At 35.3% G+C, this 144179-nt stretch overlaps 2 pseudogenes; one reads left to right on the forward strand and one right to left on the reverse strand.

The window, feature by feature from the left end:
* Positions 1-8646: 8646 nt before the first annotated feature.
* Positions 8647-107520, reverse strand: LOC131405269 (peptidyl-prolyl cis-trans isomerase A-like; annotated as a pseudogene).
* On the forward strand, positions 101664-101763 carry LOC131406707 (U6 spliceosomal RNA; annotated as a pseudogene).
* Positions 107521-144179: the final 36659 nt, after the last annotated feature.

Genomic DNA, 144179 nt, shown 5'->3' on the forward strand with positions numbered 1-144179 from the left:
ACTGTTTTTTTCCTAGAGGGAAAAAATTTAGTTTATGAACACTGAATTATAATTTTGAATCATAGTTAGAATGCTGTTTATCCTAAAACAGTTATTTTTCTATTGCTTTAATATTATTTTATCAACAATTCTTAGAACAAATTAAATAGTGACAAAGTAAGCAGTGAATGAAGTCACACTGAACAGGCTATGGTTTTCATAACGGAAAGAAAATAAGTAGTGCTTACTATATACTATTTTTCTTTACTACAATTTCAAAGGGGATTCAATTAAAGCAAGGTATCCTGACTGTCTAAATTCCAGTTAGAATAAACAGTAGGTACTTGTTACACCTATTTAGGTTGGAACAAAAGGACAATTCAGGATTCTAATACAAGTGACTCAGGTTAGTATAGTGGTAAAAAGTTGTACATTTATCAAAGTCCTATACCAATATAGCTACTCAAAGTATGTGAAAATTTATAATTATTTTATTCCAATCTGAGACAAATTTCTAAGAGAGGAAGAACACTATGAATAACTTTGCCCCTTTGGCATCTTCTTTTGCAGATAAAATATCAATGAGCAAAACTTCATTGTGAATTCTACTTCATTTCATCAATTATGTATATACCAGAATTTCACACTGAGACATTAAAACCAATCTGAGCAAATCATCAAAACACAGCTCCACATATGATTTTGTGAAGTAGCTGATAATCAACCCAATTTCCCAACAGGCATTCCTTAATTTGGCTTATTTTTGCCCTCCATCCACATTGTATAAGACTAAGCCTCATGCTTAACATTTGGAACACTTTAGTTTCCTATTTGATACATGGAAATATTAGGGCTTCATTAGTACTGAATTCTTCAATTTGAATGTTTAAAATTTTAATATTCATGGCTTTGCATTACTTCCCTTAGAGATAATATAGTTAGCTAAATTTCAGACCTCACCCATGATATCATCCAATACCCCAAGGAAACAAATATCACTAATGTTCTAGCAAATTTAGAGGTCTAGAAGATAGAAATATAGCCACCAACTTTAGGTCTGCAATGTGCAAATACTAGTGAAACACTGTCATACCCTCTAGCTTTTCTATATTAGTACTAGATAAAAGAAAAGTAATCTTCCTTTCACAGGCGAGGAGGAAGTTGTTGTTGTATATGCTTATTACACATCTCTCTTACCTGTGATTATTTTACTAGTTCTTCTCAATAAAGCTGTTCTAATATTTTATCTTAGTTTGACTCTTGCTCCTACTTAGTCTAGAACTAAGGTTCCAGTCCTAAGCCAATCATCGGTCTTGTCAAAGTATGCCTTCTTGTTGCAATCTATCATTCATTCAACATTTAACAATAAATATAAAAAACTTACACATGGTAGGCACTACTTTAGGTGCCAGGGATGCAGTTAAGAACAAGGATCCCATTTATGAGGAGTCTAACATTCTATGGGTGTTGTGTAAATAAATAAGAAAAAAAATTAAATATCAGATTATGATAAGAATTATGTTAAAAATTGAATAGCCTAGGTTTACAGGATTTTATTTTAAATGGATTGGACGGCTGGAGGAAGTAACGTGAAAGCTATGGTCACAACAGTAAGGATATAGCCAAGCAAAGATCAAGGTAAAGGCCATTCCAGGCAATAGGCATAGCTTATTCAAAGGATTTTAAGGTAGAAACTAGCTGTATCTGTTCATGGAATTAGAAAAAGAACAACAACAAAAAAATCAGTGAAGCTGGGTATAGTAGTATAGTAGGTAAGAAAAAGAGTGTGCAGAGGTTGGAAAAGTGCCAGTTATTTTCTTAGGTTTATTATTATCTTATTTGTTTTTTTGTGCAGAAGCACTATTTATGTTAAGTGTGAGTCTGTTGTGCTGAGAATAAATTGTAAAGAAGTGGGGAGTGGAATCAGGAAGTCAATTAGGAAACTATTGCTTTGTTTGATGCAAGAGATAAATGTAGTTTTGACTATATTGGCAGTGGTAAAGAACAGAAGATAGAGTGAGGAAAACGAAGGAAATAAGGATAATGCCCATGTTTTTGGTTGAAAGGAATTGTGAAATCATTTACTGAATGAGAGAGACATACATTTGAGAGAACAGTATAAGAAATCAAGAGTTCTCTTTAGAACATGCTAAATTTGAGGTAAATATTAGACAACAAAATGATGTGGCCAACTATATACTTGGGTAAATGAATCTGGAATTCCAGGGAGAAATTAGAGCCAAAGATATAGATTTGAGAATCTCTCTCTTTCTTTTGCTTTCTATCACTCCCCCTTATTCCTCATCTGGAGTTGCATCACTATGCCAATTTCCACTTTTAACTTTGAAGAAAATTGATCTGTTCAGTGATTCTATTCTATTCTTTTCCAACACTGTCTTAATCACAATAGTTTTGTAATTAGTTTTGATATCTGACAATGTAAGTCTTCTAGTTGTTGCCTTTTTAAAAAACACCTTTGCTATTTTTCTCCTTTGCATTTTCATACCAATTTTAGAATTAACTTGTCAATTTCTACAAATTGACAAAGTCATTGTCCAGGCTTTGCAGATTTTTTTGTTATATTAATAACTAGATACTTAATATATTTAATATCATTTAAAATGACAATTTTTATCAATATATACCTTAAAAGAAATTGTACATACATAAACTACATTTTAGTTCCTAAGTCTATTACTAAAAGATGTTTAAAGAAAGCTTGTTAAAAAAACAAACAAATAAACAAAAACTAAGAACCTGAAGCATGTAGCAGAAGTATTCAGGCAGTGACATCATTTTAATATGCTTGCCCCCTTCTTTCAATGAGCAAAACCCACTCTCAGGCTTAATTTGTGTGGTGCCAGAAGCTGGATATCTATCTACTCCAACTGAAACTTTAAAAAAATGCAGTCTTATTACAGACAATTTGGAAAATCCAAGAAAGTAGGTAAAAATTCTTATCGTGTCATCAATCAAAGACAATAACATTTTACTGTATTTGTTTCTAACGTTGGTTTTTCTACCTCTTATTTTTCCTCTGATATATTTTTATGTATTTCTGTCACTACTAAAGTAAAATATTTTTCAACTTAATGTATGAATATTCTAATTTCCCTATTACACCTGAGAGTAAATACCTGAAAAATCTATCTAGGAACTTACATTATTATAAACTGAGTCACCAGGAAATGAAATAAAAATGTAAATGTCTCTCAATTTTATAGACGTGCCTGAATGATCTACCTAATCTCAACTCACAGATGTAATGTGTTTGTATGACACTTCATTCAAAACATCCTTAAACCCCCTTATTTCTAGATATGCTTTTCGTTACCCATGACTATGTGAATGCATGCATTTTCATTTTAATCAGGTACAACATATTATCTAGAGAATAGAAAAGATAAACATTAAACTTTTTGAATGTCAGAAAGTGTCAAATCAGAAACCAAATGAGGTTTAGAATCTAGATGTTTAAGAAATCAAGTAGTTAATTGGAAAGAGTGTCCTCTGGGGAAAAGAAAATTTAGGCAGTGCCATTTCAAACTTTTGCCTGCATTCCAGCCACCCTGCCACTGGCTGATTGCCTTAATGCCTATCATCTGGTTTTGATCTCTTCCCCATTAGTGTACAGAGTAGATCAAAATCAGGCAACATTCCCTCTGGAATTTGTTGGGTCAGTTTATTCGATGTGGAGATAGAACGGTAAAGACTTGGCAATAATATCGACACAATCTGAGAAGTTTTACATCTTTGATTGGATTTCAGCCATCCCAGCAACAACCTCCACCACCGTTATAAATTTTGGGTGCAGCTATCTAACAGAAGGCTAACTGAGATTATGAAGAGACAACTGTTTGGCTCATTATAAAGTCAGATGTGTTTTTTGGCATTTGAGTGGACAGCAGAGACTTTGACATTAACGCATGGCTCATTAGAAATGAATTTGAGCTTGGCCTTTTGCTGCACTTAAAACAAAATATCTAATACAGAGAAGCAACTCCTTGAAAATGCCGTTACAATATCTTAAACATACATAGCTGTAATTTAAAATGAAGGCACCATTCCTCTAGGCATTTGCCATTAAGAGCATAGTGCGTGTCTTAAAATTGTGAAGAAAACAATGAAACGGCACAAGATCACGTTCCTTTTATCTTTCTTGTTCCTAGTGACAAATACACTGACTTTTCCTGTTCCTTCTAACTGTTTGTCATGTTCTAGAACAGGCCGTCTTGTAGTTTCACAATAGGGTCATGTTTACAGCATTACATAGTGGTTAATGGTCAGTTACCGCTTTTACGATAAATTGGATTTCGCGACTCAGTTGATTCAATTTGCACCGAGCTGAAACTTGAAACATAAAGCACTTTACTACCTCGAATCTACAAAACATAATACTCTTTGATGTTAAGACAGCTTAGCAATGTGTACTGAAAGCAGTATGTGCACTATTAGCACCGATTGTTTATTTAATTTACAGTGTTTATTAGCTTTACAGTTCTTCTAACCTGCATCATTTTTGCTGCTTCAAATACTTTTAACTTTCTATAATAAAATACAAAGTGTTCATTCTAAAATAACTTGAATATCATTTTCATTTAATTTGGAACAAATTTATGTTAGGATCTGTTTTGCTACTCTGAGAATTTAAGATTGTAAACAAATAAATGCTGCTTTCATAATTTATGTGTATCAAAAGCATGCACCAAGTCAATTGAGGGAAGTGTGTCTGGCAGTCCTGTCGTTATGATGAAAATTACCAATTCCGTATACTTTGAGATATGTTTGCAGAAGCAAATATGATGCTCATGGAAAGAGCACATATATCAAATATTTCATGGACAATATGACATGACTAAAAGCTTCAGAACTTGAGTAATGCTGAAATGCACAAAACGGGTTCACGTATTTTTAAACCTTGAAGATTTTAAATGATAAAAAGTAGTACGAAGAGTCCATAAAACAGACAAATACAATGACAGATAAAATGAATCTCTCTAAGCGAAGAGGTGCCGTTAGAGACTGAACCAGCACCCACAGCTCCCTCTTCTGCTGCTTACTGGTAGGGCCTCAAACAAGGCATATTTCATACTGCAAATGCTGGAATATTCTGCAAAGGGAAGGTGAACTAAGAATATGGCAAAACTTTCTTCAACAGCCTCTCTGTCGTGTGTTTCACTGAAATAGATCCTAACCAGAAGGAATCTATATTTTGTTTTATTCCTGTATTCCTTCACATTTCCTCATTCGTAGGAGGCGCTTAAATAGATATTTTTAAATGACCAAATGCCTTTTACATTATTTTACCTTTGTACAAGTTTTCCAAAAGAAAACTATGCATGGTTGAACCTGAATAAATAAGATCCCAGAATAGGAAATGAAAATAACTACATAGTTAATAGCATTGAATAGGAATCAGAGTCAGTGCTTTCTAGATACGACCAATGATAAACCATTTAAGCTCTCTTGTTTTTTTATCCTGTAAAATAGAAAGAATGATACTTATCCTTCCAAACTCCAAACGTGTGAAGAATAGAAAACCTGTAAAAACACCTTATAGAAATTATAAATATATAAGGTTTTGGAAAATGGTCTTCATTTAGAAGATCCAACTTTGAAAATAAAGTCTTGAAAAGATTTATGAAATTCATTGACAGTCTAAATTCCCAATAGAAAGTGCACCTCTTGCATATATGAAAATAGCTTTTTGGAGTAAGGAAATATATCTTAATTAAATAGGTGGAAGGTTTTTTATTTCCCCATGCTTATTATTTTAAAGGATCATCATCATCTGAGAATTCAGAGAAGTCGGTACAGGACTTCTTTTCCGAGCTAGAGATCCAAGTGCCCCTGACCTCAGACGTGTGCTGAAGTATAAAACAGTTTGAAATTCTCTGAAGAATTATTCCTTCTGTGAGATTTCTGTGTCCTTCTGACCAATTTAGATCATCTTAATTGAATAAATAAGTATTATATAAAGAAAGGAAACACTCTGATTTAACCCTGCTTTGGACAGACAGACAATATGTTTATGTTGCTTGTTCTACATGAAGAGTACAGAGAGAATAAACAACTTGAAAATGTACCTGGCTCAATTATTTTAAATAGATTCACTTGGATTTAAAGGACATAGAGTAAAGCCAGTAAAGAGTGAACATGAGAACGAGAGAGAGAGAGACAATGTACAACTGAAGATGGGTTTTATAATTGTGACCAGTATCCTGGGTAAAAGATTTATGAACTATCATGGACAAGCGTGGGAATATTTGAATTGAAAAATACAATATTCTGCTGCTACTTGGCAAATATTCATTCAGTTCCCAGCATGGAAGCAGGAGGAAGACAATGTAAAATGTCTCATTTGTAATAATTACAGCATTGAAGAAAATATGGATTTAAGGAATGATGGTTAAGAAATTACCATTCTATCACGTACAGCAGATAACTGTATTCAATTCAAAAAGTCTATTATCGATGATTTTGGAGACCCTGTCCCACACACGCACACACACTTCTTTTGTTCATTTAAATTTTTCCAATTATAATTCCCTTAAAAATAAAAAGATCACAAGGGGTGAAGGGAGATATGTATATGGTGATTGACAAACAAAAACGTACAACCAAAATTTCACAATGTTAAAAACTATTAAGACATCAATTAAAAAAAATAAAAAATAAATAAAAGGAATATTTGGTATTCTTATGGACAATAGTCCCCACTGTTTAAGTTAACAAATTTTGTATCCTTGGGAAATAAATAAATAAATAAATAAATATCACTGTATATTTTAGGTATAAATAATGCATATGTCACCTATGTGGCACTAAGAAAAATGGAGTCCTTGACCAAAACAGCCTTTCCCATTTCCCAAAGAGATTGTTCAAATTTTCTGCAGTATAGCTTGTGAACTCACTACTGCAATAACTGAACTAATGTATCCAGAGTGCTTTAAAACCAGCTCCAAATTCACTGTATTCCTTACCTAGTCCCCTCCCTGATCTTCAGCTCCCAAAATGCACATAAACATATCTTCTAATAAGTTTCAGAAAAAAAAATTCCTGTTTATACCATAGTTCCCCAAGGTGTACAAGCAAGCTAAGTGACTCTAAAACTAATCTGGGATTACGCCTACATGCGAATCTTGAGAATCGTAAAGTTTTTCAAAATCATTATTATTGTATAACAGTTTACTTTACCTAAGTTTGCCTCTATGTGCATTCTCTTATTCATCATTGGTTCTATCCATCAATACCCCAAAGTCTGAGATTGAGAGAACAAAGAGAGAGACTTAAAAAACAATCCTTCGGAGTTATGCCACACGTATGATCACTTCTGGAAATGAAAGGGTGGATACGATTCTCCGCACACAGGATATTTTTGGCTTTAAGCTCCGTGGCCTGATTTCTACTTGACTACCATATACATTGTTATTTGTGAAGGCTTCATTTATAGGCATAGAGTAGAAGAACTTGTGCTCAGTTTTATGTCATCATATACATTTACCGTATTCTTTTTTGCTTGTTCTTGACAGTGCTTCCTATCTTTCGGAATTAAATTTGAGGAGAGTCTATATCACCATCATTTCTTTAACAAGGGACATTTTAAATAGACATTGGTTACTGGTGAAATTGTAAGCACTGACCTCTGAATGTCCTAAAGGAAAAAGCACTCGTCCATTGCCAGGAAAGGTCTCTCAGGGATATTCCTACTTGTATTTGGCTGGATTTCTGAGCCGGGGAATCTTTGTGCACCACAGAGAAGGTTATCCCTCCTGGTATAATCATGCTATCAGTCGTTTATTCTGAACAATACTGTGCTGCTGCCTACATTTAGTCTCATGGTGAGAATGAAGTCATTTCTCATGAAATCTCTTAATAGATATCTTTACAACTCATTTTTTATTGTAAATAAGGTGCTAGGCAGTAATAAAACATGATAAAATGTAAAATGCATTAATGTTTTTGTTAAATCTCGAGATGGTGTTGTACCTTAAACCATATTTTTCAGAAAAGCTTTCTTTTATTTAAACAGATAGGGCTCAGTTATTTTATTCAATAATGTTACCTTCCCAGGTATGTGAAATAATTGACAAAGAAAAGAGTAAGGGAATAGGGATTTTTAGCATCAGGTATACTGCCTGCAATGACAGTATACTACCATAAGGACAGCTGAAGAGAAAGAATCATTTCCCTACAAGGTAATTTCCCGGTTTACCGAGGGATCAAACCTGATATTTGAACACAGCATTTGAAAAACTCACCCACAAGAAAATCAAGTGTAAATAAAAAGAGACTTTTATCATTTGAATATCAACACAGATTTGGATAAATTTCAGGGTCTTTATTTCAGAATTTTTGTTTGTAATATACAAAGAGTCAAGAAACTCCCCTCCTCGTATAGCAAAATGATTGAGCTCATTCACTAATTTATGTATATAAAATGGTTTGAGGTATTTGAAAGATGCTTTTATCCTTTGATTAGATTTGGATAAAACTGCAGAACAGGCGAAAATTTTAAAATTGTTGTTTAGTTTTTCTTTAACAATCATCAACTTAACTCCGCAATCTAGCTAGACTTGGAGGGGGATAAGAAAAATACAGACCAAGAAACTGCAGCAAAAGTACAAAGATGATAGGATATGGACAGCACATGGAAGGGTGCTTTCCTCAGCTACAAAGAAATAGTCTGGAGATTGTGATAAAACACAAGTCAAACTTATTCGAGTTGCTCACGGGGGCAATGGTGATCTTCTTGCTGGTCTTGCCATTCCTGGATCCAAAGCGCTCCATAGTTTCTACAGCATTTATGCACTGTTTCACCATGCCCAAGACCCCATTTACCATTCAACCACTCAGCCTTGGCAATGCAGATGAAAAATTGGAAACTGTTTGTGTTGGGTCCAACATTTGCCGCGGACAAGATTCCAGGACCTGTATGTTTCAGGAGGAAGTTCTCATCATCAAATTTTTCCCCATAGATGGACTTGCTACCAGGTGCCATTATGGCATGGGAAGTCACCACCCTGGCACATAGACCCCAGAATAATTCTGTGAAAGCAGAAATACTTATAACCAAATCCTTTCTCCCCAGTGCTCAGAACACAAAAGTTTTCTGCTGTCTTTGGAATTTTGTCTTCAAATAGCTCAAGGGAGACACTGTCCAAGGGCTCATTGTTGACGATGATGTGGAAGAATATGGTAGGGTTGAGCAAGGCTTGGTGTCCTGGTGTGTTTCTGGCAGCAGCAGCAGCATCAACAAAACCCAGAATGGGTACTTTTTTTCTTTTTTTTGTGAGGAAGATCAGCCCTGAGCTAACATCCATGCCAATCCTCCTCTTTTTGCTAAGAAAGACTGGCCCTGAGCTAACATCCGTGCCAATCTTTCTCCACTTTATATTGGACGCTGGCCACAGCACGGCCTGACAAGTGCTGCATCAGTGCACGCCCAGGATCCTAACCCGCCTGCCAGCAGCGGAGTGCAGGCACTTAACCGCCACGCCACAGGCCTGGCCCCAGTAAATTTTTAATTGAACTCTTCATTCAAGTTTTCCTTCCCATATGTTCTGTCACATCCTCCAGAACAGCATCCCTCAAGTATCTTCTGGCCGTGACATTCTCTTCCCCTCTGATCATAAAAAGGAAAGCTGATAAACACATTCTGATCAGATTTCAATATCTCAATATTTTAATCCTCAAGATATTTCTTCATTTACTTATCACGAATGCTATGGAAGAAACCGGCACATTCTGCTGTGTTCTCCATTTCTTTTTAGGCATACGTTCCCCAGCCTCTGCTGCTGGTGTGTGTAGCCACATGACTGATTACTATCCAGAAATGGTAATGGAAGGGTAGTAGACCACTTACAGGCCATAGACCATAAAACCATTTGGTTTGCTCCGTGCTATTTTTCCTCTAACAGGGTAGAGTAGAAATGCTCGTGTTGACCATGAAGACCACACGTTGAGGACGCAAAGATTCCACCAGCCTGCATCCCTGAATGACTATGTAGAGAAGGACCCTTTCTGTTGATCTGAAACATCTGTCTTTGAGCAGTTACATAGAAATTCATAAACCCTATTTTATTTGGTTCTTTATCCACTTTCTGGTCTACATGTTTCAGTAAGTAGACTGTCACTTTATCTAACACAAATGCCATAGAGATCATTCACATATACAAGAATTTCAGACACCCACACTCATAGGTTATAGTCAGAGGAAATTTTGCTTAACAATTCATCCTAGATATCTTTCCATACTGGTATGAAAAAAACATATTTCATTGTGTTAAAAGCTGTATAATATTTCATTTTGTCATATTTTATTTTACAAGTTTCCCATTGACAAGACATATCATATTTAATTCTGTTATATATTTAAATGTATTCATTGCTTACCGATAGTCTTCTTATACCATAATTTCATCATCCTTGATTTATTTTAATTTATTTAATTATTACATCCGTTAGCCGAATTTTAACATTTTCATGTTTTTTCAGGAATGCTTAGATGCTATCATCTCCAAGTGTTTTATATGTTTGAGATTTTCTGTCTTCTTTGTATTTGAATGAGAACTTGGCTGGCCCCCAAAAAAGGAATTCTTGGTTCATGTTCACTTTCCCTTAAAATTTGTAACGCATTGCTCTTAAGTCATCTTATGTTGAATGTTGTAGTGTAGTGTATTGAGATAGACCAAATTTTTCCTATTTTGTTGTAGCTTGTTTTCGCCTGAATACCCATAGGACTTTTTCTTTATCTTGGTGACAACTAAAAGTAGAGATTCCCTCAAATTTCCATATGATACATTTTTTTACTCTATTAGTTCAGGACTATACAAGGATATCAGTTAATATTTACAGCACTTTATAAATTTCTCTTGGACAAATATGCCATTTGATTTGGAGTTCAGGTTTTTATCTAATGACAACATTCCTCTTTTATAATGTTAATAATTTTCAGGTGCATCAGCTATACCTAAATTGTAACACTTTTGCCCTAACTTCTTTATACATCACCATCTCTTGGGTCCTATTTATTTGTGTATTTTTATTTTTTCTCTACTGCAAATTGTATGATTTTTAAAACTTGACATTTCTTTTTTTAACTCAGTTTCAAGGTGTATTCTTCCTAATTCTTATTGCCTCTAATTTATTTCACCTATTTTATGTCTTTATTTAAACCTTAGGTATCTTTCACTGAAAGTAAAAATTTATTTATTACTTCTTATTATCATATTCTTTCTTCTGGGTTATCAAATACTTTGCATTGCTTTTATTTTCTTAAGAGTCATATTCTCTATTTTACGATAGGGAGTAGGATTTATCTGACTTTTTTGTTAAATAAAAATTTCATGAATATTATTTTTACCATTTATCTACCTTTTTTATGTTATATTTGTCTTGTCTACTAACCTGTCAATGGATGCATTTTTATGCTGTGCTGTCTTTATTATTAATAATATTTAGATAAGCAAAGTCTATCAAGAGGAAAAATTTGCCTAAGGATAATATGATCAAGACATTGGGGAACAAACTGGAGGCAATTAGAAATAAGGAAAATACTTTCAAAATATGGAACTATAGGACATATATAACTAAAGAATGTCTCAAGTAGACAGTCATCTTTGTCGTCTTCATTTCTATGAGGTAGCGATCTAACAAAGAAGAAAGAAAAAACTAATATATTTTGGGAAATAACAAGGTACAAAGAAGGCAGAGTATGTGAAGCATGGGAATAAGTTAAGAGAGAGATGATGTAGAGCCTCTTGGACTAAGCTCAAGAGTTTGATGTTATCTATTACGGCACAGATAAGTGTGTAAGTTTAAGCCTGGTTGATATCCATCTGTTGGTTGCCATCCTATGAAAACTGCATGTTGCTATGATGCTGAAAGCTATGCCACTGGTATTTCAAATACTAGCATGGTCACCCATGGTAAATAGGTTTCAGCAGAGCTTCCAGATTAAGACAGACTAGGAAGAAGGACCCTGTCATCCACTTCTGAAAAAACTGGCCATGAAAACCCTATAAATAGCAGCAGAGCATTGTCTGATATAGCACCAGAAGGTGAGAGGATCACACAAAAAGACTGGGCTGGGTTCCACTCTGCTGTAAACAGGGTCACTAGGAGTTGGAATGGACTCGATGGCAGTAACAACCGGTTGGTATACACGTCTCTAGTTTTGGGTGTTTTTTTTAGAAGAAATATGGCAATACAGTACATGGTAAGCCAGTTTGAAGAGAGATTATTGGTAGACAGACCCAATAATTCTCTTGGAATAGTCCAAGTGAAGGCTATTCAGTAATGATTTAAACAGTGGTAGTGTGGTAGAGAGGAAAATCTGTATTCAAGAGTAAGTTCATTAATAGATTTAATGAAATGACTGTAGAAACGTCAAGGAAGTTGGGTTATGATAAGAAAGAAAAAAGGAGGAGAGAATAAACAGTAATGGAATTTGTTGACAAGAGAATTTACATATACTGTATAATATCTTGGGAACGTATGTCATGAATTCAATAAAATAGTTTGAGTTAAAATAATTCTAAGTGGCAATTCTATTTGAAAATATTTTTATGAACTTTTAGTAATTAAATTCTGAAATTCAGCATAGAATTTAAAATTTATCAGTTTAGAGAAAGAGATATCAATTTAAAAGTACCTAGCTCAGGGGCCAGCCCTGGCGGTTAATTGCACTCGTTCTGCTGCGGAAGCCCAGGGTTCCCTGGTTCGGATCCCGGCAGCGCAGTGAAGCACCACTTGTCAGGCTATGCTGTGGCGGCATCCCATAAAAGTGGAGGAAGATGGGCATGGATGTTAGCCCAGGGCCAGTCTTCCTCAGCAAAGAAAGAGGAGGATTGGCAGATGTTAGCTTAGGGCCGATGTTCCTCACCAAAAAAAAAAAAAAAAAAAAAGGACCCAGCTAAGAAATGATAAATAAAACTATCAAAGTTAATAATATGCTATAAAATATTCGTCAGGTAAGAGTTTAAGTAAGAATGTAAAGTAATCAAACTGAAAATGGCTAGGAAGTCCATCATTTAATGTTTGATGGGGGAGGATGACCGACAAAGGCAAGAAGGGTCAGAAATGTAGTGGGACACTCAGCTGCTTCCAGAAAAAATGAACTGCAGAAGCCAAGGCAGAACATATTGTAAAACTGAGGGTACAGACAACGTTATCAAATACTTCAGAGAGAGAAAATATGGTAAATATTTCCTATAAGCCAACAAGTATTATTTTATATAAGCCAACAGTCATAAGTTGATATTGAACATAATTTTAAAAAGACTGAGTAAAATAGTTTGAGTAATAGCCAGACATTAATGTCTTAAGAAATGTGTGACTGAGAAATTTGAGAAAGTTGGGAAAATAAACACAAAACATTATTTCAAGATGATATGTGGTGAAGGAAAAAATAATTTTCTAAGGAAATGGATTATGATAGTCTTTTTCTTGGTTGGTTGGTTGTTTCCATTACGAAAGAATGCTTATACACAAGAATTGGGACAAAGGCTGAAACAGAACAAAGGATCAAAGAGAGAAAGAAGGAATGAGAGCAATAGACAGAAAGGAGAGAAAGAATAATGAAGACAGTTAGAGGTATAAGATTTCTGACAAAAATTTGTAGAAGGCAGAAGGAAAGAAAAGAGACATGAGCTCTGAAAAATGAGAGACATTATAACCCCTATGACAGAACAAAAAAGTGGAATAGATATGATTAGGAAGTAAAGAGGATGGGATTTTTTTCTGACATTATTTTTAATCTCTAAAATATGAGGTATGAATGTTACTTTTAGAAGAGGGAAGCAGTGTTTCTAAAGACTTAAAAATGGTGTCTATGGGTTTTGCAGAGTCTATGGCACTACAAAGAGCTGTATGACTGTGTTTAGATCCCAGGTATGACTGGAAAGTATGGATTTGTAGCTCCAATCTTCAAGTTTGGGCACTTTTCTCTAACAATGTTAAAACAATAAAGGTGAAAACAGATTATTTGTTTCATTCAATGCTTGGAGTAGTCAGAGTTTAAGGATAAACATGACGTTAAGACAGTTGATAGTCTTGGGGAAAAAGTGTTGTTGTCGGCATTAAGTCTGGAATCCAGGTTTAGAAGTTTCTTACTCTGAAAGCTAGTATTCTATTTGAAAACCACGGTGTATAAATTCATGCATAAATCTGCTTTTTCATATTGAATCATCTTAGTCTCTTTAGCTATGCCTCGCTTTTTGTTCTATATCATTTGCTCTGTAATTAGTGATTGGGTTTGAACTACTTTACTTTCCCTACAGAGTTATTGGTATTGGCACACTTCACTACAACTATGCTATTACATTCATATTCTTTAACCCCCCTAATAATTTTCACACCCAAAGCTAGTAACTCGGTAGCACTTACACATACATTGCAATCTGTCTTCCACTCAAATGTGCATGTTCTGAAGCCAATTTTTTAAAGTTTAATCAATTGAATCATATACCTTTCAGAAATGAATTTGGATACTACAGTCAAATTTGCACTAAAATATTAAGATGTGCCTTGTCTGTTCTATTAATGTATTACAAGAATTAATTAGTAATAAGTTTTCAACTCCCTTGCCTTGGCTTTATGCAGTTTAGAAGTGATTTCACAGCTTCCAGATAATTAATTCTGCTACTATTCTTTGATCTTTAATCAACATTTCACATTCCTCTGTTTATTTCTAATGGTACCCTGCAGCTTTTAAATTTACTCTGTTCCCACTTATTTTCAAGGCCTAAAAGCAAAGCTTAATTTTCTAGGTGTAACAACAGGAATAAAACACCTATGCCTCAATTTCAATAGCAAAAAAAATAAATAAAACAATGATAATAATTACATAAATAAAAATAATTGAAGAGAAAATATTAAAAAAATAAAAACAAAATACATCCTACTAGGTCCTTAGAATCTCATTCACTGCTCTCCCTGAGGTTTTCTAAACTTTAACGTATATGTCCTATAATTCTACAAAATTTACCGTAGTAAAAATTTTAAATCTTAAGACAATAAATATATCAATGTTCCCTTAGTATCTAAAATACATCAAAAAAGCTATGAAGTCTAAAACATATCAGACAATTTTAGGCACATTTTTATCTGGAAACAGAAGACCCATAAAGCACACATAATGTTCCTACATCCCAAGAGTCAGCGTTATATTGCGGTACTGATTTTCAATGTAAAAAAAAAAATCACAGTAAAACATTTAGTTTTCTGCTGCAGATAATTTATAACTGATACTGACCAAGATCAACCATTTTCTAAAGGAATACACAAAAAATCTTACATGAATTGAAAGTTTTTTAAAAAGTGGATTATGTGACTCCATAAGTAGAAAATATGCAATATATTGGAGTTTGTAAATATAAAATATATTTCAAGTTTAGATATGAGAAGATTCTACTTGCAAAATGTTTTGCTAAATGGTAACTAAAAAATGAGTTGTAGAGTTGACAACTCATTTTTAAAATTAGATTAATGCATTCACTAACTTTCAGGATGATAAAGTATAGTATAAAAACACCCTAAATTTGAAATCTATCTAATTGGAGATAATGCTAAAATACAAAGTCTTGGATTAAAAAAGAGTGGAGCTGAACTCAAGTAATAAAATCATTATATTTTTAAAAAATTACTTAGTTTTTTATGAAAAATAAATTTATTTACAAAATGGGTAGAACTACACTATCAAATATCAAAATAGGGAAACGATGGTAATGACTTAACGAAATTTACAATTGCCCAGACTTACCATAGCATTTTATATAAATTGCATTTGAATTCACTCATTTATTTTTTAGACACTTAATATTTCTCTCTGTATCTAGGCTTAAAAACAAAATGTAAAATTTTAATCTCAAAATGTCAATGAGAGACTTTCTTTGCTAAAATGGAACAACTTGCAGAAGTCTAACCATCCCACTGAAATAATCAGATTGATATTTGAATATGCATAGATATATAGCTAGATATATAAAAGACTTGGAGATGTGCTGAGACAGCAAAGATTTAAAGTGCTAAGATCTCAGAAAAAAGAAAATCAAACAAAAGTAAGTCAATTTTGCCTCAAGGACAGTGGCCTGTTTTTGGCAAATCTAAGCAGAAGGCTACAGCTGGCGAAAAGATGAACCAGAACGTTTTTTTGCAGACTTACAGGACTTAGAAGGCAATAATTCGCATTCTGGGCTTTAAAAGCATTTGGTACCTATGCGGCCAAGATTCCAAAGAGAAGAGAGGCACAGAAACATGAGTCTTTTATTTTCGTGCTTTTCCAGAAGGTATTTTCCAAATTCTAATTATACGAAGACCAACCAGAGGGGTAAGAAACCAAAAGGTAAATATAAATAAAATTAAAACCATGGGATTTTCAGCAGTTTTACTATTCCGAACTGACAAAAATAGGGGTTCAGAAAGCAATCCTTGAAAATACAATAGGGTCAGTCAGAAACCCTTGAAGGCTACACTGTTTAACTGGGCAAAACCAACATTGATCAAATTATACAAAGATTGCAAGTGAGTCTTGGACTATAAAATCAACTAATGATGCACAGATGACCCACATATTCATCATATTTAACACAGACATTAAAAATAACAAATAATAATGAATAAGTTCAGTATCTGTAATGAAGATCCTGACTCCGTTTTTCAACGTTTGCTCATGTTTTTTAAGCCTCACTCCTCCTTCCCTTTGTGCCCCACATCTTGTCAAGCTAATATGACATTAAATGTGGTAAGACCCAAAGAATAATAGGGATTTAGAATTTCAAACCTCTCAAATAAATTGACCCAAATGTTTTCATGCCAAATTTCATGGTCCCTGTTCTTCCCAATAAGAGGCCCTAATCTTGGAATAGGAGATCTGCTTTGTTTGAGAATTCACCCTATCTGGAGTTCTGCTTCCCTATGTAATTAAGCCTTAGGTCTCAACCTCAGCTCTTTCTGCATCCAACTGCAAGAGGTGAGAGTCTCCAAGCCCCCAAAGAGGACCTCTGGCTTTCAAACTTATCCTAATAGGTGACTAATGAAACTCAGACTTTGTCTTTCTTCGATGCCTTGAGATCACCCAGCAATAGCAGTTCATGTCCATAGTACTTTAATTCCTTCTCCCATGCTTCTCTAACACTCCAGGCATTGCATAACTAGCGCATTCTCTCCTATCTCATTCACCACTGAGAATTTTGACAATTACACCATTAATGTATACCAGGAGTTATCAGTATTCCACCTACTTTCAATAACGTTTCATTGTCCGCCTGCTAGCAGGCAATCCGGCTCCAAAAACTCATTTTAGAGACTTCTTCCTAGAGACACTCTCATTACACAACTGTCTTAGATTTGTTCTCTGGAAGAGTCTCTGAGGTGGAGATTTGCAAGACAGAAGTTTCTTGGAGGATGTTCTCAGAAACAATATTTGAAGAGATGGAGGGAAGTTAAATTGAGTACAGGAAAATGTTCAATTGCAATGTGTTGCAACAGAAGTCTCTGATGATTCCATTGGGAACTGTGGAGCTGAGATGGCCCTTTAGATTGGTACCAAATTGAGGTAAAGGTGCTTGGTTATTATACCCCACATAGTATTAGATGTATATTGCCTCCATGGACAGTGCGTAATCTTGGGTGATGTAGCTTCTTTCCTCCAAGGGCAATGTGTTCCCTAGAGGAACACATATGTGAATTGTCAGCAGCCAATATTCGTGGCAGCCATGAGAATAAGTGCCTTAGTCTAGAAGGGAGATTTGGATAACACAACCTAGGATCCATTATGTTATAGTTTGTATAATTCCAACTTTATACAATTTTACTAGAGATAAAACTATAGCAATAGAAATCAGGATAGAAGGTGACTTTAGGAAAATAATGATTGGAATAGGGCATGAAAGGGGTTTCTATAACATTTGTAATGTTCTATTCATGATATGAGGAATTACTACATGGGTAAGTTCAATTTATGAGAATTCCTCAAGCTATAAAATTATAAATTGTGCACTGTTGTATACATGTTATATTTGAATTAAGAGTTTAGTTTAAAAGAAACATGACACTCAGACAAGTAACTAAAAGGATTATTTTGTAACTTAATCTTTGGTTTTACTTTCATACAAGTTTGTATTTTGGAATAATTTTATTGTACTCTTTATCTGTAATTTAATATTCAATTCTCCATAGTGAATATGGATAATTATCATGATCGGAATATTTTTAAAACATCCAGTTTGACAGATTATTTGCATAAATGTTTGATGTCTAAAATGTTATTTTCCCAAATAATTAAAATAAGAAAAACAAATATCAGAATAACTCCAAAAATGCCAATGACAACTGCTTTAAGAAATATACACATTGGTAGTTAAAAGTTATTTAGCTCAGCCACTTTGCCTGAACAAGATTTAGGAGATGGAGTTGACTAAATTAAAGGAAAGACAATATAATGGCTTGGTAATTGCCATGTAAATACCCCATCATTACAGTGTGAATATGTGATTGCTTCTCTCCTTTTAAGAAGACTCCAGTTTACATGGTATTTACTTAGGGACTATTAAATGTAATTATAGGGTACATTTCAGGAGAATGGAAACAAAATAAAATTTAGTTTTGAATATCTATACACTCTAGGAGTTAATAGTTATTTTCCAAAAGTCTTTTTCTTTGGATATGAGTGCATTCCTTGCCCTTGTCCGAAACCAATTGATAAAGTTACACAGTTGTCCCAGAAGAATTTTTTGACATGACATAACTTGCTTAATATGTTGTGTATCTTATTTTGAGAGTATAAGAATATTACAGATGAAAAATAAAATTATTAACCCGGGATACTCAAGAAATTTGTCAATGACAACGATGTTACATGATGATCTTCGTTATACAGTTTTTTTAACTATGTTCTTTGTAATGTGTACCTGATAATCCATAGACAGTAAGACTGTAGCAGATATTTTCTGTTCATGAAATGTGTTTCTACTCCCTGATGGGGAAACCAGACTACATTTCCCAGCATCCCTTACACTTAGATGTGGCTATATGACCAAGTTTTGGCTGTAGGATTATCCTTGAAGTTGAAGTACACCACTTCCAGGCCTGGCCCATAAAAAACTCCTCTAAGTAATTTCCAAGCCCTCTCTTCCCCTAACTGCCAGCCAGAGGCAGATAATCCATCAAAGCTTCTGAGGCCCTGAGGACAGCAAAGACAAAACATGAAGAGTCTAAGCCCCTAGATGACCAAGTCCAAGGCTGTGCAAAGGCTGGAAATATCCATATTGTTCTTTATGTGAGAGAGAAATGAACATATTGTGTTAAATCACTGAAATTCAGAGGTGCATTTGTTATAGTACTTACCCATTTACCCTAAACAATTTAAAAAATTTAACTGTAATTGATGTGCTGCCATTAAAAAACTAAACAGTGTGGCATTTGTTTAACAATCAGGGAATGGACAACAAGAAAACAGATATCACAGGCTTGAAACCTAGAAATTTTGTTGAGCTGTGACAAAACTTCCATCTGTCATAACTTGGAAGGCAAGTCATATACATAACGAGACTACTGCTCTAGAGAATGTGATTGGGAAAAGGCAGAGTAAAAATGTGTGTTGGGTACCATTGGCTGCCTTTAGCAAAGTGTTTCTAGAAAGATATGTTACAAAGTTTATAAAGAATTGGCGAATATCCAGAGATCAAAAGCACTTAAGGATTGGAAAGGCAACTGTTCTAGACTCTCCTCTATAAAGTAAGTATAAAAAAAAAAAAAAAACACAATGGTTTCGTGAAAATTAAATAGGTAAATAAATAGTTGAGAGAGAGAAATAGAGAGTGTAAGAGCTAGGAAACTCAACACTAAACTGTATTTAGGAATTTTGTCTGGGAAAGAACTTGGGTGTGCTTATTAGCCCATGGGACAGATTGGACTCAAACAGATCAGAAGCTTAGCAAGTTTTCTGGGAATTATATAGCCAAAAGAAACTAAGAATCTTGTCTAAAAATGCCTCTGGCTTTTCAAGTTTTTAAAAAAAAAAACCTGAGGGGCCGGCCTGGTGGCGCAAGCGGTTAAGTGCGCGCGCTCCGCTGCGGCGGCCCGGGGTTCGCTGGTTCGGATCCCGGGCGCACACGGACGCACTGCTTGGCAAGCCATGCTGTGGCGGCGTCCCATATAAAGTGGAGAAAGATGGGCACAGATGTTAGCCCAGGGCCGTCTTCCTCAGCAAAAAAAGAGGAGGATTGGCGGATGTTAGCACAGGACTGATCTCCTCACAAAAAAAAAAAAAAAAAAAAAAAAACCTGACAGTAGGTAAACTGCAAGCTTATGTAGACCCCAATCGGGGCATACTCTCCTTTGTTCACATAAGATATGATCACAGAGGATATCAAAAAAGAAATGCCTTACAATGGTGGAGCCAAGGCCCTGGGTGAACAATGAATAGAGAGAATAGGATGTTTCTCCCAGAAGTCAAGAACAGATTCTAATCATCAATTTTCCTTACTAACATCCACTGTAAGTGTGAGTCTTCATAAGGCGTGCTCAGCAGGATATCAAACATTGAAATGCATCTGCAATGCTGTATCTTTCAATTTCCATATTTTCTTATGTTATCTGGACCTTCTCCACCATAGTGTATTTGACGTATTAGGGACAGATAACTTGTCTTTTCTGGTTCATTGGTTGCTAGGCCAGAAGAATATGGCTGGACCTGCTGAAGAGAACAGTATATCACCAGGAAAATTTTAAGGTGGACTTAATAACTAGATAGGATGTTGGATTGTCTCCTAGGGTTACTGTGTCCTAAATGTGGGGGGGCAGGGAGGGAGGGTAAAACAGATATTTGCTAATTAAAAGTCAGACAGACTATGCAGATACTGCTTTCCTCCTACCTTCCTGTCTAAGATTGAGCACCCCAAAAAACAGACTCTGAGATGCAGATTTACAGATGGGTTTGTGTACCTGTGCACACGAGTGAAAAAAGTAGGATTCTGTTAAGCGAGGAGTTAAACTGTTATGAATTTGCCGTGAAGGCCTCAGCCATCCCACAGGAAACACTGAAGCTGGGATGGCCCTTCAGAGTTGTCCTGCCTTGTGGCAAGTAGGCCAGGCCTTTACAGCCCACATTGACCAGTCATGGAAGTGGGCTGTCTCTGAGGATGGGGCAAGAACTTAGCCGTGTCAGATCTTTTCACCTGAGGGCAATTTCCAGAGAAGGACTTAGCTGAAAGTTATCCCCTACCAGTACTCCAAGGAACTGGAGAAATAAGTCCCTCAGTCCTGAAGGGGAATCTGAATGACACACCACAGCATCTATTACACCGCAAGGCAGAAGGCAAAATGACATTTTCCACTCTGCCACTCTTGCAGTCAGGTACGGCTACCTGATCAATGGATGTACCCAATTTCCGGGCCTGGTTCATAAAATTCTCCTGCATCATCCTCCACACTCTGTCTTCCTCCATGTGCTGCTTATTGCAGATGATCCAGCAAAGGACAAGGCACCACAGTGAATCTAGAAAGTGAAACAAACCCTGGATCCTGAACGACCGGGCTGAATATGGCGTGTGACCAGAAACGCCTAATTTGGATTTTTTATAAGGAAAAAAATACCCATTTTGTGTTAAAGAGCAGAGATTTGGGGGTTATTATAGAAGGCACTATTATTTATGCTAACTAATAAAGATCTAAACTGTGACAATATATCATGTATATGTGACAACATATAATTTTATCCAAAGTTCAAAATAACAGTAGTAATGATAAGAAAAAAAAATGACAAAAAGAAATAGGCTTTGCATATTTGTTAATTCATTTGAGCTCTCCTAGTTTGTTTGTGTTTTCATTGGTTAATTAAAGAATTGGATTGAATCACCAAGGTTCTTTCCAGCACTAATAATCAATGATTTTGTGATAACCTCTCTGGGATAGAATGGTGGCATGCAATCATTTTTTAGAACTTCATAATTCTATAAAGCTGCGTGGGTCACCCAAGGTGAAATCTGATATTTAGAATTCGTGCCAAAACCCATGTAATTCATTTACTGTAAATCCTATGCTTCATCACTGGCCAAGATTCAGACCTAGATGCTACATGTTCATGATTAATGTGCTTCTTTTTGGAATGCTTAAGGCCTTTTCTGCCAGCAATCTAACTTTGCTGTTGATAATAAATTATCAACACATGTAGGTCATCTTAACATATGGACTACTTATATACTTATATATATTGGTCTATTTCTTGTGCTACTAGAAAGATTTTCTATGATCCAGATGGTCATAATACTAAGGATGCCTTCTCCTCAAAAGGTATCTTTCCTGGCTATTAATGATTGTCTGGCTTGTCATAGTGTCAGACTCGGAGAGAATCCATTGGTATAATAAGTGTACTAGGAATATTACTTAGCAGCAAATGGATACAGCTTCTAAAACTGTGTACAGGCAATAGTCAGGAGGGAGGGTTTCAAGTAAAATTAATAGCCACCTTGTGCTTTTTAAAAAATCAATGTATTATTGAAAAGGTATCCATTCAAGGTTGCACAGCTGGTTTAATGCTGACTATGCTTTAAGCCAGAGAGAATAATTAAATAGGACAGAACATGGTGTAAGTTTACTCAAGACAGAAAAGATGCCAAGAACACTACAACAAAGGCCACTTGCTGATAAAAGAAAGAAGCTAAGATAAATGAAATGAAAAAACTATTAGTTTACAACTTTTTTTCCTCATCCAAAGGAGTTAGTTTTTTAAAATATTGTACACATTTGGAGAGTTCTACACTTAAAAACAATTCTAATACACATTCTTGTTCTCATTTCTATTGCTTATATGCAGTAAATAGGACATATAAAACCCAATCAAAGTTTAGCCTTATGGACTTTTTCATATATATGTTAATCAAATAAAACAATATTTTTAAAGAAAAGAGCTCTTTGGGGCTTATATTAAAACATAAAAATGAAATAAAAGTTTAAGAAATACAATCCCATCATAATTATTTTAATGGGTACTCATGAAATAAACCTGTATCATGAAATAATTTTAGGGAACTTGGATTTCACTGTTAATACTTTTAAAATTTTTATTAACATTTGATTTTCTTTGTCATGCCCTTTTGTTAATGATGCATTGATGTTAACCTTTTAGATATTGATGCTTCTTTAAACATAATAATTAAAATTACACAAATATTCAGACATTTTTAAAAAGTAATATTAAACTCATTCCTGTTGTAAATTCTTGTTCTCATCTTTATAGAGTTAACATTATGGTAGTTCTCACTTGAAATGACTTGTTTCATTTATACTAGGTTATTTTATTTTTTATTTATTTTTTTTCTGTGAGGAAGATCAACCCTGTGCTAACATCTGCCAATCCTCCTCTTTTTTTGCTGAGGAAGACTGGCCCTGGGCTTACATCCATGCCCGTCTTCCTCCACTTTATATGGGACATCGCACAGCATGGCTTGCCAAGCGGTATGTTGGTGCGTGCGCGGGATCCAAACTGGCGAACCCCGGGCTGCCGCAGCTGAGCGCGCACACTTAACCACTTGCGCCACCAGCCGGCCCCGGTATTAGGTTATTTTAAAGGTTATTCCTTTGCTGAATTTATTTCAAAAATTTACCAGCTTTGTTATTATTGGTTAATATCTGAAATCTTTGAACTGTTTAGAACACAGACATAAGTGATTTAAAGGATTCCAGAATATTTTTAGAAACAGAATTTAAATTTATACATATCCCTGTATATACACATTCACAGAGCCTGAGGTTTGGGGTGATTCTACTTGTCTCTGATGAAATAACTAAAATTTAAAAATTAAAACCCCAACTTCAAACGCTCTAACTAGTACATAGAAATATCTAGTTCTCCACTTGGATAGTTGCACAAATGCATTTCATACAGGAATCACAACTATTTGTTACATTTTCTTCCATAAATTTTAAACTCTTCAAACAATGATGCATTTCACTGAGCATCTTCTACTCTCATTACATCAGATAAGGTAAGAACAAGATGTAAAATGTCTCTTCACTTTAAAGAGGAAACAAACATTCGGGCTGAGAGTTGGTCATTTAAAGAAAGAATTATTTTCACAGATTTTGCATTGGTTCAGCAGCAAAACTGGTTCGACATTGTTTTGCTCAGCATCCTGCTGGTTGTTCAGTCTGTCACAATATATAAAATATCATTGCTTTGATATCACTGCAAGCTTCCCAAGCGATTGCATTCCAGACATAATTATGAATAAACTAATGCCTTCAGACAAGCCACTTTTTTTTCATGTCAAATGATCATTTTAGAGAAGAATACATTCTATTTTTCCATCAGAGTTTGATTTACTAGTCATAGTTGAAGAATAAATTTGATCTCTTTTATCTATTGGATATTGTAAAATAAATTTCTACTTTCATTTAAAAATTGATTAATTTAAAGTTATATTACCTCCTCTTATCAGTTCATGTTCTCCCATAACCTTCAACTCCTTCTGAAAAAAGGATCTGGCAACTTTTTCATATTGCTTAAACTGATTTTCAAAGATAAGGTAATAGGAACCCAAATAAAAAATCCCATTTTCGCTGCCCTTTAATAATGTCCTTTGAAGAGATATATTAGAGTCTTATAATTCTTAACTGATTTAACAAAATGGAAAATTTCCCAGATATTGTCTTGATATTTCAGGTGTCAGTGAATGAGGAAACAATTTTTTTTTTAAATCAAACAAAAAGGTGTTTTTTGAAGACTACTCAGATGTGACTCTGAAAAGCTTAGTGTAGAGATTCCAGGACTTCATTCTCACTGCCAGGGCACAGAAAACATATTTTATCATTCTCACTGATTCTTGAGATACCATGTTTCATAGCAGATACCTTTTAAATAGTGTCACAGTCACCGTTCCAACTGGGTTCCTAATTGTAAGAAACACAGCGTCTTCAAATTCACAATTTTGAATCGATAACTTCTAATGGTGTTAAAAAAAATGCCCATAATTCACCTGGACTACTCATTACCACCACTTTCCTATTCTCAAACCTGATTATTTTGGTTAATAGGACTTAAAAACGATCCCACCCAACTGTGTACCTTGTGTTTGAACTCCCACTGTACATCTGATAAACGATGCCCCTAACTATGCAGTGTGAGAGGCAATATACAAATATTTTCTCCAAGCTTCATTTCCTGATGTAAGAACCAAAGAATTCATTTCAAAATACCTGTCCACTCAATGGACTTCACACATTTTCTTGTTTTATCTTGATTAAGGGTAGGTTTCTTGGAAATCAAGCAGGAATTAGTCAATACTAAAACATCAAATTATCCATTGTAGTTCCTGATACTGAAGCTACCTTCCCCAAACCATCTGCTGACGTTTACATATGTTTACCTTCTATATTTTTTGAATTTAAGACAAATTTATAACTGCTCATATATGGACTACCTGTGTTTACCACATTTTAGCTGAAAGAGCAAACAGCCCAGTCAAAAGACAATATTTATTTCAACTGAATGACTTTTTAAACTAATTTTCATTAAGGCATTCAACACTTTAATCAAAGTTCATTTCTAATAAAATGACGAAGTTGTTCTAGCAAGTAAAAAGATAAATTTGGTATTTTCAATATTGGATATATTTTAAAAATCCTTTAATTTTGAAAATACCTGGCTTTCTCACACACTATATGTAATTCCTAAGAAATTAAGCAATGTTCTATCAAGAAAAAGAAAACATACCTGGCACGAAGAGTGTGTTTATGGGAGCAGCAGTCCATTCAGTTGCCAGATCCACCCTGATTCATCCTTGTTTCAGTTTTCTCCCCTCAGCAGTAGTTTTACAGACAAACATACACTACCTTTGGTCAGGTATAATCAAACCACTTCTGCCTTAAATGCTTTAGACCATATAGGCTTTCATAGGATAGTTTTGCTAAAAAATATATTAAATTTTTTCACTTCTCAATGTGGAGTGTGATTGGAGCCACTTGGATGCCGATTCTGGTAAGACTCTGCTGCTTTTGAAGGCACAGGATGTGATTCCCCCATCACTCATGTGGCCAGATTGCCACCAATCTAAAATCTGGTAACCTTGCTTGTAATTTCTTGAGTATGCCATGTTCCTTTGGATCGCAAGGCCTTCATGAATCCTATTCCCTCTATCTGAAATGATCCAGTCACATCCCACTTATTTACCATCTGGAAGATGTTTACTCAATTATCATATCTAGCCTAACTCAATCTCCTTTTCACTCCACCTGCTTTTGGTTATGTGGTTTCAAAACATACTAGACTGTTTCTTCATAGCAACTGTCACAACTATGATAAATTTGCTTTTCATTGTTTTCTTTTTCTGTTTGCCTCTCCATATACAACTTAGTTGCCATTTAGATTAAACCTGTGTCTATTTTAATTACTTTATTACCAATAAATGGATGTTCCATAAATGTTGTTTGAAAATCTATTCAAAGAATATAGATACATTTACAGAAGTATTTGTAATGTAGATTCATACTTTCCTTCACCCATAAAAGTGATTTTTTTCTCAGCAAAAGTAATTCTAAGAATAGCCTAGACTAACTATTATTATAAAAATAAATGAAATATTTAGTAGGTGCCTAAATATATTCTGTTGCAAAGAACAATAATGATTAAGAATCCAGAGTGACTTTTAACAGTAAAGAAATTTATTACCTCATATGACAAGAAGATCAGGCATAGGAAGAATCTAGACTTCATTAACTCAGTGCTCAAATACGTCCTGAAGACTCCAGGTTATGTTCACCTTTAGAATCCTAGGTGTTTCCTCAGACTAGACAAGTTTAGCAAATCTATGTGTCACTTAGAGAAATGAAAAAAAAAATCAGAGAAATAGTTTTCTTGTGTGTATACTTCTCTTTGGAGCAGAGTGCTAGTCATGTCTCATTAGCTGGAGTGATACTACATGCCTACAGCTAAACCAATCACTAGCAAGAGGAAAGGGACCATCAAGATTAGCTTAGCCCAGTCAGGACCTACCCTTAGAGCAGGGGGTTGTGACACTTTCCCCTGAGGCACAAGTTACAGGAGGAAAAGGGATATCCAAACAAATCGGTTTTCTTTTAGAAGGGAGGAAATGGTTTGGGGGGATTAGAATTAGGTAGGTAGTAAGCAGAGTCAAAATTTGTGACCCAAAATTCTAAGATATTGAGGTAAATATGATTAATTTTAAAAAAATTAAAACAATTTCTTCTAGCATTTTATGGTTTTGCCAAAGAAACCATTAATTCAAAAAAGCACATTATGTTTTTTATTTTCCCCAATACACTATACAATTTGCACCTTGTAATTTGTGTGAGCCATTTTCTTCCCTTTTAAAACGGAAAATAGTAATGGCTTAATGTTTGGACAGAGTTGTGCAAAAATCAGAGGGTTCATGACTGGAAAAGCTAAGGGAAAGGAAGGTCAGCCTATAAAATTACAAAGGTGAAAAGAAATAGATTATTTTATTTAATAAATGGTCTTTCCTAAAACAATGTATTCTGTCTATATTATATGGCAAAGTTATGACAATGAGATGTCTTTTGTCTTGGGAAAAAGATTAGATAGGTAGGTAGGTAGGTAGGTAGATAGATAGAAAGAAATACGCATACTATATCAAGAAAAGCATTGAAATGTGACATGGCATGTGGAAACCTTTCTTCTGACTTTAAAGTAATTGTAAACTTCTTATATGATTCCAAAATAAGGGTTCTACTTTTTGTCTTTCTTTTTCTTTTTTTTTTAATGAGCTAATGATCTACTAACGCATTTAGTCCAAAGTGGATGTGAAGTTCAATTAACGTGTGTTCCTAATAGTCAAGAATATTATGAAAAGCATCCTAGCATGATACTAAAACCTCAGTGTATATAAGCAGGGGAGTTAATCACCATCATTACCATTTATACCTCATTCTGATAACTGCTGAGTCTTGCAGCAGTAAATTACATAGATGCTATAAAACCGCAAAAAACAACATTATATTCTGCAGAGATCCCAAAATACCATATATAATATCAGTCTTAGATTAGGTTTAACGATTCTTTATTTATGTAAAAATAAAGAAAAAATGACACTAAGTAACACTAGTTTTATCCTGGCAAACGAGATTTCAAAAAGCTCTCTTGTTTTATCCCGGGTAGAAGTAGCGAGCTATGCTAGTATTACAATGGCTCTGATTATATAGTTAATCGTTGATTATTCACGAATAGTATATCCACTACGGGAACTGTTCAGATCCCTCCGTTTCTACTCTATTTCTCTCTTTCCTAATTTTTGATCATTTCAACCCTCATTAGCATATCCACTAAAGGCTAATGGAGAGAATAACGCCTAATATAAATGAATCAAAGTGTCTCTGATAGGGGAAAGGACTGAAGACTTTAGTTGAATATCAATTATTGATTATAGTGTAACATTCAGAATATATTACTGAAAGATTTAAAATTTTAAAAAAAGTCAACAAATTCAAGCATAAATTATTTGAGTAGTGCATTTCCCTTGAAAATTTGAAAACACACTTAAAAGAATGATAAAGTTACAGGAACACTGCATTACAAGAAATCAGAGGAGTCTTGTATAATAATGGTGTCTTGACTCTCAAGTCAGTGCTCTATCATGTTTTCCCTACATTTTAGAACACAAAGAAAGAAATAATATGTTGACTTTTAACAGCTTCACTGAGATTTAATTGAGGTAAAATAAATTGTATATGCTTAAGTTTTCACATATATGTACCATCACCACAAACATAATAATGAATATATCTATCACTCTAAGTTCTGTATGAATTTTAGAATGAGGTTTTCTATTTCTGAAACAGTCTATTAGAATTTTTCTAGGCATTGAATTGAATCTGTAGATTGCTTTGAGGAAGTATGTCACCTTAACAATATTTAGGTCTTCTGATCCATGAATACAGCAGGATCTTGCCATTTATTTAGATCTTTAATTTCTTTCAGCAATGTTTTATAGTTTTCAGTGTACAAGCCTTATACCTCCTAGGTTAAATCTGTTGCTAAGAATTTTATTCTTTTTGATGCTATTATGAAAGGAATTGCTTTTAAACTTTCTTTTCAGATTGTAATGAGCTAGGGTATAGAAATACAACTGATTTATGTGTGTTGATCTTGTATCCAGCAACTTTGTTGAATTCGCTTATTAATTCTAGTAGTTTTTTGAGGGTTCTTTTTGGATTTTATATGTATAAGATCATGTTATCTGAGAATAGAGATTGTCTTACATCTTCTTTTCCAGTTTGGATGCCTTTATTTCTTTTTCTAGCCTGATTGCTCTGGATAGAAATTTCAGTACAATGTTGTATAGCAGATGTGAAAGTGGGCATCCCTGTCTTCTTCCTGATCTTAGAGGGAAAGTTTTCAGTCTTTCATCATTGAGTAGCTGTGGATTTTTCATAAAAACTATTTGTCATGTTGAGGAATTATCTTTTATTCCTAGTTTTTTGAGTGTTTTACTGTTTTTGTTTTTTATCATGAAAGTGTGTTAGATTTTGTGAAATGCTTTTTCTACATCAGTCGAGATGATCCTGCATTTTTTCATTCCTTCATCCTATGTTGATTATTTTTCACATTATGAACTACCCTTGCATTTCTGGAATAAGTTCCACTTGGTCATAGTATATAATCCTTTTAATTTACTGCTGGATTTGGTTTGCTAGTATATTTTAAGAATTTTTGCATCTATATTCATAAGAAATACTGGTCTGTAGTTTTCTTTTCTTGTAATGCCTTTAGTAATAGCTTCATTATCACATTAATGAGTTAGCAAATATTATCTCTTCTTCTATTTTTTACAAGATTTTGAGAGGATTGTTGTTAATTATTTAAATGCTTTGTAGAATTCACCAGTGAAGCCATCTCAATTTGGGCTTTTCTTGGTTGGGAGGTTTTTGATTATTTATTCAATCTCTTTCCTTATTCTACATTTATCCAAACTTTCTATTTTTTCCTGTGTCAGTTTCAGTATTTGTTGTGCTTCTAGGAATGTCTGTTTCACGTAGGTTATCTAATTTATTGATATAAAATTGTTCATAGTACTCTCTACAAATCCTTTTCTCTAAATCTAGGTAAGCCTATTGGTAATGTCTCCAGTTTTATTTCTGATTATTGTATTTTGAGTTTTATCTGTTTTGTTCTTGGTCAGATCACCTAAGAATTGTCAATTTTGTTGATCTTTTCAAAGAACCAACTTTTGGTTTTGTTGATTCAATTACTTTTGTATTCTCTATTTCATTGATCTCCATCTATTAATTTCTTCTGCTTGCATTGGGTTTAGTTTGCTCTTCTGTTTCTATTTCCTTTGGTTAGAAAGTTAGGCTACTGATTTGATATCTTCCTTCATTTGTTAATGTAGGCATTTACAGCTATAAATTTCCCTCTAAGTAATGCTTTCACTGGATCTCATAGTTTTGGTATGTTGTGTTTTTGTTTTCATTCATCTCATCTAACATCCATTGTGATTGCTTCATTGACCCATTGGTTGCTTAAGAGTGGTTTTTAAATTTATTATTTTCCACATATTTATAAATTTTTCAGGTTTCCCTCTGCTATTGATTTCTAGTTTCATTCCATTGTGGTTGGAAAAAAAATTTTGTATGATTTCAATCTTTTAAAAATTTATTGAGACTTGTTTTGTGACCTAATATAAGATCTATCTTGACAATGTTTCATGGGTACTTGTGAAGAATATGTAATCTGCTACTGTTTGGGAGAGTGTTCTACATATGTGTTAGGTTTATTTGGCTTATAGTGTTGTTCAAGTATTCTATTTTCTATTTGCTGTTCTGTCTAGTTGTTCTGTCCATTATTGAAAGCGGAGTATTGAAGTCTCCAACTATTATTGTAAAAAAAAATCAATCCATCCCTTCAATTCTGTCAGTTTTTGCTTCATATATTTGGAGATTGTATTGTTAGATATGTATATTTTTATAATGTTATGTGTTCTAAATGAATTAATCCTGTTATCAACATATACTGTCTTTTGTCTCTTGTAAAAATTTTTGTTATAAATATACAAATATTCTGTATATTTGCATGGGATATCTTTTTTCATACTTCACTTTAAATGTATTTGTGTTTCAATCTAAAGCGAATGTCTTCTAGATAGTAATAGTTGGATAATACTTGGTTTTTTTAATTTTCTTTCTATTCTGTCAATTCCTGCCTTTTATGTAGAAAGTTTAATCACCTTACATTTAATGTGATTATTGATAAGGAAGCACTTCTGCCATTTTATTTGTTTTCTATATGTCTTACATCTTTTTCTTTTTACTCAATTTCTCTATTAATGTTTTCTTTTCGTTTAATTGATTTTTTGTGCACACCATTTTGATTCCCCTCTAATTTCTTAGAGGGGAATGTAATCTTTAGTTATTTTCCTAGTGGTTACTCGGGGGATTATAATTATCTTAAATTATAGTAATCTTGTTTGAATTAATACCAACTTAGTTTCAACAGTATACATAAATTTGCTCATATACAGCTTCATACACCCCAATTATGTTTTTATTGTCACAAATTACACCTTCATAAATTGTGAGGCCTTTGAAATAGATCTATAGTTATTGTTTTATGCACTCGTCTTTTAAATCACATAGGTAGAAAAGAGGAATTATAAACCAAAGACACATTAATGCTGGCTTTTATATTTACTTATGGAGTTATCTTTTCTGGTATTCTTTATTTCTTCATATGACTTCAAATTACTCTCTGTTGTCCTTTCATCTCAGCCCAAAGGATTCTCTTTGGCATTTCTCATAGGGAAGGTCTACTAGAAGTGAGGTCCCTCTATTCCTGTTTAGCTAAGAAAGTTTTAGTTTTCTTTTCATTTTTGGAGGACAGTTTTGCCAGATATAGAATCATTGTTCCAGAGTTTTTCTTTGTCAGGACTCTAAATATGTCATTCACTAATTTTTCAAATATTATTTATGCCCCTTTTTCTCTCTCCTTTCCTCTGGGACTCCCATTATGCATATGTTGAAACACTTGATAGTATCCCACAGGTTCCTTAGGCTTTATTTCTTCATTCATTTTTCTTTCTGCTCTTTGAATTGGATACTCTCAATTAACCTATCTTCAAGTTAGCTGGTTCTTTCTTCTTCCTGCTCAAATTTGATGCTGAACTCCTCTAATGAATTTTTTATCTTGGTTATTGTATTATAACTCTAGAAATTCTATTTAGTTCCTTTTATATAATTTCTATCTTTTTATTATTACTCTCTATCTGGTGAAATATCATTCTCCTGGTTTCATTTAGTTCCTTTACCATGATTTCTTTTAGCCATTTGAGCATATTTAAAACAGTTGATTTAAAGTATTTTTCCAGTAAGATCAATATCTGTCTTCCTCAGGGACAATTTTTTGTTAATTTCTTTTTTCTTGTAAATGGGCCATATTTTCCTGTTTCTTTGTATGCCTCATACTGCTTTTGTTGTTGTTTTGAAAACTGGGCATTTTGAATATTATAAAGTAGTAACTCTAGAAATTACATTTCCCATCTCCCCAGAATCTGTTGTTATTGCTTGTTGTGGTTGTTGTTTGTTTAGTGATATTTCTGAGTTACTTTTGTAAAGTCTGTATTTTCATCATATGTGGCCACTGAAATTTCTGTTCCATCAGCTTGGTGATCACCTAGTAATTTAAAAAAGATTTCCTTAAATATCTGGAACCAAAACAAACAGGCAAACAAAAACAAAACTCTTCCAGTCTTTGAAGATTGGCTGTGTGTTGAGACACTCAGTTTACAGCTCTGAGTGTCTTTACAGCCTTCACTTCTTGCTTGTGTGGTGCCTTCAGGACAAGGTGTAAACATAAGGTCTTCTCAGGTTTATTCCAAGCATGTGTCCAGCCCTGGTAAAACTCTAAATTCTATATAATATGTGGGATATTTTAGAAGCCCAATTGTTCTTTATATCTCCTTCCTCTTTCTACTCAAATTTTTTGTTCTGGCTATTGTTTGCCCCAAGTGTTATCCCTAGTCCCAGGTGTCAGTGGCTAATTTCATTTGTCTTCATAGGCTTTCAATAAAAGCTGTCCTGGAAGTGACCTCAGTTCTGGGGAAGGTCCAAGGCAGATGAAATAAAGGCAAACTCTTCAGGGATCCATCAGGGAACCACCAGAAAGGTCATAACACAAAAACACAATTTTTGGAGAACAAGGTCTGTTACTCCCTCCGTAACATCAACCTTCACCAGGAATGCAGGCTGCTATCTTTGAGGTTCCCCCAAGCTGGGGAGTGATAGAGGGTAATAAGGTATGTTAAAATGCCATGGAGCTCTCTTATCAAAATTCAGCTTTTCTATTATTTTCTATGTTAAGTATTCTCTTGATTGTTGTAAACTTTTGATTAGATGCCAGAATTCAAAAAGAGTTCATTCTGAAAGTTATTGTCAGTTTATTCATTGCTTTTGTGGAGGCATGGATTTCTGGAATTTCTGACTCTATCATTTTCACTGATGTAACTCTAATCATGCCATTTTTAAAATATTGGATATTTTATTTCTTACTTTTGAGTCCTCATGCTTTTATTTATTTTTCTTGCCTCATTGCAATGGTTATAACGTATTATAATGTGGTATAAAAGTAGTTATAGAAGTTATCATTATCATGGGAGCTAACAGGGAAAATTTAAGTGGTTCACTTTTTTTTTATTGATGTTTTAATAGTTTTTAACATTGTGAAATTTTGGGTTGTACATTTTTGTTTATCCATCACCATATATATGTCTCCCTTTACCCCTTGTGCCCACCCCCACCCCCATTGCCCCTGGTAACCACAATGCAGTTATCTCTGTCCATGTGCTGGTTTATATTCCACATATGAATGAGATCATACAGTGTTTGTCTTTCTCTTTCTGGCTTACTTCACTTAACATAATACCTCCCAGGCCCATCCATGTTGCTGCAAATGGGACGATTTTGTCTTTTTTTTATGGTTCAGTAGTATTCCATTGTATATATATACCACATTTTCTTGATCCAATCATCAGTCGCAGGACACTTAGGTTGCTTACACTTCTTGGCTATAGTGAATAATGCTGCAATGAACATATGGGTGCATAAGCCTCTTTGGATTGTTGATTTCAGGTTCATTGGATAGATTCCCGGTAGTGGGAGAGCTGGATCATAGGGCATCTCTATTTTTAATTCTTTGAGGAATCTCTATACCGTTTTCCATAGAGGCTGCACCAGTTTGCATTTCCACCAACTGTGTATGAGGGTTCCTGTTTCTCCACATCCTCTCCAACATTTGTTGTTTTTTGTCTTGGTGATTATAGCCATTCTAATGGGTGTGAGGTGATATCTTAGTATTGTTTTGATTTGCATTTCCCTGATGATTAGTCATGTTGAACATCTTTTCATGTGCCTATTGGCCATCTGTATATCTTCTTTGGAGAAGTGTCTGTTCATTTCCTCTGCCCATTTTTTGACCAGGTTATTTGTTTTTTTGTTGTTCAGTTGTTTGAGTTCTTTATATATTATGGAGATCAACCCCTTGTCAGATGTATGTTTTGCAAATACTCTCTCCCAGCTGGTGGATTGTCTGTTCATCTTGATTCTGGTTTCGTTTATCTTGTAGAATCTCTTTAATCTGATAAATTCCCACTTGTTTATTTATTCTTTAGTTTCCCTAGTCTAGGTAGGCATGTCATCGGAAAAGAGTCCTTTATGACCAATGTCAAATAGTGTGTTGCCTATATTTTCTTCTATGAGTTTTATAGTTTCAGGTCTCACCTTCAGGTCTTTGATCCATTTTGAGTTAATTTTTGTGAATGGCGATAGCAGATGGTCCACTTTCATTCTTTTGCATGTGGCTGTCCAGTTTTCCCAACACCATTTATTGAAGAGACTTTCCTTTCTCCATTGTATGTTCTTAGCCTGTTTGTCGAAAATTAGCTGTCCGTATATGTGTGGTTTTATTTCTGGGCTTTCAATTCTGTTCCATTGATCTATGTGTCTGTTTTTGTACCAGCGCCATGCTGTTTTGATTACTATTGCTTTGTAGTATGTTTTGAAGTCAGGGATTGTGATGTCTCCTGCTTTGTTCTTTTTTCTTAGGATTGCTTTAGTTACTCGGGGACTTTTGTTGCCCCATATGAATTTTAGTATTCTTTTTTCTATTTCCGTGAAGAATGTCATTGGTGTTCTGATTGGGATTGCATTGAATCGGTAGATTGCTTTAGGTAATATAGACATTTTAACTATGTTTATTCTTCCAATCCATGTGCATGGGATGTGTTTCCATTTCTTTATGTCATCATTGATTTCTTTCAATAATGTCTTGTAGTTTTCATTGTATAGGTCTTTCACATTCTTGGTAAAATTTATTCCTAGATATTTTATTCTTTTTGATGCAATTGTAAATGGTATTATCTTTTTGAGCTCTCTTTCTGTTAGTTCATTATTAGCATACAGAAATGCAACTGATTTTTTAGATTGATTTTGTACCCTGCGATTTTGCTGTAGTTGATGATTATTTCTAATAGTTTTCCAACAGATTCTTTAGGGTTTTCTATATATAAAATCATGAGAGTTTCACTTCTTCGTTGCCTATTTGGGTTCCTTTTATTCCTTTATGTTGCCTAATTGCTCTGGCCAAAACCTCCAGTACTACGTTGAATAAGAGTGGTGAGAGTGGGCAGCCCTGCCTTGTTCCTGTTCTCAGAGGAATGGCTTTCAGTCTTTCCCCGTTGCGTATGATGTTGGCTGTGGGTTTGTCATAAATGGCCTTTATTATGTTGAGGTACTTTCCTTCTATTCCCATTTTGTTGAGAGTTTTTATCATAAATGGATGTTGTATCTTGTCAAATGCCTTCTCTGCATCTATTGAGATGACCATGTGGTTTTTATTCTTTGTTTTGTTGGTGTGGTGTATCACGTTGATTGGTTTGTGGATGTTGAACCATCCCTGCGTCCCTGGTATAAGTCCCATCTGATCATGGTGTATGATCTTTTTAATGTATTGCTATATTCAGTTTGCCAATATTTTGTTGAGGATTTTTGCATCTATGATCATCAGTGATATTGGCCTGTAATTTTCCTTCTTTGTATTGTCTTTGTCTGGCTTTGGTATCAGGGTGATGTTGGCCTCATAGAATGATTTAGGAAGTGTTCCATCTTCCTCTATTTTTTGGAATAGTTTGAGAAGGATGGGTATTAATCTTCTTTGAATGTTTGGTAAAATTCACCAGAGAAGCCATCTCGTCCTGGACTTTTATTTTTTGGGAGGTGTATGTTTACTATTTCAATCTCTTTACTTGTGATTGGTCTATTCAGATCCTCCATTTCTTCTTGGTTCAGTTTTGGGAGGTTGTATGGGTCTAAGAATTTATCCATTTCTTCTAGATTGTCCAATTTGTTGGCATATAATTTCTCATAGTGTTCTCTTATAATCCTCTGTATTTCCATGGTATCTGTGGTAATTTCTCCTCTTTCATTTCTAATTTTATTTACTTGAGCCTTTTCTCTTTTTTCTTAGTAAGCCTGGCTAAGGGTTTGTCAATTTTGTTTATCTTCTCAAAGATCAAACTCTTTGTTTCATTAATATTTTCTACTGGTTTTTTTTGGTCTCAATTTCATTTATTTCTGCTCTGATTTTTATTATTTCTCTCCTTCTGCTGACTTTGGGCTTTGTTTGTTCTTCTTTTTCTAGTTCTGTTAGGTGTAATTTGAGGTTGCTTATTTGGGTTTTTTCTTTTTTGTTAAGGTAGGCTTGTATCACTGTGAGTGTCCCTCTCAGGACCGCTTTTGCTGCATCCCATATGGTTTGGTATGGCATATTTTCATTTTCATTTGTTTCCCTATATTTCTTGATTTCTCCTTTAATTTCATCAATGATCCATTGGTTGTTCAGTAGCATGTTGTTTAATCTCCACATTTTTGTCACTTTCCCAGTTATTTTTTCGTGATTGATTTCCAGTTTCATAGCATTATGGTCTGAAAAGATGCTTGTTATGATTTCAATCTTCTTAAATTTATTGAGGCTTGCTTTGTTTCCCAACATATGGTCTATCCTTGAGAATGTTCCATTTGCACTTGAGAAGAATGTGTAGTCAGCTGTTTTTAGATGGATTGCTCTATATATGTCTACTAGGTCCATCTCGTCCAGTTTTTCATTTAAGTCTACTGTTTCTTTATTGACTTTTTGTCTGGATGATCTATCCATTGATGTAAGTGGGTTATTAAGATCCCCTACTATTATTGTGTTGTTGTTAATGTCTCCTTTTAGGTTTGTTAATAGTTGCTTTATGTACATTGGTGCTCCTATGTTGGGTGCATATATATTTATAAGTGATATGTCTTCTTGGTGGAGTGTCTCTTTTATCATTATATATTTCCCTTCTTTGTCTCTCTTAATCTGTTTTATCTTGAAGTCTACTTTGTCTGATATAAGTATGGCAACACCTGCTTTCTTTTGTTTGCCATTAGCTTGGAGTATTGTCTTCCATCCTTTCACTCTGAGCCTGTGCTTGTCTTTAGAGCTGAGATGTGTTTCCTGGAGGCAGCATATTGTTGGGTCTTTCTTTTTAATCCATCATGCCATTCTGTATCTTTTGATTGGAGAGTTCAATCCATTTACATTTAGGGTAATTATTGATATATGAGGGCTTAATGTTGCTGTTTTGTCACTTATTTTCCCGTTCTTTTGCATTTCCTTTGTTTCTTGTCCCATTTGTTTTGGACTGCCAATTCAGTTTGGTTGTTCTGTCTTATGACTCTTCTAGTTTTCTCTTTGTTTATCATATGTGATTTTGTTTTGATTATTTCTTTAGTGGTTACCTTGAGGTTTGTGTAAAAAATCTTGTGTATGAGATAGTCCATTATCTGATGGCCTCCTATTTCCTTATACTAAGTCAATTCAATCACTTTCCTCTTCCCCTTCTAAGTCGTTCTTGTTATACCTTATTCTATCTTGTCTTGTGGGTGTGTGTTTACAGTGATGAGGTTAAATTTATTTTTTGTTAATTCCTTCCTTTGATCTTTGATTTTGGTATTTAAGTGGTTGCTAACCTATTCCGGTAAAGATCTACTATTTTTCTGAGTTTGTCTACCTATTTTTCTCCTTGCTCCAAGCTTTGTATTCCCTTTCTCTTCTTTTTTTCAGGCCTGAGGGCCTACTTGAATATTTCTTGTAGTGGGGGTCTCGTGGCCATGAACTCCCTTAGATTTTTTTATCTGGGAAAGTTACTATTTCTCCATCATATTTGAAGGATATTTTTGTTGGATAGAGTATTCTTGGCTGAAAGTTTTGTCTTTCAGTATTTTGAATATATCATTCCAGTCTCTCCTAGCCTGTAAAGTTTATGTTGAGAAAACCACTGAGAGCCTGATGGGAGTTCCTTTGTACGTTATTTTTTGTTTTTGTCCAGCTGCCCTTAATATTGTTTTTTGTCATTGACATTGGCCAGACTTACCACTAGATGTCATGGAGTGGACCTTTGGCTGTTGATGTATTTAGGTGATCTGTTGGCTTCGCTTACTGATATTTCCTGCTCCTTCCCCAGATTTGAGAAGTTCTCAGCTATTATTTCCTTGAATAGGCTCTCTGTTCCTCTTTCCCTCTCTTCTCCCTCAGGAATACCTATAATTCTTATATTACATTTCCTAATAGAGTCAGATATTTCTCAGAGACTTTCTTCATTTCTTTTTAGTCTTAATTCTCTCTCCTCTTCCATCTGGAGCATATCTGCATTCTTATCTTCTATCATACTAATTCTTTCCTCCATATTGTCAGTTCTGTTCTTTAAAGATTCCAGATTCTCCTTTATCTCCTCCATTGTGTTCTTCATCTCCATCGGCACTGATTGGTTTTTCTTTATGATTTCAATCTCTTTTGTGAAGAAACTCCTAATCTCATTGAATTGTTTCTCTATTGGCTCATTTTTTTATGATAGCTATTTTGAAACCTCTGTCATTTAGGTTATGGGTTTCTGTGTCTTCAGGGTTGGTTTCTGGGTGCTTGTTATTTTCCTTCTGGTCTGGTGATTTCATGTACCTTTGTATTGTGGTTCCTGTATTGTCTTTGTTTTTCCTCATCCTGGAAATATCTGGTTGCAATTTCCACCCGCTGCCACTGTTTGGGGGTAACGGGCTGTGTAATCTGAGCCCCCCACGCTCTGCCCTGGCTGTTCGCTGTGATCCTCTGGTTGCTCCGTCTGGTCTGGTCGGCTGAGCTGCAGGGTCCAGCTTGCAGGAAGGGGGGGCTCTCTCTTTTGCCCGCTGGGTCCCTGGTGTGGGGTCTTCTCGCTCGCCCCTTGTTATCTGCTCTCCTGGGGTGCTCAGATGTTGATGGTACCCGTAGCAGTTCTGAGTCCTCTGTGTGGGAGTTTCCCACTGGCTGAGAGAGCCCAAAGAGCTATGGTTTCCCTGCAGAGGGCTGCCCCTCCCCCCTCTCTGGGAGCCACGTGGACCAGGATCGCTGATCTGATGGGGAGGGAGAGGAGTTCTCCTTACCTCTCCTCACTTCCTCCAGCGGCCCAGCATGTTCCACTCTCAGATGTGCAGCAGTGTGGATCTTTCCAATCTTGCTTTTCACTCTCTGGGATTCCGATGTTGATCTGTGACTGTTCCTTTTGTTTTATCTTATCAGAGAAAGTTTATGGGAAAGCTCACTCCACCATGACACCGACGTCACTCTCCTCTTGTGGTTCACTTTTTTTAACAGCTGTATTTAGGAATAACTTGAATACTATAAAATTCACATTCAATTGTACAATGCAGTGGTTTTTTGGTAAATTTTTCCCTCAACACAAAAATATCCCTAAAACCCATTTGCAGTTACTCACCATTCCCATCCACAGCCACAGGCAATCAGTAATCTGTATTGTCTCTATAGGTTGTCTTTTCTGGACATTTCATATTAAAGGAATCATACCATATGTCATATTTTGTATCTGACTTCTTTCAGTTAGCATAGTGTTTCTGAAGTTCAGCCAGCATGTACAGTATATCAGTATTTTTTATATTGTTGAATAACATTCCATTGTATGAATATATCATATTTTGTTTATGCATTCACCTATTGATACACATTTGGATCATTTCCAGTTTCTGATAACTATGAATAACGTTGCCATGAAAATTTACATACAAGACTTTATATTAATGTATGCTTTCATTTGCCTTGGATAGATACCTAGATATAGAATTGCTGGCTTGTATGATAAACTTATGTTTCCTTTTTTATGAAACTGTCAAATTATGCTTCAAAGTGGCTGGCACATTTGACATTCCCATAAGGAAATGATAAGAATTCCAGTTTCTTTATAATCTGGCCAGCATTTGTTTGTGAAGTGGTATCTCATTGTGGTTTTAGTTTGCATTTCCCTCATAACGAATGAAGTTGAACATTTATTATGTTCTTATTTACCATATGAATAGCTTTTCTGGTGAAATGTCTATTAAAATCTTTGAATTTTTAAATATTTCTATTTTTAAATTGGATTATTGTCATATTATTGAATTGTAAGAGTTATTTAATTTTCCAAGATACACGTCCTTTATCAGATATATGATTTGCAAATATTTTCTCCAAGTCTCTGGTTTGTCTTTTAATTGACTCACTGGAGTCTTTTGAAATGCAGAAGTTTTTAATTCTCATGAAGTCTAATTTAACTTTTTTTTCTTTCTAGATTATAGTTTTATTGTTGGGGCTAAGAAATATTTGCTTACCTCAAGTTCACAAAAACTTTCTCCTTTGTTTTCTTCCAAAAATGTTAATAGTTTAAGTGCTTACTTTTAGTTATATTATCCATTTTATTTAACTTTTGTGTATGGTGTAGGATAAACCTCTGAATTCATCTTTCCGCATGTGGCTGATTGTTTCAGCACAATTTCTTGAAAAGATCATCCTTTCTCCACTGAATAGCCTTAACACCTCTGTAAAACTGCCTTGGCATCTTTGGTAAACATCTTTAACCACCTTTAAAGTAATCAAACACATATTATTTTTGTTGTGGTTATTGGTGTTATTGTTAGGATTACTGTTATTATTACTACACCCAGCATTTCTTAGCATGCAGTATCCTACCTTATCTTAGAATAAGGACCTTATGCAGGCTCATCACTGTTGTCACCAGTTGTTTCTATTTAAAAAACACAAAGCCATTCAAACACCTAAGTCACCTACCTAATTTTTTTTTTCCAGAGCTAGAATAATTTTTGCTTCATAAGTTTTTTATAATCAAAATCTATTTATTTGATACAAAAACTATTCCCTAAGTATTCAAACTTATTTTATACATTCAAATTGTAAATAATGGTGGAATAAATTCCTGAATTGTGTGTGTGCCTGTGCACACACAAACAGGGACCTTACTCTTATGTACTGGATATATGACAGGATATACCATTGTGTATCCTGATATTCTTTTCACTCAAAATTAAATCATGAATAAACTTCCATGTCACTGATAGTCATAGACATTATTTTTGTGGCTTCACAGTGTTCTATAATGTGGAGCTTGTGATATAATTTTATTGATTATCTATTACAGAGGATTTTTCTGGCATCAATGTCTTCATGTCACTCTTTAAAATAATTAGTTTGTTTCTCTAGTTTTCTGATATCTCTTCTATCTTTAGTTCCATATCCCAGATATAATTTGGTAAAGCCAAGAAATTTGTACAGGATACATTTACCTTGGTGTTCTTTTAAAATTGCTTTACCTATCTTAAGATACAATTATCATATTTTCCTGTATGAGGCCAAGTTGACCAAGCAACTACCTAAATTGTCAAGTGATAACTCAGAAATAATGGAGTGTGCACAGTCAGTTCATACCAATCTCATGCATTTTAAAAGTGATCTTTTTCTTCAGAGACTGAAAAGTGATGCCTTAGAATATTAGAAGTAACTTGTATTGGTATTATTATGGCTCTGTTGTACTCAACACAAGTTTTCAGAGTAAATTCTTACCTACTCTCTGTCTCAAGCTTTGACACATAGACACTAGTCAAAATGAGTTGATTATTACCTAGGCTCATAATTTTATGTGAGTTATACACTATGGGTCATGTGTGGAAATGTATATAATAAATAAAAATATATAATGTATATAATAAGTATAATAAATGTATATAATAAATAAATAAATGTATATAAAAAATATAATAAATACAGAGTTTCCTGAATAATTGGGCAGTGTGGATTCAACCCTAATGGAAGAAGTAGTTCTAAATGTTCTTTAAAATTTACTTTTAGGAAAAGAAAAAATAGTTATATATGTGTGTGTATATGTGTGTGTGTGCGTGTGTGCATGCATGCATGTATGTACACGTATCATATGCACATACACACAATGACAAGATGACAATGAGGAACAGTTGCGTTTTTTATTTGTTCAATATTATTCATTGGGTTTTAGAAAGGTAAGGCAGCTCAGCTGTTACTAGACATTTAAAAACACTTTAAAGACAAGAGTTTTAAGAAGCACTATAAAAGTGTTCACTTGGGAAGATGAGAAACAGCTCATCATATTAAAGCTCTGAGAACTGTGTAGAGCTGAGTATTTCTCTGTTAGTGACTATGAAAGTAACGATTATACAATTATAATACCCAGATCACTGCATCAACATTTTTCATTTTATGTCAGTGTTTTCACTCTTTCTCTGTTCATTTCTGGTTGCTTTAGAAGAGAACAGTTATTCTTTGTCAGGTTGAGGGCGTTCAAGTGAACCAAAAGGTCAATCTAATTAAAAAAGGGAAAGAACTTCAAACCACAAGGGGAAAAAATATCCAGCTAAATGCCAAGGAATTTATATTACTGAATGCATGAGGTAAACAGTCAAACAATGAGATGAATGCACAAAGGTGTCAACGAGGAAAAAAAAAAAGGTAGAGTCTGTGACCTTTAAATTATTATTTTTTTGTAAATTAAATGATATTTACTCCTTGAAAGAGAAACATTGCACACTAGAAACATTTAAAAATACAATTAATTTTTATCATGTCTTGGTTTTGGAAAGCTTTATTTTCCTCCAGTGATTCACAAAAATATTTATATTCATAAACTATTGAGTAGGGAAACTAGATTAAATGGTAACATCCTCTCTGAATGATTCTTCTCAAGGATGCATTTAATAATTTTAATTTTTAATTTTTGAAAAGCTATCCATCATTTGGAACAGTTCCCCGAAAATACCATTCAAAACACATTGCTAAAGTTATGTTAAACCTTTTCAAGAATAGATTTCAAAATCTGTGGTATTAATGGTTTGCAAAGCAAAATAGAGAAAATAGTCATAGCTAGACCTTTTCACTATATTTTTTGTCTCCCGTGCCATTTTTAATTTTTTTTGCATGTGTGTAAGGAGGACCAGCCCTGAGCTAACATCCAATGCCAATCCTCCTCTTTTTTGCTGAGGAAAATTGGCCCTGGGCTAACATCTGTGCCCATCTTCCTCTACTTTATATGGGACGCCGCCACAGCATGGCTTGACAAGCAGTGCCTCAGTGCGCGCCCGGGATCCGAACCGGCAAACCCCAGGCTGCCGCAGCGGACTGCAGGCACTTAACTGCTTGCACCACCGGGCTGACCCCCATTTTTAATTTTTTTTTAACCAACATGGAGCCAGCCATCAGTGACTCTATAGTGCAAATTTAAAAGTTCAATAAAAGGTGGCGGTATCTTCCTGAACTAACTAAATTGTTAATTAGACTGACTATATCACAGTCAGTCACCAAGTGATTTTAATGCATTTTAACAATTTAGTTAAATGCTCTATAGTAGAAGTCTGTTAACAATCACTAGTTAACCAAGGACCTTAGTGTTAGGGTGGATGGGAAGTGAGACATTCCATTAATAACTGTATTATCAGTTATTTCACCTCTTGTTATATCTACTAAGCCCAAGCATACAAGATGTTGAATCAATCTTACCGTCAACCATTTTTTGGCCTATGCTTTGGAAAATCACAAGCAAACAAAGTATAGTGCCTCTGCAAATTGACGGTCTCCAGTTTTACACGGCTTATCAATAACCTAAAATGACCTTTAACACTTCCTTAGCCAAATCATTTTTAGTTGAAACAAGACTGATGATCCATTGCCCAGGTGCTAGCCTCAGGCTTATGAACAGATTCAGAGGCAAAACACACTCTATTTTTCCTATCCTTTCCTTTCCACAGAGTAACCTCAGTGGTTACTCTGACTGCAATCGTCCTAATTTCCCGGGCTAATACCAGGATTCCCCACTATGGCTAGCATTCAAGCCCTTGGCACTGCACACTTGGTCAGACCCTGGTAAACCAGCTAGTACTTACCAGGTTCTTTTGCCTTTGGTGGCTCCAGCATCCCCTACTCCTGCGTCTGCTCCTACTTCTTCTTATGCAAGTCTGTCTCAGAATCCTGATTGCCGCCCACCTACTGTTCAATATTTGACAGAACCACAGATTTGCCTCTGCTCTGCTGCACACCCTGGATAAATCTTAAAGGTGTTTATAATTGCTTGAATTGCAGTGGAGCCCACTATATCTCTTAGTGTTTGGGCTCTGGAACTATTGGTTGCCCATAAGCCTCTATAGTGGGATTAAATAGCCTCAAACTAGTCATGTATTTATTGAGTGGGTTTTGGCCTAATGCTATCTATTGTGTCACTTCCCGGCTGAATTGGTAAGTGTTGTCAAAGTATTAGCATATCTTCTGCCTATGATTCCAGCTTTAAGGCATAACCAACTGTCATTTTCTCCAAAAATAGAAAATCAATCATAATGTGGTTGATTGTGTGTCTCTCTATATAGGCCTTGTCAGTTACTCTTTGCACTACAGTCCTCATATGAAGACTTTTCTGAGGGGGCATTTTTCACACAATTTAATATTACTAATGCCAACCAACAGAATCAAAGGATTCCAAAATCAAAGGATTCAAAATAATTTGAATAGTGATATATTGTCCCTATTTCTTTTTTATTTTGGAATTAAATTTCTTTATCTTTTATAACATAAAGTGAGGACATGTATAATTTTCAAAGCTAGAAGCATGTCTATAAAATGATATTATATATAAGCTAATATAAATGAGGGAAAATATGATAAATTAGCTATATTTCAGTAAACTTCATATACAGAATATTTTCTTTTAAAGGAAATCTATTGATATTCACTTGTCAAGTCCTCTGGAGAGCTTCCAGAGCCTCTTCTTTGCTGTGAATGTACTGAGAGATTTAGATTTCCTTTCAGAACAGGATTAAGTCAGTGTAGACCTCAAAAACAAGCAAAATAACAAGGAGGCAGAATCCCAATGGGTCTGATTTGTTGTAAAGTAGAATGATATTTTTTATACTGGAGTACCTGTGCTTAGGTAGTGATTTTCTATAAATCCTTATCGATGGTCTCAGGATTCACTCTGACTTGTGAACTATAAAACTGTCCTAGAGAATTAAAAAGCTTGATGACTTGGAACATAATGTTACTCTTATCTCCACTCACTGCAGCATGTCTTATGATCTTTCCTTGCAGAATTTCTTGCTGAGCATAATGGCATTCCCTGAAAACGATCCACAATACAAATAAAGATATGAATCCATGATGTTAAGATCAGAATACAGTTTTAATCGTTCAACAGATTCTAATTTTGGGGAGGAATCTGAACATGAAGCAGCAATACAAGGATGCAAAATATCAACTTCCCTTGAATATTTTCTCTCATCATCTTTTATCCCCAATACCTCATATACATTAGGTAAGCAGTTTATATGTTTTGTGTGAATTGTTAATATTTTCAACTTGTCCATAGACTTAATATTGTCAAGCTCCAGATTTGACTACTCTTAGAAAGTTGACTCTTGTTGATATTACAGTAAGCAGATGCTGAAATGTATCTGCATTTCACTGTGCACCACTGCACAACAGTGGTGATTTATACTTTAAAATCTACCTTCTAAGGTGAAAAAACACTAACACTCTGTTTAGATAAGGCATTAGGACACAAATTATGATTCGTCGGTCTCTTGGTAAGTATGGGCCAGAGTAGGGAGAATTGGCATTTTAGTGCACCAGACTTGCATACATCAATGGCATTTGGAATACATGCTTCTGATATCAGATATGGGCTCCTGGAGCACAGAACCCTCAGTTATGAGCAATAGTTGGAAAAAGCACTCCTAAGGACACCTTTTCAATGTTTTTTTTCCTAAGCTTCTACACCATCATGCTTTTTTCCCTATGCTATACATATTATTTCTTTAGATGTATTAATGACTTTAACAGGATTAGACCTATGTCTTTCCCTATCTGGTCTTGGCACTATTCAGCCTCCTAAGGAAGTTGCCTATGATTACCATTTATTGTGTGATAATAATTTAATTCATACATCCATTATACCGATGGTCTTCCTAACACCTTATTACCACCCTGCATCCATAATTTTGTGTCTAAATATATGCATTGTGAGGATCTGATATAATTTCTCATCCCAGGCAATTACTTCTAAGCTAAAAGCAGAAAAGAGTGGCAAAAATTTCCTCCTTTTCTCATTTCTGTCACATAGGCAAGATAAGGATATTTAATCCTGCAACATTTATGGTTGATGAAAACATTTCTCTATACTCATAGGAAGCTACTATGTGACATTAAGTATTTTACAAAGGAGTTGTAGTTACATTTTTTCTTGACCTCCCTTTGCTCAAAAAAAAAAAATCACACATTTCAAGGAATTCAAAGTGTTTTTCTCACTTCTTAAGATCTGGTTTTTCTTTACTATATCTGTACATTTACTTGTATATCACAAATTTTATCACGCTGTTAGAGTAAGAATTTTACATTTATATGAGAGACTGACATTTTACAAATGGAGGAATTGAGGCACAGTAGGATTGAAGAAACTTCTAGGATTGACAATTTGCCAATAGTGCAACAGAAACATTTTTATATGTGCTACTCCAAGGTTACAGTTTGTTAAACCAAACCATAGCGTTCTAGTAGTACACTCTCCAATTTCTAGAATGGCATATCTAACTTTTCCTTTTCAATCTCTATCTAGTTATCAACCTATAGAAGTATTTGGGAAATGTTTTAATAGATGATAATGAATTGTCATGTATTAAACTCTTAGACCATCTATTTCTTTGGAATTTTAACTAACCTGCTTATTTCTCTTGCTATAAGTTCTGTAAATGATAACAGCCAATTTTTAGCTTTACTTGTTGTTGCTAGCGATGAATCGTGTTTGCACTGATCTTAGAGCCTTTTTGAGGGATACCATTTTAGATGTGCAGAAATTACAAAACGTAGGCCAAACAAACTCTCTGGGATCTCCGGATAAAAGGACTGTAAATCCACATATCCTTTCACCAATATGTGCACCAGCTTCTAAATCCACTTCTGAGTTGATCATAAGTGATGAGGAACAGGGCTGATTGTGACTGCTGCAAGAAGAGGAAAAGCATAGTGTCTTCCATGGACCTGTAAACCAGGATCCTAAATGTACTGAGGACTCGTATATCCCTATTGTAGCCAATATATTATACGTTGAAATCAGTATACGTTACTTCCATTTATGTTATAGGTAGTGTGAGATTGTTACTATTGCAATATTAATATCCTTTCACAGCCTACACTGAATATTAGCTTTCTGAATATCCCTGAAAATGGTATGAATGGTGTGTAATTTTGAATTCTATACAAGAAACTTACTTTATTGATATTAGCATTTAAAGATCACTCGAAATAATCCAACTATTATAGAAAATTTTGAAAAGTAGACAAAAATATTTTTAAAGAAAGAAATGAGGAGAAATAGACAAAATGTTTCATTTCAAACTTGTATTATTTTTCTAAGTATATTTCCTTTTAGGAAAGTAGCAAATATTGAAGAAGACATAAGTATCCAGAGAATTCATTCTTTTAATAATTTACTTTGAGTTAAATAATTAGTGCTGGCAATGAGCTAATAAAATATCACATTATATTGCATGTATATATTTTGATTTGTTTGTCAAAGATACTTTTTAAAAGATAGACAGTAAGACTTAGCTATAAAACTAATTTAGTATAATAAGAAAACAAAGGTAATAATCTATTTTCTAGTGACATTTAATGTGTAACAAATATTAAGGAAATAACATTAGTAATATTAACAATTAATAAATTATTATTTTATTCTGGCAGTATACAAAAGAATAACAATCTAAAATTTTCGCAATATTGCATTAAATTAGCAACATAAAATGTCTTAAATGTCTTCTGGAATATGACATAATGAACTGAAGTTATGACTCTCAAATTTCTAAACTAGACATTATAGAGGATGGTAAAGAGTAATCTAAGCTTCCATAGAATATATAGTAATTTAATTAATTAAAGTAATTAAAGTAATTTGATTCAGAGGCAAAACCCAGCTAAATCTCTTAAAAGTTAATAATATCCATTAATTGACTGAAAAGAATGGTTTTTTAAAATACCTTTGTAATTCAATCAAAAGGATAGAAAAAAATGTGATAGATAGTTGTAGACAGTGAATAAAAAAGTGAATTTTCAATTGTTCTTTGGATCATGAGACATTGAAGAGATTTTTATAACTGATGATTAACATAATTGGCAAGTTCCAATTCCTCTGTTTGCAAACAAGCAGCTTGCATTTTGAATTAGAGATGTTGGTAGAGAAATAACAGTTTTGACTGTGAAAACCTGCTAATGAAAGCTGCTACTTCATGCTCAATGCATAGAAATTGCATAACTACTGCACTGAATTGATATTTTCATACCACAGAATTTCATAAAAATACCAAAGAAGCTAATTCATAGCTTAGCGATTCTTCTTAAACGTCTAGTATTGAAAGAAGAAAACAGCTGAACAAGGTAACGGAGCAATTTTGTTAGTGAATATACGCAAGGAATGCAAAACTAGATGTTTTTAATTTATGATACAAATTTCAGGTACATAAGATTTCTCCTCCTAGAAATATAGAATTACTAATAAATCTAATAGCAGTAGTATAAAAAGTAGTCTTGGACTAGATTAAAAATAGGCATAAACTATCAGATGATATATAAAAATGTTAGCCACGAATTTCTGTTGGGGTGAAAGTTTATACTATATCTATGGGTGTATTAGAAAAACTGCCTACAGCAATTAGCTACTACAACACCTGTGTTAGTATTAACCACTGTATTAGTATGGTTAGGGAGGTATAGTTAGTATAGCTAGGAATATATATATTGATATAGTTAGGGAGGACAGACTTCGCTTATAAGTCACATACCATTGAATACAGATTTCCACTTCCAAGTATGATGAATGAAGAATTATCTTGCTTCCGACCAATACTGTAGTTAGAAAAAGTAAAGACTAATGACACAAAAAGAAATATCTGAGAAAATTGAGGTCATCGGGAATGAGAGGCCAAGATCAAAGAGAAAAAGCAACCACACAGGGGGCTGACCCGGTGGCGCAAGCGGTTAAGTGCACGCGCTCTGCTGCGGCAGCCGGGGGTTCGCCAGTTCAGATCTCAGGCGCACACCAATGCACCACTTGGCAATCCATGCTGTGGCAGCCTCCCATATAAAGTGGAGGAAGATGGGCACGGATGTTGGCCTAGGGCCCGTCTTCCTCAGCAAAAAAAAGAGGAGGATTGGCAGATGTTGGCACAGGGCTGATCTTCCTCATGAAAAAAATAAAAGAAAAGCCACCACAGAGAGTTTAGCTGATATTCTGCTCACCATTCTTCCCCTCAGCATTTAATGATTCTTTGTACAAAGCAATAGACTGAAGACCATAATCAAGATGTATGCAGAAAAGCCAAATCTATTAACAATCTTGCAAAAGTAGACTTTTAGCTGACTTTTCAGGGAAACAATCAAGTCTAGGAAACAATGGAATAACAGCTCTAAAATGCTGTAGTAAAATTATTCCAAGTACAGAATTCTATATCCTATAAAAATATCCTTCAAAAGTGAAAACTAAATATTTGCAGATGATTAAAAATTAAGGCAATTCACTCCCAGAAAACTATACTACACAAATATTAAATTAAAGTCTTCACACAGAAAGGCAATGATCTCAGAGTGAAACATAGAAATACAGGAAGTAAATGAAAAGCAAAGGAAATGACCCTGACTGCAAATAACAAATATAATAATGTTTAAAATATATGCATAATTAAAATGCATGGCAAAAATAGCAAAAAGAGAAAGTCAGGGTAAATCGAGTTAAAATGTTCCAAGGTCATAGCCTTATCCGAGAAGTCATATTATTATAAGTCAAGGATGCAAATTGCAGTATATGAGGGAACTACTGCAATACCCACCCTGCTAGAACACAATTAGCAAGACCTTTACACTCTAGATGTGAATAGACTATCCTGGTACGGTTTACTTAGCTTTGAAGGAAGACAGATTGCAGAAGACTCAGGAAGCCAATGGGGCAGCATCATTCATGTCTCTTCAGTGGGACTTCTTACAAAAATTTAGGGACAATTCTGTGGTCTATCAAGTAAAAGCTTAGGTTTGAGGCAACGCATCTGAGTATGGAAGCAACTTTATCTTAGAAGCCATAGGTTCCATATAAAAAGCCTTGGGCATAACTTCCAGATCCCTGCAAGACAAAAACAAAAACAAACCCCTCTTTATAAGTCATTCTACACACAAGGAAAATCAAAGCTGCGCCTTCCACCTGATATTGTATATTCATCCATGGTTACCCCCAGTCCAGTGCCTGGGAGTTTACTAATTACTATGAAGCTGAAATGTTGCTATCATCAGGGCTCTGCTGTGGGAAACAGCTAAGTGAAAGTTAACCAAGATCAATTTCCTATATGAAAAGAAAGTTTTGTTAACTGTGTACTCACAGCTATGAAAAGATTAGTAACAAGATGAATATTAAAATCAGGAGTTCATAGAGAAGACAGCACAGAGGGAAAAAAAAACCAATGAGACAAAGAATAAAAAAATCCTAAGACAGTAGATATAAACCCAAATTAGTAAGTAATTGCTTTAAATGTGAGGAGGCTAAATGTTTAGGTAAAACTTGTAGAGTGAGTTAGAAAATAACAATATGTATACTGCTTACTAAAATCACACTTTTAGTGTAAGTAAAGGATAATAAATGCACACTGTAAGTACACTAAGCAAAAGAAAGTAGTACTTAAAAAAAAGAAGGAAATTACATATGATAAATGGGTTAATAGAAATTACCAGGAATTTATGACCATTATAAAACTATAGTTGCTACATGATGTCTATTGAAATTATATGAAGTTAATTTGCTTCAAATTATTTGAAAAATATGAAAAAAAATCCAAATCCAATCAGAGTGAGAAATTTTCAGATTACTTTCTCAATAATTGATAGCGCAAGCAAACAAAAAATATGCAAATATATAGAACTGAACAACACAATTATTAAACTTGACCTGTTCGACATATGTAAATCTATATAACCAAAAAAAGACATAATGTTCATTCTTTTAAAGTGTGCATGAAAAACTGACTATAGAGTAGCCACAAAGCAAATCTCTAAAAGTTGCAAAAAAATTTGGAATTACCAAGGAAAAGAAATCTAGAAAATCCCCGAAAGAAGGGAGCTAACAATATATTTTAAAATAACCCCTGGATGGAAAAAAAATCCAATGGAAATTATAAGATATTATGAAAAGAATGAAAATGAAAATATAACATATTAACACTTACTGATTCTAGGAAAGCCATGATAGATATAATTTTTAGCTTTAAAATCACACAGAAGCAAAAAATAAAAGGCTGAAATAAATGATATTTAATGAAGTTAGAAAAGAAATGACAAATTAAAACGGAAGTATAGAAAGAAATAATACAAAGCTGGAGTTAATAATATAGAGAAAAAAATTTAATGTAAATAAAATTAACTCAAAATTTAATTTTTTAAAATATTAATAAAGTCAATAAACTCTTTTCAAGTCTGATTTTTAAAAGGGAGGATAGGGAGGCACACATTTCTACTATCAGGAATAAAAAAGAAACATCATAATATATCCTACATACATTAAACATTAATAAAAAGATATTAGGAATATCTTTATAAAGATGAGAAAATGTCGTAGAAAAGTAAACCCAAAATTGCCAAAAGAAGAAAGAATCTGAATAATTCTATATCTATTTGTAAAAACAAATTTGTAATTAATTAAAAATATTCCTACAAAGAATATCTTAGCCCCACAAGTCTTTACCAATGATTTCTTACATATATTTAAGGAAGAGATTAAAAAAATCATATACAAATTCTTCTATAAAATGGAAAATTATGGAGTATTTCCCATTTTATGAGATGAGATTACAATTGACAAAATTCACAAGGACATTATATTAAAGAAAAATCAATCTGATCACTGTCGTGAATATATAAGAAAGTTATAAACCAAATATTAACAAAGTAATTCCAGGGGAATATGAAGAGAAAAATATAACATGACTACAGAACATTTTTCCCCTAAGGCACAAGATGAGTCTAATGTTAAAAAATCAAATAACTCAACATAAAAATTTCGTATAAGATAAAAAACACATGATAATTTTAATAGATGCAGAAAAGGCAACACCCATTAATGATAAAAAACTTTTAGTCAACTACAATTAAAAAGGTACTTCCTTAAATGGAAAAATGTATCTGTAAAAATACATACATCAAATTTTATATCTAGTTGGTGAAATTTGAAAAACTTTTCCATGAGTAATATGAGAATGTCCAATGTCTCCGCTAATATCTAACATTGTCTTAGGACATACCAGCTAGAGTTATAATATAAGAAAAAGAAAAAAATTTAAGTAGGAATTGAAAATAAATAAATAAATAAATAAAATCACCTTTATCAATATGTAGCAATTTTGTATATGTAGAAAACCCAAAGTAGATTACAAATAAGCTATTATAATTAATAAATGAATTTATAAAGATTCCTGGACACAAGATCAATATGATTTCATCAATTTTGTGTATTCATGTGTATACACATACATACACACACCGAATTGGGCAATTCACTTATTTTCAAATCTCAAATCGGTCCTGCATAAAACCGAGATATTGAACTACTCTCTGGTCCTCCTTTATACACACACATTACTTGAGTATATGAATAAAGTTCTCATAAGAAAATACAGAAACTCCAATACTTTTGCTGCATAGAATTTCAGAGGTCTCTTTTATCTTCATATCAGTTGTTTTTTAAAGTTCCTTCCTGCTCCAAACGTCTGTGATTCCATGATCCACGGATAAAGGCTTCAGATCTGCACAGTCTCGTAGTACCTGGGTATATACATTCACCATTTATTTCCTGGCCTCCTACATCACCCTCTCTCACTTCTTTCAACACTTCATGGCCCATCTACATTGCTGGGCCATGAAAATAGTGTTCTGCTTCGTCAGACCTACTGAAATATTTTATTGTGTAAGAAGTATTTAGTTAAATCAATGCTGATCCGTTCTTCTCATAATTTACAATATCCATGAGGATAAATCTATCCACTCTCAACCAGTCATTGTGCAGTAGTAACTGCACATTGTCCTGTATTATGTGCTTATATAGATCTAGAAATGATCTATATCTTCTCCTTTTTAATATTCAATTTGAAGTCGTATGTCATCTAATGTGTATTTAATACTTATCTTACTGATACCTGATTTTTTTAAAGTAACAGTGTTACATGTAATAGAGGATTAAAGAATGAATATAACATGCCCTTACACACAGGGAACATATATATTAGAAGTTAAAATGGATTTATCAGCCAGGGATTTTTAAGTAAAGCATGACTATCTTGTTTAGTAGAGTAATGCCATGTTTGCAGTACCTTAAAAGCCCCTGGTATAAAGAGGGAATAATGTATTTATGTGTACTATCCATAAAACTCATGCTTTTAGGATTTTTTTTTTATTTGGAGGAATAGAACTGTACAAATTTGCACTGAGCTCTGAGAAAAATGTAGCACTATCCTCTCATTTTGCAAAAGAAATGAGAAATCTTCTCCAATTGATTAATGTAAAAATGCATTGTGCCTCAAATGAGGGCAAACATAAACTGAGTCTGAGAAGGTGTGGCCCCACTACTGTCCTTCTGATGTGGGACCATCTTGAGAGTCGACAGAGCCCTTTGTCACCCATGGAAATCAAATACCATCAGGAAGCTCACCTGGAGTCTAGAAAAGGTTTTATTCTTTATGTGGGTGGTTAGATAACGTGAACTAACCCGCTATTTCAGTCACTTCACCTCTGAGGATGTAAATTTCCACATCTGCAAAATGAGAGGATTGCACTAAAAAGGCTCTAATATTCCTTTCAACTCTAATTTTCTATGAGTCTGTGTACGTAAAGAATTACAATTCAAGCATCTTAAGATGATACCCTGGAAGAACTGAGGCAGCTCCAAGAGGGAGCAGATGACCATCCAGAGGTTGGATTGCTGATTTCAGCGATGTGGGTTTCAAAGGGCTCTGAGAGCTACTGTCCATGGAAGGGCATTCTAAATACAAGCAACGGAGGGTCAAAGATTTTGATGAAAAATATGTGTATTTAAAAGGGTATTACAAATTAGCTTGGATAGGTAATTTGAGTGGGATAAATATACAGTAATATTTGAGACTTAAAAGGAAACTAGATGTAATCCATTAGGTACTAGGGACCAGCTGTAGGATCTCATAGAGGAGGGTCTAAGAAATGAGATAATGTGTGGGGAAAAAGAAATATGTAAACTTTTTCCAGAAGTTAGTTCAATTTTTGGCTCTGTTTACTCATTTAGCACACAATGAAGGAATAGAGAAATAAACATTCAGATTTGTAATTTATAAGATATAACTTTGCAAACTAAGTGCTATAAGGGCAGGTAAATAATTTTTCCGTACTTTACAAATCACCATATTGCCTAAACGAGTGGTGTGAACTTAGTAGGTGTTCAATTAATATCTTTTATCTTGTGTTTAATGATGAATATAGGATATGTATACAAAGAAGGATAAAGAAGAAATGATTGGCAATATTAAGGAAAAAGAAGGAAAAAATCTGGCTTTATTCTTTAAGAATTATTCTTATCCATTTCCTTTAAAACATCTGAAAAACAAATGCATTTATGCAATTTTCCTCAAAAGCAGAAGCAAGAATCTTTACGTTATCACATCGTATATAATGATATGAAAGTTATAAAATACAACCCACGAAAAGCCATCGTTTCCTTCCAAAACCTATTTCACATCCACGGCAACAACAATTTAATTCAATTTAACAAATATCATTTAAGTATAGTCTTGAATATTTCAACTTCAAAATAATCGGTATTAGTACAGTAAGTATATAAAATATTCAAACGAATATCAGTGAATATGTTAAAATGCTCATTAATTACATAATATTTATTTAAAATATCCAAACTAATGCCAATAATTTGTTCAGTAAGAAAAAACATTGGGGCCGGCGTGGTGGCGTAGCGGTTGAGTTCACAGGTTCAGATCCTGGGTGTAGACCTACACACTGTTCGTCAAGCCATATGCTGCAATAGCATCCCACATACGAAACAGAGGAAGACTGGCACAGATATTAGCTCAGCAACAATTTTCCTCAAGCAAAAGGAGGAATATTGGCAACAGATGTTAGCTCAGGGCCACTCTTCCTCACCAAAAGAAAAGAAAGAAAAAAGAAAAAACACCTTTTTCTCAACTTTAAATTCATATTTATACGCTAAGATGTCCAGTTATTTTTTTTTTAATTTTTATTCAAACACAAGCGGAAAGCAAAACAGAATATAACACAAATTAAGACATCCTCTAACATAAAATACGTGCTTCATTTTATTAAATTACATCAAAACAGCCATTGTATATAGAGTTATAGTCATTTTAGGTCAGATCGGAATTCATTTTATATCCATGATGCTACACAATGTAGCAGAAATCAAATGTAGCATATATGGTACCATGCAATCAGACACTATACCTAAGATTCATAAAGCTGACTGTTTTCTGCTCCAGTGGTGCAGCGAATTAACTGAAATTGAGTGTATCTCAACATAAACTCTGAAATGCCTTTGCTATGTTCCTTCTATGAAAACTTGCATGAATTAAAAATTCATTAGCTAACAAGTGAGTTACTGTACATTCTCTTAAACCTTTATTTTATGTAGTTTCTGTTCATTCACTTTGATTTATACAAATTATTGGTATGTGAATATTACTGAGTCATCACATCCTATATAAGATTATATCTTCCCTCATTCTATTGTTCCTTTATGATTAAAACATTACATTCTGAAAGATGAGAAATACTACTGGCAGTGCGGGTTTTGATGTATACATCTTATTAAGCCAAAAGGATGTCAAGGCATTTTATTGTGCTGCCAAGACAGTTAAAGACATAAAAAGGCCAAATATGAGCAAAGTAATGAAAAGAAATTATCTTTGTGTCCTTTGAAGAATTAATTTAATTTTACCTTTATTCTTTTTAGTATTTTTAAAATTTTCACCTTAGATTAATCATATATTTTTTGTACTAAGATGCAGTTTTAGTTTTTATGATAGATTATCTCTTTAGTTTATAACCAAATAGCCAAATATCTATTTTCTATCTAGCTATTAATCCAAATGAAATAATGTCCCTTAGTGCTTAATTATAATCCCAAAGACACCTTATATTGTTTTGTTTTATTTTTAGATACTTTTGAACTCTGTATGTGTTTTTCTTTTTTCAGTACACAAATATTCCTAGAATAATACTCAAGTGTAAATCTGCACTATTTTCTGAGAAACACTGCACTATTTCCTGGAAGGTACTAAGAATCAGACCTAATCTGGTTCATAACTTTTAAATTTTGATTTAATAATTTTATTTTACTTAGATTTTTACCTTCTGATAACCTAAAATATAGAATTTAGAATTCTAAGAACTTGTTTTAATTTGCTTTTACTATTTGTGGTTAATATTTAATAACCTAATTATGATGATAGTTATTTTATGTTTATTTTATATACTATGCTTATGTGGCGTCACCATTTCTCTCTATTGCTTTGACTTGTAAATGTAGCAACATTTAAAAATTCAGCCTCTCTTAAATTTCCCACAGGCAACTCAAGTTCAACATGTTCAAATCTGAATTCTTAATTTTCCTTAAGAATCCTCATATTTCAGTGATCCATGTCCCCATTAAAGTCATTACTTTCCATCCAATTTTACCGACTAGAAATTTGAAATCACATTTTAACCCCACTTCCCTTCAATTCCCATGGCTGTTCAACTAACAGTCCTATGAACTTCAAATCTTTTTTTAATTCAGAGTTTCCTTCATCTTTACTGCTAAATTCTGGTCTATGCGCTATTTTTTCTGCATTGTTGATTTGCAAAAGATTCAACCCATGACCCAGCACTATTCTAAAACCTGAAAATTCGTTTTTTACACTAGCGTTAGAATGGTCCTTAAGATAAAACAAAAACATCTTATTCCTAGGCTTAACAACTTTTATGTTTAACATTGCACTCGATGTAAAGATCAAAATACAACCCCAGGCGATCACATCCAAGCCTTCCTCATGCATCTCCTGGAATGGTATTTTCCACTTCCCTCTCTGCACTCCAGCTACATAGGCGTTGTGTCCTCTGCTAACGCAAGCTGTGCTCCTTTTGGCTTCTGGACTTTTGCACTTATTGTTTCCACTGTCTAAATTGCTGTCTACCAAGTTGTCTTCTTATTAATTTTTAAGCAACCATAGCTATAAAGGTTTAATGCTGAAAACGGGAACCTCCTTAGGTATCTACATCAAGAAGGGATTAAGTGTCAACAAAAGCAGTTGAAAGGACAGAAGTTTCCGAATGTGGGCATGAAGAAAAACCTCCCAGAACGAAACAGAATCAACGCATTGGGAAAGCTACTGCCTCTGAGGGCCTTCCTGGAAAAAAAAAAAAAAAAAACTTAAGGGTGGTCCTTAAAAATTAGTTTAGTTCTTAAAATAGTTCAGATGTCAAGAATCCAGAATCAAGACACTGCAGTTATTGCCTCCACCACAAATGACTCTTGACTCTCAAGAAGACGAAGAGTGGAAAATAAAATACCTTCCAAATCTTATATGACTCCATTTAATGGGTGGAACCAATTTGCACCTAAACCCACGCTGCAATAAAGTCTGTGAAATGTAGCATTTGCTCTCTCTCTCTCTCTTTTTTTTTTTTTTTTTAGTATAGAACAACACCCTACAAGAAGGGTGGAATGTGGGGTTGGGCAACCCAATCCACTGTATCCGTCAAGTCATTTTTCAGAGATCAAGGTAAATATCATTCACTCAAGGAAGACTTACTTGACTTCCCCAGATAGGTCAGATTTACTTTGATGGGATGTAAGACTAGTCTATGATCACAACTGTAGCTGAATGAATACTTCAATATTTTGTGAAATATCTGGCATCCTTGCCAGAATAGATAGAATGTAACTTCCACAAAGGCAGGGATCAGGTCTGTTTTGTTCACTGCTGCATCCATAGCACCAAAGGAACCACTTTGCTTATGGAAAACACCCTACAAATATTTTATTGAATCAATCACAAGGAGTATACAGATTATCAGTAGGCATTGTACTTGTTTTTCATGGAAATAAAGAATTTTCTCAAGTACTGTATCAAGATCAGATGAACAACTTTGATAAGATCAGCTGTGTATAATAAGGGCAGTTATTGCTACACCTTGGTAATTTTTATAGAAAACCCAATTGAACCCAATGGTCTTATTTTATTTATTTATTTACTTTTTTGTGTGAGGACGATTGGCCATGAGCTAACATCTGCTGCCAATCCTCCTCTTTTTGGTTGAGGAAGATTGTCCCTGAGCTAACATCCATGCCAATCTTCCTCTATTTATATATGGGACGCTGCTGCAGTGTGGCTTGATGAGCAATGCGTAGGTCTGCTCCCGGGATCCAAACCCGAGAACGCCCGGCCACCAAAGTGGAGCGCACAAATGTAACCAATACGCCAGCAGGCCGGCCCCAATTGTCTTATTTTAACCTGACTATTTTAGCATTGCAAATGAACCTGAAGCAAGAAGAAGTGGAAAAAAAAAACCTAAATAACATTGGTAGTTTCTACATATATTTTTTAAAATATACTTAATGTTAAAAAAGAAAATTCTGGGTTATAAATTCAAGTATAATTGGTACAATAAAATTAATAATGGAAGCATAATAGTCTCTTTGAATTTTACCTACATGGAATGCATAAACTAGCAGGCAGACAATAAAAAGTCTTATTCCTATGGGAAATATGTCATATACTAGCTTGAGAAATAGATTTTTTAGTTACTTAAAAAAATCATTTATTCATTTATGTTTATTTTCTTCAGTTATTTTTACAAGAAAAAAATATACAAAACGAATAAAAAATATCCAAAAAAGAAAACCCTAATAGACAACACAAAGAAGTGAAATAGAAGAAATGAGGGAGTGTTGCATAATTTACTAATACTTTCTGTCCTGAATCTGACTTTGCCTATGTCTTACCAAATAATTCATTACATTGTTTAGTAGAACTACTTTTAACATAGATTTCAGGATGGCCACTATGTACCATTTAAGTTTCACATGTTTTTTCAGGGTTGAAAGGTAGATTTGCATTTTTATTGGGAGGGACAATGACTTAAATTTTATTTAAATTGAGATTGAAGTAGGTTCATCTACTATAAGCCTCATTTATTATCAAATTTAGCACTCACAAAAATCTTCAAATTAGATATCACAATTTGTATTTTCAGGGAAAATACCTAAATGTTACTCAATAAGGAAATTTAAAACAATCATTCAAAGTCAGGCTGCAATGCTCCTCTACATTCTGTCAGGTCACCGTCTATGAATATAATTTTGCTGTAAGGACCCAATATAACATAACTGATGAGAATACACTATCGCAAAAAGTCAAAATATGTAGTTCAACAATTGTCTGACATTTGTTGGGCTAAACTGCAGCGTTTGGAAACAGTGATTGACAAACAGTGTCAGGGACAATGCACAGGTTAAATTTTAGAACGTGGAGGTCTAAGCACTACAGTTACTGGGGTGGGTATGAACTTCATCTTAGACTACAGTCCCCTCTCCTTCTAGCAATTCTTGGTCAGAGTTATTGTCTCACATAAAAATAAAAATGTTGAAATGAATAAATGAATACTGCTTCACTAGAAAAACAGGGATAATGGAAGGAGCAAGATCTTAAACTTAGATTTAACAGTGGTATTTTAAGTCATTCTTTTCAAACAGCTCTGAGATATCACTGAAATATATTATCTCATAATAAAATGATGCTAATGATGTATACTTTCTAAGGTTGCTTGGTAAATCAAAGTTAGCTAATTGACCAATGAATAGCAACCATTATTATTTCAATCAGTGAAACATATCACTAAAACATAAATTCTGACATAAAAGAGAATGCAACTTTGTGACCATTTAGTCTGGTTTGATACCTTCATTATAGTTTTATCACTCAAGGCTCGTGGAGATTCAAGTCCTGCAAAGTCATGGTCCTTACATGTCCCATGCTGTGAAAATACCATTTTACTCCAGCCCATAAACTGTTTTCCTCTAGACGTTTGCTATGAAAGACCTGAAGTTATATAAGTACAAGAGGAATAAATATATATTATTATTACAAATCTCCAGGAGACAGTGTTCATGAGAGATGATATTTTCAGATCCTCATCTTCTGACTTAAGTAAAGATAAAGTAATCTGGAATATGGAAATATTGTCAGTAAAAGAGGTGCAATTTGGAATGTTGGATTTCAATTGTTTACCTATATATCACTTTTAAATAAATTTTAGATTAATTATAGACACATAGTACAAAAGAGTAAGAAACGTTAAAACTTATAAGCAGGGCCATACTCTAACCACCATCATCTACTTAGAATTAAAAAAATATTTTTAGATTACGTTCAATTCAATTTAGTAAATATTTATTGACACATTACCACACTGTTACCAAGAACTCTTTACATCTATTTAAAATTAATTCCTCATATTTCAGTATTAGCTGATTTTATTTCATGACTACAAAGGGGCTACACAGGAGAATTTTTAGGGCTGTGGAGTATTCTACGTGGTAGTGTGTCAGTAAACACACGACTCTATGCATTTTTCGAAACCAGTAGAACTGTAATCCACAAAAAATAAATTTTACTATGAGCAAATTAAAAAAAAAGTTAACCAGGGTATCAGGAGATCTTGGAATAGAATACTCATTGTGGAGAATTAATCTCACTATATTAAAATGGATGGCATAATCTCACAGAAGGAAGTGGGGAGGATAAAAGAAGTTGACTTAACTAAGTGGAAAGCAGTGTTTAGATTGAATAATGTGAGCCAAATACAAAAGCAACTGTCTATATACATCGTACTGTCATTGGTAATTCTGAAACTACATATATACTGGGTTGAACAAATAAGTACATAAATTATGGAGAATAGGAACCAGGTTTCTTACTGTAAGAGGCATAAGTTACAAATAAGAAGAGGGTAGGCTAGAATGAACCCTATGATGCCAGAATAGAATCAGAGATAGATCACAGATAGATAGACTGACAGGCAGATAGATACTTAAATAAATGTTTATATGCATGAATTAGTATATATACATATATTTCCTGGTTCTGTATGTTAAGATGGCCTATAAATAGTGACACTTCAGGATGAATGAGCATATATATCTTGGTTTCTAAATATTATTCTCCAATAAACAGATCTAGGAGATCCTTGGAGAAATAGCTAATTCTAAAGCTAAGGCAGAAAACACAAGATGAGCCTGGAGTTTCTTGTAGTAACAGAAAGAAAGGAAGTGCCAATATGCAGGCAAGATCCACTGATGAATGCTGAAATTAGGGGGCAAAACTTTAAACAGAATAGGATATTTGCGTGGTCTCAACATAGATTGCTCAAAATACTTATTAACTACTGTGGTGGTTTTAAAATATGTCCACAAATTCTTGATATTCTTCCCTTTAGGAGGTGGGGCTGAATTCCTCTCCACTTCAGTGGTGGCTGAATTTAGTAACTTGTTTCTAATGAATAGAATATGGAAAGGGGCAAAGTAATAACTCTATAGTCAAGAAACCTGGAAATACCATCTTAACTGAGTGATTAAGGCTAAAATCAACAGTAACAATTCATGATGATATTATGCACTTGTGATATAATGTGAGAAGTCCACTTCATCTCTGTGGTATCCTTCCCCCAAACCCATAATCTCAGTCTAATTATGAGACACATTAGACAAACTCACACTGAGAGACATTCTACCACACCAGCATGCTTCAAAGTGTTAAGGTCAACAAAATAACATATTGAAGGAAACTAAGACAGGATGACTAAGTGAATCATGGTATCCTGTAACGAATCCTGGATCAGAAAAAGGATATTAGTGAAAACACTTGTGAAACACAAGTCTGTAGTTAGTTAATAGTATTGTACCAATGTTAATTTCTCAGTTTTGATAAATGTACCAGATCATATGAGCTGTTAACATTAGGCATAGCTGGATGCAGGGCATATGGGAACTCTCTGTACTATCTTGGCAACTCTTCAGTAAATCTAAAATCATTTCAAAATAAAAAATTAAAAAAGCAAAAAAGAAAAGTTCCTCTTTACTGCTAATTGTGACCTGAAGCTCAGCTTATGTGTCTTTTGTTTTCTGCCTTTCTTATTTCATATTGTTTCCATTTTTCTAGAATATAACTGCATTTGACAAATCTTTCCTTTAGGTTTCTTTATAGACTTCTGACTTTTAAAAATTGACTGGCAAAGTTGAAAAAAAACTTATTCCCGGATCATTTCTTTATGCTGCCGATGTCACTCACATCCAAGATCTTTGACCTACAATCCTTCTAACTACATTTCTACAGTGTTGACTGTCGTTCAAAGGAACATAAATACCATCCTCTGGGAATTGTATGTGCTGTATGGAGAGAAATGCTACCTTTCAAATGATTCTGTTTATTTTAAATTCATCATAAAATAAGTCTATGGAAAAAGGTGTGAAATTCAAGCTGAGATAATATATTTATTTCATTGATACAAGTCACACTTATGACCCTATCATTTATTGTTCATTATATATAAAACAGTAGACATAATGTGGTAGAACAGAAAAAGTAAAAGTGGCGATCCTACTCTCAAATAAGTCATAAGATTAAATCACACATAAATATCACTGCAACTTTAATATGCCATGAGTCTGTGTATCCTGGCACACATTTATTTCCAGTAATTGTATGAAACGGTGCTTTTAAATGCCCTTGACAATTAATACTAGATGTCTTCAATGACTGAGTGGGAATTGAAGAAAACTAGAATAGTTGTTATTTTTATATAACTACGTTTCACTCTCATCCCTGGTCTATACACTAAACATTTAAATGAGCCTCTGACTCTTGGACAATTCCATTCCAAAATGTTCACTCCTAGCCTCCATTTACACAAAAAAGTTACCAAGGAAGTGATTTGGCCTTATAGACTTATCCAGAATGGCTGTTTCTATCTTAATTCTACTTTGATGCTTCTTTATTATGTATCATATTTTCTACGAGTGAGTTATAAGCCCTATTTCTGGGTCAGAGGCAATGGTAGGTTAAGGATAAAAGGATGAAATCCAGAAGCAGAAGAATCAAGATAGATATAAGGAAGAGGTAGTAATAAATGGCAAATCAGTAGAATGGTACAGATTAAGGAGTTTGAAAAAAGTAGAGGTCAAGAAGGAAATAATGCTCAAAAAACCATCTAGCAATAAGATACCAGGAAGTGTGCCCAAGCTGGAGATCAATTTGGTCAGTTAGATAAGGTTTTGGACAAGAGAATCAGATATGGCACACAAGAGATTAGAGGACCTTTGGTTCAAATGAAGTCTGACCTCAGACACATACAGAATTTTCACTACATCCTGCTAGAATAAGATTCACTGAGAATGGTTAATCAGAGTAAGGAAAGTCCAGACTGCTCAGTTGAAGTAATTCTCTTTTCCAAACCAATGTTCTGAAACACACCAAGTTAGACTCATTATATTCAGCCACAAAATGTAGTCTGTCTGTGCTTTTAGCTTTTTGTTTTTGATAAAGCCACCAAAAAATACCCAGTCATCTATACTTAAATCCACAAAATTCTTTTAATTCCTCACCCTTCCACGTATTTACTCTTCCATGGTAAGTACACAAGGGCATCTACCCACAAATATCTTTGGCATTCATCCCTTTTCCTTTATGTTATTGATTTAGTTTCACATCTCATCATTTCTCACAAGATATTTCAATAACCTCTTAAATGTTTTCCTTGTTAAGTATCTTTTCTTACTTAATTAATTTACTCAAAGCCTGGCATAATCATATCAACTATGGCCCAAGAACCTTTGACCCCATACAGAATAAGCTTAACTTTTAGAATGAAATTGTAGATGCTCCCTGAACAGGCTGTAACATATACATTTCAGAAAATTCACCTGTTCGTGCAGACTTTTTTGACCTATACTGGATCACTTAACCTTCCCGACACTCTAAACATTTCCCCATATCTACACGATTACTTACATTGCTACTGCTCTAAGTAATTCTCCTCGCCGTCATCTCCGCTTGTGAAAATCCTCACCATCCTTTACAGTTCAGCTTAAATGCCACTATGCCTATTAATCACTTAATATCTTCTATCAAATGCTTTTATCAGTCTCTATACTACTACACATGATATTTACATCCTTACATGACACTAATCATATTGACTCTCTTCATCAATTGACTATCAGCCATGGAAGTGAGGAGGCCTCTCCAGTTAAGCTTTGTATATCTCAACAGCTATCTAGATTGAATAATTGCTCAAGAATTAGGTTGAGCCATTTGGAAGGATATTAGAATTAGGATAGAGGACCAAGAGAAAAACAGAATAAGGAATGAATATAAGGTAAGATTTTATAAAAAGAGAACCACCCCTAGAACAGATCATTCCCTGAAATATACCTAAGCTTAGCAGATAAAACTGATGGCTAATAGAAACAACAACTGATTTTGAGCACTTGACACTGAAAAAATCATGTGCTTTCTCTTGTTGCTTAAAATAGTGCTTCTCCTCAGACTGCCCATATTCTCCATATTTGATTCTCGGTAAAAGTTATAAACTGTCATTAGCCTGTGTATACCAGAAGCTACCTAGAGGTGGCTGCTCTTAACAACAAATTTCCTAAATGAATCATGTGCTTATATTTTCAAAGGTATGTGTCAAACTAACCAGGATAAGAAAAATATAAATGTTCTATGCCTTTTGAAGCTTTTCATTTTAAGATTATTTTCATCTCAGGGGTACTAAATAGGAGATCCAAACTAACTCATCTCTACAATCATAGGCAATCACATTGGAATAGTATCAACCAAACCATCTGACTTTCATTCCCACGTGTTTGACTTCCACCGTTTTTGTCATCTGACTCACTCTGTGTTTTCTGGGCTATATTGCCAATGCTAAGAGGAAACTGCTTGCTTCAATTTCACCATAATACAGATACACTCCTAAAAATTTCAAGAGATAAATTTTTCAAGAAAGGAAAACAAAAATAGCAGCCCATTCAGGGGAAAAATTAAAAAAGCATTTTCTAAAAACCTGTACTTTCAGGAGAGTGAAGCTATATGGAACATTTCAAATTCTACCGCGTGTACTGCTATCCATCGCCTTCGAGCACCTCAACATCTATCTATCTCCTCTCTCTCTCCCTAATTAAAAGCAGATAAACCTGTCCCTTTAGTTCAGTTACTGTGGCAGAAACAGTACTGTCAACCACATACTCCACGTGTTTCACTACATTACCCAACCCCCCGGAAATTCTGTGAGGACTTGTGAAGAGTTCTAACAAATGGACTATGATAATACACATCAATTCTGACAAATAGTGGAGATGAGCTCTCGTGGTTTCTTTGCTCGTCACAGTGACTACAGAGGCGACAAGAGAGAAGTGACGAAGATCAGTCAGTCATTGCATGAAATCTTGGAAAGGTATCGGGACTTACAGTGAATTTTATACTTGTGAGAAATGAACTGCTGTGTTCAGCTGCTAAGATATTAGGATTATTCGTTACTGCAGAATATCCTAGCCTACTCTGTCTGATACAGTTAAATTCTGAGCTGTCAGGTAGTAGGGAGATTCAATATGTACTGTTCATATTTATGATGCTTACAGAAAACTCATCAACATTTCAGAAAATCAACTCTGGAAATAGAGCACATCAAAAATTTTTATAAAAGAGTTCTTTCCACATACATTGTGTTCACATTTGTACTACATATGCAAGGGTTCTCAATCCTGGGCGTTAAGTATTTTAGAGAGATAGAAAGATAGAGAGATAGATATGCAAGCCTCTCAACTCACATCAGTTAAATCAGAATACCTGGTCTTGAGCCTCAGAACCAAGATTTTTCAAAGCTAATGTGATTCTAGTTCATAGTGATGATTAAGAACCACTGCTATATGGGGTAAAGTTATAGTCTTTGGTTAGTTTGTTTTTGAATAAATATACTTTTGCCATAAGTCAAAATTTCAGAAACCAACTTTTGACAGTGTATGTGTTTTTATAATAAACGATAATAACAATAATAATAATATAGGTATAAAAATCAAAAACTCCTCTTTATTTCTGGAATATCATCTAACTCATATTTTCAGAAAGAAATTGTCTGAATCTAGTGAATATGCAAATCGGTAGAAAGAACATTGATTTGGAGTCAAAGAAATCTGTGTTCTAATATGAGTCCTTCACTTACTTACCGTGTGTCTTCAGGCAAATTCCTTAATCTCTTTGATGTCAATTTCTTCTTCTAGAAACTTGAGATAATACCTTTCTTACAGTGTTGCTCTAGGAATATTTGAAATAATTTGCATAAAGCAATAGTCACACTATCTTAAAGTTGCTCAACAAAATTAGGTAACTTTATATAAAATTGAGGGTACCAAATTGGTATTATGACTCAAGAATACATTTCAGACTAGTTTTTCAATGCTGGAACTTCCAAAATTGGAAACCTATTCTTTTGGTTAAGGATATACTTTCAGCTTGAGTTTCATATATACTTTAAAATAGTAGCACAGTATTCCTTATTAAGAGTGTATTCCCTTCCAGCAGTGCCTCCATGTTCTCTTAAGGATTCTACACTGAGAACAGTCTTGGAAAGAAAAAAATATAGGGAAAGGAATGTGCCACTGGCTCCCTAGAAAACAGAGATTAAAATGGCACTAAAGCAGAGAAATGAATTATAAAAAGTTATCATCTTTGTTTTTAAAATTACATTTATAGAAATTTGGCCTTCAAAGAAAGTGTTCTTAAGATGATTTGAGATTTTTGGTATTATTCATTCTCATTAAGCTCTTGTCTCTTCTTTGGCAAACCTCCATGCCATCTGAGACCCTTGTGTAGTGCCAAGTACTGTAACTAAATTGGATTTGCAAAATACTCTGCCTTCAGAGAGCTTTCACTACAATTGGTGGGAGATAGTCAATATAAAACTTATTAGTGATAAGAATATGATAAGAATATAAAGGAATATGAATTGATACTTTAATAGAGGTATCAGCAATATACTATGAGAGAAGAAGAAAGAAAACTTGATAATGACATTCATCAATTAAAGGAATAAGTCCCCATCAAATAAATGTCCATTTGTTTTTATCACCCAACAAAATAAGGAAAGAAAGTGTTTACCAGGGAAAGAATGGGGTGGGAAAGAAGAGTTGGAAGAGAAATATTGTTTTGTTTGCCCCTGATTCTAAATGTCGTTAAGATGAAATAATTGACTCCACGAGATCAACGCGAAGATCCAAACCACTTGCTCCATTCGCAGCAGATGCTCAAACTTGTGAAAGAAGGAATCAACGAGTAAATGTGTTCTGAGTCACCCAGTACTGACTTTGTCAGTCTCCTTAATCCTGATCAATAATTATTTTACCCCAAATCTCTGGTAGTTTTCTGAATTTATGGTTTGTCGAATTATACTTGACAAAATCTGAAACACCGGCTCCAGAAACAACCTTGTAAAACAATATTCTCAAAAAACATTTTTGAAGATGGAATTTTTTGAGAAATATAGCAAAAATAACAAGGGTGAGCATAAGTCCCAAAAAGGTAGTAACAAAGATTTACACACATGCACATACAATCCAAATTAAGGGCTACAAACATTTAAGAAAATAAATAGTTATACATGCATTTGACAGTGTATAAAATTTTTTTCTAGCCTATTTCAATGTTTAGAAAAAATTACCACACCCAGTACAGGACACAGTATAAAAATAACATTGTATTTAATATTCTTATAAAGTGCCATGTGGCTTCAACAGTGCTAGTGAAGGTTAAAGACGTATGTGCAGAAGGAATCCCATTTTGTTTGTCTGGTGTATGCTTCTTCACACTACAAATGCAGGGAAAGAAGCATTAGTAGTGAAGATATATTTAGGTTGTTACATTTATATTCATTTACTTTTTTTCATAGGAAACTTTTCTCCAAGAAAGTTGAATTGTTGCTTTTTGAGGAAGTCAAGTGATTAAAAGAGCCTAATGAGGAAAAGAATCAATGGCCCAGAAGAACTGAAATTAGAATTAAGAATTAATTGATTTTGAAAAATCAGATTCAAAGGGAATATTAAATGCAATTCCTCTAGAACCATTAAGCTTATAGTAATAAAATGAGTGGGTATTGCTTCTAAAGTGGAATATTTTGATTAGATAAGTTGCAAATTTCAAGAGGTTGGTTTTGAAGACAGTTTCTCTGAGAGACATCAATAACATCTTCCTTCATTAGTGAAAATAACATGAAGCCAATGAGGGGAAGCTCCTTCACTGGAAGAAAAGCAAACTCATGATTTGATATAATCACTATTTTCATATAAAAGTATGCATATTGTCATGTGTTATAGGTACAGATACGTTCTAATTATAAATATAAAATGATTAATTTAGCCTTTCAACCTCTCTTCCTATCTTGTCTTTGCTTTGACATGTAAATTAGATTTTCATATTTAGCTTTCGCATTAAGAATCAGTCAGTTATAATCTAATATATTGCTGTTAAAAGACTGAAACAAAGAGAAAAGCCATTCTGCAAAGACTTTCAAATTATTTCCTACTGGAAATAATACTGGAAAGTATAATCTTGCCGTTGTGCTCTAAAACCAGAGACTATTCGCAATTAATATTGTTAGGAAATTAGCCATCCTATTGTAACCATCTTTATTGTTTATAAAGTATCTTAGATGAGCAGATGTGTTTATGTAATTTGGTTTGATAATTTACAAAAAATACAAAACTTCATATAAGTACCAAAAAGAACGGGTGCTGCATAGAAAGAGTCTAAGGAAGCTTTATTGAATTTTATAGATTTATCATTTAAAAGCCAAGAATGTATGATAGGATAAAACTGTAGGCATTAATGGGCCGGCCCCGTGGCTTAGCGGTTAAGTGCTCGCGCTCCGCTACTGGCGGCCAGGGTTCGGATCCTGGGAGTGCGCCGAGGCACCGCCTCTCCCGCCATGCTGAGGCCGCGTCCCACATACAGCAACTAGAAGGATGTGCAGCTATGACATACAACTATCTACTGGGGCTTTGGGGGAAAAAAAAAAAAAAGGAGGAGGATTGGCAATAGATGTTAGTTCAGAGCTCGTCTTCCTCAGCAAAAAGAGGAGGATTAGCATGGATGTTAGCTCAGGGCTGATCTTCCTCACAAAAAAAAAAACAAAAACTGTAGGCATTAGTAAGGGCAAAGAAGCTTGATAAGCATACATTCAAAAGGTAAAGAAGAATCTATTTAGATAAAACTGAACCATATGGAGTTCTCTCTGTCTGTCTTTGTCTCCCTGTCTGTCTGTCTGTCTCCCTTTCTCTATATATATACACACACACATATAATGTTGCTTGCACAACAGACTAGCTAAGTGCATGGTTGATTACATCTAACCAAAATCACTGATGTTATACAATGAAGTCAATACAAGAAAAGTTCATAAAAATGAAACCACTATAGAGTTAAAATATACAGTTAATATTATATTTTCAAATTACATATGGTTATATTGAATCTGGGGGGCATTTTCGTGAGTGTAACTCAAGGTTATTATTTCTTTGAAAACCCCTGTCTGAACTTTCCACATCTACACTATTTACATGAACACAACCCACTATATTGTATGATATTAATACATAGTAATACAAAGCAATACAACACATAGTAATACAACAGTAACATGAAGAACTTTCCTTCCCAACTCAGACAAGTCTCTTATCTTCCCAACAAGAACAAAAACTATAGTTAACTTAACATGTCTGGAAATGGTATGTGTACAATATTAATTTTAATTGATGGTTATTAAAAATCTTATGCAATATGATACCGATGGAAATCAATTTTTAAAAAATAGAACATTGCTAAACTATAAAATCTTTTCTACAGGTTTAAGTAGAACTTTATGATATTGCTTTGCCTAGAGTAATCATTATGATCATCAGTTATCAACATAATAAATCAGTTTTCACTGAATTGAGGTCCCGTATAAGTAAGCCCTGGCACTATCCTTGCCATATTGAGTCAGTAACAGTGCATGATGGATGTTTCCAACTAATTTTGAGAAACAAAAAGATGACGTCAAAATATTGGAAAATCAAAATTATTCTGTACTTTTGGGGCTGGCCCGGTGGCGTAGCGGTTAAGTGCACGAACTCTGCTGCAGAGGCCCGGGGTTCAGATCCCAGGCACGCACCGATGGACTGCTTGTCAAGCCATGCTGTGGCAGCGTCCCATATAAAGTGGAGAGATGGGCACGGGCCCAGGACCAATCTTCCTCAGCAAAAAAAAAAATAAAAGGGGGGAGGATTGGTGACAGATGTTAGCTCAGGCCTATCTTCCTCACACACAAAAAAATAATAATGATAATTCTGTATACTTTTAATCAGAATTTCTGAAAAGGTATATATTTGTGTGCATATTTTTGGTTGAGGCTGGAACTAATTCCTCTATTGTCTGAATTCAAAGGTGTCTTCAGACCATCTCATTTCTATCATTCCCATCTTAAGTAACCTAGTCTAAAATATCCCCTGAAATTGGACAAGACTTTTCACCACTCCCGCAAGTAACCACATGCTCAACCTGTACTTTTTGCTTTGTTCCACCCTTTGATGTACATAGATTCACCTAAAGCCTCCTTTGTTGCCTAAAAATCTTGAACAAAAAAAGTTGTATTTTGTGATTATTAAGTACACAGGCTCTTGTGTTAGACTCCCTGTTTTCCAAATCTTGCTGTACCCCCCAGTAACTGAGTGATTTTGGGCAATACAATTAGCTTTTCTAAACCTCAATGTCCACTTTCGTAATTTGAGAGCTAATATTTCAGCTTTACTTCTTTCAGTCTTTGTTTTAAGGGAGATAATATACATTGAGAGCGCTCAATGTTAACTGTCATTATCATCTTACTCTTCTGGTTCATAATGATCTACTCCCTTCTCTTAATCCCTGTGTTGGCTGTTTCCTGTGTCACTTGACGTACAGATATTTACTTGTGTCAGGACTATATCATAGATTTATTGAGAGCATTGACTGTACTTTATATTTCATAGGAATTACTCTTAGTGACAGTTCCTCTACTGTAAAAATAGAAAATACATGGCATCTTAGTACTCTATGGCTGATATCCTTGTGGCTATGGTGGAAAAGAATGGCTTGAATAATTGGCAATAATAATAATAACTACAGTTTTTTAACTAAAATACGAAAAAAGTATCCCAGGCAATTTAAAGTACTTCATCTTATTTAATTCCCACAAAACTTACTATCAGTTGCACGGCTAGTGTATTGAAACTAGGGTAAAAATACAGATCTACGTCATTCCAAAACCAAAGCCCTGCCTACCTAGATACTAGAAAATCAGCATAGGTAAGAAGATTTTCTTTTTATTTATAGGATTATATATCTTTAACTCCAACTATGGTAATTTTAGAGCACATTAGCCGTGCCTTACAACCTGAGCCCTATCAGTAAAAGTTACTAACCGGTCTTCTTATTTAAGTAAAGAGAATCAAAGCCTGAGATTTATTTTTTTCTAATTTGGTAAAGTGGTGGTCAGAGCAAGAGTCTAATTTTCTTTGAAAGTAGTTTGGGATAGATAAATAAAATTTAAGTTAAAACTGTAGGGTTTAATTCCAAATATATTGGCTCAAACTGAAGGCTGTGTTTAAAAAAGAAAAATAAGAAAATTTTGTTTTCATGCCCTAGTTATACCACTTAATGTCTAAGTATATTATTAAAGGAATAAAGGACAGAGTTACTTTTTTTAAAAGCTCACACAAGCATACAAGTTGCTTTGTATTTCTGAAATACACCTACATTGAGACTGAGTTAAAAAAGCAAACATTTATTGGAAGCAATAGATGCATAGCTCAGATATACTTGTAGAGCAATTTTATATTTGCCCCTAGAGGACAATTGGTTTTGTAACCAACACGATTTATCATAGAATGACAAGATGAGAATGAGCTTGAGATTCCATAAACTCCATTTTTTCCTCCAGATAGAATCCAGACTAATTTATCTGAAGCAGATAAAGCAACCAAAAGGTTATAATACAGACTGCTACCCTGTGGACTGCACTATAGTGCTGTTAGAGAAGAACTGGTCACTGATGCCATGGCATGAAAAATCAGTTAGTATAAGAATCACTTCCTGTGGAGGTAAGACTTCATTCTATACAAGACACTCATCACTGGTGTGATTTAATACATCAATTGCTCAATACAAAGCAGCAACAACCATTTTTACACTGAAAATCAAAAGCAAAAACAAAAATATCATTGCTTCAATGAACAAAATGAAGTCTCAAAGGTTCCATGTTTTTACCAAATAGTCAATCCATTTTCTACTCAGACTCCATTAAAGAACTTACTCTTTTTTACCAAAGCAAACAAACAAAAAAACAAAACAACTTTCCATTGCTGCATCACCACACATAAACATAGGACCCAGCATGCTCAGGTCAAAGGTAGTTAGTAGAAAGCAACAATAAAAATATGTGCTGAGCTCTGGCCAAAGAGCTTTATAAATTCTAACTCACTTAATTCCTTGCAAAAAGATAGAAAATACATTCCTCGTAAAATGAGTATGTAGTGACACGCATATTGCAGAGATTAACAGGAAATAAAATCCCTTAGAAATATCAGATATAAAGACTATGTTATTTAATAAATTTTGAATAATTATGGATCTAATGACTGAGAATATGCTAGTTTTGATGTACAAAGTGGCACCCACTTTCAAATTTGAATTTGTTTGCTCAACCATATTTACTAAGTGAGTTCTGTAGTCCAGGTTTCCTATCAAGTCCCTGGGACTCCACAATTAACCAGATATGTATGGCCCTGCCTTCATGAAGAGCGTAGACAATAGCTTAGGACTCACAGAAGTTGATGAGCAGAACACAGAAGACTTAACCTGAAGAAATTCCATTTTCATGCTACTCCTATGTTAATGCTTTAAATAATTTATGTAAAATTAAAGAAAACTAGAAATTCATATCAGAATCTGTCTATACGTCATTTTTAGTTTTTAAACATAATTATGGTTAAATTATGTTAAATATATAGAAAATATACATGTTTTTATTATTATTCTGTGTTGTAGTTTGAGCCATCAAACTTTAAAAATTTGACTTAACAACTACATTTCTTTATATTTTATAGAATTTTCCTTATAATTACGTGACAGGTGTGTCATGTGAAAGCTTCTACCACAATAAATATTATATTATCATTTCCAGAAATGTCACTTTCTTTCTTTATTTTCACTAACTCCTTAGTGTTTTCATCTCTACCTTCAAAAACATTATAGTTGTGCTTTGAGTCATCAGATTACTTTTAGCTCTCAAAATTTCTGAAAGTAACTGAGTTATAATAAGATGTTTCTATAATTGCATGCTTAATAATATTGACTGACTATGTTGAATCTGGGCATAGTTTTATTTTATCTACATGTATTTCCTGATAAACTGGGCTACGGAATCAAGAAAGAGGGCCTCATAAGGTGGTGCTTCTACCTGAGCCATGAGCATGAGCATGTAGGTAGGATTGGTGATCTACTAGAAATTCCATCAGCAATATTCTTTTGTAGTGGTATCTCTAAGATTTTGACAAAAGAGTTAAAGATGTCAAAACATAGTAACATGGACATTTAATTAATCAATTTGCACCTCTTAAATTACTCTTGCTGAATCTTTAGATTTCAGAACTGCTATCTCTGACTACTACAGCCAGCTTAGAGAAACATATGTGTGGAAGAAATATAATCTTATATTTCACCCCACAAATTAGAGGCATGTTAGACATTTGAAATATTTGAATAAATACAGTGCTTTCAGGAAGAAGAAAACGCCTATGCCCCCAAATGAAGTTATTTCAATAAGATTTATTTAATTAGAGAAACTCTTCTAAGGATGCTGTTAAAATAACATGGGATAAACTAGGATAAGACATATACAGTCTACTTCTGTAGACTGTATTCTGTAGACTTCAGAAGTCTACTTCTGAAGAAGTAGTTTGGCTCAATGATAGAAAAGCAAATATTTTCCTTGTAAAGTTTAAGATGATATTGCATTGGGATTGGAAGGCAAAGGATGTTATCTTATTACTCTAGATCAATAACAAATCTAAATCTGATTTGTGTTTTTCCTTATCTTATATCTATTTCGGGCCTTTATTTTATTTATAAAATAAAATTATATTATATTATATTCAAGTCAGGTGTTCATGTAACTAGGTTTTTTAATATATTGTTAGTTTATGTATGTGTGTGTGTTTGATATACACAAAGGAGATATAATCAACTTTATTTTCATAGGATCTCAGATTTTAACTCTCAATTGGGGGCAATTTGTAAGACTATCCATTTCCACTGAAGGTCACAACTTTAAATTACATAATTACCAAGGGAAATCTGATGAACTGACAGTAAACTCTTGATGTTCATTCAGTTACGTCATTTCTATTGATTGTTCTCTGCAAAGACCCTCACTTTCACTCTCACGCTAATATGTAACCACTTTTGCCTCCTTCCAAGGAAAGTAAGGGCTTGCCAAGAAAGAGTTTAGGAAATTTAATTTTGAAAATAGTGTTCCAAACATAAGAGTGTTTTTAATGCTGACTCTGTTTCACTACACAGATTGACATCTATCTAGTCAACTCACTGACCTAGACAGAGCTGTAAATTATAGTGAGAAATACTAGCAGGATGATGGCCAAATTTTTGGCCTTATCTTTCTGTTGTCAAATAGAAGAATTACAATATTAATTCTGGAAATATTCTCATGCAGATTATTTTTGCTTCAGTATCTTAATCCACAAAAGGCAATTATTTTTCTAGTTAGTTAATGCGCACATTGATCCCAAGGAGAACATAACACCAGATTATCGGAAAATTATAATCATGTTTGTATATTTGACATGACTTAATTAACAACCTCTCACACACGATCTTAGGTGTCAAATGCTTCCCATATGCTTTCTGCTAACACTCTGAACCAGCTATCCAAATAAATAGATTTAATGAGTTACATGTGGTTATTACAGAAAACTAAGTAAAATATAATTAAAAAAACCTTTCCAACTAACAATAAAATTGATCATATGAATTTGTGTAAATACTGAATTATATACTCCTTTTGGAAACAAAATTTTACAAATAAGCCTAAGTAGTAAAACTAAACTAAATATTGTCTACTAAATCGTTTTTAAATAACTAGATAACAACAAGTTGTGATTTCTAAGTGAGTTTCAATGTAGAAATGTATTTTTCAGGTTTGACATCAGAATTTTAAATATTCTTCCTTTAAATCTATGTACTTATTCAAGTTAAATAATTAATAGAAAAGTCAATGATGTGTTTCTACCCACTCACATACAAATTTTACAAAAAAGAAGTATTAAAGCCTTAAGGAGATTTTATTTTACTTCCTAGATATTTTGAGGAAAATAGATTGTTTTTGTATGCATGAGTGAAAGGAAGAAAAATCAAAGAATAATGTTTGTTTGTGATATATAAATATTTAAATGATAAGAAATTCTTCACTGATTTCATGTACTATCAAATTAGATTGAGTGTCTAAAAGTGTAACTTAGTATTCTGTGAGAGCTTTCAAGTTAGATCTGCTTCCTTTCTGAATGTTTTGCTATAATTGTGATGCATGGCCAACTAGAGCAAAAGTTCAAAAATAGAACTTAAATTTAATTAGACAATGAAAAGTCTAAGTGCTGCCATCATATTTCATGACTACAGTCAATCATAATTTATAGTATAGTTATTGGAAGGAGCCCTTTACTCATATATAAATTAATCTGCAATATTTTAAGGGACAATCAACATGTCCTGTAGCTAGTGATTTTTTTAAAATAAACATAACAATAGCAAGATACAATTTGCTGACATGCCTATAACACAATCTGTGATGATTCTTAATTCATGAGCCTTGAATCCATCTATTTGATTTCCAGCTGGTAAACTTCCAGTTTTAGTTTCACAATGTATATAGGACTAAGTCCAAGATTTTTAACATGGCAACTCATCTTTACATGACCCAGGCCCAGCATCATCTCTCTTCACTCTAGAATGTTCCTGCAATATCAAAATGCATGTAGTCCTCGCACACTAGGCTCTTCTTACTTCAATGCCACACTTCTCATGTGTTCCTCCATTGAGGCTTTCTTTAGTTTCTTGTTCTCCTGATTAATTCTTAGTCATACAGTAAGTCTCAGCTAAAACTCACCTGGAGTAACCCTCCTCGATATTTCTAAACTGGAGTATTCTAACTGGTCTTGTCTTATTGCCAGCCACAGAACTTAAGCATACTTCTAATATGGAATTATAATTTGTTTCTCTATTAACAGCATACCATGAATTAATTGAAAGCATAAATAATTCATCTTCCTTAGTGCCTTTACTCTGGTTATGTACATATAATGGTTACATATATATAGTGGTTACATATAATACATATATAATATATATACCTATTAAAAGGAAATATGTTAATCAAGAATACTCGGGAAAACAGAAATGACACTTTCCACATACAAAAAATTTAATTGAGAGAGTAACATGTTTCCAAAAACGTTGGAAGGACAGGATAATGAAGATCAGGAAGGTTGATCCAGTTAGTTTTGATGAAATTGGATAGCTTTAGAAATCACAGGAAAACCACCAATTAGGTCACAACTACCTGCAGAACTAAGGTAGATAATTTCCAGGAAACTCCCATAGGATGCATGTCTATCAATGCTCATGAGCATGCCTGCCACTGCTGGAGATTACTAGTATGGCTTTTGCTTCTTTTCTGCCTTCCAAATCTCAAGTGAATATCTGGCGGAATCAACCTAGATTCTTGTCAGCAAAGACTCTGAGAACATAGCTCCCAATCTTTCATTTCTTGTGATAATGTAGAGAGCAGAGACGAGGGACAATGCGGCTGAGCTGCCAAGAAACAATCAGGCACATTCCACCGCCTTGGCTATAGGCATCCCTACAGCTCCTTCTATACATATTTATATTCCAAATGACATTACATTCCAAATAATAACAATTACAACATCAGCATTCTTCACTATAACGATGTAACTGCGCTTAAACAAAATATCCTTAAACAAACAGACATGCTTACCCTTGACAATTCCAACTTGAATAGTGCATTAGCCTGTGGTTCTGAAGCAACTGAGCTATTACCATGCTCATGTCTAAAAGGACAAAGGAATGGAATGAACATAAAACTGAAAGGATCTGTAAAGTCACCTATCTACAAAGAAGCAGTGACCTTAAGGACAGGGGAATAGTTAGCATGAAGCAATCCTAAAGAGAGAGTTCTGGGGCCGGCCCCGTGGCTTAGTGGTTGGGTGCACGCGCTCCGCTGCTGGCAGCCCGGGTTTGGATCCCGGGCACGCACCGAGGCACCGCTTCTCCTGCCATGCTGGGGCGGCGTCCCACATGCAGCAACTGGAAGGATGTGCAGCTATGACATACAACTATCTACTGGGGCTTTGGGGGGAAAAATAAATAAGTTAAAAAAATCTAAAAAAAAAAAAAAGAAAGAGAACCATTTAAAAAAAAAAAAAAAAGAGAGAGAGAGAGTTCTGGAACACCAATACCCCGACTTCACTCTTTTCATCCTTCAGATCTTTTACCATGACTCCCTATTGGCGGAAACCAACTAGAAACCAGAGATTGTTGATATGGTTTATACCATTCAGCATCCCAGAACAGAGTAACGAGTGGAGATGGTGAAGACTCAATCAGGAGGTGCAAATGAAGATATGCTTTAAAAGGAGGTTAATTACTTAGGAGCAGATGCCAATATAGAAGTACTGCAGTATGTTGTCCCTCTGCATTGGTTCAATGTCATAAGGAATCAGGTGGTAGTCTCAGCATGCAGTTTGGTGAAAACATTGTTTATCTTAGTGGAAATATTATTCTTTGAAAACTAAAATTTTTAGACCAACAGTATTTAATACTGTGGAGATGGGATGCAATATTGGTGACTAGGTTATCAGAATCAACAGATAGAGAGCCACTCTCACGTTTGCCCTTGGTTCCTGGACTCATATTTTCCAGCTATAGGAGAAAGAAAACCATCTATTGGCTGCTGGCTCAAAGCATATACTACATTTTGTAGGACATCCCTCCACCCTCATTAAGAATATTAATAAAGAATTTAATAGGTCAATCCACCATTCTATAAGGCCAAAAATTTCTGCTTGATAGAGTATATGGTGGTAAAATCTCTGAAACTTAGAGAGTGAACAAATTGCCTGACTCATTTTCCTCTATGATTACTTCCTTGGTTGGGATGAATATTGTATGGGATACTATTATCTTCTGCCTATACCCCAGGCATAGTTTTACAGAAAACAATGAACACATTTCTTAGAAACGTACGTAATAACACAGGGGATTTACTGGGTCCTAGGCTCTTCATAAGAAGAATCAGAATATGGTGTAATGTCTAGTTTATACTGCAGGCCAGTGAATCATCTGTCAATGTATGTGTGTGCTGCCAAGATAAAAATTCAATGATTTTACTCCTAGGGTATCTATTCAGATTCTTACCATGAGAGCAATTGGTCTCATGATTGAGCTCACCATTTCTCAGGTCTACCTATCATGGACTGGCTTCTGTGCACAATGCTAGAGAATATCTCACTGAGAGAAAATTGGTCACTGCACAGTGGTTTATGGGTGAATAGACTAGGGACTTATCAGTCCTCACAGCTTGCTGAGATGAAAAAGTTCCTTTTAGATCATAAATATGCCTTAATGTAAGTATGCTGTTTCTTTTCCCATATAGCTGAATAAAATGGACAGAATCAAACTAGACACCTTATGATACCCTAGTTCACACCACTAAAGATGGGAAATAGATTGGATTAAACTTAATTTATACTAATCTGTTTTATTGCTCTAAAATGTCAAAAAAAACTCAAGATGTACGTAAACTCCTCAAGGCAGTTAAACTTTGGTACTGGTTCATATTCTGAAATATCATCCCACCCTTTCTACTAGAGGGAAATAAAAAAGTTAGAAGATCCAGTCTTAGTGTCTCTTTGAAAATAAGAAGTCAGTTGGAAAAAAGACAGTAAAAACAGCTCATTGACTATCATAGCAGAATTAATAAATTATTAATACACAACCTTCACATACAAACTTATACCCAGTAGTTGTAACAGAGACCATATGTTCCACACGGCCAACACTTATACCCAGATGATAAGCAAGGTGAGGAATATCAAATATTTTATTTTAAAAATTAAGTTAAAAAATATTGTGGTATAAATTATACCAAAAAAATAAACGTTAAGTAAATTGGAACATTCCAGTTGTTTATTATAGTAGTAGTTATCAAGTTGGTTTGATTTTTAACATACACTTTTGCAAAATTTAGTGTAGCTATAATAATTGATCTTCTTTAACTAGGTAGGAAAAAAGGCACACAGGCTTCAATCTCTGGTTATTATTCATGTTTACTCTATTTATCCCATTCCAAAAGAGGAAAAGATTAAAACAAACTTCTGGATAAGAGGCAATACCAACATTCGTGATTCGGTTACGACAAATAAATAGCTGCAGAATGTCACGCTCACCATGCATGCAGTACGATTTCAGTAAAAAAAAAAAAAAAGGAACGCTTCATAAACATGTTAGATTGTTATCATTAAAAAATTAATACTGTGCTAAAATTAAAAGTCGCAAAAGTTGGGAAGTTAACCAGTAGATATCACATTCAAAAGAGGAGGAGTTCAGCTTCTGGCAGAAGACGAGCAGCTAAAGACATGCCTTTCCCTCTACCTCTTTCTGATACTTTAATAAAATACAGCACGGGTGTAAAGCGCAAACTCAAAAGGGTAAAGACGAGAGATAAAATAAAAAGAGGCAATAAAAGTTGTCTGTTTTTATCTTTTGCCATTTGGAAAGACTGCAAACGGTTGCATGAGAAATTACTGACTTTTCAGAACAAATAACTTCTCAGGACTTTTGAGAATATTTAAGTTCCCACATGGGCATAACCTGATAGGAAGCAAACAAATATTCTTGCAGAACCCCAGAGATGCTCAGGAAGTGTAGGAACTAGGAGCCACAGAAAGTGGTAGTGAGTTGTGAAGTTAAAATTCAGATTTGAGTAGTATGTGGAAAAGAAGTTAACCTTCCACCCACATTCCCTGTACTATTTTTCTCTTACCAAACAGAAAATTTGAGTTTTGTACTGGAGATTATACTCAGAAGACTACAGTCTGCTGGTTAGACACCACTAATTTTGTAAGTATCTAGTGGAACACAGCCACGCCTATTCCTTTGCATATTGACCATGGCTGCTTTTGTGCAGAGTTGACCAATTGTAACAGAGGTTGTCTGTTCCACAAGGCCAAAAATATGTACTATGTGGCCCTTTACAGAAAAAAGTTTGCCAACATTTGGTCTACATAAAGAAGTAGAGGGACCCAAACTGAGATTCACCTAAAAAGGGAATGAAAACAACAAGGAAACAGATCGAAAATAGGGGGATAAAATATAATTCTACACACTATATAGTGAGAGTTTCTAAACGCCTTCCCCTGTCCTCTGCTGAAAATACCAATCCAGGCTAATATTCCTAGGTAGGGATATATATTTCTTTCTTTTTTTTTTTTTGACGAAATGAGTACTTCAGCGTTTATTTGTTAATAAAAAAATTTAGTCCGACAGTTCCAAGGTACAAAATTAACCATCTTTGAACTGATTCATGATAATAGCACACAATCATTCCTTTCTCAGGGAAATGGTCTTCCCCCTGATGCCCTCTTTGGTCACACTGTAGATCCTGAGTATGTCGCTTGTGTACAGACCCCTCTTGGTTGCAGAAATGAAGATGTCTCTCCCCAGCTGCATGACTCTGTCTAAGGACAGTGAGATATGTTCCAAGTTCTGCATGTTCTTAAAACCAACCTGATTGTCAAGCAGGGGCTGTATCACGGCACTTGCTGAACCTTCAGCCTTGAAAGAATCTCTCCGCTAGGACCCCGTTGGATGAGGTCATCAAGAGGACATGACTGCCGTTAACCCCTCTCCTGTCCTTGGAATGTACGGTCCGCCCACTGTTCCTTCACTAGAACTTACTTCAAGGACATAGCCGTGAAAGAGTAATGTGATATTGAGACCATATGGACTGCATATGTGACTGAACCCCATTAAGACCTCTATATAAACTCTTAAGATTCTGACAAGTGGGTGTAGAAATCTACTCATCTTGTGACCCAAGGCACGCCTTGCATGTAAGTTCTCTTGCTTATTAAAACTGCCACCTACAAATCTAGAGTGCTCTGCCTCTTTCTTCAGTCTCTCCTTGCCCTCCATACATGGAGGGCAGTTTCAAATTTCATCTAGGGAACTCCAGAGGTTGTGAACAAACAATTGGTGAGCCACCAGGAATCCAAAAAGAATGGGTCTTGGGAAAGAGGCATCTAAGGGGGAAATCCCAGGCTGGCCATCAACCTCTATGTGGGGAGGTGTGGCTGTATGTTAGATGTTTGTGGACTGCCACAAGAGTATGGGGACACCCTGGAAATACTGGCTGGCCTAATGCACTTGTTTGAGGAACTGCATATAACGCAGTGTGGCAAAGAAGGGAAACAAATGGCTGCTGCAGTGGGCTGACCTCGACTGTGGGCAGTTCAGCTGGCCACCGACGCCCAACTAGAGATGGAAGCTTAAGTTAGAAAGTTGAGAGAGGAGCTGAAGTTAGAGAAGGACATGCAATTGTCCACTGCTCTGCTAGCTTTGGGGCTAGCAGACAAGGTGGGAAGGCAGGATAATAAGTTGGAGAACTTAGCATGCTGTTTTGCAAGCTAGGAGGGCACAAACTGCCAAAGATTAAGGTCCAAGTGCTTGTGACAAAGTCTGACGGGACACTAAGAGGTGGAATCTCTGGGAAAGTGAGTAGAGCAAAGAGGAAGATGTTGTGGTAATTGACAGTGAAATGAATGAAGCACCTCATGCCATCTAAACCCTAATATAAAAGAAAGCAAAAGTCCAGCAACAACAACCCCAGCCAGAGGGGCAGCCCCCAGTTCAGGAAACGTTCATGATGAGAGAATAAATGCCCGCCAAGCTTATTGATACAGCTTCCAAGTTACAGTGAAAGGCCAGGGAAAGTACCAGATATGGCTAGGATACAGGGCATGATGGCATTTCTCTGACTGGGCAAGATACAGAGAAAATGAGCAACATCAGCTCATATCCTTCCCTTCGGCAGCACCTGCAAGGCACTTGGAGGGTTCAAGGGACTCATTCCCTTATAGGTTGAATTATTATAGCCTTCAGGGAGGCTTAGCCCAATGTGGGGGATCTCCCTGGGCAAGTGGGACCCCGGAAATGTATAAAGGGGGACAATAAATTCTTATGGAGTTGGGAATGAGATAGACCATCTATGCCCCTATCTTTGAAGGCCTTGATCGGGTCACATTCACTGCAGGAATGAAAGCCAAAATACTCCAGTTCTCCCTAATAACCACTATGGGACGCTGATATCCATGCTGAGCCCAGTCATGGGACAAGACATCTATGACGTTGGGCAGTCCATTGCTGAACTGGGGGAAACTGGCAAATTTCAGGAAAGGGTACAGGCTATGGGAAGGATCTGAGACAGAGAGGGAGTTCTAGAATCCAAAAGTCTATCCCAATCAGCTGTAAAGGGTCCATTAGCCCAGAAGCAAATGTGGTTTGACCTCATTGCTTCTGAGACTCTATGGGCAACCCAATGCTGTGTTGATCGGCCTGTGGAAAGTCTTCATAACCTGAACAACAGTTCAGAACTGCCCCTATTGTTCCTACCACCTTTACTACTCTAGTGCCCCACCTGCTCCAGCAGAGGCTTCAGGAACACAGTCCTATTCGGAGTGGATGCCTCCCATGTCCCAGGTATAGGATGCAGGCCAAGATCGCCTCCAGGTGAAGGCCACTGGGGACGATCAGAGGCCTCATGCTGGGCTCACTATTCACTGGTCCTCCAGAAAGAAAAAGGGTAATGGCTCTCATTGATACTGGAACCGAATGGACTCTAATACATGGTGATTATCAAAATGAGCTACAAGCAACAACATGGATCCATCTCACATACACAATGTTGATTGAGAAAGACAAGACACAAAAATTTGTTGCAGTATGATTTTATACACATAGTGTTCAAAAGCTAGCCAAAACTAAAATATATCCTTTATTGACACATACAAAGGTGGAGAATTATAAAGAAATGCAAATAAGTGACTACTATAAAAATCAGGATAGTCATTACCTCTAAAGCAATGCACAGATTTAGGATCAAGAAAGATACACAAGGAGTCCGCCCCGTGGTGTAGTGGGTAAGTGTGGGTGTTCTGCTGCTGGTGGCCTGGGTTTGGATCCCGGGCGCACACAGATGCACCGCTTGTCAGGCCATGCTGTGGCGACATCCCATATAAAGTGAAGGAAGATGGGCACAGATGTTAGCCCAGGGCCAGTCTTCCTCAGCAAAAAGAGGAGGATTGGCATGGATGTTAGCTCAGGGCTGATCTTCCTCACAAAAAAACAAAACAAAACAAAACAAAACAAAAAAAAGAAAGAAAGATACACAAGTATATTACATCCTGTTGGCAATTCTTCATCTGGGTGGTATTTTCCACAGATGGCAATGCTGTCTTTTATGATTTTCCATTGTGACTAAGAAGGGGGCTAGTGACTGCTCAAAGAAGTAGTAAATGGAGTGAGCTAGGTCATGAATAGGAAAAGGTTCTGCCTTGCTCTCTCTGTCAGGAGACTTACCCTTGGAATCCAATCACCATGGTGGGAGGATATCTAAATTAGCCTATGAAAAGAGACCTCATGGAGAAACTACCTGGAGAGGCCTCAATGGAGAAAAACTGAGGCCTCCAGCCAACTACCAATATTAATCACCAAACTCATGAGTGAATAAGCCTTCAAGCCTTCTTGAGGCTGAGGACAGACACAGTGGAGCAGAGAGAAACCATCTTCCAGTGCCCCTGTTCGCATTCCTCGCTCACAGAATTCACAAGCATAACAAAACAAGTTTTGCATTTGTTTGTTATGTTTTCATGCATAGTAATTGGAAGAGGTGGTCACTTTATAACAATTTGTTAAGTTGTGCTAACAGGTTCATAATTTTTTTCCATATATGTTATATTTTTTCACAATAAAATATATTTTAAAAAATCAAGTTTTTAATCATGCGCCTTTTTTCTATTTTAACTTATATGGTATTTGATATGTTGCTTTTTCTTTAACTTCCACCATTTACAGAGCAGCAAAACTTAGTTCAAAGCACATTAGTAGAGTTGACAGATTCCATAGATTCAACTCTAAAAAGCTCTACCTTCCCATTTCCACTGCTCACATCCTTATTATATTTCTTTTTATATATTGACTAGACACAACCTCAAAAACTGTATTTCTTATACCCACTCCAATCTGTATTACACACTATTGTGTTATTTTTCTAAAACACAGCTCAGATTATATTACTTCCCTGATTAAAAAAGAAAAACAATGGTATCAACTTATGATTTAAGAAGACAAATCAAGTACATATGTTTATAACCTCTCTCACTTAAGAATACACCAAAACAAGAGGAAAATAGAAAAGTATATTTCTCAATCAATAAAGAGTATATAATGCAAGACATGTGTGGGTAAGAAATTCCAAAACTTCTCTGGAAGATGAAAAATGGATGAAGATGAATGGACTGATAAAATAAAAACAAAAGTTGAAAAAATGTTAACAGTAGCAGAGGCTACAGCTGAATGGCCCTGAAGAATATGAAGAGATGCTGGGCACCAGGTATATGGTGACAGCAGACGTAGGTATGAGACGTGTGGGTGGGAACTGGAGAGACTGAGTGCACCTAGGTGCAATGGTCCAACTACCCTAGCCTCACCACTTCTAGTCCAATTACAGGAAAAACCATACAGATCCCTCCCAAAGAAATCATCTCTAAAGAGTTTAAACCAATAGTTTTAGAATAAATAGAACAATAGGGTATCTGTACCACACAATAATAGAGTCTCCACACATTTGTATGTTACGGGTTTGGGGATGCCCTGCATAGTAGCTAAATTCCTGCCAGCTCATTCTTAGCTGAAGTCTACCAGCCTGAAAGTCCCACCCACTATTAGATGTGAGAGGATATTGAAGGACCATCAAATTTGTCAAGAAAGTTTGCAATACAAATGAGAAAGCTAACCCCTGATCCCAGATGAAAGAGTAACATTTGAAACATTGGAGAAGAAAAAACTAGATCTAATTGGTATCATTAGAAAAATTCTGTATTTTGTATTCATAAAAAACAGAATGAGGTTCTATGAAAAATAAAAAAAAAAAACTGACACAAAAATTACCCTTGAAAATTAGGAAAGGTGAAAAATGATAGAAGAATTGAGGAAAACTCCTAGAATTTAAAGCAAAACAATCAAGAAACCGAAAATCTGGGAGACGTAAAGGTATACTCCATATTGTCAAATACATAAATAATAGGAATTTATGGAAAGAGAAAATATAGGATTATTTTAAGAAAATAATAGCAGAAAATTTCACAGTAATAAAAAGTGACAGGAACCTTAAAATTGATAGGGCCCACTAAGCATAGGAAAGGATTAAGGTCACACGCACGCATATACACAGGAACACAATGACTTTACCTAAACATCTCACAGTGATTTTTTCCACATACCAGGGATGAAGAAAATAGCAAACAGCTTACAGAAAGGAAAGCCAAAACCAAAACAACACAAAAAGAAATACCAAAATAGAAAACAAAAAGTGAACAGAAGTTAGAAGGGCATCAGAGTTTTCATCAGAAAAATTGCACGCTCAAGACAAAGGACAATGGAAAATGACTCCAAAGATTTTAATGGAAGTAATTTTCTCTTTGAGTTATATGTACACTAAATTAAAATTTAAAAGTATGAGTATAGATTTAAACATCAGAAATCTTATCTGCTACCCATCTTTACCTGAGAAGTTACTTGCAGATGTACACCAGCAAAGCTAAAAGAGTAAACCTAAAAGGAGGAAGACGGGTATCCAGTGAAGAGTAAATACTAGCCGGGAGGGCAATGAAAGGAATGAAAGATGATGGTTATGCACCAAGCGTCCAGAGTAAACAGTCCAGCTGAAAGCAAGAGCAATAATTTCTTGATAGTAAATGTGAGGTGTTAGAAGACCATTAAGATAACATAAAGACTGAAAATGCAATATAAAATAAAGAAATTAGACTCTATGAAGGGATCATTACAAAAGATAAAATTGTTTAACATAATATTAATTAGAAACTACTTCACCATTTGTGGTAAGCCATATGTACATTATCATAATATAGGAAAAATAAACCTGGTATTAAAAGCCTTTCAAAATCATCTTTTTCTGTTGGTGATAGATCCTATGTATTTACTCTCAGGGCAAATTACATGACTAGTAATTGTTGAATAGTAAATGTTTGTTTATCTTGCCTTTTTAAAAAGTGTTGTTTTCCTTCTGGGGAATGCTCTCTCACATCCATGTCATAAGAGCCTGCTGAAATTCTGTTTATTCAAATTACTGTGGGTAAAATACAAAGACCAATGGCTTCCTTCATCCACAGGTGTATCTGTGGCACTGTGAGAGTTACCATTGCTCTGAAGTTTCATCCAATTTGCAGCCTATAGATTGTGTTTTCTTTCTCCTATATACCTCAGTAGCACTTTGCTTCACCTCTCTAATGGTATTTATATTCCGCCACATAAAACAGATATTTAGGTACTTGTTTAATCCTTCCTATGAGATTGAATCTTTTTATGGAGCAGAGACATTCTCATTTACTTCTATATTCAGCACCTTGACCATGATAGAGGTTTGCTAAATGTCTTGAATTGAAATGACTCAGACCAAATCTCCTTAAGCCTTGCCTCTATATAAATCTTGGATAAAGAGTTGTTAAGCCATGAGTTCCAGGGAGGGCTTTTGCACAAAGCTCATCAGTGATTCCTTCCCTATTTACTTGATAAAAACGAACATTTATAACGCTAGGTCGCAGCTTTTATTATGTCGCCTCCAATTCAAACCCTTTTGGGACCCCCACTGCCTATTGTATCCATTAAAAACACTTAGCCTAATATTTAAGGCCTTTCTAAGTTAGATTGTAGTCTTCTTTCAGAGCCTTCTCTTTAATAATTATATAATGTACATTTGCACTCAGTAAGTATTAGCTAAAAGTATGATTTAATAAATTAATGAAGTATTTTGGAAGAAGAGATCTAAGCCTACCACCGTTCAGTTCAAGCAGTCATTGATATGCTATGGAGAAAGCACCTCGAAGTTAAAGTTCTTAATTCACTTTTTTAAAAAAAATTCATAAAAGAGAATAAAATTCCTGCCACTCTCACTCTGTAGGATACCACAAAGATTAATGAAGTAATGCAATAAAAAGTGCTTTGAGCTATTCATATGAATGATGCTTTACAGAGGTACTTTATTGTAATTATTCTCTGTATTTACCTTTAATGCTATATCTAAAGGATGTTGGACTAGGAAAAAAAGTAACTTTTCAGCATACAAAAGTCGTTTCAAAGTCATCTGTTCAAAACTTGACCGTTATCTATTTTTTCTCAAGTTAATTAAAATCAGCATCTTACACAATTTGTTTGCATTGTAGATTAACGTAATGAATTAAGTGAGGTAATGTCTTTAAAGTGATTGGTTCTTGGTAAGACCCTAGTAAAAGCTTGTTAGTGTTGTTGTTTTCAGTCAAAATAGTTATAGTACAAGTTGTTTTAGAAGTTGTGTCAGTGCAATTTGCAGGAGTAGCTGGAAAAACAGGGAAGCCAATTAAAGTCGGAATGTTGGCATTTAATAGACTATCCAGAATAGAGTAAATGAATGTAGATCATATTCTTGGATGATAGTTGCTTGCTTGTTTGCTTGTTTGTGTGTGTTTGAGTGCCCTAGTGTCCAATCATACCGTATTTTAAAATTGAACTTTCAAAAACAGTTCACAATGATGGCCTAGTTGAGATAAAGTTGTTCAAGAAGCAACTCATCACCAAGTGATCATTATTGAAGCATTTTATTTTCTGGAACACAGGAGGTATAACTCAAAGACAGACTGCTTTAATGTAGTAATAAACTAGATATGTTAATAGCCGATGTTAAATAACATCATATGTTGAACAAAAGTCATGGTGATAAACCTATATGCATCACACGAAACCTATGGGCATCACACTTCCTGATTTCAAAATATATTACAAAGCTACAGTAATCAAAGCAGTTTGGTACTGGCATAAAAACACACATCTCAATTAATGGAAGAAACAAAAAGCCCAGAAATTAACACACACCTGTACAATCAACTGATCTTCAGAAATGATGCCAAGAATACAGAATGGGGAAAAATAGTCTTTTTAATAATTGATATTGGGAAAACTGGATATTCACATGCAAAACAACGAAACTGGATCTGTATCTTACACCACTCACAAAAATTACCATGAGTTGGATTAAAGACTTCAATGTAAGACCTGAAACCATATAATTCCTAGAAGAAAACACAGGGGAAAAGATCCTTGACATTGGTCTTGGCAATGATTTATGGATATGACACCAAAAGCACAAGCAATAAAAGCAAAAATAAAAAAGTGGGGCTACTCCAAACTAAAAAACTTCTACACAGCAAAAGAAATGATCAACAAATAAAAAAGGCAACCTATGGAATGGGAGAAAATATTTGCAAGTCATTTATCTGATAAGGGGTTAATATCCAAAATATGTAAGGAACTCATACAACTCAATACCAAAAAAATAAATAATCTGATTATAAAATGGGCAAAGGATCTGAATATACATTTTTCCAAAGAAGACATACAAATGGTGAACAGGTACATGAAAAGGTGCTCAACATCACTAATGTCTGGCCACATATCCAGTTGGATGAGTAGTTTGGGATAGGTTGCGGAGAGAACAAAGAAAAGACCCAGAGACGGTGAACGAGACATATTGGTTTATTGGGAGTTACTTACAGGGAGGTTCAGTGGCAGCTGGCTGGAATGAAATGTGCACCTACTACCATGGGTAGGGAAGGGGTTGCTTATATAGACAAGGAACACAAAGGCTATATGCTTGCCAAGAGGGGCTGTCCCTTGTACGATCAGCTTTCCCAGGAGGGGCTATGTGTCCCTTCAAGACATGATGTTCTTTAAGTGAGATAAGGTAGGATCTAGGCTGGTCAGGCCCCGGGTTGTTACAAATACCCACAGCTGGACATCCTGCCCAGAAGGGAGCCAGAAGGACACACGGTTGCAATGGGCTTGTGGGCTCTTGCTCAGCAAAGCAAGGCCCAGGCCCTACAACTAATCATCAGGGAAATGTAAATCAAAACCACAATGAGATATCATTTCATACCTGTCAGAATGGCTATTCTCAAAGTCAAGAGATAACAAGTGTGGTGAGGATGTGGAGAAAAGGGAACCCTCATTCATTGTTGGTGTGAATGGAAATTGGGGCAGCTACTATGGAAAACAGTATGGAGGTTCTTCAAAAAATTAAAAATAGAACTACCATATATTCCAGCCATCTCACTTTTGGGCATATATCCAAAGGAAACGAAACCACTATCTTGAAGAGATATCTGCACTCCCATGTTCACTGCAGCATTATTCACCACAGCCATGACATGGAAACAACCTAATTGTCCATCGACAGATAAATGGGTAAAGAAAATGTGGTATATATAGAATGGAATATTATTCAACCAGTAAATAAAAGAAAGGAAATATTGCCATTTGCAACAACATGGATGGCCTTGAGGGCATTATGATAAGTGAAATAAGTCAGAGAAAGACAAACACTATATGATCTCACTTATATGTGGAATCTAAAAAAACCAAACTTACAGAAACAGATGGCAGATTAGTGGTTGCCGGGGGCAGGGGTGTGGGGGTGGGAATAAATGGTTGAAGGTGGTCAAAGGGTACAAACTTGCAGTTATAAGATGAATAAGTTATCAGGATACAATGTACAGCATAATGACTATAATTAACAATACTGTATTGTACATTTGAAACTTGCTAAGAGTAAATCTTAAAAGTTCTCATCACAAGAAAAAAAAATGTAACTATATAAGGTGATGGATGTGTTAACTAACTTTATTCTAGTAATCATTTCACAATATAAACATATATCAAATCATAACATCATATACTTTAAAATTATACAATGTTATATGTCAATCGTATCCCAATAAAGCTGGAAAAAAAATTTTTTTTAAATAGAAAATAAAAAATAAATAAATCTAAGCAGACATATGTGGTAGGCAGACATTGGAAATGGTCCCCAGTGATCTCTACCTCTGGTATTCATGTCCTTGTCTAATCAACATTCATGCCTTGAGTGTTGGTAGGACATATGACTTGCTTTTCACCAATAGAATGTGGGAAAGGAGAAGGATCTCACTTCTGTGATTGTGTTACAAAAGACTGTGACTTCTGTATTGCTAGCAGACTTTCTCTATTACCTTCTTAGCTTACATGGTTGATGAAGCTAACTGTCATGTGGGAGAGGCCCACATGGCAATGAACTTCAGGGGCCTTCAACCAACAGCCATTGAGGAATCTGAGGTCCTCAGTGTAACAACCCTGAGGAAGTGAATGCTGCCAATAACTACTGAGTGAGCTTGAAATTGGATCCTTTTCTAGTTGAGCCGTTAGATGAATCCATAGGCCTTGGCTAACAACTTGGTTTCAATCTTGTGAGAAACTGAAGCAAAGGACCCACCTAAGCTATGCCTGGATGCCTAAGCCACAGAAACTATGAGATAAGTGAATTATTTTAAGCCATTAATATTTGGTGTGATTTGTTGCATAGCAACAGATATCTAATGGGTCTTCTACATTTTGATGCTTGTTTGTAACAATTTTTTCTTTGATGAATGTGTGACAAGTAACTATTTTGAAGAAGTTTCATAAAAAAATCAATGGAATTAATCCAGGATCCATAAGTTTTAATATTATTAAAATTTCCTTTTTTCTAAAACAAAAAAATGTTATGTAACGTGTAATGTTAAAAGCTCAAAACCTGCCTAGATAGCAGTAGGCTTGGACAAGCACTTTCAAACTTTTCCAAGACACGCATAACAGTCTTTGCTTAAATTATAAACAAACACTGAGAGCTGAAACTCATTTTGATATAAAATAACCTTAGAAAGTTACTAAAAATATTGAGAAAAATACTAAAACTTGCCTTGATTTCCTGAGTACACTCAATGCTGCTATTAATAACTTCTAACAATTATATCTCTCTGAGGCAGATTTTCTTCTAGTGGATAGTTCTAGTTCTTCAGCTTGGCCTGGCTCTGTAATGATCATTTGTGTTAAACACCCTTGTGTTATCACAACCCGCATCCTATTTGAAATAGCATATGTCCTCTCTCAGACCCACTTTTATGACTACTTCCTCCCAGTATGTTCATTTACATATATTTTAGGCCAACTAGAAAGTAAGTAAAGGGGAAATAAATCTATATTTGACCCAACTTTAATATGAATAACAGACTGAATTAAATAGATTTTGCTACTGTTCATTTTAACGTTTAATAGAGTTGTTGTCTACCCATTTGCCAGATATATATGTAATAACGTCCTAAATTATTGTCCTTCTCGTTTGACTCTCACATATCCTATACTACTAACTCCAGCATTTCTTTTTTGTTCTTCCTTAGGATTTCCCATCTCTCTGCTTACATTGCCTATCTGTTCTTGCATGCTGTCTACTTTATCCATCAGAGCTCTTATCATATTATTCATAGCTGTTTTAAATTCCCAGTCTGATAATTCCAGCATCCCTGCTATGTCTGTTTATGATGCTTGCTCTGTCTCTTCACACTGTTTTTTGACTTTGGTAAGCTTTGTAATTTTTTTCTTGATAGCCAGGCATGATATACTGGTAAAACGAACTGCTATAAGTAGACCTTTAGTAATATGGTGGTGAAGTGTGGGGGGAGGGGAAGAATTCTATAGCCCTATAATTAGGTCTCAGTCTTTTAGTGACCCTATGCCTCTGGACTATAAACTTCACAAGTGTTTCTTAATTTTTTTCTTCCCCCTTAGGTGAGACAGGATGGCTAGAGTAGGCTGGAGCTGGGTATTTCCTTTCCCCACGTCAGTTAGTCTCTGATAATACCAATCTGTTAGGGTCTGGTTAACAAATTTCTCCTGAGGGCAGGTCTTGTTGAGAAGAGCAGAGTGCTCTGGCATATTTCAAAATGGCTCCTTTTCCTCCTCCCCAGCAGGAAGCATGAGGGGATTGTTCTCCAATATTTATCTTGGGAATTTTGTTGAGCTCCTCGTGGTAAACCTCAGTGTTGTGGCAGCCCCCCATCACTGGGTCCCAATGGATTTTTTAACTCTCAGATTTGTCCACACCTAGCTTCTAGCAATTCATCAATTATAGTTTGGTTTTCTTACCCAGGCACTGGTTCCTGGCACTACTTACCATAATAGTTTCTACTCATGAGCCTCTGCTCCAGAAAGTCGAGACTTCCTGTATTCACCCATCTCTCCAACCTTGGGGCAGCAGTTTGCCTTGTGTCCTACCCTCTCTTAAGGATCCAAGAAGAGTTATTGATTTTTCAGTCTGTTCAGTTTTTTACTTGTTGTCAGGACAGTGTGGAGACTTTCAACCTCCTTACTTGCAGAATCAGAAACCAGAAGTCTTCAAAATTCTATATTTTGATGCTTATTTACCCCCCGGCTATTCCTCCATTTTCCTGGAGGTTCAGGAAACTCCTGATTTCTTTTCTCCCATTGCTCTTGTTATTAAATTAGATATCTTCAGCATTCATGTGGTGACAACCCAAATTCTAGTCACTCCATTACTCGCCCTCCACACCTCTAATAAATTCTACCACCATCCTATACTGCAGCAACATTCTCTCATGACCACATTCTAGACCTTTCCATTGCTACTAAGTGGTCTACTTCAAAAACTTTAATTAGCTAACATCCAACATAAACCTCTGAGCTGCCTCAGTCCTTTCTTCCCATTAAACTCATTATTCTGTTTTATTTTACTCTTCAATCCCTTTCTATTTCATTTTATTTTAACCCATAAACTACCACTAAGTGCTTCATATATTTCCTATTCAATGTGATATGTTGTGTTATTCTTCCCAGTTATCCACTCCTTTCCCTGAAAGAGTTTTATATATCTTATATTTGCCAAGCCTCCCTATATGATGTGTATATTACCCTATCCCATGGTCAGGCTTGACCATGTGAAATGGCTTGCTTTGGCCAATGAGATGTCAGTGGACATGACAAGTGCCATATTAGAGAAAATGTTTTGAAGAAGACAAAGACAGTAGAACAGCCAAAGCAATACTGAGTTGCAGATCTGTCAGCAAATCATAAAATCTTGTTGCCATTATCCACTAAGATTTTAGAGTTGTTTGTTGCCACAGGGAAAGCTGACTCACATACCCAAGTTGAGCCCCATGGCTTAGTATCTCTCATCAACATCCTAACTCTCTTTACCCATGATTTTCTGCCTCTCATGCAAAAAAGTAATCAAAAAGGACTCTAAACCCTAAAATATGGTTTTCTCAAACTGGAATCAATTCATGTTCTAAGATCTTCTGATAAAAATTACATAAATGTGTACTTTGTTTCCATTATACATTCTCAATTTCCAAACTTAGCTGACCGCTCAAAGCAACTTATCAATCTTTTTAATTATCCTTGATCAGCAATTTCTATTATCCTCAATTGCTATTCCAGACCTCCTTCCCTCAAGTCTCTTACTCAGTCAGTGTACCTTTCTTCTCAGCAGAGTGCCTTGCATTCATCTTCACATATATATTACTCTTCATTCAGGTACTTATTTACATCTGCAGTCATTCTTTCTCTTCTTCTCATCTTTGGATCCTATGCCACTATTCCAGTTCAAGAGTAACACTACTACTCACGCTTTACATAGATACTCTCTTATCTTACATCTTCTTGGATGTTATTATCTTTTTTCTTTCTCTCCTGAGTTATAAATGTTTCATCTTGGTTGTTTTTCCATCCTGCAAAGCAAAAGAGCGCCCAGTCCCAACTATGGGTCCTTCTGTCTAATCCCTCTCTCCTATCACACCCAACCTTTTGAATGTAGTCTGTAATTGTTCCTCACTTCTCAATCGCACCTCAGCCTCCTTAAATCTGATTTTTATCTCCACTCTTACATTTAAGCCACTTTGATAAACTTGTCATTACCTCAGTCTTCTAAACTTTATGCTCAATTTGCTGTCATTGTACTTATCTATCCTGCATTTTTTGACACTTTGTAAACAGGTTTGTTTTCTTTCATTTTCATTTATCCCAGTGCAACATTCTCCCTTTGGTTTCTGTGAGACCATCTCTTTTAATTTATCTTCTTTGCTTTATCTGTGACGAATGAATGAATGAATTTTTTAAAACATTTTTTGCCATTATTTGTATTACTAACATAAATGTATCTCATGATTATTAATAAGTTTAGTTAAAGTGTTTTTCTTAGGAAACTATAAATTTTCCAAAACTGTTTATAATGCACTATTTGATTACGGATAATTAATTTTGCCTTAAGCCATTAGAGAAATTTTCTCTAAGAATGAAACGCTTGTAATGAGTCTTGAAGGATAACAAAACATTAATGAGGCACACAGAGAAAGAAGGGCGCTTCATGAAGAGGGAAAAACATGGATAAAAGTGTATTAGGTGATGGAGAGTTCAATATGGCTGAAGCACCCCATGGGATGGTAAGGGAAGTAGTAAACTATGAAATAAGAAGGTGTCAGGTCACAATGAATTTGGCCACCAAAGAGCTTGGCAAAATTTTAGGTGATGCCTGTAGTAAACTGGAAGTCATTGTAAGGAATTTTAGAAGGAATTTTTAATGAATGAATTTATTTTTTAGAAATGACTTCCCATAGATGAAGCATATGGGATTAACCATAAGGAAAAGAATCTGATAGTAGTGAAGCTACATGATCTTTGGTGCAATACTGTGGAAAGATCCCCCAAAGAAGCAAAAACAAGAAAGAAAAACCTACATATATATTATACATCTATATAAAATACTATGTAATATCATATGCACATGTGTGTATACATATGTATATATTTTTTTCTTTTGCCAACTGGAGGAAATGATGTTGACTTTGGGTCCTATATCATTGCACTTAATAGCAAAGAGGAATCTCAACAAAGGCAAAATCCTAACATAAAAAGTTTCACAAACATACCTCATTAAAAATGCCTAAAAAATGTTCTAAGAACATTCTAATATATCATTTTCCTAAGTGAGCCAAAAACTGAAACAAATATAATTTCTGATTCCTGTCTTATACAATGGTGATATTGGGTATATGTTACTTTTCCTATGCTAAATAATACTCAGAATAAGCAAAAATAACTTAACTATTTGCTCCATGAAATACATATTCTTGGAAGAATATGAAGCAACTAGAATAACTTATATAGACTAATTTTTCAAGTCTTGCTCAAAGACATTTGCTCTCCAATTCAAAGCTATTATATCACAAACTCTGCCTAATACCAACCAGTTTCCCAACTTAAAAGAGTCACCATGTAATCATCCAGCCCAGGCTTTAAAATCCTATAAATATCCTCTCCTGAATTCCCTCTTCTGAGACCTGATAAAACTATGTTAAGATGGGGTTTTACCTTACCACAGTAAGTGTAGATTTACTTCATCAATACATTTTTCTGGTGGTCTTTTGGGGAGTTCATCATACAGTTAATGTATTGATGCCAGTGGTTTATTTAGCAGTATTACTATTATTTATTTATATTCAATTGCTGCTTGGAAATATTCACAAGATATATTAAGATTTAAAACTGAAACACACTGGCCTTGGAATCACTGGTTTTTAGGACATCAAAAGCTAAATCACCAGAAGGATATGGCTTTGAGAAAGATCTACCCTTTCTGTTAGTGAGTTCTATGAGGGATGGCTCTGTGTCTTTTGTATACACTGTCATAATGTCAGTGTCTCATATTCTTATTAGCATATAGTAGGAACTGAATACATGGTTGAATGAAAAAATGTACCACTGAAGTCATCCTCATCCTAATGTGTGAATTTAACTAAGATTCCATTGATGGTTTCCCATATATTTGGTGTTAGAATAAAATTGATTTTAGGATGATAATTAACTGTATGCTATTTAGTTAGGGACTAACCAGTGACAAATTGCTCAGTGGCTACCAGGCTCTCATATTCTTGGGGAAAGATGATCTTGAAAACTGTATTGTATATGGGTAACAGATTCTGCATATTGTTGTTAAATAAACTGTACTCTTTTTAATATGCTAGTCATTGTAAGTAGGTTTTATAAAATAAGCATGTTACCACAGAGATAAGTAAACAAGAACCGTCTCACATTTTATCTATATAAATACTTAGAGTATTGAAAATAGAAGAAGAATTTGTCTTAAGAGTTAACTGTCCCTGTTTAGAAACATCTTTGATGGAAAAAAAGAGTCACTGGCAGATTCTAGATGGAGAGGCGAAAATGAAGGGAGGACTAAATTCCTTTGCATGAGAAATGTGTAGAACCTTTTAGTTTGCTTCTCTGATGATTTCTCCACAATAAAAAGGGAGAAGAGGAAAGGAAGGAGAAACAATCAAAAAGGTGACAGGAAGAAAGATTATTTGAGCAGGCACGACAAGTGAATAATTACCAGTGAAGACCTGGGGAAAAAAAGCTACTTTTAGAACAATGAATGCTATTATTTAGTCTTAAATAGACTCTATATTGGGAATGTTGACTGTTAACATTTCCTAAATTGCTCAGGAAATTATACAGCACACACAAATACCTCATGAGATTGTGTGTGTGGTTTCATGAGCGAACAGCTTTACATCCAAGTGTGTGTGGAATGGGAAGCCTGGGTAGGAGTTGATCTATGGAATTAATTAATTTGCTGAAGGAGAAGTTTTGAGCCAGAGATGATTATGAATATGTAGTATTTATCCTAATCTTGAGGCAGAGGTGGGTGGGTGTATATTGTCATTGAATTTTTGCACTCTGTAAAATGTGGATTTGAGTCAATATTGTGGATAATTTAAAGGTAGAGTGACAATAGCTGAGAGCTAAACTAATTTAAAATGAAAATAAAATTCCCAATAAAAGCAACCACAGAAGTGACTCCACATGTGGAACATGCTGAAAAGAAGTATTGCCTTATATTTATCTGTAGGTAAAGACATAAATACTTTTCCACATTCTACACAATCTCAGCCCAAATTGGAGAACTTGAAGAAAGTATAGTGCATAGATATGGTATATTATTAGATATTATTTGTGATAGTTCCATATTATAAAATGTAGTTTCTGATAATCCGATTTCATTTTGACCCATCAATAATTTGGTTTTTTAATAAATATAGAATGTCTTTTGGGAGGCAGATTTGATGGAATAATGTAAAATGATGAATTACACATCGAAATAACCACATTCTACGGTCTTTATAAATTTTACCAGCCTTGAACCTATGACTCCACCACAAAACATGAAATTCAACACCATCAACTAAAATTGTTCAATACTCTCATTTGTTATGTGGTTGGGCTCTTCAGGAATATAATTTCTTGACATCAACCTGTTTGTAACTCTCTATGTTTAAATTATATTTTTACAGCCAGTGGATATATATTTCCTAGTCTCCTCCAAAAACTGAAGCAACAATGGAAAAGTCAGAAGCATAACATGCTAATTTCCTTTTAGAGCATGAAAGAAAGAGGGAGACAGGAGAGAAGAAAGAGAATAAGAAAGATAAGGAGACAGAGAAGGTCTAAATATTGGAGAATGAAGAAGTGAGAGAGTTAGACACATTTTGATTATATGATCACACCAGTTTCAATTATAAATTATTAAAATAACACCTCTCAAGTTGTCTTTGAAATAGCTTGAAATTTCTATGCCATCCGTCTGTAAGCCTCTGAATGGATTATTTATAAGTATGAAATGGCCTATAACAATTCACTTTCCATTTTTTTGTGTGTGTGTGAGGAAGACCAGCCCTGAGCTAACATCTATTGCCAATCCTCCTCCTCCCCCCGCCCCAAGCCCCAGGAGATAGCTGTATGTCATAGTTGCAGATCTTTCTAGTTGCTGTATGCGGGACACGGCCTCAGCATGGCGGGAGAAGCATTGTGTTGGTGCGCACCCGGGATCCGAACCCAGACCGCCAGCAGCGGAGCGCACGCACTTAACCGCTAAGCCACGGGGCCAGCCCTCACTTTCCATTTTAAAGCCAATTATTTTATTTATATTTTGGAGAGAGAAATGGGTGGAAAAAAACACTTTTTGAACTATGGCATCTTGAATTCAAAATCAAATGAATAATCCTGGATTTATTCACAAGGAGAACATTGCAAGGTGGTTTTTTTTCAAACACTTCTTTTCTAACATACTTCCTCCAGGAAAATAAGCAACTGTCTGTGCCAGAATAGTGCATATGACCTGATTCTTTAAATAGAATGCATCCACAGGGTCACTGAACAGTCTCATCAGACGTTCCTAGAGGCAAAATCCCTTGATGAGAGATTCTTGGGATATAACCATCCCCTGAATTTAGCAACAGCTTGAAAGCAAGACAGGGATAAGACTGGTCATTGACTACACAAAAACCTCTCAGGTTCTCTTTGAAATAGCTTAGAATTTCCATGCCATCCATTTGTGTGGATGTTTTATGTTGATGGATGTTTTATGTGTTTTTAAATTAAATTCCAAAGGGAAGCACTTAACGAAAAAAGCAAAAGCAAACTCATTGGCCTTAATGGTAGAGAAATATAACTTCCAAAATTATGAAAAGAAAAAAAAATGCTATCAGTATATTCTTATATACCTTTTATCTGCTAAAAGGATAAAAAAAAAACAGTTAATGGCATTAAGAGAAAAGAATTAAACTTTTTTTTTATTAATGCAACTTATTTCCACAGGATAATACTGAAGAAAGCAGTTTAGCGCATTAAAAAATGGATTGATTTAGTGGATGGAAAGTTATTTTAGCTGGGGATAAAACAATTAAAGGCTTTATGTTTGCATGCTTCAGTCATAAAAATTAAATGCTTAGCTGGGGAAAACTTGCCCTTTTGTTCTGGTGATTTATTATAAGTAAATGTATTCTCACAAACGACTAGTATAGCTTTTTTCAGGTTCAGAAATCAAATTAAATGATCTGTGAATATCCTATCAGGGAATCCAAGGGTTCCTATCTTAATGAAAATCTTATGACTATTCCTTAAACTACCACAATGAAACACAATGAAAAGAATTATGGTCGCTTTAAAGTTGGGTGGCATTCATCAAATGGTAACCTAGGGGTGAAAGGTCCTATATTCCATTTCCAATCCTTTGAATCATCTACTGAACTAATGTATTTTTCTCTTTAAAATGTCCCAAAAGATATAAGATGTCCCCGTGCTTATAGGATTTTGAAATTTTATTTTAAGGAATCAAAAGAAATTTGCTCTGTGAGCAGGTTTTTAAATTTGGCTTCAGGCCTCTGATTCAGGGAACAAGCAATCTCCTTCCAACTTTTTCTTCTACTGGAGATATGTCCCCTTTCAACCCATGCCTCTCGGCCCAATACAAATCAATGAACTCGAGACCCAGTATACCATGTCTTAAAAATCCATTTAGAAAACAATTGTTCCATTCAAAGTTCATCTCCTTCCTTTATCAGAAATTGCTGGAAATGTAATTTTGCAGCAAGCATTTCATTTCTTTTCTTGAAATAGATTGAGGTAAATGTAAAGCCACTGATTAGATAAATGTAATGTCTTGGGTTGATGCCACAATGCAATATTCGATGGTGTGGTCAGTACTGATGGATGTTTTGTATAGTTACTCAGCTGTATAATGGGACAAATTCCCATGACTCTATTTAAAATACTGTGTGGCTTCTCTCAATTAATATTACCAAAAGTACTTTGGCACAGATACAAAAAGCACGAGAGATTAGTGCTGAGCATGCAAGTGTAGTTGTTACTGCTCTACACAGAGATTCTCCTTTATAGAATAAACTGTATCCATGTACAATTTACGTACTGAGCTGCATTGCACACAGTAAATAACACAACGAAGATTATTTCTCCTTCAAAAATCACTTCTAGTAGGTTATAAATAGAAAGCCTGTGCTAAGCAATCTCCTGTAGTACAGTTAAGGACTAAACCCTGATGAAGTTGACACTCATACAAGGGCACACACAAGCACTGTGGCCATAGAAACACGTTGCTCATGGAAGTCTCTTTATTTTAATGGCAAGAAAACATACTTCTCTATTGCCTGCTATCAAGGCATATGTCATTCAATATAAAGGAGGAGGAAAGGAAAGAGATGACTTTCTCTGAGAAGGAATAAAAAACAGAAGATTGGTAGTGTCTTTAGAAAATATTTTTTGGATGTGTAGAGGGTAAATTTTCTAACACACTGGTATCCAGATTGCATAACATGGGAATGAATCAAATGATGCAATGATAAATACTTTTTTTTCAAGTTCCACTTCTTGTGATGGCTGTTCTTTGGTGGTTATATTTCACCGCTATAAAGAAACTCCTGATTATCAGGGACAATATCCAGTCACCTATTGTGTGTTTCAGTGATCAAAATGATAAATTTTCACAATGTACCAATTTTATTTTTATTTTATTTTATTTTTTTGTGAGGAAGACCAGCCCTGAGCTAACATCTGATGCCAATCCTCCTCTTTTTGCTGAGGAAGATTGGCCCTGGGCTAACATCAGTACCCCTCTTCCTCTACTTTATATGGGATGCTGCCACAGCATGGCTTGACAAGCGATGAGTTGGTGCACTGGGGATCCAAATCTGCGAAACTTGGGCTGCCAAATTGGAGAGCATGCACTTAACCACTGTGCCACCGGGCCCCCCTGCAATTTACTGTTTTTAAATTAAAATGTTTAATACTTTCTAAAACACCTAACACTTAATAATTATCAATACACCAATATTTTATTTTCTAGTGTGCTCAGGTCCGGCACAGGACAGCAATTTAGAAAGATTTGTCATCTCTCCTAAGTAATATGTGATCGCTATTTGCAACACTTAAAATAATTTTTATGATTTTTTTTAGCTATTAGTATTTATATTAATCATATTAACTGGCTTTGGCAGCACATATACTAAAATTGGAATGATACAGAGATTAGTGTGTCCCCTGCACAAGGATGACATGTAAATTGGTGAAGCGTTCCACACTCACACACACACACACACACACACACACAAAACTATATAACATCTTGTTCCATACCATAAAAAATATCTGGATACGTTTTTGGAAGCATATTCTGATGACTGTAACTTACAAATATAGACATATTTTGAAATTTTTATAATGTTATAATTTTATAAAGTTGTTCTTTGTAAATAACTTTTTTAAAATTTCTCCTTCAGAAATATTTTAGATTTTTCTCTGAATTGCTGGAATTCTATAATCATACAATCTTGTGTTTTCTTTTTTCTCTCTGAAACCTTTTCTCCTTATTTCTGGTGTTACAACATTGCATGATAATGGTGTACCTTGGCTGGGACTATTTTAATTTATTGGGCTGGTACTTAGTAAACGACTTTTCAACATAAGTCATGTTTTTTCTGTTTTAGGGACTCTCATGAAATATTCTTTGTTAATTTTCCCCTACTCCATTTTCTCTGATAATTTAGAACTTCTTTTAGAAAATATTTAAACATCTGGCTCTTTTCTCCACTATTTTCCATCTCTGTCTTTTTTTCCTACTTTTTAGATTTTCCATACTTTATATTCCAAATTTTCTACTAATTTTTTCAAATAGCTTCCACTTCTACTGCGTGCAATAGACACCTTCTCTTTTCCTCTTGAGGATATGAGTTACAGATTTTTTTGTCTTTTTTTGTTTTCTTCCTTGCATTCTCTTAGTATCTTCTGATTTTTTGTTTGTTTGTTATTTGTTTTACTCTTTGTTTTTCTTGTTGGAGGCTTCACTAATGGTGGCAGTCTAACAAGTTTCAACTGCTAAAGTACTCTCACAGGACTGGCAATTATAATGCTTAGGAATCTACAGATTATTGCAAGAAAATAATGCAAAATGGCAGAAGTATTGAAATAAAGAAATGCATCTCAACCAAAGATCTGCCTCACAGCACAGACCAGGAGAAGCCAAGAATTAGCTTTGACTGTCCTCCGTCTGCAGGACTGCGGTGGATGTACTTTCTCTCTCAAATCAGAACCACCAAACAAGCAAAGAACACTTTGGAACCAGGGGACTTAATGTAGGCACATTCTTGTGAAGTAAGCAGCCCCAGTGGTAGAGCCCTCCGGGAGTTTCACTTACACCAGATGTAAACTCTGTTATCAATAAACAATGCTCACAAGTGGGTACAAACTACAAGAAACTCCCCTTGGCCCCTCGGTTGAAAAGCAGCACTATTAATCAGTACAATTCATGCCTTGACTAGGAGTCAATACTGTCTTGGCATATCTCTTACTTCAGCAAAACAGCTCAGGCTAATTCTAGGCATGCTGGAATTAACCCTCACAGCACAGAGACTTTCCTTAAATAAAAGTGTGCAAGGAAAACACTGACTGAAACTCTGCGTGGCTTACCTCTAAATCCTGGTGAACACGCATTTCCATTGGAGCATACCAAATGGAAATTTGGGAAATTTTATTATTTGAGGCTATTCAGATTCTCCAGTGAAGGTTATGATGCAAGAGAAGCTAGAAGTCACATAACTTCCCATCAGGCAACCTCTCTCGGGACAGCAGGCGCCTGCCGTGGGATGTCCTCCTCCACTGCACCGTAAACCCTGAGCAGAAACCCAGAAAGCCCTGGGCCCTTGGCAACTGCACACTTTTTTGTGTGTATGTGGAAGATTAGCCCTGAGCTAACATCCGATGCCAATCCTCCTCTTTTTGCTGAGGAAGATTGGCCCTGGGCTAACGTCGGTGCCCACCTTCCTCTACTTTATACCGGATGCCACCACAGCATGGCTTGACAAGCGGTGCGTCGGGTGCGCGCCCCGGATCCGAACCTGCGTCGCCGCAGCGGAGAGCGCGCACTTAATCGCTGCGCCACCCGCCGGCCCCTGCAACTGCATGCTTTTCCCCCCATACGTTTAGAGTGGAGTTACTATATTGGCAATTCCTGGAGAAGATTTTTTAATTGCTGCTTTTGACAGTTGAGTGAAGGATTTTCAAATCACACCTGGGACAGCCCCAAATGCCACAATTTAACAGACAAAACAATCCTTGGATGCGGCGATCTTCTTGGAGACTGTCTGACCCTACAAAGATTATTGACGCAAGACTAAAGATGTATAAGCATTCCAGTACTAAGGCCATGAGTGCGGAAGCCATTGCTGCGATGCCGTCTACAATCCTCTAACCAAGGTGCTTCTTTCCATACTGTTTACAACGTCATCAGGGTGAAGAAGTAAAGGGAGTCATGTACAGCTTTGACCAGCTGGGGTCTCTTGGTTTGCAACCTGAGGATTTCCCGGGTGGAATTCAAAACTGGCCCATGAACATGGAGGGCAAAAGAGACTGAAGAAAGAGGCAGACAGCTCCAGATTGGTAGGAGGCAGTTTTAATAAGCAAGGGAACTTACATACAAGGCTTGTCTTGGGTGGTCGGAAGATGAGTAGATCTCCACACCTGCCCGCCAGAATCTTAAGAATTTATATGCAGGCCTTAACGGAGTTCAGTCAAGTTTATAGTCCAGATGGTCTCAATAACACATTACCCTCTCTGGGCTGTATCCTAGAAGTAGCTCCTAGTGTAGGAGCAGAGTGTGGAACATACTTTCCAAGAACAGGGGAGGGAATAAGGGGCCTCTGATTGCCCGAGTCTAGCCAGAGAGTCGACCAGCCGCCACATCCTCTTGATGAACTCTGGCAACACTCCACCCTTCCTGAGCGGCTTTTACAGTCTAACACACACACACTCCTCTTCTGCAGTGTGCCCTGAGCGGTCAGCAGGTTTTATTAACATAGAGGTGGCTCATTTGGCAGCTATCTGGCTACACCGCAGGCAGATACCACAGCAACAATATAAGCACTTGCAAGAGAAAACACAGTTTAAGATAATGATTCCCAAAAGAAATAACAATTTTTTTTCCACAAGGAGCCCATGATCCAAACCACTGATTTATTAAGTCCCCTAGGCTGGGGGTCAGATCACTCAGGGTGTTCACTTGTGTCCTCAGGTAAGATTTAATAAAAATGATACATTCACAGACTCATTAGGTATGAACACACAACATTATGTTTGGATAATGGCACAGGTGCCTCCTTGCGAGGCAGTAATAATGTCCAAGGCCGTCCTACTTTGGAGGACAGCTTTTCTCATTAGAGACATTTCAGTGTTCAGCAAAAACAGGCTTTGTCGGCTATCATTTAAGGCTTGCTGGGTGAATTTAGTAAGGGCTTCTATGAGGGCTAGAACGTCCTCCAGGTCAACGGAGGTAACAAAGACAGTGGCCAATGATTGTACCAGTGGAAAACAGAACATGCCTATCTGGCCTTGAGGAGAGGGCGGTTGGCAACATTTGTTACAGTCTGCAGGTTCTGCCCTGTGCCCAGGGAAGCCTCAGGGTGAAGTGGCCCAACCACCCAGGTGGAAGTCATGGCCAAAGATCTGTGCCACACAAATCTCTGCCGCACAAAACCCCATTTGAGAGTACCCAGTAAATACTTGCGCAGTGCGACCAGTCAGTGCCAAACCAGTAGCTGTCCTGTAATGTGGCAGAATGACTACACAGTTCTGGGGATATCCATTCCATATCCCTGGTACAGTTTGGTTGGTTCTGTTTAGAGTGATATTTTTGTTCCCATCAGAAGAGTTCACGAGTGCTCAAATGTCCATAACCTGGGGTAAAGCACATGAACCCTTCCCAAATCTGAGTGTAGCCACCCATGGCTCTGGTGGCATTCTTAGGACCCTTCCAGACAGCAGTTTGTTATGCTTCCTGTGTAGTTTGATTGACAGAAAAAGAATACCCATGCCCAGTGTTATTGATGGTGTATAACATAGGCCACATTTCTGGATCAGTACTGGTAATATCAGATGAAATAAGAGTACTAGTCCTAGTTTCTACTTCTTTAATGTACTGCTTTAGGGCCTTCCAATCCCTTCCCTGGCGTGGTCATACCCACCATGGCAATCCTAACGAGCTAGAGAAGGGCAGCTGACAATAGACCCAACATTTGGATTGATTCCTTTGCCTGGCATACAAGTGGGCCCACTGTAGAAAGGTATTACCACCAGGTGCCCATTCCATGACCAAACAACACAGAACAGCAGAAGTCTAAGATCAAAAAGATATATTTATTAGGAACTTATATGGGAAGTTCTTCTCCTTCTGTAAGAATCACAGTTGTGCCCAATTCTTAGATGTTAATGTAGCTGCAGCTTTAGGAATCTGACCTGGTTGTGCATACCATACAATGTTGGCTGGGGGAGGCAGTAGTGTCAGGATGAGGAGATGGACTAGGGGTGGGATATGCCAGACTAGGACTCCCACTTTCTCCCCTCTTTCAATGGTTCATGTTCCATTCCAGGTATAGTGCGTTTCAACAGGTCCAGCTTGCAACAGGACAATGGGATCCCAGTGGAGACTGAGTCATTCCCCCTTACCCAGAGGTGTGAAATAACTCGCTATCTCAATGGGACATCCCATTGCAAATTCCAGTAGGTGACCCCTTTCCCAGGTGTGATGGAGCTTGGTGTTCTCAGCAGCACAGCATAGGGATTCACGGTGAGAGTTGGGACAACGGCTGTCTCCGAGACTTTCATACCTTTACGGTATTGGGTGCTGGGGACCCCAGGCTGGCATATGGGGCAACAGGCCCTACTGGTTGATCATTCAAATGTATTAAAGCCTGGGGTAGTACTTTAGTCCACTTGGCCAAGGTGGTTTTACCTGTTAGTAATTTAACCTCCTGCTTTAATATTCCACTCTTCCTTTTTATTAACTTTGCTGCTTGTGAGTTGTAGGGGAGATGGAACCTCCATTCAGTGTCATATTCTTTTGCCCAGTCTTGCACATAATGACCTTTGAAATGTGATCCCGGATCACTGTCTATTCAATGAGGGTATCTGTACGTGGTACTCAGCTTCTCTAATCTGCTAATGTTGGCAGCCTGGTTTAAGTGCAACAGGGAAAAGCTTGAGTTAAGGCGGAGGCAGTGTCCACACAAACCAAGTCGTATTTAGAACCCTTAATCAGAGGGATTGGGCCAATATAATGAATTTGCCAATCTCTCACTGGTTGGGAACTCCAGTGGACAACTCCAGACTCCTTTGGCAGTTGCCTTGAGTGTTTTTAGGACACATAGGACATGCTGTTACTGCATTAACCAAGTCACTGTATTTCAAGGGCAATCTGGCATCCTTGGCAATATGCCATCCCACTTGGGTGCTGTGGTGTTGCTGTTCTATGTACCCAATCTGCTGTATCTACTGAAGGGTAGTTGCTAGGCTTGTACCTGGGCTAGGGCAGGAGCTTCCTGATTGCCAGGGAGTGTCAGCACCTTATGAACTGGAATGTGGAAGACAGTGAGGACTGTCTCAGGCTTTTGCAGGTGAACCCAATGTCCTTCCATATAAGGGCTTATTCATGATCATCCACCCTTCAGCTTCCCGCTGTTCAAGCCACAGGGTTACTCACTTTAGAGCAGCCCAACTGTCGGTGCAAAGGGTTAATGGCAAGGGCACATGAGTGATCACCAGCCAAACTGCTCTGAGTTCAGCCCACTGGCTGCTGTAGTTCTTTCCCGTTTCCATCCAGATGGTGTCAGTGTTGGGCTGAATAGCAACTGCAGTCCTCGTGGGCAAGTTGCCCCGACTAGACTCTTCTGTATACCAGGCATCGGGAGGATTTTCCCCCACTCCCTTTCTACAGGCCACAGAGGCTTCCACAGGAATAGGGACAGGGGCATTTGGAAGACTTACATATTCTGCAGGACTTAATAGCCCCTGCATTTTTAGAGTAGCCTGGTGGAGTCAGTAGTCCTCTGATACAAATAGGCATCCTAATTAGTCTGAGCCATGACAGAGGTGGGTCGATGGAACATATTCTCAATCCACCCCTTGATAGGAAAGGAAGATCTTACCACTATGTGCTGTTCCTTCCTGAGAGGCTCTACCTGGAGAGGTGGAGTGTACACTGTAAGGAGCTGTTGCTCTATGATGCTATGTCAGGTTTCTGCCCCCTTTCAGAGTTGGGACCAAAATCCTAGAGATAGTCTCTTCTTCTGTTGTCTCCGGCACAGTGCCCAGCCCGTACCTTCCAGAGTCACAAGTACATCTAACTCAAATGGCAGTTCTGGGTGGGAGATGCCCAGTGCTTTAATCTGCTTCACTGGTATTTTTGCCTTTTCAAAGGCAGCTTGTGGCTCTGATCACCTAAGTTCCCTTTCTTTGCCAGGGAATATAGGAGACAGAGGCACTTTGCCAGGTGGAGAATAAAAGTTCTCCAAAACTCCAAAATCCCTACAAAAGCTCATACGTCTTTCATGTTCTTAGGGGTTAGATAGGCCTCCACCTTGTCAATAACAGTCTCTGGGACAGTGCATGTCTTACCCACCCATATGACTCCAAAAAACTTTATGACAATGCCTGGGCCTTGAATTTTCTTTAGGTTCACCACCTATCCTCTTGCTCACAGATGCTCCAGCAAAGTCTGCAGAATGTCCTGCAGCAGAGGTAAGTCTTCACATGTCAACATTATATCATCAATGCATTGGGCCCATTTTACTAGTCTGGGGAAGGAGAACAGGGACAGGTATCAGGCTACCATCCCATGACATTGTGGGGCTGTGCAGGTAGCCTTGGGGTAATATCAGAAAAGTCCATTGTTGCCCCTCCCATGTGAAGATAAATTGATCTTGTGTCTCAGTAGCCGGGGGTATACTGAAAAAAGTAGATGCTGAGTTCAGTACAGCATGGTATGCTCGTAGGACTATGGCCAAGGTGTCTAAGATGGTGGCAATGTTGAGCACAGCCACACCAATGAGGGACACTCCCTTGTTCAATTCTCAGTAGTCCACAGTCATCTGCTATGCCATCTAGGTTTTTTACCTACTGGCCATCCTGGGCTGTTGAAAGCACTATGGGCAGGGTGTACAATACCCACTGGGTGCAGTTCTTGGATAGTTTCTCCTATTTCCTTATGGCCTCCAGGCAATTTATATTGTTTGACAGTTACTACTCCTCTGGGGGCGATAGACTTACTGGTTCCCAGTCAGCATTTCCCCACAGTGCTGATTTGATTGCCCTAACCCAAAGGTTTACTGAGTTTGACCTTGAATGATATCAGTGCCCAATATGTTCCGTGGGATTGGAGAGATAAAAACTTTGTATTGTCAAAGGGGATGATGCCTAATTTGCAGTATCAAAGGGACCTTCCTGTTCATAACTGTTTGCCCTGTATAACCATCAATGGTGCTCAGGGGGCCAGAAATGTTGCATTGCTGAAATGAAAATTAAAACTCCAATGAGATACTATTACACAGCCAACTTAGCACAAATTAAGAAGTAATATAATATCAAGTACAGGTGAGCATGTGGAATATTAGGGATACCCATACCCTGTGGGTGGTATACTTTTGAAAGCAGTGTAGAAATTTCTAGTGATATTAAAATTACATATACCAAAAGTGTGTTTATGTACACACAATGTATGGAGAAAACATTCTCAGCAGCATTATTTATAATGTTAGAAAAATCCAGATCTTTATTTTCATCAGAATGAATATAGGAATCATTTTGCAATCATAAACTGAATGCAAAAGTTTGAGATTGACATGTTATTTTATTCATTTATATATCTGACTAGTTTCAAAAATGAGCCCAGGCAACAAAATTCATGCAATAAAATAAAACAAATAACAAAGAAAAAAAGCAAAATAAGAAAAAATAGGGGCACTAGACCTATACAGAAGCGATTAATAAAGTGGCTGATGTTCACACATGCTATATTAATATCAAAATTCTGAATTTTGTGTCAATTTAGTTTTGTTTTCATATCATTACAAGATTTATGTTCTTAAGGCCATGTTTAACCATTTTTCAATGTAATCACCTGAAAAAAAATGCAATTAATATTTGGGAGAGGTTTTCCCAAATTTTCTTGAAACAAAAAACTTTCATGAAATATGTTTTCATGACTCAGTTTCCTAACTCTGTTGTTGCTACAGTGGATGATGCAGATTGGCATCAAGGTATTACATATTTCTCCCACACTCCCATTAGTACTAATATTATCTTATACTTTAAAGTAGTATGTGGGAGGTGTGGTCATAAATTCTCATTAGCAGCTAATGAAATCTCTGCTTATATGGCGCTCTATTCTGTATGCATTAATACAAAAAAACTTCTCTCTGTATTTGGGAGAGCATATATAAGAAGCCGTAGCCCATGTCCATTGTTATAAATGTAATTTAATCCTGGAATAGGATGTTAGCAGCCTACGAGCATTTTAAAGGAAGGCAATTTGTTTTTCTCTCAGTAATGTTTCTATTGAATTTTAGATTAAAATGGCACTAGAATGATCTATGCCTAATGCTTCCCTTTGTCAAAGAAAAGGTGATTTTCCTTCTTTCTACTCCTGATAGCCTGTTCCTTGGGCGTTCTTCTCTCCAGCCTCCCTCTGAGATCTTACCCAGTTAATTATACCCTCTCATTCCAATAGCTGCAATCTCCTCTGGCTTCTCTAGCTAAAAAACAAACTCAAGTCTCCTGTTAAAAATAAAAAACAAAAACAAAACAAAATAGACAAACAAAACACCCCCTTGTTCCTTAAGCTACTATTCTTTCTTTTTTCCTTTGTCTTCCAACTGCGTAAATGCTCACTGACTTGTCAACAAATTAAATTCTGAGTTCTTCCACTCTTTGCTTTATTCTAAACCTGTTTTTGCTAAAATAACCAAGGGTTTCTTAATTGCCCAGAACAGTAATCTCATTTTTTTTTTCCTTATTGTAATATGCCTCATTCTAACATTGGTTCTTAGTTGAATACTTTGTATTTTTCAAACTCTATCTTAGACTTCTGTCTAAGCTTTATTGGCTATTTCTTACCATTTTGACCATTTTTTCTCCTTCTCCCTTTCTAGCACATTACCCCTCAATGATGATATTCTCATGAGGGTTTGCTTATGGCCCTTAGACTTTCTCCTACACTTCCCTCAAAGTGATTTCCTTCTATTCCTATAATTCAGCACATAATCTCTAAGCTATTAACTCCCAAATCTAAATTATCTCCACTCATTTTCTTGGGCTAAAGACTGGCATTCGTTAATGCATTCTAGAACAACACATCTACATGTGTCACACAGACATTAAAGACATACCTAAGTCAACTATTTTAATCTTCCTCTAAAACTCCATTGTTCTATCATATATGCATTGTCAAAAATTCTGTGTTCCAAACAAAAATCCTGATTTTTTTCATAAATTATTTACTGCTTTCTTTTCTAACCACCCCCCCACACACACATACACACTCTCCAATACTAGGACTTGAAATTTCTGCTTTCAAAATATCTCAGAGTAAATAACTATTGTTTTACGTTCAAACTTTACCCTTATCACCTAGTACAGTGAATAGCCCATACTGGACTCACTCTCAACAAGTTATTTTAAATGGATGAATGAAACATTACATTTTTTTCCTGAACCCTTTGCCACTGCTTAAATTCAGACCTTCAGAGCCTCTTCCCTGTACATCACCATAAACCTTCTCACTGTTCTCTTTGCAATTGGTCTGTGCCCACCATAGTTAATGCTCTATACTCTAAGATTACTTTTCACGTGTATGTATGACATTACATTAAGATTTATGCGTAATCTCCATTACATGAAGAGTTTTCCAAAATCCTAAGGGTTTATGGGAAAAACTCAACATACAAATTGACATGCCATAGAGACTCTTCATCTTCAGATCTCCACCCACCTTGCCACCTTCATCCCCTTCAGGTTGGCCACTGCCTACCATACTTTTGTCATACTCTCCTAGCTCTATGCCCATACAAGAAAAATTGCTCAGTTTCCCTGACAAGCTGTCTTTGTAGATATAGGTCTAGAACTATAGTTCTGTAGAACTCCTGCAATGTTCTTCCTCTTCCTAGACTTGCTAACTGCTATTTATCCCTGACATACAGCCCATTGACAACAAACAGAATGCCTTTCTGGGTTCCTTCAAGCAAAGTTTCTCATTCCTTTCCTCTAAATCCCCAAAGCCTTTTTCTCCTTTCAACATTGTATCATTTATCACTTTGTGGCAGAATTATCTAATCATATATGTGTCTCTCTTACAAAAATACTAGCTCCTGAAAATAAATCTTCTCGAATTTTCTTTTTTAGTCCCTATTACAATGTCTGGCATTATTATAGGCACTTTATATATGCTTGTGGAATAAATCATACTTTAAAAATTTTCTTCACTATTTTTTAGCCCATCATCAAGATTTCTATATTATATTTTAAAGTGCACGATGTAAACCATGTTGATATTGGCTCATATATAGAAATTAGGGAAATATCTGTTCACATAGTCTTTTATTTCTAAAATTTTCAAAAATATAGAAAAAATAGATTTCCTGACAGAAAAAAGTACTGGGAAAAAGTAACATTTCTATATTTTCCCAATTTTAAGTACATATCATATTATGTTGAAGTTTTTATTAACAAATTGTTTTTATATTGATTGCACTGCTATTTTTTTCCAAGCCAATGGTATTGAACTTAAAGTATAGTGGTTTCCCAAAATCCTAAAAATGTCTACGGTGTAGACTTCAGCAATATAGAGTTCTGTAAAAGGCAAATGTATATTACCATTGTTTCATGAGTTAATATTCAAAATAAAGTAAAATTCATCATAATATGTTAACACTTAGAGGCTTTATATATGTATGTATATATGAAGAAACTGAGTCAAAGAGAAATTTCCTCAAGTCAATGCCAACTTGTGCAGTCAGTATATTTTTTTAAAGCCATCCAATGCTGTCTTAATATGGTGTCAAAAAAATTCCCTCTCCAGGCCCACCTCTAATAGTTCTGAGGTCTAGGACCAAATCAAGATGCATATTCTGAATATTTAATATATAAATCCAGCTACACCTGTGACCCAGTCAACATTTCTACCAAGGACTCCCAAGCCATTCGGCATGGATCCCCCTCCAATCCAGAGGATCCATTTTTCCCCAAGGCTAGGGAGTTCATGGAGCTAACTGGGGTAGGGCAGTGTATAAAGTGATGCTAGGCTCAAGATTCCTGGATAATGGCTGTACCTAACCCCACTCCAGATGTTGACTGACCTGGGCAAGCTTCCCAATCAGCCAGGGTGAACTAGGTCCCCTCCACTAGCTTCAGTCCTCCAACTCAGAATTTCCAAAGCAGTTTTAGGTGCTTCTCTAAACTCCCTCAACCAAGGGGAAGTAGCTCAAACCTGGGAAACACTTTGGCTGTCTTTGGGCAGCCAACTTTTAACAAAAACAATCACCTTTTCGTGGGTTCCCAAGGCAGAAGCTCAAATTTTCTCCTTTCCCTTCACTTGCAAGTGAACACTTACCAATTCACAATCCGTCAGCCTCTTGCCTGTGGACGTCAGTTTGGTTTGAGCGACTGTTTAATGTAATTGCAATTTGTTAGCAGACATTCAAAAAGTTTCCTTATGGGAATAACAGGGAAAAAATGTCGTTGTGTTTCAGTGTTTGTGATTTACAGAAGATCTCTAAAGTGTGTCGCTACTGATGCCTGTAACTAAGAATGGTACTGCCTTAATCTCTAAAATTGTCAATCTTGAAATATTTTTGTTATAGCAATAGTTGTAATAAAGTCTTAAAGATCCCAGGCTTCTGGCATGCATGTGTGATTCACATTGATTTCAGAGTGGGTATAATCAGTTGAGAACACGGACAAGGTAAATTAAGGTTTTCTAATTTTTTTGAACACATGATTATCTACCAAAAAGATTTGTGTACATACATTGGCATGTTCTTTCCCAGCCAATGAAGAATTCACATAAGAATAACTATAATAATTTTGAAAATCCTTATAAATCAAAACAATATCTCTATCACATTTTAAAATTGTTTGTAGTACTACAAATGTGTAAGAAAAAAGAGGTCTCTAGAAGCTAATATACAAATTAAAGTGTGCACATAAGCATTTTGGATGAGATTAGGTTTCTAAGGCTAATGCCTATAATTACCACAAAATTCATTATATTTGGACTAATTATTTTAAAGGTAAAAATAAAGACACGTTGTTCTTTCAAATCCTAGCTGGAGTTAGAATAACCATTTCTAGACTTGGTTCCGGTTATGATAAATATCATTAGGTTGTCTGTCCTTGAAATTTAGATTCAATTTCATCCACTGTTTAAATCTGATTTTACAAATCAAACTCAAGTAAGGAAACAAATGAAAATGCATCTTTCAGCAGCATCTTCTGACAGTATATGATAAACAGCATCATTTACAGGACACTGCATCATACCATTTACATTTAGAAGGAAGAAAAATGCTGATTAAGCTTCCATTTGGCCCAGGCTTTCTAATACATAGTGTGTTAAGCAATTCAATCTTTTTGGTTTTAAAGCCACACACATCTCTGATCATAACATGCCAGAAGCAATAAAACTACCCGAATGAGTGAGGCTGTTTACTTCTGACACATTATAACATCTCTGAGCCAGCAGTATTCCAAAAACATGTGTTATTATTATCTCTGGATTGACAGCTCAACACCTAAGGGCCTCTTCCTTTCCCCAACGTTTGTTTCTAAAACCCACAGAGGACTCCCTGAAAATAAGTGTAAAATTGTATTTCCATTCAATGACTCACCCACTTGTTTCAAAATTAAAAAAAATCATCTGACTCTTTTTGCAATCAAATAATCTCCATGTTTGGAACAGAGTTAAACAAAACAAGAGCACTGTTAAACATTCTTGAGCTATTGTTATTAGATTTGGTGCAAGTTGTGCATGCATTAAAATTGCTCATTTTTATTTTTGAACATGAGAGATGGTGGTACAATAATATTGTAAGATCCTTAAGAAATACCAAGGGTTTATAATTAAGATAAAAATACAAAGAGGGAAACCTCATTACTTTGTAATTTCAGATGATCCGATAAATGTCTAAGTTGACACTGATCTTTTTACTAATTATGAAGAAAAATTTCCCTGTGTAAAGCACTAACAGTAAAAAAATTGTAGACAGACTATTAGATCCAAATTGTCTGTTATTTGGATAACTGTTATTAAGCACTCTCCAGTATTTCTAAGTAATTTTTATCTTATTGATATGTTTACTTGTAAATCATTCTTATCTATTCCTTAAAGCAATTTCCAACATTTATACCTGACAAGCAATTTTAGTTACTGAATGTAGGTAAAATAAGTAAAAAATATATATTTAAAATAGTTTGCAATTTAGACTTGTCTTCTCTTCTATTAGTCCAAAGTACTTAGTTTTTTTCTTTTTCATTTTAGAAACTCTTGGTTGGAAGCTAATATTCTTTCTTTATTATGCCCCATTTACTTTAATTATCCTTGCAAAAAAACTAAGGAGAGAAAGGAGAATACTTACATCTTAAATTATTCCTTATTAAAATTCAGAAAGAAGACAATGTGGACGATCAGTTCTCATACAATAAAGGTTGTAAAACAGGGAATTGAAAAAAAATAAAACTACATCTGAATGTGACTGAAGTATTTTATATCAGTAAAATTTCAAATTATCTGAGAAATTTTATTTTTGTTAGTTGAAGTACCATATACTTTTCATATTGAATTGTGGTAAATATGGTAAACGTGCATGCATGTGTGTGTGTGTGTGTGTGTGTGTATGTGTGTACAGAGAGAAAGAGAGAGAGAGAGACCTAATCTGGATTGCCTTTAAATTCATTACTAGGGTAATATTCAGACCCTAACTCTTGGTCTTGATCTGAAACAAATCATGGCTCAAGTCTAAGCTTACACCACTTGTGGACATTCTGATCTTTTCTTTGTTAAACTACAGTTATTATACTATTGAATGTGCATTTATCATACACTGCCTTGTGGTATAATCTGTCTATTTAATGTCTTTTCATCTATGCATTCATCTTTCAAGTATAACCATAAACGTCACTTCCTCTTTAAAGCCTACTCACATAACTCCCAAACTAGGTCAAATGTGCTAATTTTATATGCTCACAACATTCTATACTTGTCTTTTAACACCTTTTTAAAAACTTTACTTGAATAAATATTTGTATATTGGCATGTACTGTTTCCTGCTCATGGAGGACTCTATCCTCCATGAGGTAATGACCCTGTCTACCAATCCATGCCTGTCTTACCAGAACCTAACGCAATGCATGGTCATAAAATAGAAGTGGCTCCATGATGAGTGGATATAAGGATGAATGAACGCATGAATGAACAATATTGTAAGATCCTTAAGAATCTCAGAATCACAGTTTTTCATCTGGATGCATATTCCTTGGAATTACTACTACTAGAAAAGAGTTCCAAAATCTGTGCTAGGGAGTGAACAAGGTGTCTCCCCTAATAGTTTAGTAAGGAGATAGAGGTTAATTAAATAACTACATAAATGAATATAAAACAACACTGTGATAACTGTGTGATAATAAAATAGAGGTATATGATACTGTGGTAGATGGACCAATGAGAATGTATATTAGGCTGGTTTCCCCAACTCAGGAGGAGATCATGGCAGGCTTTTCTCTGGAATTTAAGATAGAGCTGAAGGGGGGAGGGAGGAGGGCGAAAGGGATAATTCGGCACATGTGCGTGGTGATGGGTTGTAATTAGTATTTGGGTGGTGAACATGATGTAATCTATGCAGAAATAGAAGTATAATGATGTACACCTGAAATTTATATAATGTTATAAACCAATGTTACTGCAATAAACAAAAAATTAAAAAAATAAAATTTAACAAGAAAAAAAGAATAAGATAGAGCTGAGATCAGAAAGAGGCTTTGGGTAAGGTTGATTTAAGATTATCATATCTTTCAGATAACAAAACTAGACCCTAGGAATGTTTATAAATTTGCCATGTATGCAGCTAATCTATGAAAGGGCCAAGGCTAGATCTCAGGGAGAAGCAAAAAAAAACATTTGTTGAGGCGCTATCAAATGTTAGGAACAGCTCTGAAAGATTATTTGTTTTTATCTCATTTAAACTCTCTCTCTCTAGGGGGAGTTTCAGTTCTCTTTATTCTACTTCTTGGCTCCCCCTACAGGAAAGGAGAACTAATAATTTGAATGATCTATTGTTCCACATTCTCTACTAATTATGATCAACATTCTCTAAAAAGCTAATCCATACTAATTCATGGATGATCTCTTTTATATGTTAGCTGTTTCAGTAAACTGTGGCCAGCTCTGTAGCTGGAGCTGCTTTATCCCACCCATGCCTACTCCATTCAGCATGGTGGCTTAGTGGGTGCCCACCTGTCTTCAGGAGCCATGCCAGCATTCTTTGCCTCTGCATGAATGCCACTGTTTCTATTTCTTGTGGCATGGGACCAGAAAGAGATCAATAGTGTCCAAAGAGTCAGATTCTCTTTCAGTGTAGATAGAAAAGAAATCTCCATCTTGGCCTGTAAGCTTATTTGTGTGATTCAACCAGATAAATCCATGGCTCTGCATTGGAAGTTGCCTGACTTCTACCATCCTAAACTAGTATTTAATTTCCCATATGATTGCTACTACTAGGTATATTCTTCTTAGGGACTTCTTGGGAAGTAGTGGGTATGATATTTATGGCAAGATTTAGTCATTCCTGATCACCCGGCTATAGTATTATCTAATCCAGGGGGTTGGCAAATTGTGGCACGTGAGCCCAATTCTGTTGGCTGCTTGTTTTGTAGATAAAGGTTTATTGGAACATAGCTATGCCCATTTATTTGTGTATCATTTCTGGCTACTTTCATGCTACAATAGCAGAGTTGACTAGTTATCAAAGAGATTGTACAGTCTGCAAATCTGAAAATATTTACTATCTGTTCCTTTCCAGAAAGAGGTTTAAGACCTTGATCTAAGCTAACCTGTACTTTTATTGTAAGTACTGTTTACTTAATATTTCTTATTTCTTAAAAAAAATCTTTGATTGAATCATCTGATAAAAATACTGAAGATTTACAGTAATCTAACTTTGTCAAGAAGAAATTGTGCAGTTAAGTAAAATAAACATTCTTACCAATAACTGATATTTATATGCGAGAGAGTAGAGGGCTTAGAGGTACTTGAATTTCCCTCTGCAATGAGTGAAAAAATAAAAAGACCTGGTATACAAAAGAGGTATACAAAAGAATTCTTAGATCCGTTGTGTTCCCCTGTTTTTGTACATCAGCCTTTTTGTGATTTATTTCTGCTTTTGAATCTCTCCTTAGTATTTATTCCTACTAAACTTCCCTTGTACTCTTAAACTTGACTCTGGGCCTTACTCTGCCCTAGGGAGGCATTGCCTTAGGGGCCTTGATAAATAGCATTTTCTGGAGCTGATGATAAAGAAAGCGTTCTGTAGCACGTTGGTAGGAAGATCAAGGATGATCCTTGGCTAGTTGGCTCATCTGACTGCAGTCATCTGGAATAAGTGCTGGCAGACTAAGATAACAATGACATGTCAAAACAAAACAAAAAAATACATCAGAAATATACTTTTAAAATACTTTATGAATCAAATAGTTTTCATGCTGATAATTTGAAATTAAACTAATAGAACTATCATGCAGTGTGATATGTTTATAAAATATTCCAGGATATTTCTATAGAGATAGAAACTTTCTGTGAAAGCAATCTGAATTAAAATTGAAATATAGTCCTTATTTTTATTTGGTGTGAATAAGAGAATAAAAAAACTATAATCATATGCCTGTGTTTAGCATTTGACAGTAGTAAAGGACTCTCCTATCATTATGATTATTTGCCAATAGAAATTCTTCAAGCAGGTCATTAACCTCCAATGGTCTGATTTATTTCGCCTCTCAACATTGATCAAATGATATATAAAATTTAAATTACTTACAGCTGATATAAGTGGATTATATTTCTATCCTGTGGTATGTCAAGTAGCCTTAAAACATTTATGCAAGGAATATAAGACTGCACACAACTGTATTAATTTTATAGCTGGAGAAACCAAGAAGGTTCAAATAAGGGCAAAAAAATACCTTCAGCTCAGTTGATTATTAAGGACACAAGTACACAGATAAAATGCAAGATGGAGTATCGACACTTCAAGTACTCTTCTGGGAGAATGTCAAATTTATGGTAACTTGATGCTATTTCTTTTGATTTAGTTTTTATTTCTAAGTAATAGTTGCACATAGTTTAAAGGCTCAAATAATACTATATAACTTATGGTAAAAATCAATAGTCTCCTAATCCTTGCTTCGATTTACCACTCCTATTTTCCATCTCTTTTAATTTATTCTTTTGATATATATCTCCTTATATCTAAAGAAATACATATATTACTATTTTTAAATTGTTGACTTCTGTGCATTCTCTGTTGACATCCTTGCATGGGAGATGAGGATCTAGATGTCCTTTGCACACTGCCACCTCCCCCAGATTCACACACACTTCCTTAACCCTCATCCTCCCAATATAGTTCAATTGTGATTGACATTTAGGTTACATCAATGCTCCCTATATACAATTTATGAATATGTTAATGATGTTGACAGCTGAGTACTGACTCGCAGCAGATAGTGGGAGTCCAGGTTTAAATAGTAAACTTTCAGTTAGTTTTTTTATTTTGGTTTTACCTTTTCTCCCACTTCAAAAGGCACTTGGTAGAGTCCCTTTTGAGTGTTCCATCGTATAATATCAGTTTTTTTTTAATCAACTTTGCTGATTGCCAAGTAGAAATCATCTTTCTTAGGTTTCTAGTTATTTATAATGTACATTAGTCAAAGTTCTCCTGAGAAACAGAACCATATATAGTTAGAGATAGAGACAGAGAGAGGGAAAGAGAGAGAGATGAGATAGAGTGATTGATTGATTGATTGATTGATTGATTTTGACTCATGTAATTATGGAGGCTGAGTAGTTCCATGATCTGCCATCTGCAAGCTGGAAATACAGGAAAGCAAGTGGTATAGTACTAGTCTGAGTTCAAAGGCCTGAGAATCAGGAGGGCAGATGGTGTAAGTCCCAGTCCAAGGGCAGAAGAAGACCAGTGTTCCAGCTCAAACTGTCAGATAGAGAGAGAGAATTCTCCCTTCCTCCACTTTTTTGTTCTATTCAGGTCCTCAAATGACTGGATGATGCCCAACCACAGTGGGAAGGGCAGTCTGCTTTACTCAGTTCACTAATTCAAATGCTAATTTCTTCTAGAAACCCCCTCACAGACACACCCAGAAATAGTGTTTGATCAGATATCTGAGCATCCTGTGACCCAGTCATAAAATTAACCATCCTTTGTACCATGTATACACGTTGTTCCCACTTTTCTTAAAATTGCAGTATTATATTCTATCATCTTTCTCTTTTTTGGTTTAAGTCTTTTTATACATTCCTTTGTTGTAAGTTTATCGGTATTTCAAGGAGGAATAGAAGATCATGTGTTGACCAATCCACCATCTTTAACTGAATTCCCCTAATATTTATTTAAATCTTCATTAATTGAAACTCTATTTTATTGAATGGAAAACATGCAGACTATCCACTCGTTAGAGGTACTCTTATATTTACACTTATATTAAATGAAATTGTTAGCCCATAAGTAACTAATCACCAGAGAAAAGGCTCAGATGAATGGAATATCTGTCCTATAATAGTTGTTAAATATTCTGAATAGTTGAATATTTTTTACTCCTGGGAAATCATCAACTGAGGAGAGTCAGAAAACTTGTGAGGCCACAGATGGGAAGGTAGGGGAATATCTTAGCTCACTGCTGATATCAGAGGAAGATGAAAATCCTTAGTATCCGTTAACATGTACTGAATTCTATGTCATGCATAAAGTTCCACTGTAGGTCTTTATGAATGTCACACTACAGAAGATAAATATGGATTTGCCTGCCTTTCTACATGCTGCACCTTCTATCTAAGAACTTTATCACCTTGCTTGCACAACTATTAATGATCTTTAAAAATTCAGATATAATGTCATCTTTCTTTTCAAATGTATCTTGGCTGGCTTTTACTGTAGTGACCCTTTTCTGTAATCCCATAACACCCAGAAAATATCTATATCATAGTCCCTTAGTAGATATCCAGACTTGCCCCTAACATTTGTTACCCAGGACAAGAGTACAAAGGGACCCCAGTTCAAGTTCCATGTTCTTTAGATTTCCACCCTATCTCTATCCTGCACCCTTCCCTACCAGGAGCCTTGTGCACATGTTGCTTCCAAAGTTTGGTAACATACTCTCTCCCCACACAACCATACCTTCCCTACTCTTCAGGCTTAGGGGGAATGCACACTGGTGGGACAAGTCTCTAGAAAACAGTCATATAGATGAAGCCCACACAGGGCTTCAAGACATTTGGGAGGCTAATTCTATGCCAGAATATCCAAAGAGAGCTCTATGACAGCTGGTCCCTGTAGACTCCTCACCCTGCTGAGAGGAATCAAAGAGAGAAGACCAGAGTGTACATATCTAAACTATGGGGGCCACTGGTATTGTATATATCTCGTGAAATTGGTGATTTATTTTCTTCTGTCTCCTCCACTCCAGTTTGAGCTCTTTAGGTACAAGAATTGCGTGTTGTTAATCTCTTTATTTGTCAAATTAACACAGTGTTTTCCCCATAGGAGTGCTAAATCAATACTTTAATAAATGAGAATATATCAGAATATGTTGGAAATACCAACTATTGTCTCCCCAAATGAGTTCTTCTTACCATGGGCCAGTTTCATAGATAATTTTTCCTCCAAAGAGCTGCCAAGTCTGATCAGATCAAGGGCAGTCACCTGAACCAAAGATGATCCAATTGTCTTAGGATTTTGAAATTGAGACACAAAGAGAGTCTATCGATTAGCTATTGTTACTGAATACAAAAGCGTATATATATTAGGAATTGCTTTGGGACCTTGTGTAAGTTGAAGAGAGAAAACTGATTTGCAGAGAAAGAGAGAAAAACAACGCCAAAGATCTACAGAGGTAAATTGTCATAGGAGACCCTGTGACTCAAGAGACAGAAGCTGGAAGCTCTAAGTCCTAATGTCTTTTTAGCACTTTCCTGGGTTTGGTCCTTGCAAGATTCAACTACACTTTCTTTTCTTGAATTCTATTTGATATGCCTATAACCTAATTTCTTTCTCTATCTCTCTCTGTATTTCTCCGTGTGTATGTGTATGTGTATGTCTTTCTTAACCTGTAATTTCAGTATTTATTTGGCTCTGCATATAACGATTACTTTCTTTTCACTGCTAGATGTTAGAGGAAAGTATCTATCCTTATACGTTTATACAAAGCCTCCTCGGTACCACTTGGAACTCTGTGTTCAACACTCAGTTGTTGTCTGAATGGCTAGTGGATGCTTTACTTTCTCCTGTGAACTAGTAACTCACATGGTGAAATAGGTTTTTGAGACTGTATTTTTAACCTTTTCAGGGCTATTTGAAAAAGTAGTCCTCTACCTTAAATATAATCCTAGTGACACTTTAAATGATAAATATATTTCCAAAAAGATTTCACTTTTTAAATAATTACTGAAAAAGAGTGCTTTAAGGCCCATGATAATTCATTTTTGAATAAATATTTTTCCTATTATATTTAATGTACACTTTTCTTTATTGGTAAACAATTAGCACTATTGGAAATACCTGATTATCTGGTCAAAATCTGAACATGTCCTCTAATTTGAGTCATATTTTGTGGACTATAACGATTTTATGAACCTAAAGATTAAATGAAGATCAAGGATACCCTTTTACGAGAAACTACGTGAAAGAGAGTCATCATACAGCCTGGTGGTGCATAGGGGAGTGGGAGAGTGTGGTATACAATCTCTGTGATCAAAGGGAAATGGATATTCAGAAACGGTTGGTGTGAGTGTATGTTTGCATGAGACCTTGATTTTTTTCTTAACAGCATTTGGCAGCTTCTTCTCTTTGTCACTTCATAAGTTGACTCTATCACTAATTGCTCTGAAGAATTTTCCGAAGTCTACCACTTGGGGATGAAGGTTTTCCAAAATTGATAAATTATAACTGGAGCACCTGAGAAACATTAAATGTATCCCAAATCAACACTAATGTAAGCAAAACTCTTGATTAGAAATCAGGAAAGCTGAACTATATTGATCTGCCACTAACCAGCCAAGTCACTTTGGGCAATTTAAGAGTCCTAAGTCTCTTATCTTGAAAAAAACTATGAGATCACTAAGAACTCTTCCGTTTTGAAGACTAAATGATTCTATCAGAAATATGTATTTGCATATTTTTATTACACAATATATATAAACAAAAGGAGATTTTGCATAATTGGAATGAGGGTTTTCACTTCCAAAGAATTGGGCGTGATATTGTGTTCACAAGTGTGGCAATCTCACAGATGTCTACAGGACTGTTGAAATTCATAAAATTGTCACGTGGATTGGCTTTCTGAGGAATTCAGAGTCCACGTTGGCAAATTTGCAACATGAAATGCAACATAAGAGTTAAATATATACTTGAATAGATATAAGTAGGGGAAAGATGAGATAAAATGCATGAAACATTTTCCTAAAATCTCAACACATTCCTTATAGTCCCACACCAAGGAATTGAATGAACAAAACAAGGAGAGGGGAGAGGGATGGGTTATTATGACTCTTCCCAATAACATCTCCATGAACTCCGCAGTGCCTCTGTTAACCTTGGCTTAAGAGCCAAACACATTACTGAAGCCAGTTTCAAGTGTTCACCCCTTTGACAATTACAATATGTCAATGATATATCTGCTATGGAATTGTAAACTCTAGATTTTCACTTCTTTGGAAAGACTAGGGAAAGGGTTTTAGGAAGGACCCCTTTCTGAGCTCAGTATATCATTTAGACTGGGATGGGGGAGAAGTGGAGAAAAGGTGGAGAATAATCTGTTATTGCTGAAAACATTAAGGGACAAAAAAAAAATAGAGTGCCTTCTTGAAATGCCTTGTTCTGAGGTAATCTGAGCAACTGTTGTTTTTAACTTCCCCTCAGTTAAATATGCTTCCATCACACTGTCTGTACAGAGCAATGATTTGTTTTGCTGTCGCTGTTGGCAAAGCAGGAGGTGTAAATATGTTTTTCAAATCCTCCAAGGGACTGTCGAGGTCTTCCCCACCCCCACTGGAAGATTAATCTAAACTCCAGCCTCTCCCTCTTGGACAGGCTTCCACGCATGAGTCAGAAAGCAGTCCTTCTCCATCTGGAATTCTTAGTGATGTAACCCTAGCAAGACCGTAGGAAAAATAAAAAAAAAAGAAAAAGGAAGCTTAAAAACCAATGTTTTCCACTAATAGTATTGAGAATGTTGAAACTTATTGATAACGTACATGTAATGTACAGATAATGAACCTGCCTTTCACAACTAGAGCACTAGTGCCAGTACGTGCACACACACATGCACCTACCATTCTTCAAGTGGAAATCACAATGCGAAGGAGGGACAATCATATGTACCATGATTGGGAAGGAATCCATGCTGTCTGTATCATTGGGTGTTTCACACATGGCTTTTAACAGCCACTTGGAGACCTACTTTTATTTTCACATAGCTCCAAAGAGAATGTACGAATCACACAAAGGCCAATACATAGAGCTAGTTAAATAGACGCGGTTACTATCCCTTCTAGGTTTGTCACCTAAGAAGAGAATTAAAAGCTTCTGTCCGCCAGAAAAATATCACCTGGACACAAAGAAGTACAAGATATATTCTCCCTTAAACAAATGGATAATTCCTAAACACTGTATTTCCTTGATTATAAAGTATACATAGCTTTTCATTTAAACATTTCTGATATTGAGAAACATCATATAATTAATTAATGCACTTAATATAATATTTCTTTATGTTTCATCACCATGGTGTCATTAAAGAGATGGAATGTTTTACAATCATTGACATCTTACAATGAAGGAAAAGTGGTATTTTGGAACAATTCCTTTGACAATGAATTAATTGGGTAGATAACATCATTCCTGTACACAAGAGCTGAGGAGAAATTAATGTTGGTGAACATTGATAATTATAGCACAGGTATCACAAATATTAAAGGTGTCAAATATAAAGGATTTTGTGATTTTTTTTCTTTTTTTAAAAATTAAATTATTATCTATAATATTCAATAATCAGATATATTATATAAGGAAAATCTTCCTAACTGGTGAGCTTTAGAAATTGATGTGCATATCTTGAATGAATTACTTGTGTGCCAGAATGTATGTCTAATTTGCCTGCATCAGCAGGGGGTCCTCAGCTTGTCATCTCTGCAGCATCCACCTTCATCTATGATAGTGATCCATATAAATACAAATTTTCTGCATGTGCTATATTATAAAAAATTAGAGAATTGCATACATAAGAGGAAAAAGTGGGAAAAAATATTAAAAGTTTATCGTAACTATTTTGTGAAGGACCTGGTATTGCTGACGGTATGTAATGAAATCCAGAATCAACTGTTGAGTGTCCCTCAAATAGTCAAGTGGATAAACAAGCTGGAAAAAGTCCTTAGTAACTGAAGAGATGTTACAAATACACGGTTGTTACGAAGCCAAAAATATTTTAATACACAAGACTTGAAGGCAGAATCACAAATCAAGGACGTTCATTAACCAGGACACAAATGACACTCACAAATGGAAATTAAAGGCCATTGGGAAGCAGAGAAGGATCTAGGATGAGAATGAACATATAGGATCACAATGGATTGGTTAGACAGTCAAGAAACCATGGCAAGGCCTTAAAAGAAATTTTCCTTGGAGCACTGGAAATGTATTAGACCTGAAATAGACATTTTACATCAGAGATTTGGTAAGATTGTACTTAGGCTTCAAGAAGACTACTCTGCTAATTAAACTACTGGAGGAGGAGAATTGGAAAGAAGAAATCCATTTAAAATATGATTTCAACAGCCTTACAAGAAATGATATCAGTAGGAAGAGAAACATGGCAATGAATAGAAGGGGCTTACGGGAGTAACTTATTTCACACGGAAAGCGTGAAAGAGGAAAAGGAATTAGAAACAAGACAAAGTTTTTATGCTTCAGTGACTCAGAAGACGGCGATAGAAATATGGAGGTGGTAAAGAAAATGCAAAAGGAGATATGAGGATAAAAACGATGAATTCAGTTTTATAAATATGTTTTCAGAGGTGTTAATGGAATTGTGGTGCTGGAAATTATAAACAAGGATTGAGAATCAATAGCAAAGTTCTGCATTCAGAAAGATATGGGTTTACGGTCAAATAAGGTATGATTTCCTTCATTAAGTAGTAGATAATAACAACAATAAACAAACACATAGGGACAGAGATTGGATTGGTGGTTACCAGAGGGGAAGGGGGGAGGGAGGAGGGTGAAAGGGATAATTCGGTACATGTGTGTGGTGATGGGTTGTAATTAGTATTTTGGTGGTGAACATCATGTAATCTATGCAGAAATAGAAGTACAATGATGTACACCTGAAATTTTTACAATGTTATAAAGCAATGTTACTGCAATAAACAAAAAATTAAAAAAAAAAAGAAAGATATGGGTTTAAATACATTTGGTTTAGCTTGAAGATGTGGTTAGCTAACACGTGCTTAGCTTAAAGATCCTCTCTGTGTTTGTCTCCTCGTTATTAGTTGAGATTATTTTTCCTTTTTGTTATTCCACATTATTTATGATATTGTGTCAGTCATTGCTACTGTAATAGCAGTGACTAATATCATGGTATTCATAGAGTAGTTGCAGATACTAAGTGACAATATATAACAGTGCATAATAAAATGACCTACTAGTAGTAGGTAACTGTAGTTAGTTTCTGTCCTTGGGAAGTAAGAAGAGAAAAGGTTTTCAGATATGGTTTAGGGAATTCTTTGCATCAATTTGATAGTGAAAATAACTTAGTTGAATGATATTCCATGGAGGAAAGTGGAGAATCTCAAGAGAGGCAAGACACAGACGGGAGAGAAGTTATCTTGCAGAAGATAGAGAACAAACGTGGAGGTAAAGAACAGATTTTAGAGGAGAACCAGTAATATTCAACATGATGAAGACACAAAAAGAAGAGCAAACAGTGTAAAAGAAGGAGTAATAATAGTAATTTCTTCAAAGATACGTTGAGGTATATAAAGAAATTTAAAGGACCATTGAATTTTACTATAAGGAAGTTATACCCATGATCGTTATGAAAGGAAAGTCAATGGAAAGATAAAGAAATGTTAGAATTTCAGAGGTAAGGACTGTGGATACCAAAAAATAAATTACATGTTGTATTAGTTTGCTAGGGCTGCTATAGCAAAATACCACAGACTGGGTAGCTAAAACAACAGAAATTTATTTTCTTGTAGTCCTGGAGGCTGGAAGACCAAGATCAAAATATCAGCAGGTTTGGTTTCTCCCGACCCTTCTCTCCTTGGCTTTCAGACAGCCACCTTCTCTCTGTGTCCTCCTATGGCCTTTTCTTCATGCATTCTCCCCTCTCGTGTCTCTTTCTGTTCTTATAAAGACCCTAGTCTTCTTGAATTAGGGTCCCATTCTTATGATCTCATTAAACCTTAATTACCTCTTTAAAGGCCCTACCTCCAAGTATAGTCACATTGGGCGTTGAGGCTTCATCATATGAATTTGAGGGGGATACAATTTAGCCCATAACACGTGTCCTTTCTTTATATAAATATATATATATATATATATATATACACACAGGCATATATATATATATGCATTTTTGTTTTGATCCTGTTTAATATATTCTTTCATTTTATTACATTTCACATATACCTAAGAACTTAAAATATAATGAGCACTGTCAAACCAACTTCATAGTTTAAGAAAAAAGAAACAATTTTCAGTCAAAACTTCTGCATACCTATCTGCCATGCCTAAGAATTGACCTCTATCCTGAATATGGTATTATCCTTATTATTATCCTTTATTATTATTTTGCATGGTGCTAAACTTTATGTAAATAACATCAGCAGCAATTTGTCTTATTTGTGTGATATTTGTGTTTGATGGATGTAGCTCTAATTCATTCATTTTTACTGATGTCCAGTCTTTTGTTGTATGAATATGGCACAAATTTTCACTGTCTTGTTAATGAATATTTAAGCGATTTGCCATTATTTATGCTATTATGGAAAAACTGAGGTGAATGTTCTTGTGCATGTCTCCAGATGCAAATGAGGGAGTTTGTCTAAGGCAATTTATTTCAGGGTGATATTACTGGTTCATAGCAATGTACATCTTCAACTTTAACTAGATATTGCTGAATTGATGTCCAAAGGTTCTATTAATTAACATATCCACTGGCCATGTATGAGAATTGCTTTTGAACCAAAGTCTTGCTAACACAAAGTTGTCAGACTTTTAATCTTTTTTCAATCTGTAGGCCACGTGATATCTAATTCTGATCTTAATTTGCATATAATGAGTGAATTCTTATTCTTCTTTCTCCTGCTCTGTGCTCCAAGAGTCTCACCCCTACCGACTGCATGGCTGGGGTTCCTTGCTATCTGGCTTCTGGTTAAGTTTGTCCAATGAAAATCACGCGGAGAAGATTCGAGGGTTAAAGGAAGAGAGATATGAACATTTCTTTCCCCTTTCCTCTGCTTTGGCACTGCTTTCCACTGCTTTGTCAGTTGCTGTGTCCTGCTAGAATTACAGATCTGATCAGCTGGTTGTTTCTTACAGGGGATCTCACCAAGTGCCTATGAAACTATTTCCCCTATTTTTCCATGAGTAGCAGGTGTGATAATAGCTTCCCATTCTTGCTAATCTCTAGATGCCTCAACCTCTCTTGTTAATTTCTTCAATCTTGCCTAATACTTAGTTAAAACCTCTTGGTTAAAAATTTCTTCAGTTTAACCATCTATTGAATTAGCTTTCCTGACATGACCTTGAATGATACAAAGATATATCATGAAAACTCTCTCTTCTGAACCCCAGTCGCCTGGTTGTCATTGCCTACTGTTAATACTATCTTTTTGTTCATGCTATCTACCATTTTTTCTACTTATTGAAGCAATTAAAATGTGTATTCTCATACTTTTTTACCATATGGTAGCATACAATAGTCACTGTTCTTCAACTTGTTTATTTTTAGTTAATAATATACTAAAGTGATAATCCTATCAGGACCTAGGGAGCTCCCTCATTGTGATTTTTGATAGATGCATAGTAATACATTTTATGGCTATACCTTAAATTGTTTACTCAACCCTCTAATAATGGATATTTATATTTTTTATATCATGCTATTACTAGCAATCCTTCAATAAATAATAGTGTATAAATTAGTTCTCATGTAGATTTGCTAGGTCAAAGTCATATGAATCTTTTGTTTTAACAATTCTGTCAAATGGCATTCTCTAAGAATTGCAGCTGTTTGCATTCCCTATTTGCAACCTATGATGGGGTCTATCATCCCACAGTCTAAATAGTACAGTGTATCACCAGATGTTTGTAATTTTAGTAATCTGATATGTGAGATATGATATTTCCTATTCGTTTTAACTTGTGTTGCCTTTATATTGACTGAGTGGAACATCCTTTCATCTTTAAAATGCATTCATGTTTCTGTTCCTGAGCACTACATGTTCATATCCTGTACTCATATTACATTGATTTCACTCTTTTTCTTTTCAGTTTGCAGGCACTCTTTATTAATTTGGGGGAGGGCAGGCTAAGCCCTTTTTTCTGTAATATGAGTTTCATTTTTTTATCTTGTCATGCTTCTTTTCATTTTGTTGTGGTTGGACGTTACCACGCAGAAATTTTCTACTTTTCTATAGAGGAATATTTCAGTCCTTTTTTTAATGGTTTCTGGAATTTTTATTTTCAGAAAGCATGTATACATTCAGAGGTTATAAAATATTCTTCCATGATTCCTCTTAGTAAACTTTCATTGTTTCATATTTTGCGTTGAAATCTGTATTCTAGTTGAATTATTTTTCTGCTACAAAGGAAGTGTGGATGCAAAGTTTTTTTCTTTATTGAATAATGTTAGATGTGTTTCAAAGTTTCTTATTTCTTTATTCAACTCTTTTATTTAGTTAGATCTTTTAAGCACATTTACCTTATATTCTGTTTTCAAATTTTCAATATCTGTAGTTTTTGGAGCTTCTCATTTTGCTGTCTGTTATTTCTACTAATTCTTAATTGCCCTGGCTTGTTTATTTCTCCTTTTGGAAATTTTGTATTGTGAGCTCAACTTTGGCAGAGTTTTATGTGTGGGAATTGTGTGTGTCCTAAATTGAGGCCGAATCCCTTCAGAGAATATTTGTATTTCTTTCTGCTAGGCACCACTAGGTGATAACAACTTTTAAATTAATGTTTCAACTTAGGGTTTCCTGGACCATATAGGTAATTACAAATAACAAATTTCAATCCCCAGTGAAAGAAGAAAGACCTGCACATGTGAAATCTCATGGAAGATTTTATTTTCCCCGGTTCTAGGTAAATAAGATCTGCAAAGAGCCTCAAGGCGCCCGTGGTTTCACTATCCTGATAACAAACTTGCATCCCATTTCATCACTCTCACCACCTGTAGACTTCACTTACTTTCTGGAGAGCACAATGCTTGTGGGTATATTTTACCTAGCATTTTCATGATGTCTACAATGGGAGGAATATTCTTTTCTAGGATATATAGTCAACTATCTTGTTGGCAGTGATACTATAAGATGATTTTTGGTATAAATGAAAGAAAGATAGGGAAATAGTCTAAAATAAGAACAGCATTGAGAATGTATTTATTTTAGGACAAAATCATTTTGACCATGTTTTTAGGCAGAATGTAAGGTGTAAAACTTAAGGAAAAATGAAGTATTCCAGCAAGTCGTATCAGCTAAAGGGCATTCCAGACAAAAAGAACAGAGAGAGCACATAAAAAGAGGCTGAAAAGGATAGGACATCCTAGAGTAAAATAAAAAGTATCTATTTTTGGCTGGAGTATAAAAACAAAAGTGATACTTAAGATTAGAAATATGTAGTGTGTCCAGATCATGGAGAGTTTGGAATATGCCGCTCAAGATTTTAGAATTTGGTCTGAATCTAAATAAGAATTTTAGTTGAATGCTGGCGTTCTTGAGAGCTGGGCTTTAGTACTCTTGTTTGGAGCCTCGTTACTACACTCTCCAGTCTTTTTATTCAATGCTGAGGCCATTTGACAAGTTCAGTTCTTTCTCTAGGACCAGCCTGACCTGAGACAAGCCGTTCTAATGTGACAAAATAATCCTAGGTTGTTTTTTTCCCTCCAGATGTGCCTGCATGATTGTATTGTTTGTGTACTCTCTTGGTATTAAGAGATGATTTGAAAATGAGTTTACATTGAGAACTCCCCAGCAAACATTCAGTAAGATCTAACTATTTCTTACAATGCTCCATATCAGGTAAATGTGCATCTAAGGGTGGCAAAGAAACTCTAGGTTTGTTCATTGAATAAAGGTAAAGAGAAATAAGTGGATTTGTTAGACAAATGAGAAAAAAAATTAAAAAGAGAGGGAGCCAAATGTTTCATGAACTGATTCAGTTTGGAACGAGGTAAGCAGTGACCAACTCCTGAGATTTTTCATTAAATCGTCTTGTGAGAGTAGTTTGGATTGTTGCTGTGGATGTTTTCTGAACATCATCAGAGACGTGGGCTTGGGTTCAAATCCGTCTTTTAGTGCAACCCTCCTTCCTCACCCGACACACAGTATGGGTACTCAGTGATACTCAGTGCTACTCAGGCAGCTAGAACCTCTCAGGGAAGTCTCCATTCTGTCAGACCTGTGAGTTGCTCTGAGGAATAAAAGGGTCATTTTATTTATGTATGTATTTGTACTGTACTGTGCACTTTAATGCAAAGATCTTTGCCTTAATTGTTCAGATGTCAATGATACTTATTTTGTCACAGATTAGGAAGAATCTAGAAATCTCTGACTGAAACCCAACTAAAAGTAACTGTAGCACAGGTAATGGAGTCTCAGAATTTGTTATATTCTATCCTAGCTCTCATAAGTGTGAAATTGTCTGGTGAATGGACCTAAATCGTGTTTCTGCTCGCTTAGGGTACCGGCTTTCACTAGAATGCAGCCCTGACTTTGTGCAGTTTCACTTCTTACATATTTGAATGTTGTGCCTGGAAGCCAATCCCCTGCTATGAGTTTACAAACTTGGCAACATAAATCGTCTGCTTAGATATCAAGATATGCCCACTCTCTTATCCCCTAGACTATACTTGAAACATTTTGCACTTGTAGTCAACATGCTTTTGCTTCATGTTAAATTTCTGAGTCAAATATTTACTGCTTATCGGACTGGAATTTCTTTTAGCCTTGCTCCTGCACAGGTTTCAAATCTCATTCCTGTTTTTGGACCTTCTATGTCTGCCCTATTAAGCTGTAACTACATGCAATTTGCCCATCCACTTTGCAAAACATGACAACTAGAATAAATTTTAATGTTGAGGTTAGAGGAGAGTTTGGTGGCAGGGATACTTCATTAGTTACCTATCGCTGCTTAACAAATGTATTACAAACTTAGAGGCTTAGAACAACATATGTTTATTATCTCACCGTTTTGATAGGTCAGAAGTCTAGTCATGGTTTCACTGGGTCCTTTGCTCAGCGTCTCACAGGCGGCAATCTAGTTGTTTGCCAAGCTGCTCACATGGTTGTTGGAAGATTTTAATTTCTTGTGGTTGTAGGATTGAAGTCGTGCTTTTCTGCTGGCTATTAGCCAGTTGCCACTCTCAGCAGCAAGAGTCCATTGCAGTCCTTTGCTACTTAGCTCTCTTATAACACTGCAGCTTACTTCTTCAAAGCCAGCAGGAGAAGCTTTTACTCCAGTGGGCTAAGACAGAATATTATATAGTACAACATTGTCAAAGAAACGACTTTCCCATTACCACATTCTATTGGCTGGAAGCAAGTCACAAGTTCAATTCACACTCGAGGGGAGGTGATTATACTAAGGTATGATTCTTTGGGGGTTATCTTAGAATTCTGCCTACCACAGATACCAATCTGAAAACTGGAGCACAATTCCACCTAACACCAACAGCTCTCCTCAAAAAGTAAAAATAAAAATTAATAACGGGGCTGGCCCCGTGGCTTAGTGGTTAAGTGCGCGCGCTCCACTGCTGGCGGCCCGGGTGCACATCCCTGGAGCGCACCGACGCACCGCTTCTCTGGCCATGCTGAGGCCGCGTCCCACATACAGCAACTAGAAGGCTGTGCAACTATGACATACAACTATATACTGCGGCTTTGGGGGAAAAAAATAAATAAATAAAAATTAAAAAAAAAAAGTTTAAAAAATAAATTAATAACGAACAAAAAGGAAAATACCTAATAGATGCATGTAGTAAATGCCTGTTTTGATGGTTAACTTTATGTGTAAGCTTGACTGGCCATGGAGTGCCCAGATATTTGGTCAATCTTTGTTACAAGTGTTTCTGTGAGACGGTTTTTGGATGAATTCAACATTTAAATCAATAGACCAAGTAAAGCAAATTTCCTTCCCTAATGTGAGTGGGCCTTGTGCAATTAGGTTAAGGCTTGAATAAAACAAAAGGATGATCCTCTCCCAAATAAAGGGGAATTCTTCCTGCCCGCCTACTTTCGAGCTGGGTCATGGTTTTTTTCTTGCCTTCGGACTTGAACTGAAACATTGGCTTTTGTGAGTCTCAAGGCTGCTGATCTTCAGACTGGAACTATACCATCAGCTCTTCTGGGTCTCCAGCTTGCTTACTGCAGATCTGAGGACTTACCAGCTTCCACAACTGCATGAGCCAATTCCTTACAATAAATCAAATCAATCAGTCTCTGTCTCTCTCGGTTCTGCATTCTATTGGTTCTGTTTCTCTGGAGAGCCCTATCTAATACCCCTGTTAAGTTGAATGTGTTTCATTAACTAATCACCGACTAAGCATCATCTAACAAATCACTAATTATTAATCAAGTATGATCAAATAAATCCCATTATTTACATGGAAAGCTTGTTATTTTTAAATGAGAATCCTACCATCTTTGTGGCCCTCTGTTTAATAACTCACCTGAAAATATAAATCAACACAAATGTTTTTATTATAATAAACTGAGCAGAGCTAACTTGGAAACCTGTAGGGGGCCTACAGAATTTTGTTCTCTGCATTGCCGACTTTGGGCAGACACAGGCTAATGGAATCTGACTTATTTGACCAAAATAAGTTTTTGATGTTGTAAGAGAAGAGTATAGTCATTTTTAAAAGAAAACTCAGATTCTTGTTTACCCTCAAAGCTATATGATGCTGTGCAAATTTATTTACACTGTTATTATTATTAGTTTTATTATGTAGAAACTAATTATTCAGATAATTAAGCATTTTTAATAATGGATAATGATGCCTGTGAAGACACGATGATCAGAGCAGTTAGAAATCTAGCCATGGGGATAGTCCTACTACAATGTGATCTATTAAGTCATCGGTTTTGCAATATCATAAATATGGTATACAAATTCAAATAAAATTTCTGTAAGAAAAATTTAATATTTTATAGAAAAATGTCTAACTTCCTTAATTAAAAATGTTACTAAAGCCAACATCCAAAAAAGTATTCGGAAAATAACACTAGAGTGAGCTCATTCATTGATACATTCATTTGACAAATATGTGTTTTGTTACTTTTAGCTTTGGGAATGAAAAGGAGACCAGAAGAGACTTGATCTCTACCGTTACAGATTTTCCAGTCTAGTGGGAGAGGCAAAAAATTAAACAAACAATTACAGTCAAGTATAGTACCTATTAGTATCTTATGGAATAATTGAACAAGCATATTTAACATATTAATAATAGGTGATGGACAAAGGAAGATTTCATAGTAGAGTAAAAGATGGAGAAGGGCTGTTTGAAGAACTGAGCATAGAGAATTCAAAGTTCTAGAGGTATAGACTTGAAGGAGGTTTAATATGACAGAAGCATAGAGTTTGGTGTATCTGTAGTTGGGGCGGGGAATGCCAAGAGATGAAACTAGAGTTACATAGAGATCACCATATAAAGAGTATAAGAAACCCAAGTAAAAGCCTTTGAAGTTTATCCTAAAGACAAGAGGAGGTCATTTGAAAGTTTTTTTTTTCTTAAAATCAGCTTTAACAAGGTTAGATTTTCATTTTAGACAAACTACTTTAGGTTGATTTTATTTTTTTGACAGCTTTATTGAGAAATAAATTATATATCATAAAATTCACTCTTTATATTGTACAATTCATTGGTTTTTAGGAAATTCACAGAGTTGTTCAACCAGCATCACTATCTAATTCCAGAGTATTTTCATCATCCTAAAGAAGAAATCTCATGCTCAGTAACACTCACTCTGCGTTCCTCCCTCTCTTCAGCCCCTAACAACTACTAATCTATTTCTGTCTCTATGCATTTGCCTAGTCTGGACATTTCATATACTTGGAATCGTGTAACCAGAGAACCAGGCAAAGAAAGGGCTACCAAGGGTCTGATAAAAACTAACATTTTCTATTGAGTGTTTTGCAGACAAAAAGTTTCAGGAAGACCCTAACCATAGAAGGTTCCTACAAGTAAAGTAGCTGAAGCCGGTTTTAGCTGCCTCAAACTGCTCTAAAATAAACTAAAGTGAACTGTTCCCAGTACAATCTCATTAACATCTTAAATTCTCCTTCTCTGGGAGGGGCAAAACAGCCATTTTTAGATCATGCAATGTATGGAGTAGCACATGTACATGCTACTTATGATCCTTAAAAGAACATGGCTGTTAGGCGATAAACTCCAATCTCCTGCCTTTTCCTTAACTGAATATTCATGAACTGTACTCTGATCTAACAATAAAAGGACCCCTCAAACCCTTGTTTGGGGAAACACTGCTTTGGGAAATATCCCCGGTATTCTCCATTGCTTATGCGAAGTAATAAACCTTTCTTCACCTACTTCTGCCTTGGTTGTGCTTTTCGGCTCCACATGCACCAAGAGACAAACCAATTGTGTTCAGTTACAATCATACAATATGTGGTTTGTTATGACTGGATTATTTCACTTACTATCATGTTTTCAAGACTCATCTATGTTGTAGTATGTATTGGTACTTCATTCCTTTGTATGCTCAATAATATACCACATTTGTCTATCCATTCTTCAGTTGATGGACTTTTGAGTTGTTTTCATTTTTCAGCTATTATAACAATGTTGTTATGAACATTCATGTACCAGATTTTATAAGGACATATGTTTTCATTATTCTTGGGTATATACCTAGGAGTAGATTTGCTGGGTTATATGGTAACTCTAGATTTAACAATTTGAGGACTAAACTGTTTTCAAGTGGCTGCACCATTTTACATTCCCATCAACAATGTATGAAGATTAATTTTCTCTACAGCCTGACAGCCTCATTATTATATGTTTTTTTTAACCTTTTTTAACCATCTTAAGAGTGTGAAGTGGTATCTCACTGTTGGTTTTGACTTGCATTTCCCTGATAACTAATGATATTGAGCATTTTTCTTATGCTTGTTAATCATTTCTATATTTCCTTTGAGAAATATCTTTTCAAGTCTTTGCCCATTTTTAAATTGAGTTGTCTTCTTATTGTTGATATATAAGAAGTCTTTATATAATCTTGATACAAATCTCTTGTGTTTTTACTTTCTTGACAGTGCCTTTGAAGAAAAACTTTTTAATTTTGATGTACTGTTTATTTACGTTTTCTTTTGTCAGTTATTCTTTTGACATCATATATAGGAAATCATTGCATAATGCAAGGTCACAAAGATATTCTCATATGTTTTTTTCTAAGAATTTTATAGTTTTAGCTCTTACATTTAGGTTGTTTATCTATTTTGAATTGATTTTTGTATATGGGAATGAGGTAGGGGTCTAACTTCATTCTTTGACATATAAATATCCAGTTGTTCCAGCACCATTTGTTAAAGAGACCATTTTCCCCCATTAAATGGTTTTAGAACCCTTGTTGAAAATCATTTGGCATATTGTATGGGTTTATTTCTAGAATCTCAATTATATTCCATTGCTTTATATGTCTATCCTTATACCAGTATCACAATGCTGTAACTCTGTAATAAGTTTTGAAATAGGAAATGTGAGTCCTTCAACTTTGTTCTTCTTTTTCAAGATGGTTTTGGCTATTAGGATCAATATGTCAACTCTGCAAAAAAAAAAATTAAGAAAACTGGTACTTCTATAAGGATTGTAATAAATTTGTAGATCAACCTGGAGTGTATTGCTCTCTTAACAAAACTAAGTCTTCCAATCTATGAACATGAGATGTTTTCCCATTTATTTAGGGCTTCTTTATTTTCTTTCAGTGAAGTTTTGTAGTCTTGAATGTACAAGTCTTGCACTTCTTTTGTTAAATTTATCCTTAAGTTTCTTCTCCTTTTGGATGCTATTGTAAATGGAATTGTTTTATTACCATCATTTCCAAATTATTCCTTACTAGTATACAGAAATACAATTGATTTTTCTATGTTGCTCTTGTATCCGAGAACTTTGCCAAACTCATCTATTAGTGGTTAAAGAATTTTTGTGGATTACACAGGGCTTTACATATACAAATCATATCATTCATGACATATAAATATAAATAGATAAGCAGAGATAGTTTTGCTTCTCCTTTCAAATCTTGGCACTGTTTATTTCTTCTTCTTAACTAATTGCCCTGGATAGAACATCCAGTACAATATTAAATAGAAGTAGCAAGAGTGGACATCTCTTTCCTGTTCCTCATCTTAAAGGAAAAGTATTTGTTTTTTCACGTTAAGCATGATGCTACCTGCGGGTTTTCCATAGATGTCCTTATAAAGTTGAGGAAGTTCCCTGCTATTTCTAGTTTGTCGAGTGTTTTTTATCATGAAAGGGTGTTGGATTTTGTCAAATGATTTCTCTGCCTCGAGACAACGATGTTGTTTTGTAATTTATTCTATTGATATGGGTTACATTGATTGATTTTCATATGCTAAAGCCGTCCATCATTCCAAGGGATATATGCCACTTTGTCACAGTATATAATCCTTTTTATATGTTGTTGGATTCACTGTGCTAGTATTTTGCTGAGGATTTCCACATTTATTTTCATAAGGGATATTGGAATGTAATTTTATTTTCTTGTGATTTGTCTGCTTTGTTTTGGTATCAGAGTAATGCTGGTCTCATAGAATGAATTATTTAAAGTTTGAAGAATGGAATGAAGAGAAAAAGACAGTGCCAGGTGGGACCAATGAAGGAGCTGTTGCAATAACTCAGGTGGATATGATTAATATTTGGTTTAGAGTAATGAAAAGGAGAATGGGAATGTGGAAAGAAGATGTCAACATTCAATATCAGAAAAAAAAGGTGAATTTTCTTTTGGCAATCAAGGGAGAGCTGTGTATGTAAGACATAGTATCTCTGAAAAAAACAAATTGCTGATCTTATTTAAGCTTTGAGAGGCAAAAATGAAACAAAATAAAATGTTCAGGACTTGGCAGACTTTGGGGAGGAGAGGAGTGTTTATTGTGGCATGGGTAATTAGCTGCGACTAATTGACTGGTTTTCAGAAGTGGTTAGTGATGTGCAGTTGTAATTGATCAGTTGGCGTGGGTTTAAATTTATTGGCATGAAGTTAAAACTGATTCTAGTCATTACTTAATATTATAAACAAAGGAGAATAGGAATATTTTATTCTTAGAGAGAAATGAACAAATTAAAGATGAATTCAGGGCATATCTGGCCTGGACAATTAAATGCAAGTCCTGCTAGGTCTAGAATCTATTTATTTTGTTGCCTGAGGTATTCCAAGATCCTAGGAAAGAACCTGGTATGTAATAGGCACTTTATAAATATTTTTGAATAAAAAACATTTTCCCTTAGCATAGAGTACATTATTGGAATTAAAATCTGGACATGTTCAGTTTCAGATAGCTGCAAGATACCCAAAAGAAGATATCTTATAATAAACTGAAAATAAAAGTTTTGATTTGGAACAGATATTTATTCTGCTTAGGTTTTATAGCCACCAGCATACAGATGGTGATTGAGAATATAAGATCAGATGAAATGTCCATCTGAGGAAAAAACACCACTGGGACAGATATCTGTCAATCACACACATTTAAGGAACCAAGTCAGCTACAGAATCTGAAAGGGAGACTGACAATAAAAGACCTAAAATAATGAGAGAAATGTGGAAGCTAGGGGAAGATTTTTTTTCTTTGATTTTTCCCTCTTGAAGGAGGAAGAAGTTAACCTTGTTAAATGATCTCTAGAGAGTGAGCAAGAAAATGAAACGGACTGCAGGGTACCCACTGGATGAAGCAACAATGAGTTGTTGGTGTCCTTGACAAGAGCCCTCTCAGTGGAGCGGTAGGTGCCCCGCGTGGAAGGGGTCTCAGGTGAGGAGAGGGAATAGAGGTTTAGATGTGAATGAAGGAGGAGAGCAGGATAAATGGCATCTGGAGGCAGGCTTTGGGTTGAGAAAAGGCGTTTCTTTTTATTTTTTAAGTTGAGGGAAACTAGAGCATGTTCAATGTTGATTGGAAAAAACAAATGGTGAGAGATTTAGGATACAGGAAAGAGAAAGGATGGTCAAAAGGCTAACATATGGGAAGTGGCAATTTATAACTCTATGACTTTCTCTGACTCTCAAACTCTTACAGCTCTAAATTTGTGTGATCATTTCAATTGTTTACATAAATTACTGTATTTTATCAGAAATTTATTGTTAGACCTATTATTACGAGTAGTACAAAGATATAATGTAATATATGCCAAAATTGATAAAGTCCTTTTTATTCTTTTATGGGGGATATATAACAGAGTGAAAAAAAAATCACTGTACTTTTTAATTTTTTCACAAATGTTATATTGGAAAACTTTAAATTTATCGAAAAGTTGCAGGAACTTTTTGATGTTTGAAGAACAGCATATGCTCATTTCCTATATGTATCAATTGCTAATGTTTTACTCATTTTCTCCCTTTATCTTGCTCATTCCCACTCTCCTCTCTTCTTTCTCAGTGTTTCTCTCTCTCTCACATATTCTTTAATAAACTATTTTAGGATTAGTTCAAATATTATGACACTTCATCTCTAATTAATTCAGCATGAAACATTAATCATCCAAGAACAAGGACATTCTCTTACATAACCCTAATAAAATTGTCATAGAAAGGACATTTACCATTGATACAATACTATTATCTAATATACAGTCTATATTAAATTCTACCCAGTGTCAATTATCCCAATAATGTGTTTTATAAACTTTTTTTAGATCCAGAATGCAAGTAAGGTTTGCATATTTCATGTAGTTGTCATATATTCTTTAGCTTCTTTTATACCATAAACCTCCCACAGACTTTTTTCTTTCTTAAATACTATAGAATATTGACATTTTTAGAGTCTATTCTAGTTTGTTTTACAAAATGTCTCTTAACTTGGGTTTTGTAATTATTTTTTCTTTTTTTTGCTGAGGAAGATTCACCATGAGCTAACACCCATTGCCAATCTTCCTCTATTTTGTATGTGAGCTGCTGTCACAGCATGGCCACTGACAGACGAGTGGTGTAGGTCTGCACCCAGGAACCGAACTCAGGCCTCTGAAGTTGAGCACACCGAACTTAACCACTAGGCCACCGGGGCTGGCCCACTTCATTTTTGTTTCATAATTAGATTCAGAAATTTAAGTGGAAGTACTATGTGGGTGATTAGTTCATCACATTGCACAGCACGTGATGTCAATTTATATTATAGGTGATATTAAATTTAGTCACTTGATTAAAATGGTCTTCGCCATATTTATCCATTGAAAAGTACTTTTTCCCATTGTAATTAATAAATAATTTGTGAAATGATGCACTGGACATTTCTGAATATCTTATTTTTCAAAGATATCTTACCCGGTGTTTTTATCGTCTACTGATGACTTATTCCTGAATCCATTAATGCTATGGTGGTTGTGAAATTCTGATGTGCTATCTCTATAGTTTCTTCTATATTTAATAATTTAATAGTTTATTTGGCTTAACTTTTTTGTAAATAAGATATTTATATCTCTACATTCCCCTTAATTTTTATTTTTTAAAACAATTATCAGTATAAATTAATGGATAATTTTTAATTCAATATTATAATCTATTTCTATCATTGTTTATTTTGATCCTCAGTGTGTCCGAAATTGGGCCAGTGAGAATCCTTTTAACACCTTTCCTCTGTCAATTCATTCCCATCAGTGTTTGAGTGCTTTCCTACATAATTATAAAGTTACATTCTTAAACATTTATAATTATGTATATATTTATGCATACATATATGTATTATGCATGTATATAAAATTATGAGTTTATTCTATCTCTATAAATAAAAAACTAGAAGGTTTTCGTTCTCCTTCTTCCATTTCCTGTAACATTTCCCTTTTTCCCCAATGAGGAACTTAGTTCCCAGCAATATCGATATATTAAATCATTTGCTCAGTTCTTTTATACAAATGAAACAGTTTCAGATTTATTGCACTAATGCCACTAACAATAAGACACTTAAGTAATATTCAAGATTTCTTTTTGTTCTTAAAATATGTTCTATCTATTGATAGGAATAGCAACCCCATAATTCACTCAGTCTTTAAAAAATAAGCCTATTGATGCCTTTTTTTTTTTTTTTTTGGTGAGGAAGATTAGCTCTGAACTAACATCTGTTACCAATCCTGCTCTTTTTGCTGAGGAAGATTGGCCCTGGGCTAAGATCTGTGCCCATCTTCCTCTACTTTATCTGTGGGATGCCTGCCACAGAATGGCCTGATAAGCAGTGCACAGGTCTGTGCCCGGGATCCAAACCTGTGAAGCGGAGCACGAACTTAACCACTATGCCACCGGGCTGGCCCCCAATAGATGTCTTTATTAAAATAAGCCCTGTAATAGCATAATTGATTACAAATGTAATTATAATGATATATAAATGAAGAGAAAGCCAACCAAAATGTAAACCAACATTATAGTGCTCCCTTTGTTACTTTTATTTTGTGACTATCACACTGGAAAATGACTTACTTGAAAGAATTGTTTTGAAGGTAAACTCTGATGGCAATTTGGAGCACAAACGGCAAAACATTAGAATTCCCTCTCCCAAGTTTATTAAAATGTCACCCCAGTATTAGATCCTGCTTGGAGGGAGAAAATAGTTACTGGTGCTCATTAAAAATAATACTGTTCATTTCTAAATGGTTTTCAGAGATGTATATTTTGGGGGGAAAAAGCCACCTGTGTTCTCAAAGGTCTGGATAAAAAGGGATGAGTCCATTTTAACAGTCTTCATTTCACTTCTATTTCTTTATTATTTCAAAATGACACCTTTGCAGTTTAGAGGGACCAGTAGGCACTCTTATAACTAAAATTGAATAAAATTCCAAGCTGTGTCAAAGACATTGTTTGAATTCACTTAAAAGCCTTTTACGTCACGCTCACCAACTCCCCTTCTCTAGTCATGATCTGCCCGTGGCAAACCGTTTCTCTCTGGGACTGAAACGATTACTCCCACTGATGCTCCTCTGACAGTGTGAATATTGACTTGCACTTAGAAAGGTCAGACAGTTCCACTAGTTAATAGGAGTGAGAAGAGCAGTTCCAACAAGTCTCTTTGAAAGGAATTTAACCTTCAAATTGCAAAGCATGCTGCTCTGTGGAGCCGGTTTTGGCAACTAGCAAAATACGCGCTTCTCTGCTTTCCAAAAATACCAACAGGAGCCTGAATGTTAACATTACAAAAGGGAAACAAGCGAGTGATGCAGCAGACAAATGTTCATAGGAACACCATCCAGAATATACCTTGTTATTTTTATTCTTTCAAAAGAGTCGAATACTGTGGAGTAATTCTCTGGGCCTTTAACTTTCCTCAATGTATAACAGTCTTTTCGACTTTTAAGAGCCACGTGCTGTAAGACGATAAGACACCACGTATATTTTTCTCAGCATCATTCCGACACGAGCTCAAGGAAAAGGTTTATTCTCAGCGGAGCATGGCATCTCCTTACCTATCCTTTGAAAAGTCCTTTGCCTTCTGTTATTGTCCGGTGACTGAGAGTTCAGGAAAGGCTGACATAATTTAAGGTCTCTGGGAATGTGGCCTCTCTGTTAATAGCAGTGTCCTGGGGTACAATGCAAGCAGGATGGGAGTGAGAAAACAGAATTGAAAATGAGAATGAGACTTCACTTTTCGTCTTGATGGAAAGCAACACCAATATTTTTAATTTTTAATAAAACACATTTATATTGTAGCACCAGCAGCAGAAAAGAATGTGCTACATATAAATGAAGATGATTCCCTAGTTTGTCTTGAGCGGTGGAAGACAGGAGACACAATGATGAAGAGGGCCTTTTACAAGTAATAAGTAGGAAGAAGAAGAAGTCCTGGGTGTCTTGGAAAGCAAAGCGTTCATGATTCCAGAGCATATTTTAGAAATGGCATTATGGCTTTTACCGCTTTAAGTTTGGCATCAGCGAGATTTTAGATTGTGCTAAAATCATCCTTAATGTCCTTTCTGCCTCATCAGTGGGGGACCATTTAAGTAACAAAGTGCCAATCAGGGGCTCTTGTTCCTCTTTAGCTTGAAGATATTACTGTGGAGGTTTTCGTGAGAGCATGATCTCTCCGCTTCAGATGCCCTTTATTATAACTATAGTTAAAGGTCTGCTGACTTAGCCATTATAAACCCCTAATTTTCTCCACTACAAAAATTTGCTCTAAAATAAAGCTTAGAATACTAAGTTGGAGCCCAGGGGAGCCCTGATTTTGATAAATTTGAAGGGAATAAAACAGTCGTTTGAGTTAAAAGAGAGTAACAAAAATGTAAATATCCAAGCTATGTGAGTTATGTGTGTCACTCCTCTGGTATCTCCAAAAACAGCATCGTTAATTAAAATGAAGTTGAAAAGTAATTAGCTCATAATGTGCACTAATCATTTTTGTAAGTTTGGAATATAAAAACGTATTTAAGAAAAAGAAAAATGGGTTATAGACAGGATCGTTTTCTTGATTGAGAAAATTGTGAATTTTTAACATTTTCTGAAAATACAGGACCCGTATTGCTATCACAGAGTCTTTGCAGTCTTTTAGTCAAGTCAGATACTGCTAATGCTTTAGCCTCTCCCTCTAAGTTTCTTAACCATCTTTAACAGATTTATTAACTGACTTGAGCCAGAAATAGAAATTTGTAAAATATATAACAGCAGCCTAGAAGCAGAGCGTTACGAAGGAAGTAGCAGGAAGTAGATCTCAACGTTTTCTATTTTCTATTTTGAAGACTCTTTATTATTATTAAAATGTACACTTTTAGTGTGTTATTTTTAAGAAAATACCTAAAGAAACATGCACTTTTTTAGTGATTCAGATTCTTTTCAGAATTTTTTAAAAAATCAAAACATGTTAATAGTAAGCTTCTGGCACACTCACCTTTTGACACACTAACCTTTTTGCAGATAATGATTATAAACTTAGGACAAAATTAAGCAAAACAAAACAAAT

The sequence above is a fragment of the Diceros bicornis genome, chromosome 5, assembly GCF_020826845.1.
Source record: "Diceros bicornis minor isolate mBicDic1 chromosome 5, mDicBic1.mat.cur, whole genome shotgun sequence".
NCBI lineage: Eukaryota > Metazoa > Chordata > Mammalia > Perissodactyla > Rhinocerotidae > Diceros > Diceros bicornis.